The sequence below is a fragment of the Heteronotia binoei genome, chromosome 14, assembly GCF_032191835.1.
Source record: "Heteronotia binoei isolate CCM8104 ecotype False Entrance Well chromosome 14, APGP_CSIRO_Hbin_v1, whole genome shotgun sequence".
Lineage (NCBI taxonomy): Eukaryota > Metazoa > Chordata > Lepidosauria > Squamata > Gekkonidae > Heteronotia > Heteronotia binoei.
Genome location: NC_083236.1, coordinates 30,356,562 through 30,495,532, shown reverse-complemented (window position 1 = coordinate 30,495,532; position 138,971 = coordinate 30,356,562). Strand labels below are relative to the sequence as shown.

Here is a 138,971-nt window from a genome sequence, read left to right as displayed (position 1 = left end):
GGCTGCACATAACAAGCATTACAGTCCACCATCTTGCATTTCATCTCTCAGTGGCCTCTTCTTGGTCCATGAGAGCTTCTGTCATAAAAAATTAATAGTTCTTTGACATGCCACAGTTATTACCATAGTATCTCATTAATGAATTTGTAGATTTTAAACATATTAAAAGGTTTGTTGGTGGTACATATGGCTGTTACTTAACAGCTCAAGAGCAGTTTTTTCAAATTATTTTCCAAGTTCTAGTGCATTAGCCCATTCAACACAGTTGTCATGTCTTTCATAGTTCATTACCTTAATCTCTTTTGTGGTAAACCAGGATGATCCTAGAACAAGTCTGAGCATCCACATTTAGTAGGACATATTGAAAATTTAGCAGAACAAAGTTTGAGTACAGTGGCAACTTTAAGACCAATAAAGTTTTATTCTGGGTATAAGTTTTTGTATGCCCAGTCAAGGCTGTTGCAGTCAAGGCCCTGCTCATCACTGATGTGAGTTTTATACACATTTTTTAAAGTTAAACCTCATTAGAAGACCTTCACAAGAATCTGGATTGCAAGAGGTGGTCCCTAAGCTTCACCCTTTTGTGCTTGTCACTTCTCCTTTGTGTTCCCTTCCTCTAGCTAATTTTCTTCCAATTGAGGTAAACATGAACTTGAGAATCCTAGCTGGCAAAGGGGAGTGGTGCTGAGACCATAGTTAAGTACACTTTCCTTACCTGTAACACTTTGCTTGTAAATCAGACATTGCCTGTGGTACTTTTTAGACACTCAGGAGAGACCTGTTTTCCCAAACCAGGTTCTGCTGTCATCTGTTATGCTTGGTCCAAAGATCCCTTAGAACCAGGGATAGACCCAGAAAGGGCATGCATCTTTTAGAACTAATGATCATGTGTCACTAGGGACACATTTCTCTAACTAGGTTTTTTATGTGTATTTACTCCTGGGATCACTCCATATTGCAAACTTACAAAAATGCAAAATGAATGTATCTTATAACAATTCAGACTAATGGTGTTCTAGGCTTAGCATTACCTGTGGTCTCTGGGGTTTAAGCCAAGAGTGTCTTTTCTCAGAAACTGCTACTTGAGGTGGTTTGGCTAAAGATAGCAGGAATTGAGCTCATGGCCTTCTGCATGTATCGCACATGCCCTTCCCACTAGACCTGTGGTCCCCAACCTTTGTGGTGCTGACCAGCCCACCCACCACAGCCCCAGGGCTGGCAGGGTGGGGGCACCAAATTCAGCCCCACCCCCCATGGCACCGTGCAGCCTCCTTGCCACCACCCCCCGGCGGCTGTGCAGCCTCCCCTCACCCTCCCGCAGCCATGCAGCCTCCCCACCACCCCTCCGCGGCCATGCAGCCTTCCTGCCCCGTCTCTCGTTGTGGCGCCTCCTCCACCACCCTCCATTTCTACCGTTTTAAGACAGAAGAAAGGGTGGTGAAGCACTGCCTTCCCCGGCCCCTTAAAGGCTGACCCCTCCCCCGCACCCATGTTGGTGGGAAAAAACTTTTGAAGCAGCAGACGGCAACCCACTAAAGAAGTGGCACCGCCCTTGTCTCCACCCCACTTCCTTCCCACACCCAGGAAGGAAGTGGAGAGGAGGCAAGGGCAGGGCCGCTTCTTCCGCAGGTTGCCGTCTGCTGCTACAAAGGTTTTTCCCACCAAGATTGGCGTGGGGGGGGGTCAGCCCTTAAGGAGCTGGGAAAGGTGGCGCTTCATTGCCCTTTCGTCTGCCTTAAAATGGTGGTGGAGGCGCATGAGGAGAGACAGGGGCGGCGAGGTTGCACAGCGCCATGGGGGTGGGGGGTGGGCAGGCTTCATGGACCGGTTCCAGACAGGCCACGAACCAGTACCAGTCTGTGGACTGGGGGTTGGGGACTCCTGCACTAAACTACATGTAATCCCCCAAAAATGTTATGCCAGAACATATGTAAACTTTTTTATTCTTCCCTTCCTTCAGCCAGTCATCATACATGAAGTTAATTACATGAAATATCGCCTATTCTCATATGAACCTCACCAACCTCTGGTTACCTTCAGAGGTCCTCCTTTAGATGGTGGAAACTGTTCTCAGTCATGACACTAAAACTTTGGAACTCTGTCTCCTTCTATGTGTAGGTGAAGACTTTTTGTGTGTGTCCTGTTTGGCATTTGCTCAATAACTCTTATTGGCCGGCCTCCCTGTTTGTGTATTTTGTTTATATTTTATGTATTTAAATTATGCTTTAATTCCATTAAATATTATGTATGTATTTTCAATCTGTTTAATGTCTGAATGTTTTCATGTTTGGAATTTTTTTTAGTGTTTGCCACTTAGGAGATCTTGAATTGGGTAAAAAGGTTGCATAGAAATATTTAAAATAAATGTCAATTATTCCCCATTTACAACTATCTTATGTGGTAGGTTAGGCTGAGAGTTAGAGATGTCCAACAAGGACATTCATTCTTGAGCTGAGATTTGAATCCAGATGTCACTTGTCTGACTCCAACACCGTGGTTCATTTGGCTCCCTGTTGTTATTCTTCCTGGCCATCGAAGATCATCATCATCATTATCATACCTTTTATTGGCATACTCAGGCATAACATGAAATAAGGACAGACAAGATATACAGTCTAAGATTAAGAACAATAAACTAATAAAACTTATAATGAAACATGCCCCGCATAGATTTTAATGGACTTCTCCAGAAATTTACTAACAGCCCTTGTGATTTCTATTTCATTATCTTTCCGTAGGCAACGGTAATCAATTCCAGTTACTAGGTTACAAGGAAGGAGAGAAAGATTTCCAAACAGCTCTCTCAGGGGATTAGAATATACAATATGTCACAAAAGTGAGTACACCCCCTCACATTTTGTAAATATTTAAGTATATCTTTTCATGTGACAACACTGAAGAAATGACACTTGGCTACACTGTAAAGTAGTGAGTCTACAGCTTGCATAACAGTGTAAATGTGCTGTCCCCTCAAAATTACGCAACACACAGCCATTTATCTCTAAACTGCCGGCAACAAAAGTGAGTACACCCGTAAGTGATAATGTCCAAATGGGGCCCAAAGTGTCAATATTTTGTGTGGCCAACATTATTTTCCAGCACTGCCTTAACCCTCTTGGGCATAGAGTTCACCAGAGCTTTACAGGTTGCCACTGGAGTCTTCTTCCACTCCTCCATGATGACGTCACGTAGCTGGTGGATGTTAGAGACCTTGTGCACCTCCACCTTCCGTTTCAGGATGCCCCACAGATGCTCAATAGGGTTTAGGTCTGGAGACATGCTTGGCCAATCCATCAGCTTTACCCTCAGCTTCTTTAGCAAGGCAGTGGTCATTTTGGAGGTGTGTTTGGGGTCATTATAATATTGAAATACTGCCCTGCGGCCCAGTCTCCAAAGGAAGGGGATCATGCTCTGCTTCAGTATGTCACAGTACATGTTGGCATTCATAGTTCCCTCAATGAACTGTAGCTCCCCAGTGCCGGCAGCACTCATGCAGCCCTAGACCATGATATTCCCACCACCATGCTTGACTGTAGGCAAGACACACTTGTCTTTGTACTCCTCACCTGGTTGCCACTGCACACACTTGACACCATCTGAACCAAATAAGTTTATCTTGGTCTCATAGGACCACAGGACATGGTTCCAGAAATCTGTGTCCTTAGTCTGTTCGTCTGCAGCAAACTGTTTGCGGGCTTTCTTGTGCATCATCTTTAGAAGAGGCTTTCTTCTGGGATGACAGCCCTGCAGACCAATTTGATGCAGCGTGCGGTGTATGGTCTGAGCACTGACAGGCTGACCCCCCACCCCTTCAACCTCTGTAGCAATGTCATGGTCTGGGACTGCATGAGTGCTGCTGGCACTTCGACATTGGGGACCCTTCAACCGCTACACCACCGCAGCATTCCAGCAGCCCGGCACCAGCAGTCCAGACAAGGGAACCAGACTCCTCAGCCACACTTGAGGGGCTTCATCGGTCCAACAGGGAATGACGGAAACCAGCACATCTTAAAGACTATGTTTGTTAGGTGTTGGGAAACTTTGGGGGGAGGAGTGTTATGTATTGGAACTGGAGTTTGGCCTTAGGGCCAACAGAGACTTGGCTGAGCTTGAGACTCTAAAACAATAGCCACCTGGATTCAGGAAGGAGGCCCATCAGGGATCGTTAGGCCAGCTATTAACCTACAGTTGTGTAATGGTAATGGGTTTTTGGATGGGGAGGTTTGCATGCATATAAGCAGGGCCGTTGGTCCTGCCAGACAGTTCTATTCCTATCTCACTATGCTGAATCACTGAATAAAGAGCTGAACTCACTATCTCTTGGACGTCCTCATGCTTTGAACCCAGTACATTTTACCTATATACCATTTTTGCAGATGCCAGCTTTTAGAGAAAACTACAACCTTGGATTTGGAATAGTTTATAGAAAGTGAATTTATCTGGCAATAATTATCCATAGCTTTCAAATATCTCTGTAAACCCACTCTTGTGTGTGAAAGAATAGTTGTATCATCAGCATACAATAATAATGGAATTGGAAGATCGTTTAGCTTGGGTGGATGCCCATTTATGGATTTAAAGAATCGTGGTAAGTCATTTAAGAAAAGATTAAAAAGATATGGGGCTAGCACATAGCCCTGGCTTAACTCCTTTAAAACAGATATTTTCCTAGTTAAATGCCTTTTGATGAGTATTTAACCTGACAAGTTGTATCATCTAAGATCTAAAAAAGAAGCAGGAAAGGTGTGTTTTGTGAGGGGGAGGGGTCTCTTGTTCCAAAAGGTGAAACTCTAGAAGAGCAAGAGACTCACAGAAATGATAATCCTCTGGAATTTGGTGTTGGGTGTATGTGTTCGTTTTGACTCAAAGGGCAATTAAAATAGAGTGGATCTCATAACCCACACACATTCCAGTCATCATGGGGTGGAGAAAATATCTGTTTTAAATGAGTTAAGCCAGGGCTATGTGCTAGCCCCATATCTTTTTAATATTTTCTTAAAACGACTTACCACAATTCTTTAAATCCATAAATGGGCATCCACCCAAGCTAAACGATCTTCCAATTCCATTATTATTGTATGTCGACGATACCACTATTCTTTCACACACAAGAGTGGGTTTACAGAGATATTTGAAAGCTATGGTCTCTTAGCTTAAACAAAGGAGCCACAAAAATTTGCAAGTAATAAGGAGTTTTCATCTTTCAAAAACCTAGTTCTCATTGAGGTGACAAAGGTGTGCCTAGACTGTATCTTACATTGCTGATGTTTCATCATATATAAAGAGCAGTTCCTTCTCATAGAGAACTCCCTGGAAGAATAGAACTGTAGAATGCTGCCTTGAGCTCCTTGAATGAATGGTAGGACAGTGACTAGGGCACTTTCAACGTGCATGTAAGAAGCAAGCAAGGAAATGCCCTCATGCTTCCCACCTGGGAAGATTGTATCCATGCTTACCAAATGAGATCCTCCAGAGCAGTTTAAAAATTAACTCCATTATTAACAAAAGAAGGAGAAGAGTAAAAACAAGATTCTGTAGAACCAGGTCATAATTCTCAATTCATCATTTTAACAAACATTGTTATCTTTTGTGTAGCGCAAAGCAAATTGGCCTGGCATTTCAATGAAAAGTCAAACGGCCTTTGTTCATACTCTAAATAAGGCTGTTTATTCACCTGTGACTGCCGTCTTTAATCTAAAATGAAAGAACGTCATAGTTCATCCTCAAACAAGCAACTATATTATGGGGCTTATATCCGCAATGTACTTTCCTTCCTGCTGTTAGTTACAAGAGAAAAAAAAGATGTTATCCTTTTGTGAACTATGTATTAAGATCCACTTAGTTCAGATGAGGTGAAATAAAATTCAGAGACTGTAAAGCGCCTCTTGTGCTTTAAACCAGGGATGGCCAACAGTAGCTCTCCTCATGCTTTTTGCCTGTAACTCCCATCAGCCCCAGCCATCAGCCATGCTGGCTGGGGCTGATGGGAGTTGTAGGCAAAAAACATCTGGAGAGCTACCGTTGGCCACCCCTGCTTTAAACTATGTGTTTAAAGAAAACCTCTCCAGCCTTCCTTTCGGATCATATTGCCACCTCTTACAATCAGGATTGCCATGTTAACTGGTAGGAGGGGTTTTTACCTAGAATCATGGCACAGGATTGCAGACAGAAGTAAAGCCTAAGGAGAAAATCCTCTCTTAAATATTTATTTGGCTGGGGGGTGGGGAGAGAAAGACACTTCAGAGAAGAAAACAAATATTTTTGGAGGGAGAAATGCTTTTAACACTTGTGGGGAAAGAACTTTTTGGAGAGAAGCACTTTGGTGAAAGGTTTCCTGTTGGAAAATCTAGTTCTTATTCTCTACTCTGAGGTTCATCAACCAAAAGGGAGACTGCAACCAGAAGACTGAGACTTGTAAGGCAGCCATAAAAGAACCAGAAAAGACCCTTAAGTGCAAACAAGTATTGCTGGAGATCAAGATAATTCATATGCTGTGAATGGAGATGAAAGTCGGACAGTGCAAAATGTTGGCAGGAAGAAAATTGATTCATTTGAAACACAGTATTGGAGGAGAATTGCAGATACCATGGACCACCCAAAAAACCCCAAATAAGTGAATTTTAGATGAAGTCAAGCCTGAATTCTCCCTATAAGCAAAAATGATTAAACTGAAACTTTTTTCCTTTGGTCACATCATGAGAAGACGAGAATCCCTGGAAAAGACAGTAATTCTAGGAAAAGTTGAAAGCAGAAGGTAAAGAGGCAGACTCAGTATAAGGTAGATAGCTCTGGGAGAGTGCAGGAAAGGTGTGCTCCTGCAAGGATATTTGCCTTTTTTAACTGACTTTTCTAATCAGCTGAGGAAAGTTGCCATGGAGTCTGTGTTTGTGTGGTTGCTGGAGAACTGCTGTTTGTTTGTTGTGAGTGGCCTGTTGCTGATTGTAAGTGATTGTTATTCATTGGGAGTGTCTGTGTTGCCTGGGGCTAACTGCTGACCCCATCCTCTTTGCATTTATAAGGCCCCACCTTGCCGGAGGCTGAGCACAGTTAAGCTCCAGGAGAGAGTAGGAAAGGTGTGCTGCTGCAAGGGTGAATGTTTGCCTTTCTTAACTGACTTTTCTAAACAGCTGGGGGAAGTTGCTGAGAGTCTGAGTTTGTGCGGTTGCTAGGGAACTGCTGTTTGTTTTGAGTGGGCTGTAGGTGATTGTTGCTGATTGTAGGTGATTGTTGCTCATTGGGAGTGTCTGTGTTGCCTGGAGCAGACTGCTAGCCCCACCCTCTTTGCATTTATAAGGCTTCAGAGGCGTGAGCCTTTGGTGCAAGCTAAAGGGCTCTTGGCCTGGGGGCTCTGTAACAAGCCCAGGAACCAGGATCCCTAGTTTCCTTGTGTTCCCAATAAGGTAAGTAGACTTTCCAGAAGGAGAGCCACAAACACAAAAGGATTTAAAGGGAGTACTGTATATTTAAAAAGCTATTGTGAAGGTAGAATGCCAACAGGGGGGTGGGGGCTTTCCAGTGTTTTGCACTGAGTGTCGCATGTATGACTATCTGCCCACTGGACAGAAGTCTTGGGTGTGTGCTCGATGCAAGGAGCTACTGCTCCTCAGGGAACGAGTTTGCACCCTTGAGGCTGAGGTGGCATTTGCAACAATACTGCTTTTAGAATGGACGCTGCCTTTGAACATCCTGGTGCTGTTCCCTAAAACTGCTTCTTTCAAGGCATAAATTTTTCTTCCTACAGTTATTACAGGATTTTATAATTTTTATTAATTTTAACTACAAAAAGAAGAAGCATAAGCACAAGTACAGAAACATCAAGAGGGAGGGGGAAATACAGAGTGGGAGATCAGAAACAAAGAAAGCTGCAAATATATCAGTTACATTTTTACCTCAAAACAAAATACCTAATCCTTTTTACCTGCAAGTATTGAGTTTTCCCCTTATATTCTACCGTCTTCATTTTCCATTGTACACTTTTTACTAAACTATTACTTAAAATATAAGGCTGAACTATTCTTCTTCAGCAAACATAGATATATATTAAAAAAAATCACCAAGGTCTCAACACAGAACTAACTGGATAAGCTTAACCATATTAAAAATACAAACTGACTTGTTATTTTAACAATGTCATCATTTAGATAGGCATAAGAAACAAATATTTCTTTATCCTTCTAACTTACATATTTCAAACGAATAGAGAAAAAGATCAAATTTAAAATAATGTAAAAAGTGGAGAGATAAGAAAGAAAAATGATAAACAAGGAGCATATTAGCAAAACAATATAAGCAATTTCTCCAAACATATTAAGAGCATATCTACCAGATTACAAAATAATTGTGTTGTCTGTCTTCTTAAAAATTAATCCAAGTTAACTGTTTGTTTATCTAAATAAATTTTCAATCCTTTAGCTCTTATGTCCACATTAATCAGAGAGGAACAAAACTAATATGTCCCAAAGATCTCACTTTTCCTTTTAAAATCGCATATCTTGCTGAGAGTTCCATATTATCCAGTTACCTACAGAGAGGGGAAACAATTTAAAATCCCTTCTTCCTGAAAGTTTTCCACATTTTGATTTTTTTGATGAAATGTGCATCCTCTCTCCTTAATGCAAGCACCCCTCTCAGTAATGATAGTATAAATCCCACACCATTAGATCCTCTCAAAAAAACTTCAAACAGCCTTAACTTCCAGTTCTTCTTAGTAACTGCGCCATAAGGTTCCATTTTAGTTTTCTTCTTTTCGTTTCCCAATGGATCTTTTTCCATTTCCAACTCCACAGACATCACCAAGATCTCTTTGTCACTCTGCCCATGTAGATTCAAGTTTTCGCTAGCTTTCAACATAAAAGCTCCCATTTGCTCCCATTTGCTTGGTTAATAAACCAAGGTCCTGCTTTAGAGAAAATATGATATCCATTGTATCTTTTTTATGAAACATTTTGCTTTGTGATGTCCTTTTACTCCAAAGAATAACTCAGTCTAATAATCAAAGTTGGAAAGTAACTCAGAGATCCAGTTAGTCTATCCTTCCAAATCTCCACCAGCCATATATCTTGATTGTTGCCATTTCAGTTGCACTCAGATGACAAATACCAGTCTCTTTGAAATATATTTCATTTGTTCAGACCAAATTATAACCAAATAATAGTCTCTATCACTTATTCAATCATAATCCGGGTCGATTTAACTATCTATATTCAGTCAAATTCAGATTGTTGTTGGCATTCAAAGTTATTTTTTTTATCTTTTGGAAGCTGGATTCACGGGAAAGTGTGTGTGTGTGGGGGGGGGGGAAATTCACCTCTCTCCCTTTCTTTGAACTGGCCCATTTGTTGTTATGTAAAACAACCCATTAGCCGATGGTATGAAAAGCAAACTTGAGGGGTAGAATTGCCGTGTTTGAGGTAGGAAAGCGATGCATCAAAGGCTTGTTAGCAGAAAAGAAAGCAAGTGGTCAGGTGTTCACCTCTTTCTGCCTTAATGGTGATCATGGCCGAGGAGCACTGGAGCACACAAGAAGGACAGGAACAGCCACCGCTGTATCCCTGTCTCTCTGCAAAAGCCCCATGCAAAAGGAAACCCCTCCAGGGTCTCCCCTAGAGGTGCCACGTCTGTGGCACTTCTCCAACAGCCTGATTCAGGGGGGCCGCAAGAGACAAGCTCCGCGGACCCCCGCTGAGCTCAAGGCAACGGAACCCAGAAACTCCCTTACAGTCATTACACACACCCTGATTAAACAGTTAGGCTTCACTGCAATGGACACAAATACAGCTACTATTATATCCTATTGCCCAACAGCAGGTTAGGCAAGTCCATCTAGTTTTCCTGCCCATCTGAACAAAAAAAGAACCCTAGGTGATAACAAATATTAGGTATTCATCTGGGTGCCCTAAAACCTGAAAGAAACCTCAGAGGCACACCCAATGCCACCATGTCTGGCCTTGTTCCATAGCACTGGATTGACACATTAACCCTTGCAGGTAGAGCCAGGTCAGGAAATGTTTTGGGATGGTTTACAGCACCAGCTTTTCATCATCTCTTGGAGAACTGCCAAACTGTGGCTCTTTGTATTCCTAGAAGCAGTCATGCCAACAAACAGCAATAATACAGAAAGCTTTTGGAGTGTCCATATCTGTACAGACCAATAAGTTAATATTGCCTATCTCACTACATTACCCCTGATTGTTTGGGATCCTGCAACCAGTGAGAAGAAAATGGCAGGCTGAGAATAGGCACAGAAAGGGAGGAAAATAAAATTAGTTTTGAGGGGGCATTTTGTGCTCAAGAAGACCCACTCTTTTTACCCCAGTGTTTTATGGTTAGAAATTCAGTATAGCCAGCCATAGTTCTATTCATTTCCTCAAGCAAATGACAATGGTGAACAGCTTCTAAAATCTTTTCTGGGCAGAAAAACTGGTATCTTACAATGTCACTCAGCCAAGTTGAAGTTCCTCCTCTCACCCAAGGAGCCTTCCTCTAATGGAAGGAGGCTCAAACGAGTCTCTGCTGCCAAAAGAAAACTCCTGAGGCTGGAGGAAAGTTGCAAGCTGAGCTGAGTGGAATGGCAGGATACAAACTAGTAAACCTCACAGGTGTGCTGGAGAACTGAGGTTTATCTAACAGCTCTTGCTGAGTTCATAAATGAGATGAGATTAGTGTTGGAAGTGAAAGACTTTGCACTGTCTCTTAGTTTCAGACTTCAGAGGAAGAGTACAAGACAATCAGGATCATATGTCCTTAGCTGTTACAGTAAAGCAGTTCCAAAATGTGCACAAGCTCCTTGTATATTACAATAAGGCTATTTTCACACAATGTTTACCATTCCTGAATGGACATAATTATTGTATAGGGAAAACTGTTCCCTTCAATGTATGTAGACAGTGCACATGTCATTTTCTACAAAGGTTGGGAAGCTGCTGGCAAAAATATGAAAATTTGATTCAAAACTGTATCCCCAACACTTGATATGCAGAAGAGGGTCTGAAACAATAATCCACACTTTCACAAAATTTTTAGAAATCTTTAATGCCACCAATTTTTTAGTTGACCACAACTGTTCAGCATTGTCACGGTCTTGGAAAAGTATTTAGGAGATATTTTGCAAGTGTGCTTTTCATTCCATTGAAAGGCCCAATGTGTTGACTGTATAAGAAACTACAAAACTGGTGTTTGCTAGTGCAATGCCACTTTTATATAGAACCTAGAGCAGCCCTGATTAACTTAGCCAAACATTTAGCCAGCTGTTGCACAAGAATGGTAAGAAACACCAACAAGCCAAGAATTCCTGCAAGCACTTTCAGAGAATGCACTTTTTATGGAAGTATAACTAGTTTTAAAAGGGCTTTGTTTCTAAGCTTGGCTCTTTGGCACTGTTAGAACTCTTCGCTGTACTCTGATATGTAAGTATCTTGAACTGTATCTTAAAGTATGCTGAACTGTTTGGTCCTTTCCATATGACACAAATGCCAGCATGTCCTTTGTTGATTGTAACTTCTTTTTTCTGAAATGGTTCACAGGTTGCTATTAGGTAATAGAGGTCAGGGGAGCACCTGTGCCTCTGATAGCTGCAAGGTAGGCTAGTTCACACACGTTTGCTCATCACTTGGTCACTGAAATGCCAAGCAATGACTTGCCATAAATAATGTTCATCACAGCTTAAGGGGCATACATGAACAGAGGAGTGCATGAGCTCTGAAATACACTCTGTACCTTGCAAACATGGAAGATATTGATTGCACATTCAGGGACACACAGATCCTTCTGGAGGAGCATCAATGCACAAGTGTCTGGGGCAAGGCAAGCAGGCACAATCCCAGTCCCCTTCCTCTACTTCCCAGTTCAATTGCCTGTACAGGGCTCAAGTGTACACTGTGCAGGTGGGCAGAACTTCCACAGAAGGCAAGTTGTACAGGCATGTATGAGTAAAGAACATAGCATAAGGTCAGAAAGGTAATAGCCCTGTGTACACAACACAACCATGTGCAGGCAGTGTGCACAGAGGTGTGTGTAAATGCACACTCTGGCCTGCATGCATTCAGGCTAAGCATGCATTCAGCCAAGACATACACAAACTGCATGCTATCCTAAGGACATAATAGTCCCCAGCAGTTTTGTGTTTCTTTTGATATTGTACTGTAATGTGATTTTTATTTATTTATTTATTTATATTGGGATTTATACCCCGCCCTTCGCACCGAAGTGTCTCAGGGCGGCTAACACAATGCTTTATTTAATTTTAATCAAATAGCCATTAGTTATGAGATCTCAGTAATATACGTGCATATTATATATTACAGATTTGCCTGAAGAAGCATGTTGGCAAAATGCAAAGGGAATTGGGGAAATTTTAACTGGGCAACTTTTCACTTTATTTTGCACCATTGGTCTTGGCCTTCTTTTCTGTCTGTCAGCATAGAGCCAACACGTGCACAAACTTCATATACACAGGTATAATCACTTCAATCAGCAACAGCCTTTTCCGGGGTTCCCATATGTAGGGATAGAGCCTACACATGTATAAGTTGAATGTGCCAGTCAGATTCAGTGAGCTTTAAGAACTTAAGAAGAGCCTTGCTGCATCAGATGAGTGGTCCATCTAGTCCAACATCCTGTTTCATGAAGCAGCCAAAACAGTTGTCCTGGAGGACAAACAAACTAAGCACAAAGGATAAGGCTTTGTTGCCTCCCAGCTCTGATATTCAGAGATTTACTCCCTCTTTATATGGAGGTTCCCTTTGTTCACCATGGCCAGTAATCATTGATATAGCTCCCTTCTACGAATATGCCTAACCTCCTCTTAAAGCCATCTGTGCTAGTGGCCATCACTACATCCATTGGCAGAGAATTCCATCATGCAATTACTTGTTGAGTAAAGGACTGTTTTGTTTTCATCCTGCATTAATTCCTCATCAAAATCTTTAGATATCCCCATCTCCCACTGCCAAGTTCTAGTTCTATGGGAGAAGAAGTTCTCTCTATTCACTTTCTCCAACCCATGCATAAAACTGCAATCATGTTCCCCTCCTCCTTAATCATCTTGTTTTTGAACTGAACATGTTCTAAGCTTTATAGAACCTAGCATGCTAAACTTTAAGACTCTTCAGTAGATATGGGTTCTCAAGGTCTAAGATGTAATTGCTTAAGAATGCCTGAAGCTTTGCCACAAATTCAAGAAGAGGACCCATTATTGCAGCATCTGTTTACATTAGCGAGTGAGACAATGGTTTACTGTTGTGTGGGGCTTTCAGTGTTTGTTATGCCATACTTCATGAGAGCCTCCATTATGAGTTTTAAACCTTTAAAACCTGAAGGCAATCTCCTACATTGTCACATGTTCCCTTTGGGGTAGGGAAATGTTTCTAGATCCACTTTCCAACTTGGCAGCCATGGCTGTCTGTCTCAGCCAATGCAACTAGCTTCTCACGCTGTTCTGTTCCCTCTGGATTTGCTTACCAACTGGACACACATTTGTCTAGGTTCAAATGGAGAACAACTGAGTTCATTCACCAGCTGTTAATCCAGGTGAGAAAGTTACCTTTTCTGCTTGGTCACTTCATAGGGGAAGAACCATAAGTCAGTGGCAGAGTACATGTCTTTCCTGCAGAAACTGTCAAGTTCAGTCTTTGGTGCTAATAAAGGATGTCAGATAACAGATGCAGGCAGGTAACAGATGCCCTAGACTGTGTGACACCCTAGGCAAGGCTAACTTCTGGTGCCCCCCTGCACTGATAACACCACTGAGTCACATGGGGTTGCCCAATTTGGCGCACCCAGAAGGCCAGCACCCTAGGCAATTGCCTAGTTTGCCTAATGGCAGGGCCGGCTCTGGATGCAGGAAAAACCCCCTCCGTCTAAGACTTTGGGGAGCTATGTAGGTGTTTATTTAAAACATGGCTATGCCACCTCTTCAGAGACCTGCTCAAGGTGACTTGCAAAATAAGGCCAGATAAAATCGTAAATAAATTTAAAAACATTTAAATATGCAACTGTTAGCCAGCCAATAAAACTCTAGAAGCATAAAACATTTGGCAGCCTAAATGAGCCTTATAATAGTCCTCAGACTAGAAGCCAATAGTGAAAAAACAATTTAAAAGGTCAAACCCCTAAGTTAAAAGCCTGGGTAAAAAAAGCTTTAGCCTGGGGTAAGTGTCAAGTAAACTTCAAGGAAGAGAGCATTCCAGTGACACCACCACAGAAAAGGCCCTGTCTCTAGTCACTGCCCACATCACTTCTGCAGGCTGCAGCACAGACTGCAGGACTGGTGTGGATTATCTTAACAGGTAAACTGGATAGTATTTTGTCCCCTGTGAGACATTTTATAGGTGAGAACCAACACTTTGAATTGTGCCTAGAAGCAAAGGGGCAGGAAGTGCAGATCTTTCGGCACAGGGATGATAAGATCCCTCTGGCTTGCCCCTACAATGGCTTCTGTGTGAAACCCCGCCCCCCATCACAGCAGATTTAATTGTAGCTTCTGCACAATAGTTGTGCTTCCACTGACTTTTCACCAGTTTCCTCCAGCTTTGCTATAATTTTTCTCAAGGTTGTTTTGGTACAGTCTTTTTTGGAAGGATGTACCCAGGGCCTTTTTTGAGCAGGACCTTACAGGAATGCAGTTCAGGCTGGCTTGGCATCATGGGATGTGGCTTAATATGCAAATGAGATTCTGCTGGGCGTTTTCTACAAAAAAAGCTTTCTGTGAAACATTGGTGATGCCAGGGAGTGTGTCCTAATATGCAAGTGAGTTCCTGTTGGGCTTTTTCTACCAACACCCCCCCCCCGGATGTACCCAAAGGAAATCCCACAGTTGGCCCCATTCTCCACCAGACTTATTGCCAAGTTTTTACAAAATGATCAATAGTACCGTTTTAACATTACAGCAATATGCATGCTGCCCAAGTTTTTTTAAAATGGCAATAAACTTGTTTGGGGTGGGGGAGATGGCAGACAGGAAGGTAAAGGGGAGGGACGGTGGCTCAGTGGTAGAGCATCTGCTTGGTAAGCAGAAGGTCCCAGGTTCAATCCCTGGAATCTCCCAAAAAAAAGAGTCCAGGCAAATAGGTGTGAAAAACCCCCGCTTGAGACCCTGGAGAGCCGCTGCCAGTCTGAGAAGACAATACTGACTTTAATGGACCAAGGGTCTGATTCAGTATAAGGCAGCTTCATATGTTCATATGTAAAACACAGAATAAATCTCTGTGTAAAGGCACCCTTGCCACTGTGAATACCTTTGCATTCCTCATGGGAATCAGAGCAGAACAGGGAGTCATCCCTGTGCAGAAGCATTCCAAGTATGTTTGAGTGCATTTATATTCATTGATCCCTGGCTTTTCTTTTCTGGTTGTTTCCTCCTCCCACCTTACACCTCTATCATCGGCATGACTTACGGAGGGGCTCCAGTCCCCTCTGAATTTTTTTGAGGGAGCTGAGCCCCCCCCCCCCGGGGGCAATCAGTACACAGCAACCAATGCCAGGCAAAGTGACAAACTCCTTTGAGTTTAGATCTTTTTCAAAGGCATGTGAAGCGGTAAAACTCCCCCCTCTGTGTGTTTTTTCTTCTGAGCTGCCAAGAAGGAAATCAGAGGTGTGTAATGATCTTTTTTACCTTCTTACAAATGCTACAGAGCAGAGAATGGATAAATAAATAAACATCCCCCTTCTCTCCCCTCCCAGGAAACATATATGTGAATATCTCTGGAGACAGGAAAAGCTGTTTTGACCTGAGCAGACCTGCATCAAGGGGGTGGGGAAAGAACTTTGATAATGTTTCTGGGAAACTGCAACAAAAGCTGTTTTGCTGCTTGATTATCAGGAAGGACAGATCTCTCACCCGAGATCTACGAAATGTGGTTATTTTATCCTTTCATCTGGACAGCCTAGAGGGCTGAAGGTAGGCTTCCCAATCCTCAGGTCCCAGCGGGGGATTCCCTGGTTTTACAGGCTTCCCTCGCCCCCAGCCAGCTGGCCGGCGGGGGAAGACCCTTCCCCACAGCCACCATGTACCTCTAGATCTTGGGCAGGACTTACAAACAGGTCTGGTTTTAAAATGTGTGTGCCTTTAAATTGGAGCAGGAAGTACTTCATGGGGAAGGGTTAGCAACAGCAGACCTCGTCAGAGTGCAGCCCCTCTGTTTGTTTTGCTTTCATTTGGGACAAGTGTGTGTGTGGCTGTGTGTAAAAGAGCAGCGTAGCCCCTGTACTTTGCAGACCTCATTGTGGAGGCACCAGAGACTCCTGCTTTGTTCTACTGCTTCAGACCAACACAGCTGCCCACTTGCACTAGAGACAGTTAAGCGTGTGTGTGTGAGAGAGAGAGAGAATGGGAAGAGGGGAGGGAACTCTTATTATTCCCTATGGAGACATATTCTCATAGGAAATAATGGAGAATTGATCCGCGGGTATCTGGGGGGGGGGGCTGTTTTTTTAGATAGATGCACCAAATTTGCAGCATAGCATCCAGTACCTCTCCCCAAAATCCCCCCAAGTTTCAAAAAGATTGGACCAGGGGGTCCAATTCTATGAGCCCCAAAAGAAGGTGCCCCTATCCATTATTTCCTATGGAGGGATTTAGAAGATGTGTGGTCCCTTTAAATGTGATGGCCAGAACACCCTTGAAGTTCAATTATGCTTGTCACACCCTTGCTCCTGGCTCCGCCCTAATGTCTCCTGGCTCCACCCCCAAAGTCCCTAGATATTTCTTGAACTGGACTTGGCAACCCTAGCTGAAGGAGGACACTTGATATTAATAGTAATAGTGATCTGCAAATTTTTTTTGCTGTATCTTTGGACTCTCTAGATTAATTACTAAGGTTTTTATATCCAGAACACATCAATACTTAAATATGTTTGGTGTCTGTTGGAAAAAAAGCATAGTCCTTGACCCTCCCTGGCTGCATCCACTTTCAGTGTGGTAACAGTCAGGCTGCAAGGCCTTTGTTGGGCTCAACATACTTTCAATTGGGGGAAAGTGAGATTGGGAGGAGGGGACATGAAGATCAGAGGCCTTTTAAAATTGCCTTTTGTCCTGTGTGCAGTCCAGAGACAACATTGCCAAGGAATGCACACTCTGTACATGTTCATGCTTTTCATTTTGCTGTTACCTAAAATGGTATGGTGGTACAGGTTCAAAGGGGCAACCAACTAGCTAACAGATTCAGGTGGAGTGGCCATGTCAGTCAGAAGCAGCAGAACAAAGTTGGAGTCCAGTGGCACCTTTAAGATCAACCAAGTTTAATTCTAGGTATAAGCTTTCATGTGCATGCACGCTGTTTTATTTAGGTGGGTAGCTGTGTTGTTCTGAAGCAATAAAGTTTTAGTCCAGTGGCACCATTAAGACCAACAAAGTTTCATTCTAGGTATAAGCTTTTGTGTACAAGCACACTTCTTCAGATACAGGTGAAACAGACAAGGTGCAAAAGTACCATAAGTACTATGATTATAGCTGAGACTGGACGTATCATGTGAGAGATCTGTGAATGGCAGTAAATAACCAAGCAAATACAAGAGAGCCAGTTTGGTGTAGTGGTTAAGTGTGCAGACTCTTATCTGAGAGAACTGGATTTGATTCCCCACTTTTTCACTTGCAGCTGTTGGAATTGCCTTGGGTCAACTGTAGCCCTCATAGGAGTTGTCCTTGAAAGGGCAGCTTCTGGGAGAGCTCTCTCAGCCCCACCCACCTCACAGGGTGTCTGTTATGTGTGTGGGGGGAGGAGGGGGAGGTAAAGGAGATTGTGACCACTCTGAGGGTCATAAATCTACGGTTGTCTTCTCCTTTTTCCTTCTCATCTCAATTTATAAGAGCACCATGGCGCAGAGTGGTAAAGCTGCAGTACTGCAGTCTGAGCCCTCTGCTCACGACCTGAGTTCAATCCCAGCGGAAGCTGGTTCAGGTAGCCGGCTCCAGGTTGACCAGCATCCTGTCTCACACATGCCCAGCCAGTTACTCTGGAGAATTAACAACAAGGCATAGAGGCCAAGGCCTTCATTTTAAGGGAAAAGCCACACCATTCTCTCCCTCTGCCACACACATTGATTTCCCTCTCAAAACTGCAACCCCAGCAATTGCATCCTGTTTTGGAAAAAAAAACTAGCAAAGGAATAAGAAAACAGTATGGAACATGCAGTTCCATCCTCAACAGGAGGCATAATTTGTATAACCCTCTGGTGGTTCCTTCTTTACTGGCCTATGCTCGAGAGGTCCAACGGAGCAGCTCACCAGGCTTCTACAGTTAATGGAAGTTCTCATCAATATCTATATATTTATTGAAAAATGATCATTTGCCCATACCTTCCCTAAAACTTGAAGTGGCTTATGGTGTAAAAGAACATCAGCTTTGCACAGTAAGCCAACGAATCACTGTTAAAACCTATTAAACCAGTTCATCCTTCTCATTTCCAAGGCTTATGGGCAACAGTTCTCAAACTTTTAAAAATGGGACACACTTATAAACGAATAGTACCATCCTAAAAACACTTGCCTGGGATTAAGTGCAAGTGAATTAACCTGAGCAGGATTCTGGCTAGACCTCTTTAGGATTGCTCTCTTAGACTGCAGTCTCCACCCCGGTCCTAAATATGCATACCTGGGAGTGAATCTCACTGAACATATTAGGATTTATTACTGTTACTTTGTAAGTAGGTCTTAAAAACAACTATAACTCCATGTTTCTCCCCCCCTCCAAATAACAAACAAGAAACTCTGATCAGTTAAACATGGAACAAATTTATTATTTTAGTTTTCATGTTTCATCTTTGTAAATACATAGCATGTTTAGTGGTCAGATGCATTGACAAAGGCCATTTCACATGTTTTGAAGAGGAAAACACAAGTTCACTAAGCGAGCCCCGTGAAAGAGCTCTCCTCTGTTTCAAAAAAACAGTTGTGGAAGACCTTTTGCTTTCCTCCAGCAGACAACAGTAGATTGCATTAGCAGTTAACAAGTATGGAATAGGTGCTATTGGATCTAATATGTATTATTAATAATAAATTATTACTGTAAAGTTGTCATGGCCTCAGACCAGGGGATCCCCTCACAACTCTCAGCAGAGGTCACCCTACCGTGCTGGCCAGAATTAGATTTAATGAAAGAATCTTCCTGGAAATGTAAAGAACATTTGCATGGCACTGCATATTCTTACCTTTAAAATAGGGCCTAGTTCAAAAGTCTCCTCTAAGCTGCAGAGTCTTGTGAGCAAAAATTCTACTTTGTGAGCTACTGGTATTAAAGTTGTGAGCTACTGCATAAATTAGTGTGCTCTGGGGTCATCCTTCCTGAGCTAAAACAAAAATGTGTGATCTGAGGCTAAAAATCTATGAGCTAGTTCACGTCAACTCAGCTTAGAGCCAGTTTGGTGCAGTGGTTAAGTGTGCGATATCTGAGAGAACTGGGTTTGATTCCCCACATCTTTTTTTCACATGGCAGTTGCCTGGAAGGCCAGTAAATAGGTCATAGAGCCCAAGGTCTTCCATTCATGTTGCTTCCTAGCAGTGGTATTCAGAGGTTTACTGCCTCTAAATATGGAAGTTCCCACTGATGGCTTCCTTGTGGCTATTGCTAAGTCCACTGGCAATGAATTTCCCAATATGATTACTCAGGGTTTTTCTCTATAGCAGGAACTCCTTTGCATATTAGGCCACACATACCCCGGTCTAGCCAATCTTCCAGAAGCTTACAGAGCTCTTAGTACAAGGCCTACTGTAAGCTCCAGGAGGACTGGCTACATCAGGGATGTGTGGCCTAATATGCAAAGGAGTTCCTGCTACAAAAAAGCCCTGTGATTACACATGGGTTGAAGTACTTCCTTTTCCCCATCCCATGAACACAAGAAGCATATGAAGATGTTTTATGTTGAATCAGGCCATTAGTCTATCAAGACTACTATGAGTGGTAGTATCTCTCCAGTATCTTATGGTCTTCCTTCACCTGCTACCTGGAACTTGTAACCAGAAATCCCAGGAATTGAACCAGGACCTTCTACATGCCAAGCAGATGCTCTGTTACTAAGCCACAGCCCCTCTATTCAGGTTTTTGTGCTCTGTTTGTCAATGAAAGAAGTTTGGTACAGGCCAGTATATGTACTAAGAAAACAGCCAAAATGGTGTCTCACATCTTCTGGTTTAAGGTCCCTCCCCTCAAAAAACAGATGGCACTGGTAAGAAATGTTAAGTTACTTATATCCCTGGCTATGACACCTTAGAAGAAAGACATCGCTAACTCTCAGTTTTGGAAAGCTATTCCTGGCAGAGAATGATGCACTTTACAGGGCCAGTTGCAAGGAAGAACAAGAACTAAGGAAGTGGGGTTTTTAAAAAGGGTTTGAAGGCAAATCCCAGTACACGTTGATTATAGTATTACACCCTCCTTCCTCCCAAAAGTTCAAAGCAGCAAACATGCCTCTTAAGCAGTCTCTTCCGCTGCTTAGTTTCAGCAACCAATCCTCTTGTGGCTTCAGACTCTTCTCTGGGATGCTGCCATTAATTGCCACCACTAATTTAAGTGGACACTATCAGACATATTATAAACATTTAGCACTATTTTATCCATCAGATGGACATGCCCATTATAACAGGGCACAGCCTCTCTGAGAATTCACTAGCCTCAGTTACAAGTGCAGAAAATAATAGGTGCCTCAATGATTATTTAAAAACCCTCTTGAAACTCAGCAATTAATAAAAGTTCATTTGAACCAGGATGCCCTGCTGGTGTGATGGCTGGCTTCAGTTTGCCCTTACGGTTTATCCCAGCAGGAATCCTTTGTTACCGCTCCACAAGGCAACCCTGGCCTTAGGTGACTTTTCCCCTCCATATGCCAAGTCTTGACATTCTCTCCCCCAGTATGAAAAACTAGAGCACCACAATGCATTCTCTCCAAGTAGGAAGTTCAAAGCCAACACTAAACTTCAGCTGTGCCCTAATTCCAACAACTCAAAGATCCATCATTAGTTTAAAAAGGACTCTAATATTTATGAATGCAGGCAGCAGGTGACTTGATCTCTTAATCCAGTTCTTTGGTTGAAGTCACTGAACGGAAGTGTGTGAGACTCACATTCGTGGCAGCAGGTCACAAAGACACATGAACCAACACCAGCACAAAGTTACCATTTCTGGAGACATCTGTGAACATCATGCTGTGCTAAAAGCCATTCAATTCACCATGTTGGTCCAGATGTCTCTTGCCAAGGGCTGCACTTGCTGGCAGACAGAACAGCCACCACAGTTTGGGCAGCTTTCCCTCCAAAGCTGAGGCAAGTGTCCAGCAAAGCACGCGCCCGGCTGGTCACAGTGGGGAATGAAGTGATTGTTTCATAGTCTGTTCTGGATAAGATCTGCTGAGAGTTTAGAACATCCAAGATGTGATTCAGGCGCCCTTCTGTCATAAAACTCAATGGATTCTAACTCACAGGCTAGGATGGTACAGCAGTTTCCTTTATAGCATGGATCTGTAGCACAGAGGAATATAATATAACAAGCTCATAGTTTTTCTACATTTTTGGGATCATGTGCCCAACCCCATCCATTTACAACCCATACCACTGCATAATCCACAATTAATAATAAAGTGCTATCAAGTTGCAGCTGACTTGTGAAGACCCCAAAGGGTTTTCCAGGCAACAGAGGTAGTTTGTCATTACTTGTGTATAGCAACCTCTGTCTTCCTTAGCGGTCCTTCCATCCAAGGACTGACCATAACCAACCCTGCTTAGCATCCAAACTCCAAGAAGCTTGGGCTAGTCTGAGCTGTTCTACATATTGCCCTATAGATAAACTGGTCAATTATTCTGAGGTTTTTCTCCCCAACCCCCTTTTAAATTGAGGATTTAATTAAGAAGCCACTGGAGTTACTTAGACTTCAATTAAAATAGTGGTGCATGTAAATGAAAAAGTGAAATGAAATAATTTCAAGGAGGTTTAAATGGTGAAAATTCTTATTTGAAAAACAGCAGAAATTATATTGTTGATGCAGCTATCAAGGCAGAATAACAAATTAGGAACCTTTTAAAAGATTCATACTCTTAGGCAGGGCTTTTTTGGTAGAAAAAGCCCAGCAGGAACTCATTTGCATATTAGGCCACACCCTTTGATGTCACCATTGTTTAACATAGGGCTTGTTTGTAGAAAAAGCCCAGCAGGAATTCATTAGCATATTAGGCCACACCCCTTAACACCAAGCCAGCCGGAACTGCGTTCCTGTGTGTTCCTGCTCAAAAAAGCACTGCTCTTAGGAGACCCCAAAGTGGACAAGGCCTCATAGGAATTAACACTGTGGTGGTCAGTTCACACCCCAGATGGTATGGCTGTACAGCTGCATCTCTGCGCTGCAACACCATGCTTGATTCAATTTGGATTTTTATTTTAATTCGGAAAAATCACTGAATGCATTTAACATATTTAAAGAACTATTTAACAACTAAATTAATCAAGTTCCTTAGAGGAAGGGTGGGATAAGAATGTGATACCAAGATTTAATTTTCTTAGAGTGGCTTATCTGACTGCATCATCTGATCAGTAACATTTAGAAGCATTAAGTCAGAGCTTGTAACAGTGGGGAAAAAATTAGTAGTCAGTTATAACCATAACTGTCTCTCCTCCCCCCTCCCCGCTGGAACAAAGACTTGGACTTCCTCACTCACTACAGGTTTTAATAGCTGAGCATGATCCCCCTCCCCCAATACTGCTGTTAATCAGTTCTACTTATCTTACTTCCTATTGCTCTTTCCTTGGTTGGATTTGATGGACTGATTTCTCTTTGGTAATTTGTTTCAAACTGGCCTATCTTTGCAACATCTCCCCGCATCTGCCCATTTCTTGCTTGTGATTGTAAGCATAAAGAACTAGTGAAGATGCGCATTCCAGTGCATCTAATGAAGTGAGTTCTGCCTCACAAAAGCTTATCTCGAGATAAATTTCATTTGTCTTTAAGGCGTCATTGAACTTCAGCATTACTGCATTGTTGCAGACTAACAGGGTTATCCATCTGGAATCAATATCAGAAGCAGCTGCAATCAGTTGTCACAGTTCAGTCCTATGCTTTGTTTACATTGGAGTAAGCCCAATTTGGTTCACTTGGGCCTTGCTCCCAAGTCAATGTAGGACTGTGGCTTCAACTGGTTCCCCAGCTACAACCTGTCACTGTAAAAGTGAAGTTTGTTGGGACAGTTTCTGTGACTTGGATCCTTCATTTTGAAGAAGGTACTGAGTCATTATTTGCGCATTCCCCCATAAGCAACACTGATTTCACATAATGCTTCCTTTTCTAGTACAAGCCATGGTAAATCAGTAACAGACTGCAGTTCAGGGCTGATTGATTTGAAACAAGACTGGCTCTTCTTAATTTTAAAAATTCTTTAAGCTTTTAAAAATTCACCTGGGAATGGGCATCCGGGCCAGGCATAGGGAAAGTTTCTGTTGGAAGGGCTGCGATCTGCTCCCGGCACAGGCAGCGGCTGCTGACAACCCTCAGATTTTCTGCGCAAGGGAAAGGTGACTTTGTCACTTGGATCTGATGGAAGTAGAGTGGGTAAGGAATGGCGAGGGCCAAATCCTTTGATGCCACATGCTGGAGGACCTGTAGAAATCAGTTCAAGAACAGCATTGTTGCAAGAAACTGGAAACAGGGAGGGATCTGCAAACTACACAGAAGCTTCAGTAAATCTACAGACTGCTTCCTTTAACCATTATTTATCTAGAATATTTCTGTGCCACTCTTCAGAGTCCTGTTTGAGATGGCTTACAATTAAAAACTGGAGCCCTGTGGTGTAGAGTGGTAAGCTGCAGTAATGTAAAGGTAGTCCCCTGTGCAAGCACCAGTCGTTTCTGACTCTGGGGTGACATTGCATCACGATGTTATCACGGCAGACTTTTTACGGGGTGGTTTGCCATTGCCTTCCCCAGTCATCTACACTTTCCCCCCAGCAAGCTGGGTACCTGTTTTACCGACCTCGGAAGGATGGAAGGCTGAGTCAGCCTTGAGCCAGCTACTTGAGCCAGCTATCTGAACCCAGCTTCCACTGGGATCGAACTCAGGTCGTGAGCAGAGCTTGGATTGCAATACTGCAGTTTATCACTCTGCACCACAGGGCTCCTAAGCTGCAGTACTGCAGTCCAAGCTCTGCTTACAATCTGAGTTCGATCCCAGCAGAAGCTGGGTTCAAGTAACCAGCTCATGGTTGAGTCAGCCTTCCATTCTTCCAAGGTTGGTAAAATGAGTACCCAGCAGAGGTCCATCAGTGGCTATTAGCCACAGTGCGTGTGTGTATATATATATATATATATAAATTTTTGCCACTGTGTGACACAGAGTGTTGGACTAGATGGGCCATTGGCCTGATCTAACATGGCTTCTCTTATGAGCTCCACAAACGCTCTCTGAGAAACACACATTCAGTAGACCCGCTTTGGAAAGGTCTGTAGGATGTAAGTTTTAACTTCTTGCACTTCGAGAAAGATGTTCTTCCTTTCCCAGGCACTTCTTAAAAACAAAGTAAAATGGGAAGTGACTCTAAGATAACCTTCAAACTTTAGACTTGTTTGTTCAGACTTGTTTTGTATCCTGCTGACCTGTGAGGAAAAGAGTGTTGTGGGATTTCAACCCAACATAGATTCTGGCTCAACACCTAACATTTTGATTGGATTTATCCAGGGGTCGTTTTGTAGAAAAATAGGTGGTGGAGTTCATTAGCATAATTCATTAGCATATGCCACCCCCCACCCACCAGCCAAAAGCAACCTGATGCAAGAAAGGAGAGCCCTGGGTGAGTGAGGCCTGCTTGGGCTGGCTAGAGATCCTGGTCCCTCCCCCCCAGTCAAAAGACCAGCAAGCCACTCACTGCCCAAAATCACACAAGAAATGGTGGTGTGAGCTTCTCCAGGATTAAATGAGGGCTGCTGGGGGTGTGGCCAAGCTCCTGGTGGCTGACTGGATGCCCACTCTCCTAATCCAGGGATTGTTCTACAGCTGCACCTACTATTCAATAGAGACAAGGTAGGTGGCGAGGGGGATCCCTCAGAAAGGTTCAGGATCTGTGCTCTTGTGAGCTCCTGCTGAATCTGAGGCCTGGATTTATCTACATTCATGCATATTTATCTTCCCTCAACATAGCCAAACTAAAGAAGAGCAGGCAGACTTTAGTCAACCATAGGAAGGATACTGGGAATCAGTAGAACTGTGTAGGAGAAATCCTAAATCAGGCTGCTTGTGTGGTGATTTTTGGAAACACATCTAGCTATAGATCCACCAGTAGGACCGAGGTATAGGAGGCATAAACTCTTCTGATGTTTTCCAGCTTAATTTTATTTTATTTTATTATATTATTTATTTACTTCATTTATACTCTGCCTTTTTCTCCCCAATGGAGACCCAAAAGGGCTTTCATTCTTCTCCTCACCTTCATTTTATCCTGGCAGCAACCCTGTGAGGGAAGGGAGGCTGAGAGTGTGTGACGGGCCCCAGGTCACCCAGTGAGATTCCAAGGCAGAGTGGGGATTCAAACCTGAGTCTCCCAGTCCCATATCCTAATCCAGTACACTAGCCACTACAGCACACTGGCTGTCATTTGAATGTAGCTACTTTGTTCCCCACCAGCAGAGAGCTGCTGATCACAGAAGTGGGAGCCACAGAATTTTACAACCATAATCAAAGGGCAACTGAGTCCCTTTTGTTGCTGTGGATATTTTTCCAGTCTCCCTGCAAACAGAAGCTGAAAGGCAGAGCCTCCTGACTACTGTATGTCACAGACAGAGAACAGGAGCGTGTGATGTTGTTTTGATCCCTCATGCAAGAGTTTAAGCTGGATGCTGGAATGGAAACATATTACTCTGTGTCTAAAACAGAAGGGCAGAACTCTGTGCATTGCCTCAGCTCGCTGAGAAAATATGAATGCAGGAGAGGGGAGCACTTGAAGAGGAGAAATGGGAGTGCAAGGAGTGGGTTCCTAGTCCTTGACAGTTCTTCCCTGAAAATCCCCTCTCCATGCTGTTTTCCATCCAGCTGTGCTTACCTTTGGTCTGGGAGTCTATCTGGAGGGAAATGGGTTGAAAACAGCTAGGAGAAGATATAGGCATTGAGAGGGAACCAGCACATATGAGACTGGTTAAGTCTGCCTTCTCCTTTCTACATCTTCCCTACAAAATACTCCCTCCCCACAATTAATACTAGGAGGCAAACCCCAAGTTGGGAACCAGTGTTCTCTCTAAGCTGAGTTAGTGTGAGCTAGCTCACAGTTTTTTAATCTCTGGCTCACACATTTTTGTCTTAGCTCAGGAAAAATGGCCCCAGAGCATATTAATTTTTGCAGCCGCTCACAACTTTAATGCCAGTAGCTCATGAAGTAGAATTTTTGCTCACAAGACTCCACAGCTTAGAGGGAATATTGTTGGGAATCCGAACCCATTGTAATTTGTTTGATACCAATTGATATCCCACTTTTCTCCCTGATTGGGGACCCAAAGCAGCTTTTCATACATTCCTTCTTCCTGTGCTTAATCCTCACAACAACCACCTTGTGCAGCTAGATTAGGCCAAGAGTCTCTGATGGGCCAAAAGTCACCTGCAGGCTTCCATGGCTGACTGGGGGTTCAAGCCTGGTAACACCTGGTCCTAGTCCAACACTCTAACCACTACCCCACTCCAGCCCTCAATCAATTTAGTTACCCCTTTAGATACTCTTGCACACAGCAGAAATAGTTTGCCTCGCATTTGGTGGAACAGAGGAGATGCTAGCCCATGTGCTAAAACAAATCTGTCAGTCATTCAGGTGCCACATGATAGCCACACAGAACTCTTACCTTCTCTGTGGATGGGGTGAACCCTTGTGCACCCAAAAGCTGCTGTGTGAGGCTAAGCAGTTTTTGTGCAAACGTTTGAACATTTATAACAGAAGGTCAACATGACCTCACCAAAGAGAGAGGAAATTTTCAAAAGCCACTTCAGCATCTCTTGTGAAGAGATTCTCATGAACTACTGTGCATTATCAGGTTTCTGTTTAGGTCTGGACGATGGCTGTGGGGAGCATGCCTAGCAGGTGGGATATGAACAAAGAGGCCACCTACTGGCCTTTGGGAACCAGAGTTTTTTCATGGGGGGAGGAGAAATGTTAATACCTTTTTCCAGGGTTGTATCAGGAGGGGTGGCAAACAGTGTCTGCTTCGTGTGTGTCACTTGCAAGGTGGCTGCCAGGCATGCTCTGTCCTTCTAAACTAGTCTTTTTGGTGAGCCTGGTCTTGTACTGGGGACTGACTGCCTGTGACAAGGAGGGAAAGCTACAATTAGTTAATATAACAACAGTGGCAATATACTGCCCTGATACAGCAATACCCTGGATTTTCTGGCCCTATCCCCCACACACACCTCAGTTCCTTTTGATTAAGGAATGCATCTGAATTTGGCAGCTCCATTAAGCTGTTTATTATATCTGGTTGGGAAATACCCATTTTCTCCCTGACTCAAACCTTGCATAATCCATTAACACACACAATTTTTTATTAACTATTTTGGCTTCTACTTCCTCTTTCTTTTTTCCCTTTTTTTCGCATTGCATCTGAAAAGCAGATTAAAAAGGTCCCCTTTTTATTCATGCACAAGGACAGACTACCCATAAGAAACCACAAAATAATATAAAAAATTATGCTGGCATCCACACTACACCCTTCCTGTCGAAGAGCCATCAATATTTCAGTATTCTTACAGCAAGGTGCATTTGTAAGAACTACCACGGGAAATGTGAGAAAGGATTTTTTCCATGTTTGCCAGGAAATATACACCTCGAGGGCTGGCAGTACCAGCTTTAGCAGAGAGCAGACCCGTCCTCCAAGATGTCTCAAACAGAATGTGCTCACTTCCCAAGTTGTGCAAATCAATTTCAAGTGTTTTTAAGAACTCTCAGGAAAAATATGAGAAGGAGGGCTGGCAATACCAGCCTTAGCAGAGAGCTGTCCTCCAGGATAATGTCTAAAACAGAGCGTGCTCACCTCCAAGTTGCGCAAGTCAATTTCAAGCGCATGAGCAGCTGCACTTTTGGCAGCATCTGTTGCACAGTTCTGAAAAAAGAGAAGCATAGCATGGCAATGCTTGTCATTAAAGAGCAGAAAGGGGTGGACAATTGACAACAGTATCACAGCATGAAAACAACCCCAAGTCCACTGCCTGAAAGACTTCATTCTTCCAAGGAATGAGAAGTAGGGAATCTATGATGTCAGCCAGAGAATGTTTATATTTAAGCTGCTTCACATGTTAGTTTTCAGTCCTATGAAACCTGATACGCAGAATTAAATTTGGTTGCTCTTAAAGGTGCTACTGGGCTCAAATTTTGTTCTGTTGCTTCAGACCAACATGGCTACCCGCCTGAATCTATGCTAGGGTGGCCATAATGTCTGAAGGCCAGCCAGGGACACCTTGGGGGGGAAGGGGGGAGGCAGGGGTGCGCGCACGAAGCGTGCGCGCCGCCGGAAACTGGAAGTGACGTCACTTCCGGTGACGTCACTTCTGGTGATGTCATGCCATTGCCGGAAACAGGAAGTGACACCACTTCCTGTGACATCATTTCCCTGCGTCACCTGCCGGAAACGGGAAGTGACATCACTTCCTGTGACATCACTTCCCCCAAATGACATCATTTCCCCCAAATGCCACTGCCGGAAACAGGAAGTGACTTCACAGCACTTCCTGTGACGTCCCCAAAAATCCCCCAAATATCACCGCCGGAAACAATTTTGTTCTCAAATCCTGTATATACTTCATCTGTATATGGGATAAGGCACTTTCTCAACTGTGCTGCATAATGCAGCCTATTTATTTTGTCCTGTTTGCTCTGTTGGCTCTATCTGCGCCACCTTCATCACTTTCGGGGTGTGGATCCCCCAGTGGGGTGGTCTCCCGGCTCCCTCCGCCGGCTGTTTCTGATAGCCCTGCGCCCCCTCTTTCATTTGATATGTGTCCCGTGCGGGTGCCACCCTCCCGCCGGGAGATGCCGCAAAATGAGCCCCCTTGAGGCTTATGGCGGCAGGGCTCGGGGGAAGCGAGCTAGACTGCTGTTCTTTTGAGGGGTTATAGAGTGTTTCGAGTAGGGTGACCATAATGTCTGAAGGCCAGCCAGGGACACCTTGGGGGGGGAAGGTAGGGGTGTGCGCGCGCACACTAATAACACAGGTCGAGATGCAGGACAGGAACCCGGAAGTGACCGACAGGCTGCTTCAGCAGGCCGCTGCGCCGGCCCCCTGGGCCCTACAACGATGGGACCGATGCCACAGGGACGGGCTCGAAACACTCTATAACCCCTCAAAAGAACAGCAGTCTAGCTCGCTTCCCCCGAGCCCTGCCGCCATAAGCCTCAAGGGGGCTCATTTTGCGGCATCTCCCGGCGGGAGGGTGGCACCCGCACGGGACACATATCAAATGAAAGAGGGGGCGCAGGGCTATCAGAAACAGCCAGCGGAGGGAACCGGGAGACCACCCCACTGGGGGATCCACACCCCGAAAGTGATGAAGGTGGCGCAGATAGAGCCAACAGAGCAAACAGGACAAAATAAATAGGATGCATTATGCAGCACAGTTGAGAAAGTGCCTTATCCCATATACTGATGAAGTAAATACAGGATCTGAGAACAAAATTGCACCAGAAGACACAAACACAAAGCTCCCTTACACTGAATCAGTGCTTGGGTCCACCAAAGTCAGTATTGTCCACTCCAGTCACAAACACAAAGCTCCCTTACACTGAATCAGTGCTTGGGTCCACCAAAGTCAGTATTGTCACATAAGAACATAAGAGAAGCCATGTTGGATCAGGCCAATGGCCCATCCAGTCCAACACTCTGCGTCACATAAGAACATAACGGAAGCCCTGTTGGATCAGGCCCGTGGCCCCTCCAGTCCAACACTCTGTGTCACATAAGAACATAAGGAGGGAAGGAAGGGAGGAGGGAGGGAAGGGAAAGGAGGAAGGAAGGGAAGGAAGGAAGGAAGGAAGGAAGGAAGGGGGGAGGGAGGGAGAGAAGGAAGGGGGGAGGGAGGGAGGGAAGGAAGGGGGGAGGGAGGGAGGGAAGGAAGGAAGAAAGAAAGGAAGGAAGGGAGGAGGGAGGGAAGGAAGGAAGGGAAGGGAGTGAGGGAAGGAAGGGAAGGAAGGAAGGAAGGAAGGAAGGAAGGAAGGAAGGAAGGAAGGAAGGAAGGAAGGAAGGAAGGGAGGAGGGAGGGAAGGAAGGGAAGGGAGTGAGGGAAGGAAGGAAGGAAGGAAGGAAGGGAGGAGGGAGGGAAGAAAGGAAGGCCGCCCCCCACCCCCCCCCACTTTCGGCCCCCTTACCTGCTTCCAGGGCGGCGGAGAGTCCAGCGGTGGCGGCGGCGAGTCCTGCAGCGGCGGCCTCTCCTACGCTTCCCTGGCCTCCGCCGGGCCCCGCGCGCGGGCGGGGAAGGCGGCGAGGGAGGGAGGGAGCTGCCGGCGCTGGCCTCTGGAGGCCTCCAGGGACCAGCGCCGGCTGCTCCGCGGCCTCTCCGCGGCCTCCGCTGGTCGCTGGAGACCCTCCAGAGTCTCTGGAGGGCCTCCAGCGACCAGCGGAGGCCGCGGAGAGGCCTTCGCTGGTCGGCGCTGGTCCCGGAAGGCCCTCCAGAGTCTCTGGAAGGCCTTCCGGGACCAGCGCCGGCTGCTCCGCGGCCTCTCCGCCACCTCCGCTGGTCGCTGGAGGCCCTCCAGAGTCGCTGGAGGCCCTCCAGAGTCTCTGGAGGGCCTCCAGCGACCAGCGGAGGCCGCGGAGAGGCCTTCGCTGGTCGGCGCTGGTCCCGGAAGGCCCTCCAGAGTCTCTGGAAGGCCTTCCGGGACCAGCGCCGGCTGCTCCGCGGCCTCCGCTGGTCGCTGGAGACCCTCCAGAGTCTCTGGAGGGCCTCCAGCGACCAGCGGAGGCCGCGGAGAGGCCTTCGCTGGTCGGCGCTGGTCCCGGAAGGCCCTCCAGAGTCTCTGGAAGGCCTTCCGGGACCAGCGCCGGCTGCTCCGCGGCCTCTCCGCGGCCTCCGCTGGTCGCTGGAGGCCCTCCAGAGTCTCTGGGGGGCTTCCAGCGACCAGCGGAGGCCGCGGAGAGGCCTCCACCGCCGCCGGGCCCCGCGTCCGGGCGGGGAAGGCGGCGAGTGAGGGAGGGAGCATCCCTGCGCGTGTGCAGGGGCCCTGCGCACGCGCAGGGACGCTCCCTCCCTCACTCGCCGCCTTCCCCGCCGGCGCCCGCGGCCCACCGCCTCCGGGGCTGGCTAAACCGGGACCTCTAAATGGTCCCGGTATAGCCAGCCTGGGAGGCGGGAATAGGGGGCCAGAACCGGGACATTCCCGGGCGCCCGGGACGGTCTGGCCACCCTATTGCAAATCAACATGAGGGGGGAATCCAACACTGGCATTGGAGTAGTGGACCCCATTTCTTCCATATGCAACCCTCCCCCCTCCCCCCCCCATGCACATCTCTATAAGAGGCAGTTCTTTAAATCACAGTTTTACCCTACCCTTTCTGTCATACTCTGGAACCGAATACTATGAGACTAGATAACTCAAGAGCTGGAGACAAACTATTGGAATAGTTTATGATTGATTGGATCATCTGGAAGAATGAATTAGTTCTGGATGCCATTGTTTTTATTATTGAGTAGTGGTTTTAATTGTGCGAATTTAAAATATATTTAAGTGTAAACTTATTATGACAATGTTGTAACCTGCCCTGAGCCCGTTTGTGGGAAGGGTGGGCTAGAAATCAAATAAATCAAATCAAAGGCATTCAGGATAGCTTACACAGTTCCCTCTTCTTCTAGGTTATCCTGGAGACAACCCTCAGACACAGGCTGGGGTGACAGAGAAGCCCTTTTCAGTTGTTAAATTTGAATACATATACCAGGGTGTACATCCTCCTGGAGAGCCCAGGCTAGCCCAATCTGGTCAGATCACAAAAGCTGAGCAGGGACAGCCCTGGCTAATATTTGGAGGGGGAACCACCAAGGAATAACACAGTCATGATGCAGAGGCAGGCAACAGCAAACCACCTCTGAATGTCTCTCACCTTGAAAACCATACGAGGTCACCATAAGTCAGCTGTGACTCGACAGCATTTTCCACCACCACCAGAAAGTGTGCATTGCACATGATCCTTCAGCTATGCATGATCACTATTTTGTCTGATGGGCTCTGAAGAAACACATTTTTTCTTTGGAGGTTGGAAATGAGCAAAACCTTCACTCTTAGTTTAAAAAAAAATTTCCCTCCTCTCTGGGCAGAGAACAGGCAAGAAAGGGAGATGACAGTTGGCTTTCCAGATTTACCTCAGCCCACCTTCAAACAAATGCTAAAACAAATGCTAATCCAATATCTTTTTCTAATACATCTATCTAGAGACAATTGGAGGGGCCAACCCCCCACCCCCACCCCAAGCAGGAAACAGAGATTTGGAGGAATTAAGACTAGCAATATTTGATGAAGAAATCTCTGGAGACTTCAGGAAAAGTTTCCTTGGCATGGCCTGATCAGGTCAGTGGGAGGGGAAAGGGAAAATATAAAATTCCTGGGAGCAAGGAAGAAGGGCTCATTGATGCTGAGTCCATTAGAGCAGACTGAACTCTTAATTGAAGTCTCGAGGCAGCGGCCTTTGCCATGTGCTGACCTGCACAGCTGAAGGAAGCTGCAAAGTTTTTGAACTCTGTAGAGATTTGTAACATTTCAATCTAAGGAGCTTGTCCTATATTTTAACATCTGATAGGGCATGTACAGAGAGAGGGACAGAAGAACTGCATTTTACTCAAGTCTTTTGAATCCTGTGCTCAATCTGGTGCTGTGCTTGTGAACAGGGCTTTCTTTTTAAAAGCAGGAATGCGCAAGAATGCAGATCCAGCCGGCTTGGTGTCAGCGGTGTGGCCTAATATGCAAATGAGTTCCTGCTGGGCTTCTTCTACAAAAAAAACCCCTGCTTGTGAACATTTTTGTTTTAATAAATATTTTATAACTTTTGATGCTGGGAGTGGTTGTCTTTTTTTTTTTTGAAGAAATAACTTTATTGAAGCAGCATTGTGATAAGGCAGTTCAGTGTCTCCAGCTTCAACTAGAACTGCTGAAAGGTTGGAATCAAAGAATTGGAAAGCAAAGTGTTCTTCAACTAGATTTCTTGGAATGGTGGGTCAGCAGGATCACAGTATAGTCTGCTTACACAAACTTTGCATGGAAGTGCTGCTCTGGAGATATATGTAAACTGAGACCCTGATGATGGAAATAATTCTATGTAAACAACCTTGGAAAACTATAGATTATGCAGCCATAATCTAATTTGAGAGAGCTGTGTTAAGTCTCCAGCAGCAAAAATAAAACAGAGAATATTGTAGCCTCTAAAAAACAACAGAAGTTTTATCACAGCATATGCTGCCAAGAACTGGATTTCTCTTCTTCAGGTGCAATATGTGGATCCCCTCATTGCATTTGAAGTGAGCCCTTGTCCATGAAGCATATAGCTTGAAACATCCTATACATTTGCAACGGATGAAGATATTGAAGCTGAAGAAGATATTGGATTTATATCCCGCCCTCCACTCCAAAGAGTCTCAGAGCGGCTCACAATCTCCTTTATCTCCCTCTCCCACAACAGACACCCTGTGAGGTGGGTGGGGCTGAGAGGGCTCTCACAGCAGCTGCCCTTTCAAGGACAACCTCTGCCAGAGCTATGGCTGACCCAAGGCCATTCCAGCAGGTGCAAGTGGAGGAGTGGGGAATCAAACCCGGATCTCCCAGATAAGAGTCTGCACACTTAACCACTACACCAAACTGGCTCTCACCAAACTGGATGCACAGTCTTGCCCCCCCCCCACACACACATTCCATGATAAAGAAAAGCATTCACATTAAAGGGGATATTAGGCCTCATTTCAGATCAGGCTGGAAAGTACATAAACACTTAGTAATAATCTTTAAGTATATACAGATAACAGCCTGCTCTAGCTTTTCAAGACAAAGTATATTAGTCAATTTATAACATAACAAGGTTAAGTATATACAAATTGTTGCGCATTGCTAAAGGCAGTGAGGCTGTAGTGCCATTTATCTTTACAGGAAAGTCACATAAAGAATTCTACCCTGGTTTATTTTTACTCAGACGGTCTGGAATAATTGCAGTACGTACAAACATGGAATACATAGTTCTTCAGAAAATTCTGTATGAATAAAGCAGGACTTAGAAGAACTTGGGTGCGTCAGCAATTTCATAGAACTTCAGAATGTGATAAGCTAGTAGCTGGGAGTGGTTGTCTGAACCACATACCCTTCTCCCCCATCATACACTATTTTAAAAGGAGTGCCAGAGGGAAGGCAGGCAGTTGACAAGTGGCCATTCCTTCAGAAGTGTGCAAGGCAGTAAATGGTCCCCTCGGTGGCCAGGCACTGGGCAGTGGAAGACTCAGAGGCAAGGCCTCGGAACTTGGAAGGGAAGCTGGGAGTCCTGACCCTCCCAGCAGGCAATTCCTACAGAGGTCAGGTGGTGGTGACGAGTTATTGGAGAGACAGAAAAGTCTCTCCAGGGATTAAAAAAACCCTGGAGGTCAGGGTGGAACAGGGCTAGCAGGCCGTATCAGGACTGCCCTACAGGGGCAATGTGCATATTTGCAGCTTCGGTACATGAGAACCTGAACCTGGAAAAATATCAGAGTTTCGATATGTTTGTACCAAGGCAGAAAAGATGCACCCTTTTGAATAAAATAGCTGTTGCATATATTGGGAGGACTGCCTACAGCACACGCTTCTGATATGTGCAGTTGGTGAACTCCTAGTGCCCATGGTCATGATGACTGGCTTAAGTGCAGCACCAGGGGACTTTATGGCTGAGTGGAAATCTGAACCCAGATCTCCCCAATCCTTGTTCAACATTTTAACCGCTACACTACACTTGTCTTTGGGCAACTGGGAGGGGGTGGGGATAGGAGCAACCAAGCAATGTGCTTACCAGCTAGTCCATCTGCAAGTCTCTTTTAGGTAAGCAGGAAAGGATAGAGAAGTAACCTGTAATAGCCTAACTAAAAAGGACAGGAAGGCCACAACATTTTTGTCATTCTTCAAACTATGCAGAACAGAATTGTTCAGGAGGGCATTTCTATAAAGGGAATAAGGCTATAGGAGAATGGAACAGGTCAAGAAGAAACTTTTATAAAGGGAGTCACAGGGCTGTAGTCTGCCACAATTTAAGATGGGTATTATCTACTTATTGCATGTGCTACCTGAGACTTGCCACACTGTTTTAGATGTCTGTAATTCAAAGCTCCATTTTGTTTTGTCACATCATGCCTGGTATTTTTTCGCATTGTTTGTAATTTCTGTAGTCCTACCCGGCTGCATTGCCTGTTAGATGTTTCATGCTATTTGATTGCATTGCCTTTCACTGCATAGTCCCATACTGAGCCTCAGTGCCAAAGGCAGACTATAGCATTTCAGAGACCCAAGACACAAAGAATTGAAGCACGAGTCACAGAGCGACACAGATGGGCAGCTGATCAAAATCAGGCATGGGTGTGCATTCTCTTCATCTGCAAATGTCAAAATGGTTTGTACAAAACCCAAATATTTTGTCAGGACCAAGCCAACATGCCTGCAGCGTGTGGTCTATAATGGGGCGCCTGGTGCCAGCACAGAGCAACCAGCTGCAGCAGTTTGTTTCGATGAGGCAGGCCATTGGGAATAAACGCTGGTTCCAGCCCAGGGTGCACCCCACTGCAGAAACCAGTCACAGCCTCAAGCAGGGTCTTCTTGCCTGTGGCACCTGAAGAAAATGTTTCTTTACAGAAGCTGTGGATGTGAGCCTTGCTGCTATCTAGGGCTTATGCTGGCAACTCTCCTAAGCAGAGTACACCCAACCCTTTTCAGTCTATAGATTCATAGCACCATCAGTGACTTCCACATGCAGTTATACAAACAATGTTCATGCACGCACATGAACACAAGAGGGCAGTAAAAGACTGAAAGCAAACAGCCTTTTTTTCTAAACTTTCAGCCCAAACTGGAGTTTTATAATGGGAATGCCAGTCTTGTGGCTCTAAAAAAGCAGCTGAAAAGGCTGCTAAATCCAGCCAGGAAAATTCCTGGAGACTTGGGAGCGGTACCTGTGGAGAGCAGAAACTGGTGAGGAATTTTACTGAGAATCTATGACATACGGTAGCATCTGCCCTCTCTGAAACTGCTGTTTTCTCCAGCAGAACTGATCTCTCTTGTCTACAGAGCAGTGATAATTCTAGGATAACTCCAGGACCCACCTGGAGGCTAGTAACCCTGCAAGCTGGGGATGCTTGAACAGGATAGTGGCACTTGGAGGGGGGGGGGGGGAGTTTCTATTTTCTCTGCATCATTTCCCCTCCTCCAGAATCATAGAGTTGGAAGGGACCTCCAGGGTCATCTAGTCCACCCCCTGCACAACATAGGAAGTTCACAACTACCTCCCCCACATATCCCCCAGTGACCTCTGCCCCATGCCCAGAAGATGGCCAAAAACAAACAAACAAAACCCATCTCCATTTTTGAGGCTTGCTCCCTAGCAGATATTAATCCCAGCAAGAAAATCAGAACTGGTACCTTATACTTTGCCTTTCTTTTCCTCTATGGGCCTTAACCCAAAAAGCATTTCCAAAGAAAGGGAAACAGCAGGGAAGCATCCTTCTTTGATGCTGCAGCTTTGATCAAGTAACGGTGGTAGAAGATTATTATTAAGATTATTAATTTTATTTTCCTATAGGGTCTGAAGTACTTCCCAGACAAGTTTCATGCGGGAGATGACATCATCTGAATAAATAAGGACCGTCATCCAGGGAGGGCTGGCTCTTCTACTTGGCAAATTAGGCATTTGCCTAGGGCTCTGGCCCTGGGGGGGTGTGCCAAATTGGGCACCCTCTACTTGCAGAGGCCTTCCCTGCCACCATTTTCCTGCACCCCGCACTCTTGCACTTTCCTGCCATCCTTTTCCTGCTCACCCAGGCTCTCTCGCATCCCTGCTGCCCTTTCCCCGCTCGCCACCGGCTCTTCGCTTCCCTGCCGTCTTCCCCTGGCTCTCCCTGATTCATTTCCTTGCCACCCTTCTCTCACTGGCTCCCGGCTCTTTTGCTTCCCTGCTGCCTTTTTCCAACTCTGTCTCTCTGCAGAAGAGAGAAAGCAACCTTCCTTTTCCTCGGTGGTCTGTCTTGTCCCACAACCCTTTAGGACTCTTCTGCCCAGGAAACTGCAGCCTAGCTCTCTGTCCTGCAGGAGTGGAGAAAACAGCTTGCCTTTCCTCCCTGGACTGTCTCCTCCCCCTCCCCCCCCCCCCTTTAGGACCCTTCTTGTCCCTGGGAAACTGCAACCTGACTCTGTCTCTGTCTTACAGGAGAGAGAAAACAACCTCCCCTTTTTCTTACATTCTGAATAAAACTTTGATCTTAAAGGTGCAACTTGACTCTGCTTTGTTCCTTTTCCTCAGTGTGCTGTCTCGTCCCCCGCCCCTTTAGGATTCCTTTTCTGCCCAGGAAACTGCAGCCTGGCTCTCTCTGCCCTGCAGGAGAGCAAAAACAGCTTGCCTTTCTTCCCTGAGCTATCTCCTTCACTCCTTTACGCAGGGGGAAAGGAAAGAGATACATTGTATGCTTGAGAGGGAGCAAAAGCAAAATCTAAGCTGTCCTACAGCAACTGAGACCAACAATATTTTAATCCAGGTAAAAACGTTTGTGAACGCACACAATTCTTCTACTAGGAGTGGCTGCTGCCTTGCAGGCTGGCTCAGTTGCCTGGGAGAGATTTAAAAAAACAACTTGCCTTTCCTCTGTGTTCCCTTTACTTCCTTTGTGCACATGGACCTGTCCCTTCTACTGAAGTGAATGAAGAAGCTTGTCTGTGGTAACTGAGCTCTTGATTCTAGTAAGTTAATGTCCTTCTGCAGTTTTTATAGATCCAAGGCCACTTGCTAGTATTGAAATTTTTTAAACAAACCAACTACACAAATTGAAGATCAGACAAATGTTTCAAGTTTAATGTTACTTGGTACAAGAGCTTTACTCAGAAAGGTTTGACTCTTGTAGGAAGCGAAGCCTAAGCTCACAAAACTGAAATTTTTTAAATTCTGGCTAAAGCCTTATCTGGAAATATCACTCAAGAACACTGAAGCTTAACTTTTGAATGAGTTCTTTCATTTCTATCTCTTATATTTCAATTTTGCTTTGTAATTCCATTTTGAAAAGTTATTTTTGGTAATTCAAAAGGAGTGTGGATTAGACAATAAGTATACCATAGAGTAGTAGTTATTCATGTGCTCTGCTTATTAAATGCTTTGCTTGGAATTTCAGAATGTGACTTTTGCTTCTAAAGTTGGCATTCCTTGATATTTTATTTCTATTTTACACTTTTTAGGATGTTCCAAGTAACGCCCCCCCCCCCTTGTATAGGTACTTACTGAGCACCTCATTTTAAAGTTAATGAATACGCCAAGGGCCCCTTGTAATCTAAACGGCATGATCAGGTACTCAAGGTGTGTTCAGGGGTTGTTTTGTAGAAAAATAGCTCATTCAGGGATTGTTATGCAGCTGCACATACTATTCAATGGACAAGGAGGTGGAACTCTCAGGAGGAGGAGGAGGAGGAACTCTCAGAAAGGTTCAGGAGCTGTGCTCCTGTGAGTTCCCACTGAATCTGAGGCCTGGGTGTGTTGAAGGCAGTTTTCCACTAATCCTCTTCCCTTATCCGGACCCAAAAGTAGGTGTCTCTTAAGTCCAGTTTAGAGAACATTTTTCCTTGGGCTACTGTGTTCAGCAGGTCTCGAATGAGGGGAAGTGGGTATGTGTTAGTCATTGATACTGCTTTTATGCCTCAGTAATCTGTACACAACCTCAGGCACCCATCCTTTTTCTTCTGGAAAAGCACTGGGGCTGCGTGGGGGGAGGTTGCGGGGCAGATGAACCCCCGTGCTAGGTTTTTGTCTAAGAACTTGTGCAGCTCCTCCCTCTCTTCCCTCCCCATGGAATACACTTTAGTTTTAGGTAAGGGTTGCCCCCAGAATGAGTTAATTGGCACAGTCTGTGTCTCTATGAGGGAACAATTCATCTGCTTCCTTCTCCTCGAAGACCTCCCCCCCACCCCCGCGGAGATTTCTATATTCTTTGGTAATGCTAGCTACTTCCTCAATAGTTAAGACACAGTTTTTCATTGAGGGGCGGGGGAAAAGGTCCCCATTCCGTTTTCCACACATGTTTCTTGCAGACCTGGTCTTCAAAACTTATGATGTACTCACCCCATCTGATGTGGGGCTCATGCTTGGCTAACCACCCCACCCCCAGCACTAGGTCAAAGGAGGAGGGTGCAATCACAAAGATTTCTGACTCCCAATGTGGGCCTGTTCCCACAGGGGTCGGTTCTGTTTCAGTTCAGTTCAGTTACCTTTATTGGCATTAAAGGAGAGATAAAAGAGAGGAAAGAAAAAAAAATAGATGTACATACATAAACATACAAATAGATAAAACATGCCAACATGAGTCAAGACAAAAGAACATTCTAAAAGGGTCTAAAATCTGTTCAAAAATCATTCAAAAGTCAGTCTGTCTAATACAAATTAAAATTATAATACATTACTGCATATAAGAAGAGCAGACTGCAAAAACTTTGCCACAGCATCAGTTGTGTTCCCATCTTTGTTGTTTAATAGATACAGCAGTTTATATGAATCAGAAAGCTCTAAGATACTATCAAGGATTGACAATAAAATGCTATGCCAAATATTAACATAATAACAGCATTCTAACGAGACACAGTTTCAATGGACCCACTTGCACAAGGACATAGTCTGTTAGCAAAAAGTATACTTTTAAATCTCCCTGTTAAAATCGCTGAAAGGAGGGCATTGAACCTAGCAAGAGAAAAGATTCTGCAAAACGCTGGAATCTGAAGTTAGTAAAAGTAGCTAGCAGGAAGGCCCACAGTGGGAAAGATCCCATGACTAAGATGGGAGCATGTCTTATTAGCTGCATTGTACAGTTCAGATAGCTCTACGTCAAATAATCTGTCCCTTATTGTTCACATTGCTTCTAATTCTGAAAGGGAAAGAAGAGATTCAAAGGGAATGTTCAGTGTTCTTAGTTTGTTTTCAATATTGACCAGCCATGGGGAAATATTAGATTCCCCTATTGGGCACAGTAGCTAGACGGCTCAGATCTATAGTGCAATTGAAGCCAAAATTTAAAGGTCATAGACCATGCCCTTGTGGTCATAAAATTTGGCCACATTCCAGGCATAAGGTCACATATGGTACACAAGATGGAACACCCAAAATCTTCTGTAGAAAGCCTGAGTGTACTTGTTTGACTGCTTTATTTATTGAATCAATTCAGATAGGGGCTCCATAAAGTAATTGAGGGCCAATTTTCAAATTAAAAACTTTTAGCACAGCTGGAACATATTGGTTCCCTCTTCCAGAGAGACAGAAGTGCAAAAGTGTTTCATGTGTACACGGGTCTCCCCTCATGAGTGACTTGTCCATTTGTTCAAACTGGATTATTTGATGTAGGGAGGAAGAGGCGAGTCCCAAAGTTTCCACTAATTTGGGAGTCATTTTGTCTCTGGTACACCCCGAGTCTAGCAGGGCACACACATGCACGAAGCATTTAAGCTTCGGGTTCAGCAAAGACAAAGGGATAAAAAACAAAGTTCCAGTTATTCTCACCCTTAGTGGCGCAGATAGATCCCCGACATGCCGCTTCGCGCTGCTTATGACAGGTCATTCTTGTTTCCTGGTGGCAGCTCCGGTTCTGACTCCCCATATGAATCTCATATCAGGAGCGTGTTGTGCTCCCTCTCTGTCACTCCGCTGCCTTGCTTTGGAGGGCTTCTTGCCGCTCACATCGTCCTTCTTGGATTTGGGAGCACTGGGCATCTCTGGAGTGAGGGAGCACCTCGAGGTCCTTTGGGGCATTTGTTGGCTAGGTGACCTGTGGCGTTACACCGGTAGCATCTCCTCCCCACCATGGGCTTTTATTTTCTTGGGGCTTGTGGGTTTTTTCCCATCCCCTTTTGCCCCTGACTAAGACTCACATCCCCCCTTACTGCTGCTGTCATTGGAGTGCCATGCTCTACATCTGCATCTCCACCTCACACGCTAGCTAGATCCAACCCACTAGGGTGCAGGGGTTGGCTTGGTTGAGTGTGCAGTCTAGGATATTGCCGTTGAGCCTGTGTTGGAACTGGTCAACTTTCATTCTCTCATTCCAGCCTCTCACTTTGGCCACATTGGACCTGAATTCGGTTGCATATTCGTGCACTGGTTTGTTCCCCTGATGCAAGTTCTGTAGGGTGGTCAAGGCCCGAGTTTCTTGCAAGGGGTCCTCAGACTGCTCCAACAAAGCTTGCAGAAAGTCTCTGAATTTAGCTCTGCAGCATGGGTCTCATAGAGACTCACGTACCAGCAGGCAGCTGCCCCTTCGAGCTTGGACCCCAGTTAGTCCGCTCGGCTTGCTTCATTGGGGAAGGTGTTTCCCCAATATTGCAGGTAGCTGTTGGCTTGAGTTTCAAAGTATTCAATCTGTTCAGGGTCCCCATTGAACGTAGCTGACAGCTCTCAGAACCCTGCTCGCTTTGGAGCTTGCGGGGGCCGGGGAGCCAGTTGACCTCCTCCACCGCCATCTCGAGCCAGTAGGGCCTGTTGGACCAGGGCTTGCACAATCTGCTGCCTGACTTTTTGCACCAAGAAGTTGGTGGTGGTCCACATCTCTTGCCTCAGCGTCAAGAGGCCAGATCCAGCATCTTGAATCTCATGACTTGGAACAGGTCATCTTCGCCCTCGGCTCCATTCCCACCTGGTTGCTCTTGCTTTCTCAGGTCCTCTGACCCTTCCTTGGTCTGATCATCCTCATCTCCCTATTCACACACCCCACTGTCCTTTTCGTCCCAACCGCTCAGGATAGCAGCCCAATGTATTTGGCTTGCTTCCATAATTTTGGTGGACCTGTGGGGGTTCCACGTGGGGAATGATGAAAAGACATTGGGTGTAAAGCGGTGAGCTCCTCCCTTGGGCCCTACGCTTGTCTAGTACATGCCAAGGTAGCCCTTTGGGGATTGCTCTCGTCCCTTTGCCCACTCATTTGGGTGTCTCTTGTGTATCTGGAATGTCTCTGTTGTCTGGGGCCTTCTCTGCCATAGCATTAAAGGTACCCAAAATTCGGTTGCGTTCAAGTGAGAAGTTTCGACACTATGTCAAGTCCTGGAATTCCTTCAGTGAACAGTATAGAGCAACTTCATATGTGTTCATGCACAACACACTTGCTCATCTCTGGCTGCCAAAGATTTTCATTGCCACAAAAATAGCACATGTTGTGGTTCTAAGGTTGGTGTGTTAGTCCATGTGCCCAGACTGCTCAGTAATGTGTGTGTGTGTGTGCCCACGCACATGCATGCACATCTGGAAATCATGTCAGTCTCTGGTGACTGACCTCTACTGGGGGCCTGGAAGATATTCAGAAAGATAGCTGAATAGAGCCTACCCTCGCATCTTTGTTATTTCAAGAAGGTCTCCTAGCCAAATACTTGCCAGAGTTGGCCCTGCTCAGCTTCTGAGATCTAACAAGTTCAGGCTTGACAGTGTGTCTTATGTGGAGATATGCTCAAAGGGGCTCCGTATGCTCAGAATTCCAATGGAGTGCTCAGGAACAACTGGAAAAGAATCATCATTCTGCATTATAATAACCAAACTCTCAATATATAGAAAGTATGTGATTACATGTGAGTTGGGGAGGGGATAATGCCATAATGAATGCGACTAGAAGTGCGGGGGCAACTGAGAAATTTTTCTGGAACTCTGGGGGATGGAATATAGTTGCGGCAGTTAAGATCTTTAAGGCAAAATCTTTTGTCCAACTACAATACGAAGTCCCTTTGAAGCACTTTCTCACTTTGTTTTCTTTTTAGGAAACATTCCCTTTTTGCTAATTAAAGAGAGCTAACTTTTCAAGTAGGTGCTTAAAGTTATCTACATTTGTTAATAAGATATGTACATTATAATTGTACCCAGCTAACTTAGAATCCTGTTATGTTTAATGAGAAGCTTGTTTTATTTTCATTAGCCTTGAGATTCCTCAGTAACATAGATACAGGAATGCAGCTGCTGTTGCTCTAAACTGAAACCTCTTGGTCAATAAGCTTGTATTGAAGACCAAAATCTGAACTTTTCTTTCGTTTCTTTTCCTTCTCTCTTTGGTTGTTCTATGTAGGTTAAAGATACACAGATTTGGTTTTGTATGATCATAGACATGATAGATAAGAATCTGGAATATGCCACTAAATAATTTGTAAAACAGTAGGATTTTATAATAATATCAAAAGGTCATAAAATGTTTATGGAATGTAAAGGTAATATCTATGTACTAATTTTGAATACTTGCAGGTATAATGAACTATACTTTTTCGTCTCTCTTTTATGTAGTAATAACTGTAATCTACCCTTTTATTTTTGGTACCCTATCCCTGATCCTTCCCCCAATTCCCTAATTTTCCCTGTAAAACTTAAGAAACCAACCTTAAATTAGCTTATTATGGGCTCGCTAAACAGTTTATGATGCAGTTGGCAGCCAGTTCAGTTAAAGCCTTCCTTAAACAAAGGATTCTAGATATTGAAAGACAACATGATTTGTCCCAGATTAAATGTTATCCTTCAGGCATGAAAAACCTGAATCGAATAGTTCTGATGCCATACTTGCAGAATTTAGATGAACCTGATTATAGAAGAGCCTTCACACTCATGAGAGTGAATATGCTCCCTTCAGCGGTCACAGAAGGTAAATACAAAAAGCGCTCCTATGAGGAAAGGTTATGTAGGTGCGGAGATGGGAGGATAGAGACGAGAGAGCACATTCTCTTTGAATGTAAACTTTATCAGAACTTTTGCTCAACATATTGTTCCTATTTGTGACCAATTCTGGGGAGAGATTTTAGCTTTTATTTAGATAAAATTTTAGCAGATAAGAATCAGGAAATCACTATGAAGACGGCAACATTTGCTGTACAAGCCATAAGATGCATAAATAACTGATAAAAACATTTAAATATCTATGAGATATTTTAATTTACCTTGTTTTATAACTGGAAATGGAAACTGAAATGTTTATGTATAATATTATTAGGGTTTGTAGAATCTTTTGGGATCAAGTGCCGTGTTCTACTGGAGAAAGTTTTCCTTCCAGACGTTTCGTTCTCAGCTGCGGAGAACATCCTCAGTGGCGTTGCAGCCAGAGCAGGCGCTCTGACCTTCTTGGCTGCTGTGCATGTATAATATTTTATACTGTACTCAAGCTGAATTGTATATCTTGGTTTTTCTAATGTCACTTGGTTTTTTTTTTTTTGGATGGGTCTCTAACAGCATTAAATTTGACTTGACTTGACCTGAGTTGGGGAGGGGGGGCACATGCAACAGAAAAATGGCACAAAGTAATCATCAACACCAAAGAGAGGAAAATTACATCAGCCTACGTGCAAATCTCAGATACAGAAAGCAGCAAACTCCATTAGACACACAAATAGTCAATTAATTCAGGCATCAAAGTATCCAACATGAAGATCCAGAAGCACTCTCTTCTCCAAAAGCCAGATTTGTTGTGCATTTTTTCTATGGCACAGAATGTAAGCTCCTTAGGTACTGTATGTGTTCCAAGGTAATGAAATGATTCACAAGTGAAGCTGGCAATTTTTGCTGTCTGATGCATCTTCTGTGTTCAGATATTCTCACTTTAACCGTGTTGTCATTTTGTCATTTTAAGAAACCAAATGGGCAATGTAACTTCTTTTCCTTCCTGGTCTCTCTGATGTTACTGATTACCTCTGTGCCATTTTTTCTGTTGCATCATATCCCTCACCCCCCAATTACTTTTAATAGCTCCAATTTGTTTATCTGGTATGAATACTCAGGAGCCTGTGAACACATGCGAAGAGGAATAGATAGTACCAATCCTTTGAACTGCTTCCATAAATTGACATTTTATTTGCTGCATGACATGGCAATTTTCTGATCTCGTAATTTTTTATTATATATGTGGGCCCATTCAGTATATGGAACCGGTATGAGGAAAGAAAGAAAAGGATTCTCTTGGGAGTGCTGATGCTTTACTCGATAGGCATTGCAGGAGATGCAGAACTGAAACAGTAATCTCCCAAGTCACAACCAACTAATTGCTGTTTACTCAGTGCGTTGAGAAGACTGGCTAAGACTGGATAGCACTTGGTTACCATCTGCTCTGTAGGATTAGAAAACTCAGCTCCACTGCCAGTTTGTACAATTTATTGTTTCTGGTAGGCAGAACATCCAGAATGAACAGTAATGAGGTGGAAAGTGCACTGGGGTAGTAATGGCAGCACCACTGGAATAAGGCTTGTCTCAAAGGAAGAAGAGGCAAACCGGCAGACCTTATTTAGATGTAATTTGGCAAACAGGTGAGACTTTTATTTCATACTACAATAAAGAGCAGAAGTTATGGTGCAAAACAACACTCTCATGAGCTACCCTTCCCCCCGGCATCTGCTTATGCAAGTTGTTTCTGGGCATTAGAATAAAGCTTGAGAGCTAAAAACTCTTGGACCCATAAGCAGAATTGTGCTATGTTCAAGACATATTGGAAAGAACACCGTCGGCAGCTTCAACAGTGCATATGGGCACAAAGCAGACTGTAAGCTGGTGACAAGTCAATGGTTTTGGAGTCAGAAAACGACCTTGATTGAATCCAGTGAAATTCATATAGTCATGAACTTTGGAACGAGCAAGGATAAGTATGGCTGGGTGAAGTACTGAATTCTCAAAGTTACTGCTGTCAGCCTGGAGTTATGTCAGCTCCCTTCTGTTTTGCTAATTTAACAGTCTTAAGTAGAGTGAGTTCCTCCCTCTCACAACAGCAGCAGTATACCTGGGCTTTTCCTGTTTGTTTTTGTCTGTAATTCATTGGATGTTGCAACCCTACTGAAGCCAAGCTTCCCTTTTCCAGTAGCAGAAATGAGTGAGTTCTTTTTTGCTGTATATTCAGTTTTTAATTAGGTGCTTACATATTCCCGTACAATTTGCTATGTCTGCAGTTTTCAGTGGCTAGTCAGGAAAAAAAGAAGGGAATAAAAATAAAAGGGAGCAAGGCTTCTGTGAACAACGGCACTTTTTAAGAGGCTTAAAAGTGCTCCTCTACATATAACTGCATGGTCACATGCTAGTATTTTAGCCAAAACTCTATGGTAACCATAAAATTTTGCCCAGAATACCAGAGCGTCACCGCATGGCATCCTCAGCATGGTGCTGTCACTTCTGTGTGACATCACCACATCAGGATAATCACATACGGCAACATTGCCCCACTCTGGCACTCCTGGACCCCGCACTGGGGAGTGAAGAGGACATGAGAATCCTATTTCTTACCTTGTTCAGATTTCAGCAGCCTGGTTCAATGCCTTGGGCCTTAGGCTCTGCTGCATTCTGCCATAATCAGCTTCATTTTGGTTTACTGTGAGGATAGGCTCAAGTGTAGTTTTCAACAGATTTTACCAAATAAATTGGAGAAAAGACAATATCTTCCTTGGGCTAGATTGCTTAAAGCAGGGGTGGGGAACCTCTGTCCCGAGGGCCGTATGCAGCCCTCGAGGTCACTTGGTGTGGCCCTCAGGGATTGCTGGGCCAAACCGAGCCATGTGACAGCCTCTCTGGAGCCTGGCTGGCCAGCGAGGATTGTGAGGCCCAGCCGCGCTGTGCAGCAGCCTCCCCAGGGCCAGGCAGGGATCACAGGGCCTAGATATACTGTGCGGCAGCCTCCCTGGGGCCTGGCTGGCCGGCCAAAATTGCTGCAGGGCCTGGAAAAGTTACTGCCACAGTTCAGTTTCCACTTGATTATCCCAGATTGTGTGGCCTAATATGCTAATATTAGGGAATGTGGTCTAATATGCTACTGAGTTCCTGCTGGACCTATGCATTTGCCTAGGGCACTGGGACGGGTATATGTGTGTGTGTGCGCCAGATTAGGCTCTCCCCACATGACTTCAAATATAAAAACAATTATTTGTATTAATTTTGCTGGCCTGAATCGTTCTCCCTTGGCGGAGTACTGTTTTTTTAAGTTGATAATTTTTTATGGCCCGTGAATGATGTTATAATTATCCATATGGCCCTTGGCAGAAAAAAGGTTCCCCACCCCTGGTTTAAACACATAAATAATAATTGTAACCCCAGGCACTTAGAGTTTTATTGAGCTTGGGAGATCAACTATAATCTTTGAAAAGGTGTGTGACAATCACTGAACAGGATTTTGTGGGGAATCACTGAGCAGGACTTTCGTGGGGGATCACTAAGGAAATCACTGAGCAGGATTTTAAAAAATAAATAACTTTGAGTAACTGCAATCTAGTGCAAGGCAATCGGTTGGACTTACCTCTCCCACATAGCCACAGACTTTCTTCACAGAGGTAGTAATATTATAGGCAGCAGCAGTGCTAGGGTGCCGGCCAAAGGCCGGCTCCCCAGGCAAGCCACAGTTGCCGCCCCACTGGCAGCACTGGTGAAGGCGAGTGCAGCGGCAGTGAGGCTCCTGGTCTCCGCATGCACACCGTTGCTGCCCGCTGCACACAGAGACCAGGAGACTTGCTGTTGCTTCTGAGCAGACTATTTCCGTCTGCTTGGAAGCAAGGGAGAGTGGAAGGGCCCAAAACCGGTGCCCTTTAACTGGCTCTGCGCTCCCGGAAGCCACCTACGGCTGCCTAATGGTAGCGCCGGCCCTGCTTACAGGATCTATAGATTCTTCAAAGTGGGCCTTCTCTGTCTATGAAGCCTTTTGAATCTCATCTTGCTGTTCTGAACTTATCCACATGTAGGGTTGCCAAGTCCAAGTCAAGAAATATCTGGGGACTCTGGGGGTGGAGTCAGGAGACTTTGGGGGTGCAGCCAGGAGACATTGGGGGTGGAGCCATAAGCAAAGTTGTGACAAACACAACTGAACTCCAAAGGAAGTTCTGGCCATCACATTAAAGGGGAACACATACCTTTTTAATGCCTTCCCTACATTAGAAATAATGACAGATAAAGGAACCTTCTTTTGGGGCTCATAAAATTGGACCCCCTGGTCCAATAGGGTTGCCAAGTCCAATTCAAGAAATATCTGGGGACTTTGGGGGTGGAGCCAGGAGACACTGGGGGGCGGAGCCAGGAGCAAGGGTGTGACAAGCATAATTGAACTCCAAGGGAGTTCTGGCCATCACATTTAAAGGGACAGCACACCTTTTAGAATGCCTTTCTTCTATAGAAAATAATGAAGGATAGGGGCACCTTCTTTTGGGGCTCATAGAATTGGACCCCCTGGTCCAATCTTTTTGAAACTTGGGAGGTATTTTGGGGAGAGGCACTAGATGCTATACTAAAAATTTGGTGCCCCTATCTCAAAAAACAGTCCCCCCAGAGCCCCTGACACCTGCGGATCAATTCCCCATCATTCCCTATGGGAATCGTTCCTGGAGGTGCATAATGGCTATGGGGGTGGAGCTTCCCCCGCCGGCCAGCTGGCTGGGGGAGGGGGGAAGCCTGTAAAACCAGGGGATCCCCCGCTGGGACCTGGGGATTGGGAAGCCTATGGTCCAATCTTTTTGAAACTTGGAGAGCATTTTGAGGAGACTCATCAGATGCTACACTGAAATTTGGTACCTTTACCTCAAAAAACCACCCCTCCAGAGTCCCAGATACCCTGGGATTAATTCTCCATTATACCCTATGATCCAGCAGATATTTCCCTCCCCCCCATTTCTGATGACCCTGAAGCTCCGGAGGGCCTCCAAACTGGGGCTCCCCTGCCTCCAAACTGGGGCTGCCACCTGGGGATTGGCACCTCTACTCATGAGTTGCTGAACTTTCAAGTTCTTTACAGTAACACAGGGCAACCAAAGGTTCAAGTTTACCTTCACACTATGCAAACGACCTCTGCAAGGCTTATGCAACAAACGAAGGGTCTGGGCTTCTTTCACAGCCATGTTGTTCTGCCTCCCCCCCTCCCCCCCCTCTCCCCTTCAGCCTTAAAGATGCAGACACACCATTCAAAGAGGAAGACTTTCTCAAGTAGAGACTGAAGCCTCCAGAGGGGGAAAGGCACATGATGGCTGTGTAGACGGGGCTTCCCCCCGCCGGCCAGCTGACTGGGGGCGGGAAGGAGCCTGGGAAAGCAGGAGAACCCCTGCTGGGACCTGGGGATTGGCAAGCCTATCCACAAGGCGGTGATATTCCTATCCACCAGCCAGTGGAATTCCCTAGGCAAAGCTTGCTCTTGGACTTCTGTTTTGCAGTTTCTCTCCCCTTCTGTTGAGTTCTCTCTGCCTGCAAGCCTAGTTTCTCATGTTTGCTCCTCATCACTATATTGACATATCTGGTCAAATCATTCCAAATCAAAAGGGGAGAGGGGTTCTCTCCCCACATCCCAGTCTGCTCACTCCCCCTCCTCAGTCTCCTGACCGGTATGCCATCTTTACGTACTGCTCAGGCCTTGCTAGCTATGGCTTTATTAGGTTCGTAAGTTTCTGAATGTCTCCAACCAAAAACCTCTGTAATGTTCTCTTCAACTGGTTCCATATATTCACTTCTAGACCCTTTGGGCACCTTCCATACATGAGAAGTTTTTACGTTAGGAAAAATGGCTGTTTCTGCCTCTTGGGTGTTATGTTGCCTCAAAGATCCTGAGATTTTTCTTTACCAGTTTGGAATAGTTATGTTTTATATGGCCAATTACTCTATTATAACACCTCAGTTCCTTAGGTTCTCTCCTAGTTTGAGGAGTCTGCGGCTGGTTGCTAACAGGCAAGATGGGGGCAGCGGCGGCAGGGGGGTGGCGGGCAGGGACACTGGAGGCCCGGTTTCTAACAGGCCATGGACCAGTAGCAGTCCACAGCCTGGTGGTTGGGGACCCCTGATATAGTGGGTTCAATGCATAGAAGAGACGCGCTGGCAGTGATCATAGCTCTTTACTGAGTTACAGCATGGTAACAGCTGAACTAGAAGACTGCCTAACTGGGCCAACGGGGCCAACTGTATACAGTTCAAGGTTCCCATGCTAGAATACCATTGGGCCATTTGAACCAGCAGGGGACCTGTGATTGGACCAGGGCAGCAGGGGTTTTGGATCCTACTGTCCATTGTTCCTGAGCCCCCAAGCTCAGTCCCCAAGGCTCCAATGAGCCAGGCAGGAACACTGGTAAAATGTGTTACATGAGTCCACATACACAACAGGTGTAAAACAGTTGAAAGCTGAAATATCACAGGTTGGTAGGAATAGAACTGAAGCATAGAAATCATTAATTTTAGTAGGTTTACTTAGCTCAGGAAAGATGACCTCAGAGCAAACTAATTTATGCAGCAGCCACACAACTTTTACTGCCGGATGAGAGAAATAATCTTCAAGGTCACGAGTTCTTTTATTGATCCCCACAATAAAAAGCCAGGATTCAGACCTAGGCTGGACCAAAGTACACTGGAAGAAGGGGAGAGGAAAAAACTAAAAGCCACAAAGCCAGGCACAAGGTGCTGAGACTCTAAATAAAAGCCTTGGACATAGTTCCACTTTTTTCAGTAGAGGCTTTCCTTCTGCTGAAGTATAAATCTCAAAGCCAAAATCCCCAGCAGTCAGAGAGACAAAATATAACAGTCAGTGGAAGGTGGGGAAAAGCAATCTCATTACTATTTGCTCATTCAAAGCCCTAGTTCCCCCCCACCTTTGCAACCATTAAGATAAGAATACCATAGGAATATGAAAGCAAAAACCGAAACAAAACAAAACAGTACTGCCTTCGACAGAGCTCAGTCAACAGGCATCTGCTCGCTCAGAGCCGGAACCCAGAAGTCCATCCAGTGTCTTATTCTGTCTTTCTGCCTTTGATGAAAGGGGTTGGTTCTATTTCTATCTCTCAGGTCTCCACTTGGTAAGTATTCACAATCTCTTCCATTTCTATGGAACTCAGCTACCGGTACCAATATTCAGTCCTCTCAAGTGCTTTTACTAACTTAAGAGACACTTAAATTTCTTAAATATTTATATCTTTGTCAATGGCAAATCACCCCGTAAAAAGTCTACCATAAAAAAGTTGTGAAAGCAACGTCACGCCAGAGTCAGAAACGACTGTTGCGTGCACAGGGGACTACTTTTACCTTTTTTATTTCATCACATTGGGTAATAGATCCTGATGATGTATGCATGCACATGGATGCTTATAACAGAATTAAACTTTGTTGTTTTTAAAGGTGCCACTGGACTGTAACTTTGTTCTAACTTGGGTAACAGCTTTGTTCTGCCTTGGGTAACAGTGCTATGCAATCAATTTGTGACAGGTCTTTTCAGAGTGTTTCCACTAGAGTTGCCAGACCCCTTGTCTGACCAGGGGATCCCCCATTTCTGGCAGCAAGGTAGGACCTGGAACCCTCGTTTCCACACAGTCTCCTATATTTTCATGGAACTGTTTGTTTTAAACTATGAACTTTCTACCAGCAGTGTTCTTTCTAAGCTGAGTTAGTGAGCTAGCTCACAGTTTTTTAGCCTCTGGCTCACACATTTTTGTCTTCGCTCAGGAAGGATGGCCTCAGAGCAAACTAATTTATGCAGCAGCCACACAACTTTTATGCCAGTAGCTCACAAAGTAGAAATTTTGCTCACAAGACTCCATAGCTTGGGCTGTAGGTAAGTTTTGTGTTGACAGAGTTCTCTGGGGCAAGATTTTCTTTTAATATAATTTAAGTTGAATTTATTGGTTAGTTTCAAGGAACAAATCAACAGCACAAACCACTGGATAGACAAAGAAGAAACCTGGCAGGTGCAGATAAATTTAGTTATGGCTTCAGAGAGTAGATTTAATTTCCCTAAATATTTTCAGGCATAAACAGGCATTTAATTGACCAGATCCTCTCACACCAGATCCAGTTTGCCCTTTCCCAAGAGTCAGTCTAAATGGCACAAGGGCTGCTAATAGCTCAACACAATCAGGTACTCTGTGCTGTATAAACCACTCTGCCATACTGCCAAGCAGAGCTACCTTTCACTCAGTGTGCCCTTTTCCTGAGCCAGAGTTGAGCTCTTACTGCTTTCTCTTTGAGGCTGAACTGAAGTGAAATTCTGCTGTGTTTCCCTCCAACATTCCATCCTCCTCCAGAATAATGACTGGATGCTGGATCAGCACCCCCATAGGCTCATGAGTCCTTGAGGGGCAGGGCAGCCTACTGTCCAGCACTAGGTATTCCAGAATCCACATCACATTCATGTGATATAAGGAACAGATCTCTCCTGGAACTATCAGGACAAGATATTTGACAAATTTAGGATCAGCATTAATGGAACACGGTTTGCAAATATAAAATGAAACTGATTCCACATAAGAAGGCATGAGATTTACACCGGTTACGCTGTTCTGTAATTCAGTGATATGGCTAATCAATTTTAGTTGTTTGCTAAGCATAGAATCACAGAGTTGGAAGGAGCCATACAGGCAGCACCGGTTCTAGGGCAAATAGCACCCTAGGCAGGCGCCCCCCTGGCACCTCCCCGGCACACTCCACTCTCCCCTGCTGCCTCCCCCACCACCATGCTCTGCGTGCTCCCCCCACAGCTCACTGTGAATAAAACTGAGCCCTTCTAGCTTCTCGTAACCTGTGCCTGCACATTTTGTTAAGAAACGGATGGAGGAGGTATCGCCCCCCCTCCTTTCCAGAATGGGAAGTGAGGGGGGAACGAAGCTTCCTCCATCCATCTCTTAACAAAATGCATAGGTGCAGGCTGTGAGAAGCTGATAGGGCTCAGTTTTAGTTGCGGCAAGCTTCGGGGGTGGGGGGAGTGACAGAGCACAGCGGCAGCAGCAGGCAGGAGGGGGCTGGCGGCGGCAGCGGTGGCAGGAGTGGGAGGGAGGCAGACTAGGCAGTTGTCTTGGGCACTGGAGGGGGGGGACCCAATTCGGTGACCCCTGACTCCCAGTGCCCTCCTAGTTTGCCTAGTGGGCGAGCCAGCCCTGCATATAGGCCATCTAGTCCAACCCCCTGCTCAATGCAGGATCAGCCTAGAGAATCCCTGATAAGTTTATTTATTTATTATTTATTACGTTAAGCTTATATCCCGCCCTCTCCGCAAGCGGACTCAGGGCAGCTCACAACATCACATCACTTCCATTAAAAACCTGGTTTTTCCCAGCCACTGCTTAAAGTCTGTCAGTGAGGGGGAGCTCACCATTTTCCTAGGTAGCTGATTCCACTGTTGAACAACTCTTACTATAAAAGTTTTTCCTAGCTGGTACAGCTGGTACCTTCCCATCCTTAATTTAAACTCATTATTGTGAGTCCTATCCTCTGCTGCCAACAGGAACAGACCTCCAAGTAACAGCCCTTCAGATACTTAAAAAGAGCAATCATGTCCCCCCTCCACTAAGGATCAGAAAGCAGAACCAAACCGATATAACATGAGCTTGGCATTTAGGAAAGTTCCCAACCTGCCAGCCCACATTGGGCCAATGGGGGGAACCTCCCCCTACCTCGCTGGCACAATGACGTCACCTGGAAGTGATGTCATCAAAATGGCAGCGCCCCATGCGGGGCCACTCTTAGCATTTCTGGGAAAACTCTATGGTTTTCACGGACGCTCTAGCCATTTGGGAGGGAAAACTCCTAGCGTGGTCCTGCACAGGTGCCACCATTTTGATGATGTCACTTCTGGGTGATGTCATCATGAAGCGTACGTGCTTTGCGTGCGCAAAAGTCCCCCGCTATAGGAAGCTGGGGACTTGGCAACCCTATTGGCATTCCACATTAATCTCTTTAATTGTACTTTAAGGGTTTAAAGAGCCAGGTTAGTGAGAGAACCTCAGTGTATGCCATGGGCAATAGGAAAACTGAATGAAACCCATTAATAAGTAATTTAGAACAAGATTCATTCTAATGGAAAACATCTGTGTTTGGTAGCAGCTAGGCTTCCCAACCCACCCGCCCTGCCGGGGGACCCCTGGAATTGCACCCTCATCCCCCACTCTCCAAAAATCTGGAAGCGGGAGGGGGGGAGGGGGGAAACAGCGAGTCCTTCTCCGAGCCCATCTCGGTGCAGCAGCTGCGGTGGGAAGCCGACAAGAGGCGGCAGCGCAGCAGCGTCGCCCGCTCCGCCTCTGAGGTAAAATGAGAGAAGGGGAGGGTGGAGGCAGGGGGGAAAGAGAGCCACAGAATGGGACGAGCGCGAGCAGCTGTCCACTCAACCGACGTTGCAAGTGGGGGAAGGGAGGCTGGGTCTGTCCTCCTCACCATCGCATTTGACCCAGCAGGAGCACTTTTAAGATCAACAAAGTTTTTTTTCTCTCTTCATCTGTGAGTGAGTGAGAGAGTGCGTGCTGGAGGTGAAGGGGAGCTATAAATGCCATCCTTTCTCACTCTCCTCGCGATTGTTTTCCCCAGCAGCACTGCACCTTTAAGATCAAGGAGGCTTCCCCCCCTCCTTGAGTTTTTCTGTGTGTTGGGGGTGAAGACTGTTCATGCTTCCCGCCCCCTTTCCTTTAGGATCAACAAAGTTTCCCCCTCCTCTTCCATGTTTGTGTGTTTGCTGGAGGTGAGGGAAGGCTGTGCCAGCCAGTGTTTCACTTAACAGCAGGAGCACCTTTTAAGATTAACCAAATCCCCCCCCCCCCTCTTCTGTGAGTGTTCTGGTGTGATGAGAGACTGTAAACATGGATGGTAAATTGTTTCAGTATATTTGGCTGTGTTCATTTTTAGTCTCTCTGTGTTTTAAAAGTTCTATGTGTTCTGAAATTAGGAATGCTTATAATTTGTAGTTTGTACATTTTAATTTGGTAATTGGACTACTATATTTTGTGCCCTCTCAGCTGCCAGAAATAGCTGCTGAGAACACACCATTATAAATTGATATTATTCAGGTTCCTTTATCTTTGTTTTTAAGGAAGTTTTGTCCACAGATGAATTTGTTTTCTCGTCATTGTAAATCAAATATTCACTAATGCAGCCAGCCTTCTAGGAGAAACAACACCAAAAACACCCCAAGGTCTTGGTATGTACAGTAATTCTGTACATCCTTTTCAAGAGTTTTATCATTTTTGCAACTGAGTTTTCTGGTAATACAGTAGAGAGGAGATACTACTTTAAGGTGCCTCTATTTATGCTTAGAAGAGGAAAGTTTATTTCAAAATGACACCCTCACTCTCTACTATTTCATTACAAATGAAATGAACCTTTAAACTATTGGTTTCCCTTTTAAAATACTTATGGGATACTAATTATATATTTAGCATTTCTTAAAAGTTTGTTAAACTGAAGATGGAAATTTAAAAAATGTGTAACTGAAGAGCAATAGATTTTAAGCCATTCCTATATTTACTTCAACAGTATATTGGGTACAGTGTTAAGTCTATTACTACTGAATGAACTTAAGAAAGTTTAAGCATATTGCGGTGGATTTCATTAAAAAGGTAAAGGTAGTCCCCTGTGCAAGCACCAGTCATTTTTCGACTCTGGGGTGACACTGCTTTCACAGCGTTTTTATGACAGACTTTTTATGGGGTGGTTTGCCATTGCCTTCCCCAGTCATCTACACTTCCCTCCCCACCCCCCGCCCTGCAGGCTGGGTACTCATTTTACCGACCTCCAAAGGATGGAAGGCTGAGTCAACCTGGAGCCGGCTATCTGAACCAGCTTCCACTGGAATCTAACTCAGGTCGTGAGCAGAGGGCTCTGACTACAGTACTGCAGCTTTACCACTCTGTGCCACGGGGCTCTTAGGGCTCTGCTATGTCATATTTTTCTCAAGATTTCACTGTCTCAGGAAACTTAGCAGTTCCTCTTCTTGCTTTGTTAGCCATGCATACAGAGGTGTGACTTCTCAATCCATATAGTGAGAATCTCAGAATTAATAGGACAGCTTATTCTGTGGGCTGATGTCTAACTAGCATTCTTTGATTTCTTTGTTATTAAATGGCCTTCTCCATATTTCTGAATACTGTTTATAAAACATAAAGGGCTGGTTCAACACTCTAGTGTAGTGGTTTAGAGAGTACCAAATCATGTGGAGAGGAGAAGGTGATAGGCATGTTTACCTCCCAGCTCACCCTTCTCCAGTGGCCAACAAAGATATTCCACAACCATTTGGAGAGGGGTGAGTGGGGAGAGACACAGTAAATCAGTTTTGCTAACTATTTGGAAACCAAAGAAGGGAACTACCTGGGGATCCTAAGCTTAAAAGGGTAAAGTCTAACCTAGAGTGCTAGACTAGGGTCTGGGAGATCTGGATTTAATCCCCACTCTGCCAAGGAAACTTTCTGGGTAACATTGGAATACTCTCAACCTCTGATGGAAGCAGCTTTGGGTTCCCATGGAAGGTAGGATATAAATTAAGATTGCCAACCTCCAGGTGGTGGCTGGAGATCTGCTACTCAACAAATGTTTGAGTAGCAGAAAGCAATGTAAAGAGATAAATTTAAATTTGGAAGGAGGAAGTGACATCACAGGAAGGGAAGACGTTTGGGTGCAGTGTGCTGAAAGTGACACCATTGAAAGAAGTGGAGCGTAGAAGTGGCATCACTTGATCTTTGACCTGGAAGTGACATCACAGGATATGAAATCACAAAGGTGATGTCATATCCTGCTCCTGGCTCCACTTCCAAAGGCTCCTGGCTCCACCCCCAAAGTCCCCAGATATTTGCTGAGTTGGACTTGGCAACCCTAGTAGCAGCAGTAATATTAATTTGAGAGAATTACTACTTTATCTCTCTGTGGAACAAACCTACTTAAATTAGATGGAGTAATGCTGGTAAAACATGTTTAACTTGATGCAAATGCTGTTGCCTGGAATTTTTCATTAATATTTGGGAGGGGAATTTACCATGTTTTTTCCTGGCTCTGGCAGAGCTGTAATGGATTGACTTCTGTAAAACACAGTTCTTACTGGAGTTCCCAAATACATTTATAGAAAGCACAAGCTGATAAGTTACTTAGTTCAGGAAACCCATGAAAGTTTGTTTGCTTATTGTGTTTACAAATCGCCCAGTTCCTGATACTGAGGCTGGGTGAGTGGATGTCAACGCGGCAGATGAAGTTCAATGTGGCCAAGTGCAAAGTAATGCACATTGGGGTCAAAAATCCCAGCTATAAATACAAGTTGATGGAGTGTGAACTGGCAGAGACTGATCAAAAGAAAGATCTTGGGGTCATGGTAGATAACTCACTGAAAATGGTTTTCATGGTAGAAAACTCACTGATTGCAATAAAAAAAGGCCAAAACCATGCTGGGCGTTATTAGGAAGGGAACTGAAAACAAATCAACCAGTATCATTATGCCCCTGTATAAATCAATGGCGTGGCCTCATTTGGAATATTGTGTACAATTCTGATCACTGCACCTCAAAAAGGATATTATAGCATTGGAAAAAGTACAGAAAAGGAGAACTATAATGATTAAAGGTTTGGAACACTTTCCCTATGAAGAAAGATTAAAATGCTTGGGGCTCTTTAGCTTGGAGAAACGTTGACTGCGGAGTGACACGATAGAGGTTTACAAGATTATGCATGGGATGGAGAAGGCAGAGAAAGAAGTACTTCTCTTCCTTTCTCATAGGGCTGCCAAGCCCCAGGTCCAGGCAGGAGTTCTCCCACTCAGGAGGTTCCCAACCTGCCAGACTACATTGGGCCGGTGGGGGGAACCTCCCCCAACGTTGCTGGCATGATGACGTCACCCAGAAGTGATGTCATAAAAATGGCGGCGCCAAGCAGGGCCGCTCTAGGCATTTGGGAGGTAAAAACTCTATGGTGCATAGGTACTATAGAGTTTTTACCTCCCAAATGGCTAGATCATCTGGGAAAACCATAGAATTTTTCCGGAAATGCCCAGAGCAGCCCCATAAGGGTGCTGCCATTTTGATTATGTCACTTCCGGGTGACATCATTGTGTTGTGCGTGTGCTCCACACGTGAGAGAGAGTCCCCCGCTGCAGGAAGCTGGGGACTTGGCAACCCTACTTTCTCCCAATACAAGAACTCGTGAGCATTCAATGAAATTGCTGAGCAGTTGGGTTAGAATGGATAAAAGGAAGTACGTCTTCACCCAAGGGTTATTAACATATGGAATTCACTGCCCAGGAGGTGGCCACATTTACATGCATAGCCAGCTTCAAGAGGGGGTTGGATAAACATATGGAGCAGAGGTCCATCAGTGGCTATTAGCCACAGCATATTGTTGGAACTCTCTGTCTGGGACAGTGATGCTTTGTATTCTTGGTGTTTTGGGGGGTGGAAATTGGAAGGGCTTCTAGCCCCACTTGTGAACCTATTGATGACACTCGGTTGGTTTTTTTTTTAGCCACTGTGTGACACAGAGTGTTGGACTGGATGGGCCATTGGCCTGATCCAACATGGCTTCACGTATGTTCTTATGTACTGCAGGGCTCTGGCTAGTGTACAGCATGTATAAAACCACAACAAAGTAAACATGAGCTAAAATCAATTAACAGAGCATTTTAACAATATGGTGGCAAACAATAATTGTCCCAGTTTCAACTGCCAGTCTCATTCACAGGCAGGGGGAAAAACAGGTATAATTAGCAGAGGAAGATGCTAGCCAGATGGAAACTGTCGCTGCCCTCAACCGAAAGCCTGGTGGCGTATCTATGCCTTGCAGGCTTTGTGGAATTGCATTAAGTCCCTTTGGCAGTGGTATTTGGTATTTGGCAGAGAGTTCCACCAGGTTAGGGGCTGGTCTAGGACAGCTGGATGTCTTTAGGGCTGGGGACCACCAGCAGGTTGTTCTGCAGTACAGCTCAAGGAAGCCGGAAAATTGAATAAGGTAGCAGTCATAGGGCAGTAAAAAATGCTTCTGCTTTATTTTGTTTATTTTACTTACTTCAAATTTCTATTCTGCCCTCTTCGTGAACAGACTCAGGGGGGCTTAAAATCGTTGAAACAACAATTTTAAGTTACAGTATTAAAACAATAAAACAATTAAAATTACGTTTATGGAGCTACTTCAGAGTTTTAATATACATGGAATTCTAGCTTTTAATATAGGTGGAATTCTGTCTTCCTTCAATCAGCAATTCTGGCTTCCTTCCTTGGTGAATTCCTTCTTTGGTGGAATTCTAGCTTCCTTCCTTGGTGCTTGCGGGGGTGGGAGGGCAACAGCAGGAGGGCTTCTAGTGTCCTGGCCCGACTGGTGGACCTCCTGATGGTACTTGATTTTTTTGGCCACTGTGTGAAACAGAGTGTTGGACTGTATGGGCTATTGGCCTGATACAACATGGTTTCTCTTATGTTCTTATGGCAGTCCAATTAATAACTATGTCATAATTTTCTGACAGTGGTCTGTATGATGGTCCCCATATAATGGTCCTCAGCAGTGTTAAAGTGGTTGTCCTCTCCCATTTAGATATTACAGGCCTGTCAGAATAATTCATTTTTACAGGGCCTGTGGAAATGGGAAAGATCCCACAGGGCCCTTATGACCTCTGGGAGGGCATTCCACATCATTGGCGCTGCCACTGAGAAGGCCCTGGCCCTTGTAGAGCACAGGCCGGCCTCCCTTGGTTCGGGGATGAATAACAGCTTTTGTGTTCCCAAACGCAGTGCTCTCTAGGGAATGTATGGGGAAAGGTGGTCCTGTAGATGACAGGTCCTCGATCATATAGGGCTTTAAAGGTCAATATCAGCACCTTGAAACAGACTCAGAACACAATGGGTAGCCAGTGCAGCTCTTTCAACACTGGTTGAATGTGCTCCCATCGGGGAAGCCCCATTAACAACCATGCTGCAACTTTCTGCACTAGCTGTAGTTTCTGAGTCAGAGTCAAGGGCAGCCCCATGTAGAGGGCATTAGTCTATTCTCGAGGTGACCATGGCATGGGTCACCATTGCTAAGTCACAGTGTTTCAGAAAAGGGCCAACTGCTGTACCTGCCTCAAATGAAAAAAGGCGGATTTGGTAGTGGCTGCTACCTGGGCCTCCATAGTCAAAGAGGACTCCAGCTGGGCTTTAAAATCTGGTAACCCTGTTTTTAAGTTTTAGACTGAGATAATCAGCAGACCAATCTCTTCAGCAAGAGCAGTCTCTTCAGCAAGAAGATCATTTAGTGGCAGAAGATCTTCTAGTGGCTAAGTTCAGCAAGCAGAAAATAATAGCTTGGAGTGGGCTGCTGTACTCTAGATTTGACCTAGAGTTGGCCTCTTCAATAGTGAGGTGATTTCTGTTTTCAGAATCTGGAATTTAAGATGTTTCCTTTAACCTCAACGTGGAACAATTGAATACGGGTCCTCTTAAGGCTGGAGATTCTGCTTCTGTCTTTGTAAGCATTTGAAGAGTTTTCAGTTCGTCAATTGAACTGAAGGTCAACCAGTGGCTCAGTAACAATATTGAAAACAAAGGCAGAGACAGTAGATAGTGCATAATATATGTGGTGCTCGCTAATGTTTTTTAAATGTAGCCTTTGAGGCTTGCTTTTTTGTTTTGTTTTCTTCAGTCCAATTCCAATTCCAAAAACCTTTATTGGCATAACATTTTCTTCAGTCTTGAAGAACTCCAGTCTCTCTGCCAAAGATGTTGTTGATCCTGTTATATTTGAGAGTGTAGAAACATGGTCACTTCCGCATGATGTCATGACTCTTGGAATGTTGTACCAGGTGGTGGGGATGGGGCTTCCCCAGCTGGCCAGTGGCAGATTGGAGGCTGCCAAATCAGGTGACTGGCAACCCAGATTCCTGTTTCAGCTTTTATTAAAAACTATGGAAAACTGAAATAAATTTCTGCTATTAACATATATGCGCCCACTCAGACTGGTCTTATATTTTGCCTAAGAATATATACTTTGTGAAGATATCAGAACAAACCAAGCCAAATCCCAAGAATCCTCAAAATACTCAGATATGAACTGCAGAAATTTGGGGGTGCAATTGCACTATAGTTTCAAATATGATTTAAAATGTCTGTTGTCAATGGGATACTGATCCACATGTTAACTAGTTGTATTTCTTTTTTGCAGCATATCCTATTTTATTTACAGAAAGCAGACCATGTGCAAAGTGCTAAAATTAGCCAGGATTTCGACCAACTGCAACTTCTGGGTTATGTTTGTTTTCATCTGTAAGTTCATGTTTATTGCCATCATATTTTATTGGCGAATCACCACAGATGCAAAGGGCAATACCTGGTTCTACAGCTTGCTCAGAGAGTTTAAATGTCCTCTATTTGTACCTTCTCCCTCTTCATCTGGCCAGCCCTCTCAGTTGTCTAAGAATATATACTTTGTGGAGACATCAGAACAAATAAAGCCCAACTTCCTGTTTATGTGTTCTGTTGAATCAGCAGCCAGGGTTCACCCAGAAGCCAGAATTATTATACTAATGAATGGCTTTGCAAAGCACAATTTTACTTTAAGAGAATACTTGGACACCTCTTTGTTCAGGTGCTTCACCAATATCGAATTCAGACCTTTGGACATGAAGGACCTTTTTATGGACACTCCACTGATTGACTGGTATGAGGCTGCCCAACATAGATGGGAACCTTATCTGTTACCCATTCTTTCTGATGCCTGTCGATTAGCTATCATGTGGAAATTTGGAGGAATATACTTAGACACAGATTTCATTGTCCTTAAGAGTTTAAAGAACCTCACCAATGTGCTTGGCACCCAGTCCAAATATACACTGAATGGGGCCTTCCTCTCTTTTGAATCAAGGCACAGGTTCATAGAGCATTGTATGCAAGACTTTGTGGGCAATTACAATAGATGGATCTGGGGGCACCAGGGCCCACAGCTTTTCACCCGTGTGTTTAAGAAGTGGTGTTCTATTCAAAGACTTCAGAATAGCAAAAGTTGTAGAGGAGTCACCGTTCTCCCCCAAGAAGCCTTTTATCCCATCCGCTGGCAGAAATGGAGAAAATATTTTGAAGTAATCAAAACTTCAGAACTTTCAGAGCTCTTTAAAAATACCTATGCGGTCCATGTCTGGAATAAGAAAAGTCAAAAGACACATATTGAGATCACCTCTAAAATTTTACTAGCTCAGCTGTATTTCCACTACTGTCCTTCAACCTATGAGCTAATGAAGAGCTCTCAATGAAGTTCTTGCAGTGTTCTGCTACAGAAAATGAGCCCAGCTCTTTAGTCTCTTCAAGAATTATTTGTTCCAAGTGACCATGTACTGAAAAGAGTAATTTATCCTACAAAGTTGTGAAAATTCTAATTATGGTGGAAGTAGCAGTTGATAAGGAAGGGAGAGCCAAAACAATTTATCTGAGAAATGGTTGATTTACTCAGTTTTCCCCATTAGATCTTCATGGTACCAATCAAAGCATAAAGCATATTGATAAGATGGAAGAAATACTAATGCAATTGTTTTCTTAGTCAATTGCAATAATTGTTAAAAGTTAAAATGTATCAAATAAAATTATTTCAATCAAAGGAAAAACACAAAAAGTTCATCATTCAAACATAAAGGGAAATAGGCAATTTAAAAGCTTTGGAAGAAGACTGATTAAAATTCAATATTTGTGGATCAACTATTTTGGCATAATCTGACAAAAAGAAAGAATTATGTACCATTTCTGCTATAAGAATAAGAACGGCAAAAATAATAGCATACATGCTAATTTGTACCCTTCTTATTATCCCACTCCAACAATTTATTTCCTAAACTATCTGAAGATACCTCAATTTGCCATTAAAAGTTAAAGAAACTGATTCAATAATAGGTTTGTTAGGTAATACATAGAACAAACTGATGCTTTTTGGGCAAAGGTTAATTCATATTCACCTTCCGACTTATGTACCATTAATTGTCAGCAATGCCTTTCCACTCTCTACTTTGGACAGACAGGTAACCTTCTATGCAAAAAGTAAATCTATTAAAAGCACAACACAAAGATGTGTAATATTTCAGAATATTAGAACATATGAACATAAGAGAAGCCATGTTAGATCAGGGCAATGGCCCATCCAGTCCAACACTCTGTGTCACACAGTGGCAAAATTTATATATATATATATATATATATATATATATATATATATATATATATATATATATATATATATATACACACACACACACACACACACTGTGGCTAATAGCCACTGATGGACCTCTGCTCCATATTTTTATCTAAACCCCTCTTGAAGGTGGCTATGCTTGTGGCCACCACCACCTCCTGTGGCAGTGAATTCCACATGTTAATCACCCTTTGGGTGAAGAAGTACTTCCTTTTATCCGTTTTAACCTGTCTGCTCAGCAATTTCATTGAATGCCCATGAGTTCTTGTATTGTGAGAAAGGGAGAAAAGTACTTCTTTCTCTACTTTCTCCATCCCATGCATTATCTTGTAAACCTCTATCATGTCACCCCGCAGTCAACGTTTCTCCAAGCTAAAGAGTCCCAAGCATTTCAACCTTTCTTCATAGGGAAAGTGTTCCAGCCCTTTAATCATTCTAGTTGCCCTTTTCTGGACTTTCTCCAATGCTATAATAACCTTTTTGAGGTGTGGCGACCAGAACTGCACACAGTACTCCAAATTAGACCGCACCATCAATTTATACAGGACCATTATGATACTGGCTGATTTGTTTTCAATTCCCTTCCTAATAATTCCCAGCATGGCGTTGGCCTTTTTTATTGCAAACGCACACTGTCTTGACATTTTCAGTGAGTTATCTACCATGACCCCAAGATCTCTCTCTTGGTCAGTCTCTGCCAGTTCACACCCCATCAACTTGTATTTGTAGCTGGGATTCTTGGCCCTAATGTGCATTACTTTGTACATTGCACTCGGCAAAGTGCAAAGTAATTAGGTTCCCTCCCTTACCTAAGCATGGCTGTGTTCAAACAAAGAAATGTCAAGGTGAAATTACACCATGAGAATTGTGAGAAAAAGACCCCTAATTCCAGAACATTGTAGTCACCCATTTGGTTGCCAGGGTGCCTGGAGATTCAACTCACACACATCTGCCAGGGAAAAGTGTGTTTTGTCTACCAGACTGGAAGGGACTTATGAGTACTAACAGCCACAACGTTGCAGCAGCACTCCGTGTCTCTCGAGAAGGGCTAACCAGGAGAACAGGTGGTTTCCAGTCGCTCCGTGCGATCCCCATCTCGGGCGTTGTAGTGGAAGAAGTTGTGCCACCAGCAACTGTCCAGGCAAGCGGTTTCCAGCCTTGACCAGAGACTCCAACTTGGAAGGCTAACACCACCAGCAGCTATCTTCCTGCAGTGCCAGACTCCATAACAGCGAAGCAGGAGGCTCACGTACTGAACAGATGTCACCAATGTATAAACCATCAAGCTTATCTTAGGCGTGGATCCTGCCAGACCGCCTAAGCCTTTGTCTAACGGAACCCAAGACAACGACTGGTGCCAATAGAAAACTGAAGAGGAGGAAGAACATCTTCACCTAGAGCCAAGTGTCTTTGTTTAGACTGGGTGTTACCTTAGATAGCAATTTGGCCACCTATTGTCACCTTTTTAGATAAGTTTGATAGTTTTAATCACCCCCACCCCAATCATTTCTCTCATTCTTCCCCTTAATGGTAATCCTGGAACCTCCCACTTTGGCCCATTGTTACCTGGAGGTCCAATTAGGTGCCACCAATAAACTGGCTATTGGCTACTGCATAAGTCCAACCCTTATGGTCATTGCGGAGCCTCCCCTTTTTCTGAGGTCATGTACCAGCTGACCACTGACATCCGCCCCTGTACCTCCCATCCCCTAAGGGCTCAAGGTAGTCCTTATAACCTGTGGTCCAACTCCCCACAGGTGTGCATCTAGCAGTACCCCAGTTCCACTGTCTAGATACATCCCCGATTCTTGGCCAGTTGAAGGTCCTTCCCCCTAGTCCTCGTTCGTCACCACTGGAGCCTTCCTTGAAGACTACGATCGGTAATTATCACCCTGTTTGTTAATCCCTTGTGTTATCTCTGCATTTCGCTCTATTTTTATTAGGACTGTATGTGTGTTGTTTGTATTCATTGTCTTGTATGTGTGTTCTATATTTTTCTACAATAAATTTTTAATTGCTTTACTTAATTAGTGTCCTTGGCAAATTTAAGCAATAATTTCTGGATGTGTATCCTGCATACATAGATTCTAGATCCTTTTTAAGTCAGGTGCCCACCTGTCAATTTCCCAACCTCGTTTTGATGGCATTTTGGCTTACAGATTGTTAAATGAGCTCATTTACAAAATCAGAGCAATGGACTTCTTAAGGAAGATCTTGGGAGTCCAATTTGTGTCCCATATGTGGCTTTATGCCTAGAATGTGGCCAGAATGTTATGCTCACAAGGGCGTGGCTCATGACATTCAAATATTGGCTGCGTTTCATTATAACTCTGACCCCTCCAGGTACTGTTTCCAACTATTAACTAAATCTAATCATTCATCCTAGCTGGCTAACATAGGAAGGAAACTGGAAATACTCAGTATTTCCCTTGAATCTCTCCTTCCTCTTTCAGAAACAGAGGCACTGCGAATAATAAGGGATAGGCTGTTAAAGGCAGAACTAGTGGAACTGTACAGCGCAGCCAATAAGACTTGCTCTCCCCTCAGTCATAGGATATTACCTATTTTGGGTCATCCTCCCAGCTACCTTTACCAACTTCAGAATTCAACACTACATAGAACCTTTTCACTTGCTAGGCTTAATGTCCTCCCCTCAGCGATCCTAACAGGAAGAGTAAATGGCATATTAACATATGAAGGTGCTTTATACTGGACTCTTGGTCCATCAAAGTCAGTATTGTCTATTCAGACTGGCAGCAGCCCTCCAGGGTCTCAAGCTGAGGTTTTTCTTTAAACGCATAGTTTTTTAAAGCATAGTTATGAGATTGACCCAAAACCACAAGAGGCACTTTACAGTCTCTGAACTTTATTTCACCTCACCTGAACTAAGTGGACCTTAATACATAGTTCACATACCAGACAAGGGTGTCCACTCTCCTGTATTCTTTTCACCATCTCCATTGAACCCCTTGCCCACGTTATCTGTGCTGACCCTGAGTTTCACTATTCTTCTCCTGACATTCTATGTGAAACAATTTGGAACAAATCCAATGATAGGAATCCAACTGTGAAAGACCATCCTTATATTAACACCACATTGAAATTGTGGGATAAATTTAGACCAACCTTTGCCCCGGGAGTCTTCCCAGTGGCATCTTTTTTGGGACAGTCCTGGTTCCCTGCAGGCAGAAGTAAGTCAGACTACGCAAACTGGCTTAAGAAAAATATGTTTCAGTTTTCTGACATATGTGATAAAGGTCAACTATGTTCCAAATAAATCCTTTCCCAAAAACTTAACACACAAGTCCAATGGATGCAGTTGCAACAACTAAACCATCTTCTACATAGCAACTCTTTGAACACACAGCTAGACAGACCCCTAACAGCTTTTGAAAAATTTTATTCATAAAGACTACCAACAGCAAAAAGGGACAATATCCATTATTTATAAAATCTTAAATTTTAAGAACTGGCAACAAACTTCTTCCCAACAAAGTGCTAAGAAGGATGCTCTGAGGGATATCTCAGAAGAACAATGGGCCAGTATATGGACAGGTACTCTTTTTCGAACCCCAGCCAATAATTTGATATTACAATTTAAGTTATGGGCTAGATGGTACCTTACGCCTCTTAGACTATTCCATTCTAAACACAAATCAGATCCTCTTTATTGGAAGGAATGTAAGCAAATTACTTCTTTTTACCATTGCTGGTGGAGTTGCCCGGTAATCTGACAGTTTTGGGATGATGTGTTATCTGTTATTGATGACATACTTAAAGTTACTGTTCCAAAAACCCAGAGTTTGTTCTACTAAATGACTACTACTAAATTTTAAGTTCTACTAAATTTTAAGTTTGTTCAGGAAAAAAGGGATCTGGCCTGTTTACTCACGATGGCCGCCAAATTATTGATAGCTTCAAAATGGAAAAGCCCTTCTAAACCTACTCAGTCACAATGGCTCCTAAAAATTTGGGATGTACTAGTGATTGATAAATTAGCTTCTCAGATCATCCAACAAGTTCCACCATGCAAAAACACTTTTACAGAGCATTGGTTTTTTTTATTTTTTTGAATATATTGAAAACTCTAAAAAGAATATTGTAAAGTACCTGAAAAATACAAAAAATTTATGTTTTGATTAGAAAGGAGAGATTTAATACTTATATTAATCACTATCTATATGTATTTATAAATATATGACCTCTAGACAGCACAGTTGTTAATAATGCTTTGTTTAACAGTTGTAATTCTTTTACTCTGTATTGTTTAAATCATTCAGTAAGCATAACATCACTATAACCAAACAGTAAAAAAAAAAAACATAGTTCACATAAGGATAACATGGGGCTTCCTTCGGAATCCGCACAAGCTGCCCTGAGGCTGCAACTCACTCCTCCTCTTTCGTGCAGCAAGCAAGATGCTCTAAAAACTGGTTTCTGTTTGCCACGCAAATGAGGCGAAAGGAGTTGCAGCCCCAGGGCAGCTTGTGCAAAATCAGACAGAAGCCCCATGGAGAAGAGAGTGAGAGCGGCATAAGGCTAGTGAGGAATCGGTCCTAGTTTGTAAATATAAGTCATGTAATTTGATAAGCTGTACTCCTTTGATGGTCTGACAAAATTGGATGGGGGGGGGGATCCAATTCTGCTTATGTCAAATTCTAGACCTCCTGTTGGATAAAGCTATCTGTTACCCTTTTGCCTTAACAGAGTTGCTATGAACCATCTCAATTTTAAGTTGTTTCTGTCACAGTGATAGTAACTGCCAAGTAGCTATTTTCACATGTTCTCTTGTTCAACTCTGTTTTTCTGCCATAAACCAAGATCAGAGCCAGCATAACTTGGTGGGCAGAATATGGGACACATAAGAAAATAAGAAGTACCCTGCTGGATTAGGCCAGTGGTCCATCTAGTCCATCATCCTTTTTTCACATGACAGTTTCCTGGAAGGCCAGTAAATAGGTCACAGAGCCCAAGGCCTTCCATTCATATTGCTTCCTAGCAGTGGTGTTCAGAGGTTTACTGCCTCTAAATATGGAGGTTCTCACTGATGGCTCCCTTGTGGCTATTGCTAAGTCTACTGGCAATGAATTTCACAATATAATTATTCATGGAGTGAAGTACTTCCTTTTGTCCATCCTATGAACACATGAAGCACACTTTTGGGCACCACATTTTAAGAAGAATATAGACAAGCTGGAACAGGTCCAGAGGAGGGCGACGGAGATGGTGAGGGGTCTGGAGACCATGTACTATGAGGAAAGGTTGAAGGAGATGGGGATGTTTAGCCTGAAGAGGAGGCAGCTGAGAGGTGATATTATCACCATCTTCAAGTACTTGAAGGGCTGTCATATAGAGGATGGTGTGGAATCATTTTCTGTGGCCCCAGAAGGTAGGACCAGAACTAATGGGTTGAAATTAAATCAAAAGAGTTTCTGGCTCAACATTAGGAAGAACTTCCTGACCGTTAGAACGATTCCTCAATGGAACAGGCTTCCTCAGGAGGTGGTAGGCTCTCCTTCCTTGGAGGTTTTTAAACAGAGGCTAGATGGCCATCTGACAGCAATGAAGATCCTGTGAATTTAGGGGGAGGTATTTGTGAGTTTCCTGCATTGGGCAGGGGGTTGGACTAGATGACCCTGGAGGTCCCTTCCAACTCTATGATTCTATGTACTTTTCTCCCTTTCTCACAATACGAGAACTCGTGGGCATTTGATGAAATTGCTGAGCAGACAGGTTAAAACGGATAAAAGGAAGTACTTCTTCACCCAAAGGGTGATTAACATGTGGAATTCACTGCCACAGGAGGTGGTGGCGGCCACAAGCATGGCCACCTTCAAGAGGGGGTTAGATAAAAATATGGAGCAGAGGTCCATCAGTGGCTATTAGCCACAGTGTGTGTGTATGTGTGTGTGTGTGTGTATATATATATATATATATTTGGCCGCTGTGTGACACAGAATGTTGGACTGGATGGGCCATTGGCCTGATCTAACATGGCTTCTCTTATGTTCTTATGAAGATGCTTTATATTGAATCAGGCCATTAGTCTGTGAAGACTACTAAAATTGGTAGTACCTCTCCAGTATCTTATGGTCTTCCACCACTCACTACCTGGATCTTGTAACTGGAAATGCTAGGCATTGAACCAGGGCATTCTGTGTGCCAAGCAGATGCTCTGTTACAGAGCCACAGCCGCTCTATCCCGGGTATTGTGCTGTGTGCATGAATGAAAGTAGTATGGTACAGGCCAGTGTATGTACTAATAAATCTTCTGGTTCAGGGTCCCTCTCCTCAAAAAACTGATGGTACTGGTAAGAAATGTTAAGTTACTTATATCCCTGGCTGTGACGCCTTAGAAGAAAAACATTGCTAACTCTCAGTTTTTGAGAGCCATCCCTGGCAGAGCCTGATGCACTTTACAGGACCAGTTGCAGGGAAGAAGAACAAGGGCTAAAGAAGTGTCTTTTTTTTATGGGTTTGAAGGCAAATCCCAAGACATATTGATGATAGCATTATACCCTCCTTCCTCTCCCAAGAGTTCAAAGCAGCAAAAATGCCTCTTATACTATAATATAGTGGGTTCAAAGCATGGAGGAAACAAGGTAGCAGTGATCAAAGCTCTTTATTAAGTACAGCATGGTCATAGCTGAACTCTAAGACTAAGAATGAATAAAAGGGCCAACCGGGCCAACTATATACATTTCAAGGTTCCCATGCTAGGATGCCATTGGATCATTCAAACCAGCAGGGGGCCCGTGATTGGAGCAGGGCAACAGGGATTTGGATCCTACTGCCCTTTGTTCCTGAGTCCCCAAGCTCAGTCCTTCAGGCTCCGATGAACCAAGCAGGAACCCTCCAGATATATACTTTACATCAGCATACACAGCACCTCTCAAGCAGTCTCTTCCCCTGCTTAGTTTCAGCAACCAATCCTCTTGTGACTGCAGTGCAGACTTTTCTCTGGGCTGCTGCCATTAATTGCCACCATTAATTTAAGTGGACGCTATCAGACATATTATACACATTTAGCGCTATTTTATCCATCAGATGGATATGCCCATTATAGCAGGGCAGAGCCACTGTGAGGATTCACCAGCCTCAATTACAAGCACATAAAGTAATAGGTGCCTCAATGATTATTTAAAAGCCCTCTTGAAACTCAGCAATTAACAAAAGTTCATTTGAACTAGGATGCCCTGCTGGTGTGATGGCTGGCTTCAGTTTGACCTTACGGTTTATCCCAGCAGGCGTCCTTTGTTACCGCTCCACAGGGCAACGCAGCTGGCCTTAGGTGCCTTTTCCCCTCCATTTGCCAAGTCTTGACAAACCTCCTCTCCCCCAGTATGAAAAACTAGAGCACCACAATGCATTCTCTCCAAGTAGGAAGTTCAAAGCCAACACTAAACTTCAGCTGTGCCCTAATTCCAACAACTCAAAGAGCCATCATTAGTTTAAAAAAGGACACTGATGGTTATGAACGCAGGCACCGGGTGACTTGATCTCTTAATCCAATTCTTTGGTTAAAGTCACTGAGCAGAAGTGTGTGAGACTCACATCCGTGGCAGCAAGTCACAAAGACACATAAACCAACGCCAGCACAAAGCTACCATTTCTGGAGACATCTGTGAACAACATGCTGTGCTAAAAGCCATTCAATTCACCATGTTGGTCCAGACGCCTCTTGCCAAAGGGCTGCCTCTTGCCAAAGGGCTGCACTTGCTGGCAGACAGAACAGCCACCACAGTTTGGGCAGCTTTCTCTCCAAGGCTGAGGCAAGTGTCCAGCAAAGCACGCGCCCGGCTGGTCACAGTGGGGAATGAAGTGATTGTTTCATAGTCTGTTCTGGATAAGATCTGCTGAGAGCGCAGAACGTCCAAGATGTGATTCAGGCGCCCTTCTGTCATAAAGCTCAAGATGGATTCTCGCCCACAGGCTAGGATGGCACAGCAGTTTCCTCTATAGCATGGATCTGTAGCACAGAGGAATATAATATAACGCACTTGTATCTTTTCTACATTTTTGGGATTCTATGCCCACCCCATCCATTTACAACCCATACCACTGCATAATTCACATAATTATAATAAAATGCAATCAAGTTGCAGCTGACATATGAAGACCCCATAGGGTTTTCCAGGCAAACAAGGTGGTTTGCCATTGCCTGTGTATAACAACTTCCATCTTCCTTAGTGGTCTTCCATAGACAACCCTGCTTAGCATCCAAGCTCTGACAAGCTTGGGCTAGTAGGAGCTATGCAAGTTACTACTCTGCATATTGCTCTATAGATAACCTGGTCAATTATTCTGAGTTTTTTCTCCTCCCCCCCCTCCCTTTTTAAACTAAAGATTTCATTAAGAGGCCACTGGAGTTACTTAGACTTCAATTAAAATAGTGCGTGTGAACAAAAAAAATAAAACTAAATAATTTTGAGGTGTAAATGGTGAAAATCCTTATTTGAAAAACAGCAGAAATGATATTGTTGATGCAGCTATCAAGGCAGAACAACAGACTAGGAGGCTTTAAAAAAATCATACTCTTATGAGGCTTTGTCTACTTTGGGGTCTCCTTGGAATTAACATTGTGGTGGTCAGTACATACCCCAGATGGTATGACTGCACAACTGCATCGCTGTGCTGTAACACAATGCTTACTACAATTTAGTATTTTTATTTTAATTTGGAACAATCACTAAATGCTACAAAAAGGGCTTTGGTGGGGCCATTAATGCCTGAAAGGGCTAAATGGTAAAGATTTTGACAGTGCTCAATTATGCTTCCCCCCCTCCCCCCCGCCCAGTCGGAATAAAGAGGCTGACACAAAATATTGGGAAATGGGCCACTTTATTTAATTAACACAACTAACACGGCAAGGGCTACCTGCAGTTGGACAAGCCCTGGGGTCTTCCTCCGACCCCGCCAAGTCCAACAACGGGCGAGCCACCCTGCCCCCAGCATGAGCTATATGACTATGGCTAATGCTGGGCCGGCCAGGCCACAAAATACCCTCCCCTAAACTTCAGCCCCAATACCCAGAAGGAAGCGAATTTAGGGGAGGCACGAATACAATCCGCATTATACAGCATTGAGCTGTAAAGCCTACCTGCCGCTCCTGCGTATCGCCTGCACTAACAGGTGCAGAGGCCTGGGTGCTCACCTGCAAGGCAGAAACCCCTTGCTCCTTCTGCCAAGTGACCAAACTAAACCTCCCTACCTAACTTCCACACCACTGTCAGCAGTACAAGGTAGGCGAAAAACACCCCACCGCAGGCCAACCAGGTGAGATGAAAAAATTCCTACCTGGCCTCTGATAAGACAATTGGTCAAACCTGTACTACCACAGGGTGGGTAGGTGGGCCGAGAGCCAAAAAAGAACTGCGCTGACTGGGTGGGGTCGAGGCTATAAATAGCCCCGACGCTCCACCCGCCCGCAGCACCCGGATGGCTGGGAAGCTCTCCAGCCTCCCATCCTTCCAGGGAGGCAAAGGGCGGCCCTGTGGTGCGCAGCTGCTTTGCAGCCCAGCCAGGGCGGGGCCGAATTGTCCCTTCCTAAAGCCAGCTTGGTTAGGATGGATTACATGATTGGAAGTTTCCCAGTCTTCCAGTTTATGCAAAAGATATTTTCTATAAAGTTTCGCAGCTGTATTCAGCAGGCTTATGGGGCGATAATTTTTTGAGTCTGCCTTATCACCTTTCTTGTGGATTGGAACTACAATGCTCAGTTTACATCCAGAAGGAAATAGACCAGTTTCATTAATCTGGGTAAAAACTTTAGCAAGCACTGCTGACCACCAATCAGGAAAAGACTTAATTCTGGAGGAATAAAATCCTCCCCTGGAGATTTTCCCAAGGCTAGAGAGGCAATAAGACCTTTAACCTCAGATTCAGTGACTGGTGGCCAGTCAGGTGATATAGCGAATTCAAAAGGGGATATCTGCCTCTGTGAGCCATCCGTCAAGGGCAAGGAGGGGGGGGGGTACTCCAAAGATATTGCTAAAATGTGCAAACCAATCCTTTCCTGAAATTTGGGCTTCAAGCTGAGGAGGGGGTTTACCAAACCCAAAGGAAACAAGTTCCCAGAAGCGCTTCTCTCTTTGCTCTGTGACTGCCAGATCTAGTTCACGCCGCATTCAACATATTGAAAGAACTATTTAACAACTAAATTAATCAAGTTCCTTAGAGGAAGGGTGGGATGTGATACCAAGATTTCATTTTCTTATCTGACTGCATCATTCAATTAGTTAAATTTAGAAGCATTGTCAGAGCTCATAGCAGTGAGAAAAATTAGTAGTCAGTTATAGCCATTAAAAAAAACCCCTGTCTCTCCTCCCCCAGCCCCCTGGCTGGAACAAAGACTTGGGCTTCCTCACTCACTACAGGTTTTAATAGCTGAGCATGATCCCCCTCCCCCAATACTGCTGTTAATCAGTTCTACTTATCTTACTTCCTATTGCTGTTTCCTTGATTGGATCTGATGGACTGATTTCTCTTTGACTGGTTATTTGTTTCAAACTAGCCTCCCTTTGCAGCATCTGCCCATTTCTTGCTTGTGATTGTAAACATAAAGAACTGGTGAAGATGAGCACTCCAGTGCATCTAATGAAGTGAGTTCTGCCTCACAAAAATTTATCTTGAGATAAATTTCATTTGTCTTTAAGGAGTCATTGGACTGCAGTGTTGCTGCATAGTTGCATCTGGAATCAACATCAGAAGCAGGTGTCATCAGTTGTCACAATTCCGTCCTATGCTTGTTTACATGGGAGTAAACCCTATTTGGTTCACTTGGGCCTTGCTCCCAAGTCAATGTGGGACTGTGGCTTCAAATGGTTCCCTAGCAACAACCTGTCACTGTAAAAGTGAAGTTTGTTGGGACAGTTTCTGTGACTTGGATCCTTCATTTTGAAGAAGATTGTGACCAATTTCGCACTCATCTTATGCCGCTGTCACGTTCATCTTCTCAGCTCAGCGTCCTTCGGATTTCCCACTATCTGCACCGGGGCTGCAGCAAATAAAACTGGGTTTTAGCGGTTTCCTTTTGCTGTGTGAAAACCGCAAAGTTTGCTGCAGCCCTGGAGCAGATAGTGGGAAATCCGAAGGACACCGTGCTGAGAAGATAAATGTGACAGCAGCGTGAGTGCGAAATTGGTCTCTCCTGAGTCATTAGACATTTTCCTCCCCCCGCCCCAAACAACACTGATTTCACATAATGCTTCCTTTTCTAATGCAAGCCATGGTAAATCAGCAACAGACTAGAGTTCAGGGCTAATTGATTTGAAACAAGATTGGCTCTTCTTAATAAACAGCTTTTAAAAATTCACCTGCGAATGAGCGTCCGGGCCAGGCATAGGGAAAGTTGCTGTTGGAAGGGCTGCGATCTGCTCCCAGCACAGGCAGCGGCTGCTGACAACCCTCAGATTTTCTGCGCAAGGGAAAGGTGACTTTGTCACTTGGATCCGATGGAAGTAGAGTGGGTAAGGAATGGCGAGGGCCAAATCCTTTGATGTCACATGCTGGAGGACCTGTAGAAATCAGTTCAAGAACAGCATTATCATTGTTCAACTGAAGCTTGTTATTAGTAAGATAGACTGCACAGTGAGACAGCAGACGTCTTAAACCCACTCTAGAGCAGGACAACACCGTATTGTCTGCGTAGAGTAGCAAGGGTACATGTATTGCACTAAGTTTCGGGCTGTGACAGTTAGCATCAGACAACTGACCAGCAAGGTCGCTAAGGAAGAGATTGAATAAAAAGGGAGCTAATATGCAACCCTGTTTGACACCCCTGTTAGCAGAGATCTTTGGTGTCAGATTGCCTGCTAGTGAGCATTTTATCTGACAAGAATTAGAAGTGTACAGTTTCATAACGAGCATGAGAAGTCTTTTATCCATATTTAGCTGCTCTAATTTATTCCAAATAAGGTCCCTATCAACTGAATCGAATGCACTTTTTAAATCCAGGAAAGCCACAAATAGTTTCTGGTTATTTCTCACAGAATACTTCTCAACTAGGTGCGATAGGTGGACTTTCCTTTGCAAAAACCCACCTGCTCAGGGCCCCAAATTTTCTCCTGTGTCATCCAGAGATTAAGCTTAATTAGGAGATATTTAGAAATTAGGCATTTGCTTCCAATATAATGCGACCTGGTCCACCGACTGCAAGTATGCAGTGAAGACAGCTGACACCAGTGCTTCAGCTATAACACACTTTTTCTATAACAGAGGCAACCAATTTGTGCCAGCTGCTATAAGAATTTTTAAGGTCGAAGTGACCACACAATTACTGTACAGCATTCCAATCTGGATTAGGTCCTTTGACTGTGCTATTGAACGTGCCCAATTCAAATTCCTGAGAAAAATTCTGGGCATGCCACAATGTGTTTCATATGCAATCATCTGCTTAGAAACTGGTCAGTCCTTAATGGAAGCCAGTGCATGGCTTATGACATTCAAATTCTGGCTACGTTTACATTATAGTTTCGAACCTGGGAGCTTTATATATCAAATGCTCTCTGAGTCCAATGTGTCAAATTGGTCAGCATACATAGAGAATAAAATTAAAGTGATGGGTCTGTCTATAGAATCTCTGTCCATGCTTACATTTACTGCTGCATTCCAAAAGATCAAAAATAGGATGTTAGACATTGAGCGCCAGAAGTTTAATAGTCTGGCTAACAAAATCTGCTCCCCTCTGAACTTTGAGATCCCTCTCAGCACAGGGAAGATGACTTCCTATCTATCATCTTTGCAGGTGCCCCAACAATCCAGAGCGTTTTCTCTCGCTAGGTGCAATGCTATGCCCTCTGCCATTCTTGATGGCAGATTCAATAAAATAGCCTATTCAGCTAGGTATTGCCCTTGTAAACAAAAATGTGTTGAGTCAATTACTCATGTTCTCCTGCACTGCCATCTGCATATGGACCTACGTTATATGTATTTATACCCTGTTTTAGCCAGTATGATCGATTGCTCTGATGCGCTTAAGGTCCACAGACTCTTGAATGATTTTTCTATCAATGTTACTGAGAGGTCAGCCAAGTTTCTCTACTCTGCTCTAAAGTTGCATCAAAGGATATCACAGTAATAATTTCTGTTCATACAAGTGTACATGAAAGTTGTGTTTTTATCCTGCTTTACACTATATTAATTTTGTACTGCTATTTTTATGCCAATAAAGGCTGACTTGAACTTGAACTGCATTGTAGCAAGAAACTGGAACCAGGGAGGGATCTACAAACTACACAGAAGCGTCAGTAAATCTACAGACTGCTTCCTTTAACTATTATTTATCTAGAATATTTCTGTGCCACTCTTCAGAGTCCTATTTGAGGTGGCTTACAATTAAAAACAGGAACCCCGTGGTGTAGCGTGGTAAGCTGCAGTAAGCTAAAGATAGTCCCCTGCGCAAGCACCAGTCGTTTCTGATTCTGGGGTGAAGTCGCATCACGACGTTTTCATGGCAGATTTTTTATGGGGTGGTTTGCCATTGCCTTCCCCAGTCATCTACACTTCCCCCTCAGCAAGCTGCGATTCATTTTACCGACCTCAGAAGGATGGAAGGCTGAGTCAGCCTTGAGCCAGCTACTTGAGCCAGCTATCTGAACCCAGCTTCCACTGGGATCGAACTCAGGTCGTGAGCAGAGCTTGGATTGCAATACTGCAGTTTATCACTCTGCACCAGGGAAAATGGGTTGAAAACAGCTAGGAGGAGATATAGGCATTGAAAGAAAACCAGCACATATGAGACTGGTTAAGTCTGCCTTCCTCTCTCCACATCTTCCCTACAAAATACCCCCTCCCCCACAATTAACACTAGGAGGCAACCCCCAGGTTAGGAACCAGTGTTCCCTCTAAGCTGAGTTAGTGTGAGCTAGCTCACAGTTTTTAAATCTCTGGCTCACACATTTTTGTCTTAGCTCAGGAAAAATGGCCCCAGAGCATATTAATTTATGCAGCAGCTCACAACTTTAATGCCAGTAGCTCATGAAGTAGAATTTTTGCTCACAAGACTCCACAGCTTAGAGGGAATATTGTTGGGAATCCGAACCCATTGTAATTTGTTTGATACCAATTGATATCCCACTTTTCTCCCTGATTGGGGACCCAAAGCAGCTTTTCATATCATTCCTTCTTCCTGTGCTTAATCCTCACCTTGTGCAGCTAGATTAGGCCGAGAGTCTCTGATGGGCCAAAAGTCACCTGCAGGCTTCCATGGCTGATTGGGGGTTCAAGCCTGGTAACACCTGGTCCTAGTCCAGCACTCTAACCACTACCCCACTCCAGCCCTCAATCAATTTAGTTACCCCTTTAGATACTCTTGCACGCAGCAGAAATAGTTCGCCTCTCAATAGGTGGAACAGAGGAGATGCTAGCCCTGTGCTAAAACAAATCTGTCAGTCATTCAGGTGCCACATGATAGCCACACAGAACTCTTACCTTCTCTGTGGAGAGGGTGAACCCTTGTGCACCCAAAAGGAGCTGTGTGAGGCTAAGCAGTTTTTGTGCAAACATTTGAACATTTATAATAACAGGTCAGCATGACCTCACCAAAGAGATAGAGGAAATTTTCAAACGCCACTTCAGCATCTCTTGTGAAGAGATTCTCATGAACTACTGTGCATTATCAGGTTTCTGTTTAGGTCTGGACGATGGCTGTGGGAAGCATGCCTAGCAGGAGGGATATGAACAAAGAGGCCACCTACTGACCTTTGGGAACCAGAGTTTTTACATGGGGGGAGGAGAGATGTTAATACCTTTTTCCAGGGTTGTATCAGGAGGGGTGGCAAACAGTGTCTGCTTCACTTCTTTTTCTTGCTCGTGTGTGTCACTTTCAAGGTGGCTGCCAGGCAAGCTCTGTCCTTCTAAACTAGTCTTTTTGGTGAGCCTGGTCTTGTGCTGGGGACTGACTGCCTGTGACAAGGAGGGAAAGCTGCAATTAGTTAATGTAACAGCAGCAGCAATATACTGCCCCGATACAGCAATACCCTGGATTTTCTGGCTCCATCCCCCACACCCACCCCAGTTCCTTTTGACTAAGAAATGCATCTGAATTTGGCAGGTCTATTAAACTGTTTATTATTATATCTGGCTGGGAAATTTTCCCTGACTCAAACTTTGCATAATCCATTAACACACACCATTTTTTATCAAATATTCTGGCTTCTACTTCCTCTTTTTTTGCATTGCATCTGAAAAGCAGATTACAAAGATCCTCTTTTTATTCATATACAACGACAGACTACCCATAAGAAACCACAAAATACTATGAAAAAATTATGCTGGCATCCACACCACACCCCTCCTGTAGAAGAGCCATCTATATTTCAGTTTCCTTACAGCAAGGTGCATTTGTAAGTACTACCAAGGGAAGCTACCAAGAGAAAGGATTCCTTCCATGTTTGCCAGGAAAACATACACCATGAGGGCTGGCAGTACCAGGCTTAGCAGAGAGTGCAGTCCTGTCCTCCAGGATAATGTCTCAAACAGAGTGTGCTCACCTCCAAGTTGCGCAAATCAATTTCAAGCGCATGAGCATTTGGGCTTTTGGCAGCATCTGTTACACAGTCCTGAAAAAAGAGAAGCATAGCATGGCAATGCTTGTCATGAAAGAGCAGAAAGGGGTGGACAATTGACAAAGCTATCACAGCACGAAAACAAACCAAAGTCCACCGCTGGGAAAACGTCATTCTTCCAAGGAACAGGAAGTGGGGAATCTATGATGTCAGCCAGAGAAAGTTTATATTTAAGCTGTTAGTTTTCAGTCTCATGAAACCTGATACCCAGAATTAAACCTGGTCGTTCTTGAAGGTGCCACTGGACTCAAATTTTGTTCTGTTGTTTCAGACCAACATGGCTACCCACCTGTATCTATGCAAATCAACACTGTGGGGGGTAGGGAGGGGGATTCCAACACTGGCATTGGGGTAGTGGACCCCATTTCTTCCATATGCAAGCCCCCCTCCCCCAAAAATGCACACCTCTATAAGAGACAGTTCTTTCTCTGTCCATTTTTAAATCAGTTTTACCCTACCATTCCTGTCATACTCTGGAACCGAATACTATGAAGACTCGATAACTCAGGAGCTGGAGACAATCTATTGGAACAGTTTGTGATTTATTGGATCACCTGGAACAATGAATTAGTTCTGGATGCCATTGTTTTTTTTTTTTTATTTAGTGGTTTTAATTGTGCAAATTTAAAATATATTTAAGTGTAAAACGTATTGTTTATGACTATGTTGTAACCTGCCCTGAGCCCGTTTGTGGGAAGGGTGGGCTAGAAATCAAATAAATCAAAGGCGTTCAGGATAACTTACACAGTTCCCTCTTCCTCTAGGTTATCCTGGAGATAACCCTCAGAGACAGGCTAGGCTGAGAGAGAAGCCCTTTTCGGTCGCTAAATCTGAATACATATACCAGGAGCAATGTTCCCTCTAAGCTGCGAAGTCTTGTGAGCAAAAATTCTACTTTGTGAGCTACTGGCATTGAAGTTGTGAGCTACTGCATAAATTAGCTTGCTCTGGGGCCATTTTTCCTGAGCTGAGACAAAAATGTGTGAGCTGGAGGCTAAAAAATTGTGAGCTAGCTCACACTAACTCAGCCTAGAGGGAATACTGACCAGGATGAGGAGTACATCCTCCTGGAGAGCCCAGGCTAGCCCAATCTGGTCAGATCTCAAAAACTGAGAAGGGACAGCCCTGGCTAATATTTGGAGGGAGAACCACCAAGGAATACCACAGTCATGATGCAGAAGCAGGCAATAGCTAACCACCTTTAAAAGTCAACTCACCTTGAAAACCATACGAGGTCACCATAAGTCAGCTGTGACTCGACAGCATTTTCCACCACCACCAGAAAGTGTGCATCACACATGATCCTTCAGTTATGCATGATCACTATATTTTTCTGATGGGCTCTGAAGAAATGCATGTTTTCTTTGGAGGTTTGAAATGAGCAAAACCATCACTCTTGAGTTTTAAAAGTTTTTTCCCTCCTCTCTGGGCAGAGAGGCAAGAAAAGGAGAAGGTAGTTCAACTACTTTCCTTGCGCGGGATCGTCTCTCCCCATATGAGCACCAGGGAGTTCTATGATCGGCCAATCGACATCTTCTGACTATCCCTGGCCCAAAGGACGTCCGGATTACCTCGACTAGGGCCACGGCCTTTTCAGCCCTGGCCCCCACCTGGTGGAATCCGCTCCCCGTGGAAATTTGGGCCCTACCGGATTTACTACCATTCTGTAGGGCCTGTAAAATGGAGCTGTTCCACCAGGCCTTTAGTTGAGGCAGGCGGATGTCCTTACTTTTTTTATTATACCATCTAACTGGCATCCCTACACTGATTTACCATCCTGATTGCTAGAGATCGGACTGACAGTCTTGATGTTTCTAACATCTAGGACACCTATGCCTTAATTTGTAAAATGTGCTTACACCATCCACACTGTATTATCTAATTGTTTTAACTTGTTTTAGTTGTTTAATTATTTTATTGTTGAATTTTTAACTGTTTCATTGTGTTGTAATCTGCCCTGGGCCCATTGGGGGAAAGGGTGGACTATAAATTCACAAAATAAAATAAATAAATAAACCTTTGCATATTGCGAAGCTATGTCCAGTCATTTGTAACGTTTGCCGTGGTGTTTAGTCACCAGGCCTTTTATGGTGGTGTTGAAGCAGGTAGCCCAAAAGCCAGGTGCTTCAACCACCACATGGGATGCTAATGGGTGTCACTCACCTTGGCGTGAATCAGATTGTAGATCGCATCAGAAATCATCTCCTTTCTAAACATACCAAGAATGTCCTGTAGCTGCACCATGCAGTCTGTAGAAGGGGGAAATGTACATATTATTTCTGTGGGTATGTTCAAAGATTTGCACTTGTGTATATATACAGTCAGTGTCCCTGTGTTATTAGATTTTATGCATATCCACATATACTACATTAGCTTCCAGAGCATGGGTCCCCCATGTGATCCCCACCAACTGTTCTCTCCTATTGCCTGCCAATTGTTGACAGGAAGTGGGCAGGGCCAGGTGGGGTTTCTGCCCCGATTGGCTGTACAGATACTTCAAAGGTTGCTTCAGCAACAGCTGCCTCTACAGCACACGAATCTTCACTATGCTACTGTGTGTGTGTGTGCTCCCGAAAGAAAATATTTTTTTTTAATGAAGGTAACCTGTTAAACAGAAGCTCTGGCTGAAATGTAGAAGAATTATTATTAGAACACAGTAGGAGTCAAGTATCACCTTTAAGACCAACAAACGATGCATGCACACACGAAAGCTTACATTCTGAATAAAACTTTGTTGGTCTTAAAGGTGCTACTCGACTCCTACTTTGTTCTACTGTTTCAGACCAACATGGCTGCCCACTTGGCATTATTATTAGAGTTATACATGACCTCACTCCCTCACCTTTTGTAGTTGGTACTGCCTTCTATGACATTCATTTTGTAGTTGTACCCTACCCACCATCCTGTATCAGAATGCCTAAGGCACCTGTAGGCTTAAAAAGGTTGGGGAACCCTGTTTTAGAGTCTGATGTCATCTTCAGCTGTACCCAAAACCAACCCAGAGCCCTGGGGCACCTGAAAAATGCATGGACTTATGGTGGCACAGGGTTTTGCAAGCCACAGCCCCTGCAGCTTCCTCTCTTTGGATGTTGCAGCATCCAAGGTGGCCCTGACTGTCCCGACTTCCCTGCAAATGGTTTGTTCTGATAGTTTTTACATACCTTATTTGATTTCTAGCCTGCACTCCCCTGCAAAGCAGGGCTCAGGCCTCATAACAACAATGGTTAAAGCAATACATACAAACCCATTCCTACACAGTTAATAATCAAACAGACGGCATATGAGGCACAGTTTCCAACAAGCTTTCAAGGGATGATGGATATTACAATTGATACAAGGACAGTTGTAATTTTGGTTGATATTAGGATAGAGTTGGTGGCTGGAGAGGAGGGGAACCAGTCTAGAAACTATCGTTGCTTCAGCTGTATGCCTGGTGGAACACTTATCTTGCTGGCCCTGTGGAACTGCCTTAGGTCCTACAGGGCCTGGATCACCTCTGGAAGAGTGTTCCACCAGGCTGGGACTAGAGCTGAGAAAGCCCTAGATAAGTGAAGGCAGAAGCATTTGGGGCAAGGAACCACCAAGAGATTATTATCCACTGAGCGCAGTGCTCTTTGGGTGACATACCAGGAGAGATGGTCCCGAAGACTGTCCTCCCTGAGGGCTGGGTGTCTTAGAGACCACGTGTAATCATGGAATCAAGAATCTATATAATGTTCAAGGGTCCTTTATCAGCTTGACAGTGGCACCAGCGGTGAAAGGTGTAGTGAAAGGCAAAAGGAGGATCTGAGATAATCTAATGGAGGAGGAAGGTATAGGCAATTGCACTGGGTGTAAGCAGTTCATTTATCTCCATTAGCAAGAGCCTTCAGATCCTCTGCAATGGTAAGACTGGGGCTCCCACCTCTTCTAATGGCCGAACTGAAAAGGACAGGAAGGCTATAACACTTCTGTCATTCTTCAAACTATGCAGAACAGAATTGTTCAGGAGGGCATTTCTATAAAGGGAATAAGGCTATAGGACAATGGAACAGGTCAAGAATGAACTTTTATAAAGGGAGTCACAGGGCTATAGCCTGTGCCAAAGTTTAAGATGGGTATTATCTGCTTATTGCATGTGCTACCTGAGTCTTGCTACACTGTTTTAGACTTTTGTAATTCCAAGCTCCATTTTTTTTTTACCACATCCTATCTGGTACTTTTCTGTATTGTCTGTAATTTTTATAGCCGCCCCCCCAACCCGACTGCATTGCCTGTTAGATGTTTTATGCTATTTGACTGCACTGCCTTTCACTGCATAGTCCCACTTTGAATCTCAGTGCCAAAGGCAGGCTATAGCATTTCATAGACCCAAGACACAAAGAATTGGAGCACCAGTCAGAGTGTGACACAGATGGGCAGCTGATCAAAATAATTCATGGGCGTGCATTTCTCTGCATTTGCAAATGCCAAAAGGCTTGTATAAAACCCGAATATTTTGTCAGGACCAAGCCAACATACCTGCAGCACGTGGCCTATAATGGGGCTCCTGGTGCCAGCAAAGAGCAACCAGCTGCAGCAGTTTGTTTCGATGAGGCAGGCCATTGGGAATAAATGCTGATTCCAGCCCAGGGCGCACTCCACTGCAGACACCAGTCACAGCCTCAAGCAGGGTCTTCTTGCCTGTGGCACCCAAAGAAAATGTTTCTTTACAGAAGCTGTGGATGTGAGCCTTGCTGCTATCTAGGGTTTATGCTGCCAACACTCCTAAGCAGAGTATACCTAGTCTATAGATTCATAGCACTGTCAGTGACTTCCACATGCAATTATATAAACAATGTGCATGCACACACATGAACACAAGAGATGGATACAGGTGGGCAGCCATGTTGGTCTGAACCAGTAGGAACAAAGCAGGAGTCAAGCATCACCTTTAAGACCAACAAACTTTTATTCAGAATGTACGCTTTCGTGTGCATGCACACTTCTTCAGATGAGGAATGAGGTACAGTAAGCAGAGCTACATATAACTTGTGGGGTTTAGAATACAAAGTGGTACAAAGTTAAAATCCAATAGAAGAATAGTAAAATTAACAAATTCAGAAAACCTTTGATCTGGGTTGCATTAACATGGGAGACCAATAAAACAGTAACATGTCAGAATGTGAGAATGTCTGTTATTCAATTGCTAGTAAGTCTGAATCAAAATGAGGGCATTTCTTTCCTGCTATGAACACAAGAGGGCAGTAAAAGACTGAAAACAAACAGCCTTTTTTTCTTTCCAGACTTTCAGCCCAAATTACATGCAGAATTATTGGCTAGAGTTTTGTAATGGATATACCAAAGCCTTTCGGCTCTAAAAAACCAGCTGGAAAGGTTGCTAAATGCAGCCAGGGAAATTTCTGGAGACTTGGGAGCAGTACATGTGGAGGGGAGAGTTTGGTGAGGAATTTTACCTGGAATCTATGGCATACTGTAGACTTAGGGGTGTCAAACTCATTTGTTATAAGGGCCGAATCTGACACAAAGAAGACCTTGTTGGGTCAGGTCATGTCTGGTTGGGCCAAGCTATATCAAGCCGGGCCATGTGTGTACCTATTTAAGATCAGGTAGCAGAGAGATGAATTTTATAAAGAACACAAACACAAATATATATTTTAAAAAACTTAAACCATGCTTAAAACATTAGCATTGGTCTTAAAGGTTCTTTCTTTGTATTTCTCCCATGGGATCCAGGGAACTAAGCAAAGGAAGCTCTGGCTCTTTCCTTCCTTCTTCAGAGGACTGGGGGAGGAGGGGAGCCTCAGTCAATAGAAGGAAAAGCCCCTGAATTGCATGTTTGATACCCCTGCTATGCCTTCTCCGAAGCAGCTGTCTTCTCCAGCACAACTGATCTTTGTAGTGTACAGATCAGCAGTAATTCTAAGAGAGCTCCAGGCCCCACCTGGAGGCTGGTAACCCTACAAGCTGGAGATGCTTGAACAGGACAGTGGCACTTGGAGGGGGAGGAAGAGTTTGTTTTCACTCTGCGTCATTTCCCCTCCTCCAAAATCAAAGAGTTGGAAGGGACCTCCACGGCCATTTAGTCCAACCCCCTGTACAATGCAGGAAGTTCATAATTACCTCCTCCCATACCCCCCCCCCCCCAGTGACCTCTGCCCCATGCCCAGAAGATGACAAAAAAAAAACCCTTAGCCCAAATAGTATTTTGAAAGAAAGGGAAACAGCACGATATGGGGAGGCTTAAATCCTCCTCCTTTGATATTCCTTCTTTGACACACCATCAAATACTGATGGTGGGAAGTGTTGTCAAAGTTGTACAGGTTTTGAAGAAAGCTGTTCTATAAGGAGTGCTGTAGTTACGTTGTTTATGGTTTTAGCATCTCAGAAGGCACAGGCACCTATCCAATCCACCTGAGCACTAGATTAAAGTGCAAGTGGAATGTTTAGGGAACTAAGCGCAAGAACAGGTTTAGTGATCTGGGAGCCACCCACCCCAATCCCAGATAATTACCTGGAAGACTCTTCTACCAGCAGGGAGGCAAGGAGCCAAGGAAGCAAGCCAATGCAGCCTCAAAAGAGGCTTTGCCCTGACTTGGATGCCCCCAGGCTAGCCAGATTACATCAGATCTTGGAAGCTAGGCAGGGTCAGTCCTGGTTCACCTGGACAGACCACCAAAGAAGTCAAGGGTTGCTATGCAGAGGCAAGCAATGGCAAACTACCTCTGAACTGAAAGCCTACAGGGTTGCTATGTCAGCTGCAACCTGATGTCACTTCTGGTCAAAAAGAAAGTTTTGGACATAACAGTAAGCTCTGATGATCCCATACATTGGCACTGGAAGGGAATGCAATCACATCACTTACAGGGCCACACACAAGCTTCACAATGGAGCCAGTCAGTTTGAGGACTCAAAGACTGGAGACTTCGTGTGGGTTAGATGACTTGAAAACACCAGGGGTGAGGGGAGGCTACAGTTGTTTCTCCCTGTGTGCTGCTGTCCCAAACAGAAAAGAACTGGAGTGGGCCTGATAGGCACAAAACTCTCATTGCACATGTGATACAAAGTCCTCATTGTGTTCCCCAACAGACATGAAGAGGGTCAGTTCCTCCTAGCTTCCAGACCACAGCTGGACTCTCACAGCAGCTTAAACATATTGCAATGATGCCTGTGCAACAGTTAAATCAGTTTCAAAGCTATTCCGTTGTGGTATGTAGAGGCAGGAGCTCACAGTCCAGGCAGGAGCTGCCCACATGTAGTTTGAGCCTTTGTCAGGACAGTAGTCTTGAGTGCTGTCTGTGTGTATATGAGAATACGCCTTTACAGATAAATTACTTCCATATCCCCTGAAACATACTTCTTTGTAACAATGTCGGATTTATAGGCCTCTCTTGAGTTGCGGAGGCACAGGAAGGTTTACCCAGGACTCCAGATTTGGAAACAAGCAATGGCTCACACCTAAAGAGGAGATCACAAAGCACATTATATGGAACTAAGTCCCAGCTGGGAAGTAATGAAGAATTCTAGCCATGATCAAGTTGTCTGCTGTCAAAACCCTGGATTGGATGGGATTTAGCTATTTATACCCCATTTTTCTCCACAGTGGGGACTTTAAGCAGTTTACAGTTTTCTCCCCCTCCTCCTTTTTAATGCTCACAACAGTGCTGAGGTAGGTTAGACTGAAAAAGAATGGCTTCCCTGAGGCCACTCAGCAAGTTCCCCATTGCAGAATGGCAAAAGGATTTGACCCTCTGTCTGCCAGATCTTAGTCTAACCATGACTCATTGCTGGCTTTTTGATTCCCTTCTGCTAAACTGTAGGAATCCACTACCCACTATCAGGAATAAATCTCCATTCTCTTCTTTCCTGGCATTAATCACATTGTTACTAAACCTATTAATCATGCTGCTGGTTGATACACAAGACTTGTGGATTTAGAGATCTGCCTAGCTAGGATTACGCCTCCTGAAATCTTGTGGCATGCAAAACGCTTTGAGAGTTTATGTGCATCAATGGATTTCATCTCATTTCATTACTCAACACCAAACAGCTGGCAACTGAACTGTGTGAACCGACAATGCTGCAAAGCTCTGTGGTTTACGGGATGTAGAAATTATTTATCTGTAAGGTCCATTCTCACACATGTAAACAGCACTCAAGACCGCTATACATGGAAAATCAGGGCTCACCAAAAAAGGTTCAGAAGAAAAGCTGTGTGTTGATAGCACCTGTCAGCTACTACCTCTGGTGGCAGAAGGCACCGTCAAGTCACAGCTGGCAACCCAGAAGGATTTTCAGCGTAAGAGACAACAGAAGTGGTTTGCCACTACCTGCTTCTGTGTGGCAACCCTGGACTTCCTTGGTGGTCCCTCATCCCATCACTAATCAGGGTCAACCCAGCTTAGCTTCTGTGATCTTTTAAGACTGAACTAGCCTGGGCTATCCAGGTTATGGCACTGCCTCCACACATCACACTTGAATGGTTCTGAAACTGAACTGCTACTTCCTCTACATTAGACAAAGCATTTGGACCACATATGGAAGGAAGTTTGGGTGCATCTCCAAAAGGCAGACAGTGAACTTTGCCTGCATTCATAGATGACTTAAAGGGCTAGCAGCACTGGATACACACACACAGGACTTTTTTTGTAGCAGGAACTCCTTTGCATATTAGGCCACACAGCCCTGATGTAGCCAATCCTCCAAGAGTGTACAGTAGGCCCTGAAAGAAGAGCCCTGTAAGCTCTTGGAGGATTGGCTACGTTAGAGGGGTGTGGCCTAATATGCAAATGAGTTCCTGCTACAAAAAAGCCCTGCACACATGTACATACACACCCCAGTGTTTTCTCCCCTTTCCATTCCTCCAGTTTTCAGCCACAGTATGTCAAGGTCCCAGAGGAAGCTGGGTTCAGGTAGCTGGCTCAAGGTTGACTCAGCCTTCCATCCTTCCAAGGTTGGTAAAATGAGTACCCAGCTTGCTGAGGGGAAAGTGTTGATGACTGGGGAAGGCAATGGCAAACCACCTTATAAAAGGTCTGCCGTGAAAATGTCATGATGTGATGTCACCCCAGAGTCAGAAACGACTGGTGCTTGCACAGGCGATTACCTTTACCTTTATGTCTAGATCCCATAGATTGAATTAACATTCAATTTACTGCTGTTCTATAAAGTATAAATTTAGGTAACTGTTCTCTTGCTCCACTTTATGCCTCCTTGCTATTTTTCTAGATTAACCTTCTGCTTATTGGATTGGAGCTGAAATTCTGTTTCCAAACTACACTTTCTATTAAAGATTACTATAGAAATGCTGTGTTGGAGCATCAAGAGAATTTTGGGGGAAGATATTCTTGGAAGTCATGGGGGCATGGAGAATATTCAGCAATGTGGCTGAATAAAGCCTGCCCCTGCCTCCCGACTCCTGTTATTCCAAGGAGGTCTCCCATCTAAGTACTTGCCAGAGTCAGCCCTGCTTAGCTTCCAAGATCAGGCTCTCCTGGGCTATCCAGTTCAGGGCAAGCATCAAAAGAGTCTGAATTATTTCTTATTACACCTGATCCCTTGCTAATAGTTGTGGATTTAGGACCTGTAGGGTGGTGTCCACAACAATGGTCTGTCCATCAGTGTGACGACACAAAAACTGCAAGTCAAATTTGGAGACAGCGAGCTGTATGTTTTTAAGCTCGAGTTAGATAAAACTGAAAGCAGCTGACATTCCTTGGGAATCTGCTGTAAGATTAATGATTGTGTTGCTGCCCTTAGAAGGTTGCTAGCTCCCAATATGTACATTTGTACATGAACAAATATAAGACATCCTAACTCTCTAATGATCTCGGTCATGTCAATACAAGACCGCAGATCTTTTAAAGAAGGGTCATCTGTGGATACTATGTAGGGAAGTAAGATGAACTGCCCCCACACCATTTTTTTTTCTAAATGATGGTACCATAGCCTCTATCTGTTTATAAATTGATCTGTTAAGCTCTGTCTTGGTCCTTGAATGCATCTCCTCAGAGCAGGTGAAGTAGACTAACAGAATTCAGAGGTCCCTGCAAAGCATAACACCTATGGACATTTTCACAGAGTGCAGCTCTCCAATAGGAAATCCAACAAGATGCATCACACCAGTGGCTAGTAGACTCATTCACCCCAAAACTGAGTAGCGACTGGACATGTTTGAAAAACAGCAGAAACATTTCTAAAGATGCTACTTCAAAAGAGGCATGATTGTATTCAGGAAAGCACCAAGCCAGATAGAAACAAGAACAGAAGCACCCATGGGAATATATGAAAGCTCCATGAGGGGAAAAACAAAAGGAAAGGATCAGAAGAGGTCCTCAAATGCCTACCTTCCAATGGCTTCTGTCTGCTTAGGGTCTCCCAACACACCATTCCAAAGCTAAGCATAAATATCAGGAGAAAAGCATTATTTTGGGGTCTCTGTTATCTCAACGAGCAAATTCACAAGTCTAAAACATCCTTTCCACGATCCACCTATATTTCTTGTTATGGAGAAACATCTATTTTGGTAGAAACACATGGCAAACTGTGTTCTTGCTCTCACTAGGCAACCAACTTGGGAGAGTTCGTAGTTCCCCTCCCCAGCACACACCAAGCTATTTAGTGGTCATCTTCCAACATTTGGTCTGACCCTCAAAGTCCAGATGCTGAGGAAGTTGCCCTAGAACTTGGTGAACTGCTACCAGCAGGAGTAGGAGAGGAGCTGAGGCTCAATGGCAGAGCATCTGCTTGGCATGCAAAAGGTAAAAGGGTCAATCCCTGGCATCTCCAGTTAAAAAGGATCTGGTTGTATGTCATGCAAAAGACCATTGCCTGAGACCCTGAAGATCCACTGCCAGTCTGAGTTGGTAATACTGACTCTGATGAATTAATAATAATAATAATAATAATTTTATTTGTATCCCGCCCTCCCCGCCTCGGCAGGCTCAGGGCGGCTAACAACATTTCATAAAAACATACAACAATAGATAAAACCTTTAAATTTAGCAATATAAAACATTAAATTTAACAACATTAAAAACCAGTCAATACAGTTAGGTAACTTGGTCTGACAGTGCTGATGGTGTTTGACGCTAGTTCTGCCAGTTTATACATAGCGGTATAGGTCTTTAGAGCCGCATTGGCGGATCCTTAATTGACAGCTTTCTTTAGCAGTCCGAATATGCAAGTTTAAAGAGGGTGGTCTTGCAGGCCCTGCGGAACTGATCGAGGTTCCGCAGGGCACGTACCTCTTCAGGAAGTTGGTTCCATAGGGCAGGGGCCACGATTGAAAAGGCCCGTGCTCTGGTATTCTGATGTTTAATCTCTTTCGGCCCAGGGATAGTCATTAGATTTTTCCCGGCTGACCTCAGTGCTCTCTGGGGTTCATATGGGGAAAGACGGTCCCTCAGGTAGGCGGGTCCTCGGCCATATAAGGCTTTAAAGGTAGTGACCAACACTTTGTACTGGACCCGGTATATAATCGACAGCCAGTGCAGTTCACGTAGCCCCGGCCGTATATGTTCCCATTTCGGGAGTCCCAACAACAGCCTGGCCGCCGCGTTCTGCACTAGCTGCAGCCTCCGGGTCCGGCACATAGGTAGCCCCAAGTAGAGGGCATTACAGTAGTCCAATCTTGAGGTGACCGTTGCGTGGATCACTGTTGCGAGGTCCTGGCGCTCAAGGAAAGGGGCCAACTGCCTTGCCCGCTTCAGATGGAAGAATGCTGACTTGGCAGTGGCTGCTATCTGGGCCTCCATCGATAATGAAGGCTCCAGTAAAACACCCAGGCTCTTTACCTGGCGCGCTGCTTTCAATGGCGCACCGTCGAAGGCCAGGAGAGCTATTTCCCCTCCCAGAGCGCCGCGACCCACACAAAGGACCACTGTCTTCGCTGGATTCAGCTTCAGCCCACTCAGTCTAAGCCACGTCGCAACAGCCTGTAAAGCCCGGTTGAGATTCCCTGGGGCGGAGTCGGGCCGGCCGTCCATTAGTGGATAGAGCTGGGTGTCATCTGCATATTGAATTAACAGTCTGGTTCACTAAAAGCAGGGCTTTTTTGTAGAAAAAGCCCAGCAGGAACTCATTTGCATATTAGGCCACACCCCCTGATGCCAAGCCAGCTAGAACAGCATTCCTGTTCAAAAAAAAAAAAAGAAGCCCTGTCTGTAAGGAAGTTTCATGGGTGTGTATACATATGACAATAAATACCACAGCAGTCTGCTACATTGTAAAACAGCTTCACATATATACAGGATGGCAACGTTAAAGCCCTATTCAAGTGTAGAAGTTTCAAATGATGAAAGTCTGCTTTGAAAGAAAAAACACTGCAGCTCACCTGTAAATATCACCTTCTTGTGAGAAGCTGCCTCCCTGGACAATTTCAGGGGACAGGTAGAGCAAATCCCAACAACTTCTGTTGTCGCAGTTCTGGAGGACAGATCTTAACTGCTGCCTTCTCCAGGTTGGGAGGCTGTAATCTGATATCTGTAATCAAGGAAGGAAGGAACCACCTTAAGGAGTCAGGTAAGCCACTGGCAAAGCTCAGTCAGTCTTCTGTGTAATTTAAAACTAGTTACATCACCTTCTCAGAGCTCGCTTTCTTTTAAATGCATTTTATTGTAAGCTACAAGGAAATTGGGGTGGGGCTGACCTGGATGGCCCAGGCTAGCCAGGCCTGTAGCCACAGGGGGGCCTGTGGGGGCCCAGCCCCCTGACTTCCAGGGAGCCCTCTGAGGCCCACCCTCCCTCCCTTCCACCATGGCTGGGTCAAGAAAGTGTCAGCAGCCAAAGCTGGGAGAGCTGAGCAGGGCATAGTGCACTGCAGCAGCAGCAACAGCATGCAGAGAGGAGGGAGGTAAAGGAGCAGGAGTTGGAGGAAGCTGTGTGGAATGGGCTGGAGGGGGGTTGTAAAGAGCTGCAGGCTGCAGAGTGCCTGGGTGGGGGGGGAGGGAGATGGAAGAAAAAACCCCACTTGCATGCAAAGTGCAATCCCTTCTTGACTCCAAAGTTTTAGGGTTGGCTGCCTTGACTTGGTCACTTTCAGAACCTCCAGCTTTTGCCAGAAAGCTTCTGAGAAACAGCAAGCCCTGCAGTGGATGGGAAAGGGTGCCCCCTGACTTTTTAAAAGGCCCCCCAACTTTAAAAATCCTGGCTATGGCCCTGAGGCTAGCTCAATCTTGTTGGGTCCTGAATGTTAAGCAGAGTCAGCTCTAGTTAGTACTTGGGTGCAGGGGTCATTTTGTAGAAAAAGAGGTGCTGGAGCTCATTTGCATAATTTATTTGCATACGCCACACAGAGCCCTGACATCACCAGAAGGTATACTAAATTATATCAGATCAGCACCTTAAAATGCTTCTTGAATTAGTATTGTCGTAATAAAACCTTACTCCCATCATCCTTTTTAAATTGCTTTCTCCTCTGTGGCCACAGTGGCATGATGAAGACTTCCATCTGTCTGCTTTATATGTTTTGCTTATTTTCCCATTTTTTTGTGGAGGGGGAATATTAGAAAGTTTGTCAAATCTTAGCATTTAGCAAAATTCTCACAGGGGGTTTGAACATCCCAGAAGCAAGTATTTTGGGGGGGGGGGGCGGGGAGTGGGGAGAGAAAGAAAGAGCACAATAAAATGTAGAGGTTCCGAAGCTCCAGTCCTGTGAGCTCCTGCCCAAAATGAGGCTTGCTTGCGTGGGAGATTACCAAGGAAGTTCAGGGTTGCTACACAAGCAAACAATAGCAAACCAACATTGTTTCTTGCCTTGGAACTCAATTGCAATTTGATGGCTCTTTCCAACACCCAGGAGGAATGGAGGGAAGGGTTTTTGTTTTTTTTATAAGGCCCACCTTAGCTCTGTAATCAAGATCTAGGAGGACATTGGAAGGTTTCAAGCCGTGGTGAAGGATGGGAGGCTCCAAGTTGTGTAGATGGCTGAGGCCTTCAGCCACATCTGTCAGGATCCTTAGGCACAGAGGAAAAGGCAAATCCGGATAGAGTTCATGCTTTAAAAAAGAAAATCCAAACAACACATTCACTTTGGTGTTAAACCCCAAACTCTGTTCTGTATTCCTAGCTTGCCTTATTCCAAAAGTTCATTCCTAGTTTGCCCTACTCCAAAAAATTATCAGAAAAAAACAACCAACCACACATAATGTAAAAATATGAAATGTAACACTCTGGATGCAAAATGTTTGGCCATGTACAATATATACTTTACCTATCTGACTGCAAAAAAAACCCAATGGATCCCACCACCTTAATCATTTGCATAAGAAAAAGAGACAGATCTTTCTCTTGAATACCTCATGGATGAGGGAATGGAGCGATCCGTTGTGCATCCACTCAGTAACAACCCCGAGGAGTCCTTGGAACTGGCAGATACCAATGGGAGGCATGAGCCTTTCACAATGAACATGTCGGATGCCAGTGACATCTTCAAGCAGTGCTTTCAAGTCTCTGCCAACACATTAAGAGTTATAGGTATTGATTTCACAAGACCATTTCCAATGAAGTAAGACTGAGACCACAGAAAGGAAAAATGCAGGTGAACTGTGCTTCTCTACTGAAAGGTTTGTTGCAGGCTCCCTCAACCACTTTCCTCCATGGCTGAGCTCAGCTCTTTTCATTTGCACAAAGCAGTGGCAAGTAACTTCTCTTGGACTCTGAGGTCATGTGTGAAGGACTGACAGTCAGTATCAAATTGCAGCAGTGTTGGCCCTGGCTTTGTGATAGAGTATCTGCTTGCTACTCAGAAGGTCCCAGCCAGGTTCAATCTCTTGCATTTCCAGTTTAAAAGATCAGATAAAATCCTTGACCTGAGACCTTGGAGGGCCACTGCCAGTTTTAATAGACATACTGACCTTGATGGACTTGTGTCCAATTCGATATAAAGCTTCTATCCTAGAATTTTTGCTAGGGCTTTTTTGGTAGCAGGAACGCCTTTGCAATGTAGCCAATCCTCCAAGAGCTTACAGGGCTCTTAGTACAGGGTCTACTGTAAGCTCCAGGAGGATTGGTGTAGTGTATCGCCATTACGATACACTGAATAACGCAACAATACCAAGCCACACGCGCCCATGCGTAGAGGCGACTGGGTTGCCCCGGGCGCCTCTGCACAGGGCGCAAAACCCCGCCAATCACCAGCTGTGGCGGGAATTTCAACAGGCCTGGATTGGGCCGGCCTGCCCAGGAGGCTGTACCGGGAATTGTATATAAGCGGGACCCAGCCCGCGTGGTTTCACTCTCCATCTTATAATGTACTAGGAATAAAGCATGTTGCCCCACTCGTGTCTCACGTCGTGGTACATTATAATTGGCTACATCAGCGGTGTATAACCTAATATGCAAAGGAGTTCCTGCTACAAAAAAGCCCTGGTTTTTGCCCAAATACCAGAGTGTTGCCTGCCTTGATGGCATCACCTCTGGTAAACATTGGAACCAGAGGTCACATTGACGTTATCACATTGCTGGTAACATAGATTGAATCTTCCTCCTGCTTGTAGTCCTAGTAAGTCCCCCCCCACTGGCCAGCTGATCTGCAGTGGGAGTGGGTGGGGCCTGGGGGGGTGGATCCCCTGCCTCCAGTGGTGGACAGACAACCCTACTAGTCTTAACACTGTTCTATATCCAGCCACACCCCTTCACTTTCCCCCACAGCCTCACTTACAGAGGAAGAGAGGGAAGGAGTAAAAAGAGGAACATCTTTGCTGAGGTCTGCTTTCCCACTTCTGTTTTAAGAACTTCAGAAAGCTTCTGTGTGGGCAGAGGTTGAGTCCTTGGGCAAGAGCAAAAGGGCTCTTGGCACTGTGGGTCCCAGCCTGTGACTTTAGTTGAACCAGGCAATGAATATAGGAGGACTTCTCCTGGGATGTATTCTTTTTTGCTTGTTTGATCTGCACTGGTTTATTTTTATATTTTGGGTCCATTCTGGAGAAAAGTCATGTGTGCACTTATGGGTGTAAAATATTGTGCATGCTCCCACCAACCAAAAGCAAGTTGTGCACAGCTCACATTCATTTCAACATTTTTTGGTGTTCCTGAATACAGTAGTGGCCATACATAAGAGTTGGAAGCACTCCTTGCTGGGGGAGAAAGGAAGAGATTGAGCCAGCAGTTGTTATGCCTGTTTAATATTTGCAATAAACCCAGCTTGGGTTTTAAGTCGTACTCAGTGGCTTGATTCAGTAAAGAGCTGCTGCCGTTGCCGTTTACTCATCTCCTCCAAGAGACCCACCTCTCTGTTGTGTTCTTGCAAGTCAACAGCTTCAAGACTACGTCAGCATTCCGAGGTATGTGGAAAGCTTTGAGAATGAAGCCAAACCCTGTCCTCGTCAGGGTGATCCTCTCCAGATCTTCTGGGGAAACGATGGGTACTGGACTGGACATTTTCCCAAGGTTTAGTATGGAGAACTGGGGGAAAAAAAAGAAGTTTAATAAAATTATAAAAGCAGCCTAGGAAGACCTCCCAGCCTGTCTCTTCATTGCACACCTCCGTTCAGCAGGGGAGAAAATTGCCAAAAAAGTAGTGTTGTGAGCACAGCTATGGCACAACACCATTTCCAGGTATCACTTGGCCAATGTGACCCTCTAGGTCAGGGATGGCCAAACTGCAGCTTGGGAGCCACATAGGGCTCTTTCACACATATTGGGTGGCTCCCAGAGGTCAAAGAGGAACTTAATGAAGCTTACTCTCAAGTAAGCATGCTTAGCATCAGAACCTCATCAGCCTCTGAGCGCTGACTCATAGGTAGGTGGCTATTTCTGCCATGTGTGAAGCGGAGAAGGAGGGGGAAATAGGCAGGCTTGCAAGTTCTTCTGTGCAAAGAAAGCATTAAGAGTTTTAATAAAGATATGTGATATTTGTTCATATCCTGAGGCTTTCAAACATCTGACATTTATTCTATGTGGCGCCAGTTTGGTGTAGTGGTTAAGTGCACGGACTCTTATCTAGGAGAACCGGGTTTGATTCCCCAGTTCTCCTCCACTTGCAGCTGCTGGAATGGCCTTGGGTCAGCCATAGCTCTGGCAGAGGTTGTCCTTGAAAGGGCAGCTGCTGTGAGAGCCCTCTCCAGCCCCACCCACCTCACAGGGTGTCTGTTGTGGGGGAAGGAGATAAAGGAGATTGTGAGCCGTTCTGAGACTCTGATTCAGAGAGATGGGCGGGGTATAAATCTGCGGGCTTCTTATGTTAGACAAGTTTGGCCACCCCTGCTCTAGAATTTACGTAACTGTCCATAAACAACGCCCCCCCCCAACTTTTAAATAAAAGTATCAGAAATGGAATTTGGGCTGAAAAGTTGTACACAACAACACAATAACACACCGAGTACTCTGGAAATCAAATAGCTAGAAGAATTAACTCTTCTTAGTCTCTGGACCTACTTCACAAACTCCCAAAAGGTCTGGATGTTTTCTCTGTATTAAAGGCAAGCAGTAAAATGACCCAGCAAACCACCATCAAGGTGAGAGGCTCACAGAGTCCCCCCTTCTTGGAAAGGTTCTGGGGACCTTCTCTGTGTTATCTGGATGCAGTGCACAAACTGGATTACACTTCTGAATCATACCTCTTGCTTCTGCACTCGCAGGCTGACTAAGCAATCACTCACAGTTTCAGTAGCATTTTGAGTCAGATTTTTCCGAAGAAAAATGATGTGCTTGTGACATGCCCCTTCCTTGTTTTATATGGAATTCTGTGCTGAGACGTCAGGGAATAATTACTGCAATCCTTGGAGCCTCAAGCAGTATCTTGTGATAGAGGGGCAGTTCCAGAGCTCCCCTGCCATCATCTCCCTTGTTATATACTGGGTTCGATACATGAGGAGGTGCGTAGCATAGTGATCAGTTTGCTTTATTCTGATTACAGCACGGTAAACTGAAACTAAGACTGGAGTAACTGGGTCAACAGAGTCAACTATATACAGTTCAAGTTCCTGCGCTAAAACACCATTGGATAGTTTGAACCATCAGGGGGCTCGCGATTGGTCCAAGGAAGCCAGGTTGGAATCCTGCTTCCCATTGTCTGTGTCCCCAAGCTCAGTCCTATAAGCGCCAATGAGTCTGGCAGGAACTAGCAAACAGCAAAGCAGTAGCTTAGCTTTCCATACATAACATCCCCTCAGACCAAAAGTGCATGAGATGCAATGGTTACAAGTGCACTTTCTCACGGCACAATAGTTTTTCCTAGGCTTTGAATTTAACAGTAGCTCACAGGAGCACAGCTCCTGAACCTTTTTGAAGGTTCCCCCTCCTGCTTCTCACCTACCTACCTTGTCCATTGAATAGTAGGTGCACCTGTATAACAATCCCTGGATGAGCTCAACCACCTATTTTTCTACAAAATAACTCCTGGTTTTTCCTTTTACTGACATCGGGTTAACTGAAGATTCAGGCTGGATTTGAAGATAGCTGCCTAGAGGCAGGGTTTTTTTGTAGTAAAAGCCCAGCAGGAACTCATTTGCGTATTAGGCCACACCCCCTGACATAAACATTGTTTTACACAGGGCTTTTTTGTAGAAAAAGCCCAGCGGGATCTCATTTGCATATTGGGCCACACCCCCTGACAGCAAGCCAAACGGATCTGCGTTCCTGCTCAAAAAAACCCGTGCCTGAAGGAGGGAAGAGAGACAATTGGAGATCTGAAATAAATAAGGTGACTTCTGGGTTCTCCCTGGAAGTGAAAAAATACTGTTGCATTTACAGTGCCTCTGTAATGCCCTTGTCCCCTGATTCCTGCTGGTTGCCTGCTACTGACTGGCAACCAGCACCGGCCTGAGGGTGCATGGAGCCCCAGGCAGGCTCCCTGCCTGCCATCCCCGCCCCCCTCCCTCCTTTTGCAGTGTTGCTAGGCCTTTTGCAAAATATTCCGTATCAGCTGAGCAAAGGGCATGTCAGGAATGCATCATTCTCTGCAGAAAATCCAGACTCAGGATTGCACTGAAAGAGAGCTTGCCTGTGAGCACAGAGACTCAGTGCAACACCAAAACATCCTTGCAGAGCTAGCTGGGATGACTCAGAGAGCATCAATGGATGCAAGAGTTCTAAAAATAGAGAGGAACTTATGACTGCCACATGATTAACTGCTACTGAAGGAACAACATGGAATAGGTTGGATGTGAAGAAGTGAGCAGTGACTCATGAATGCTCATACCCTACCACAAATATTTTTAGTCTTTAAGGTGCTACTGGACTCTTACTTAGGCCTACAGCCGCAGAGGGACCTGTGGGGGCCCTGCCCTGGACTTCCAGGCGGGCCCCACAGCTTCCAGCGGACCTTCTCTCCCCCCCCCCTTTTTTGCCATGACTGAGCCAGTGAAGCAGCAGCAGCTGGAAGAGCTGAGCAGGGCACAGTGCGCTACGGCAGCAAAATCAGCAGGTGGACAGGAGGGGGAACAGGAGGTGGGAAAAGCCATGTGGAATGGGCTGGGGGGCAGCAGATGGAGCTGCTGGCTGCAAAGTGCTGGGATGGAGGAGAGGGAGGTGGAAGGAAACTCCCCTGCTTGCATACAAGGTGCAGTCCCTTCTTGGTTCCAACTTGGCCACTTTCAGAGCCTCCAGCTTTTGCCCCTAGCACAGAAAGCTTCTGAGAAGTAGCCAAGCCCCACAGTGGATGGGAAAGAGTGCCCCCCAACTTTTAAAATATCTCCCTGACTTTTAAAATCCTGGCTATGCTTCTGCTCTTACTCTTTTCTAAGCACAGCTGGTGCATGGAAAGAAAAAAGAACAAAGTATTGGTATTATTGGGGGGGGGGGGAGGGCACATGAGCGCACACTAAGATTGCCAACCTCCAGGTGAGCAACAAGCAAAGGAGACCTGGGGTAATTACGTGGCTGTAAAATACAAGAAAAGCCTCAGGGTAACAAAAGACTTGAATACTTTAAATTATTTGACATCTGTAATGGAGAACAATATGTAAAATAACAAAGCCCACTCTAACAAGGAAAATTCCACTAGCAAGTAACACATCAAGCAGTGTAACACAGTGAGGTAATCAGTACAAAAGCAGGTTGCTCTTAACAAATAAATATCAAGCCAGTCCAAAAGTGTGGCTCAGACAACAGTATTCTTCTCTGGCCACTTCAGACTTGGCCACCTAAAAGAAGCAAAGCTGTACCGGTGATCAATAATATCTGGTTTCGGGTAGCCTTAGTCTTTAGCTTGCATACATCTCAGAGCAATGTCCCCATGCTTGAAATACATTCCAAAAGGGGGGGAATATATTCTAGCTGTCTGGACATCTATCACCTTCCTTTGGATTGAAATATGATCCTTCTACACCTCCGCTCAGCATTCTTGTATTTTATAACCTCTAGGGTCACAAAGAGTCAGTCTCGACTGTGCGAGTGAACAAAGGTGAGGCCTAGAGATCTCCCACAATTACAACTGATCTCCAAACTACAGAGATCCCTCCCCATGAAGAAAATGGCTCCTTTGGAGTTTCACCTTTGGGGTCCCTCCACAGGCTCCATCTCCACATCTCCAGGATTTTCCCAACCTGGAGCTGACAGCTCTAGCATGCACTTAATACATGTGGATGGAACCTTAAGTCAAAGACATCACACAGGAAGTGCTCCCACAACTGTTACTGGAAGAATCAAAGTCACAGAAGGCCAGTGTGGTTTGACAGTAGGGCTTGGATAAGGGATCCCAGGTTCAAATTTCCATTCAACCACAGAGATCCTTGGCTGACTTTTGGAAATCTGAAAGCAGTCCCACTGGAACAGAGCGAAGGCCCATCTGGTCCAACATCCTATTTCACACAGAAGGCCTACAGGCAAGGCACAGGGCCCAAAGTCTCCCCCATATTTGACCCTAGCACTGATATTCAGAGATACTTCTTCAGAACATAGATGTTCCATTCAGTCATTCGGACACACTGGAGAGCCAGTGTGGCACAGTGGTTAAGTGCCAGAGCCTTGGGTTCAAACCGCTCCTCTGCCATAAAGCTTTGGAGCATATCGCTGGACCAGCCATTAACTCTTCCAGCCCAACTTATCTTTCCAGAGGAGTTGTGCAACAAAGTGGAAACAGAACTATGTAAGCACTCTAAGTTCCTTAGAGGAAGGGAGGGATTAAAATACAATGGCCGTTTTCGCACTAGCGTTTGCTCCAGCGTAGCGCCCCATTTACCTCCGGATCTTCTCTTGGATTTCGCACATCTTGCTCCGGCGCTGCGGTTTGCTCTGGCGCTTCAGGGATTTTACGCCGGAGTATGTTTTTCAGCATTCTGCCGGAGTTTCCGAAAACCTCCGGATCCACTCCGGATCCACTCAGCGGAGTTTGCTGTGGGAAATCCATCCACGCCGGATCGACGCTTTGTGGGCGGCACCCTCTCCCTTTCCGTCCTCCCACCCCATCCACCCCCTTGGCCAATCATCAGCCTTTCGCGGCGCTTCCCCGAAGTGCCGGCGCGGCCATTTTTTTTTTTTAAACTTCACAGTTTTGCGTAATAGCGATATTTCGAAATTAACAAAGGGAAAAAACCCCTCCTGGAATAGTTGCGTTATTTCGCTGTTGCGTTATCCCCCGCCTCTTCTCCCTTTAGGGGCCCCGGTGGGGGGACCGCGGCAGCCCCCCCAGCAGGCCTTTTCCAGCCAGTTCGTTTCGGGTCTAGTTTGGGGAGGGCGAGCGGGAAGGAGGAGGTTTCAGCGAGCCGGAGGAGGGGCCCCGGCAGCTTCGACTCTCCCCAGCTCAAACACCCCCACTTCACTTCCATTTGCGCCCCGCTTGACCCCGCCGGCTTCCCGCTGCCGCCGCCGCCGCCTTGGCAAAGGGAGCCCAGCCGCCCAGAGACATTTGGCGGCGGCGGCGCTTCTCCATTGTTGGGGGGGGGGAATCTAGTGCCGGTGCGGGCCAAAGCGTTCATGTGTGTGTGTTAAAAACGGAATGCCTCCCTCAGCTGTGCCACCAGGATTTCTGGACCTGCACAAAATCGCCATGTATAAAATGGGAAGTTGGAGTCCTGCATTCTTCTCCCTGGCTACATTCTGCTCGGTTAGAAAATAGACGGAGCTCGCTCTTCATACCCGCCACAGAAGGGGAAGGAGAGAATGGGGCGGGGGGGGGGGAGCTCTGGCAGCAGGAATCAGTCAGGTCCCCCGTTGCAAGAGCCAGCCGGAGAGGGGAAAGAGAGCGGAGGAAATCCCAGCTTCGCCACCCGGGAGGGAGCGAAGGGAAGAAGCTGCCACACACACACACACACACACACACACACACAAACCCCTCGATTTCTCTCTCTTCGTTATTGCGATATTTCGCAACTTCAGAATTTGGGGGGGGGGGGGGAATATAGCGCTAGGAATGCTTCTGTTAATACATAAAGGACTGTGGAGGATTCTACAGCTGCAGCCAATCCATGAGCAGCAGCAGCACACGTGATGCGGTTTGTCCACGAAATGAAGGGGAGGGAGCAGCTCGATGTTACGTTAGTACGTTAGTACGTCATTACGCAACCAGACTTGCGCTTAAAAAAAAAAATGATTGACAGGGCATCGAACTCAAGTCGATGCCAGTGGGAAAACGATTTGAGCCGGGGCTTCAGGGAAGGCGACTCCGCAAAGAGTCACTAGTGGGAAAACGAAAAAAATGATCCGGAGATAATTGCGCCGGGGAATAAGGGGAGCAAACGCTAAGTGGGAAAACGGCCAATGAGAGATTGGCTAAAGCTCCAGACATCATATTTCAAAAGGCGGCTTTTCAACCAAAACAAAAATGCAAAACAAAGTTTCCTATAAAACCACATCAGGAAGCCTGCATACTCTGTACGCCCTTTCCACAGGAGCAGCACAATCTGTTCTACTTCAGGCATGCAAGGAAGGAATCTTCAGCTGGCTCTGGATCCTGGTGGCACAAACACCCAACAAACACAGGCCTTTACTTTTCTGTTTAATTTGCCTCTGAACTGTCTTCCGTGGAAAAAAAGATGGCACATATTTATATGTGCATTTATTAAAGGTGGTTGCATTCCACTTCTCCAAACATGTTCAGCTTCACAACACTAAACATATCCTAGTGTTGCCAGCCTTCGGGTAGGGCCTGGAGAGCTCCCAAATAGTCTCCAGAGATCAGTTTCCCTGAAGATAGATAGATCCAGGAGGGCCATTCTCAGCAACATTCTCCAGTTCTGATATGTTTATCGTTTTTTGCCTTTTTCCCATGCGACTTATAGTATCCAGACCAAACTGTTATTCTTTCAGTTTGTTAATTTCACTATTTTGCCATTGGATTCTAACTTCGTGCTATTTAACCATGACCCACAAGCACTGCTTGTGGCACTGCTAACTGTACCCCATTTCATTGTCTGATGAAGTGTGCTTTTAGCACATGGAAGCTTACATTCTCAATAAAACTACGTTGGTCTTAAAGGTGTTACCAGTTCCCCTGAAGAAAATGGCTGCTTTGGAGGGCGCACTGCATGGCATTATACCCTGCTGAGGTCCCTCCCTTTCCCAAACCCCACCCTCCCCAGGCTCCACCCCCCATATCTCCAGGAATTTCCCAGCTCAGAGCTGGCAATGCTGCATATAGCACAAAGTTAAAAACTGGCCTGAAGAAAAAATGTCCTGTCTCCTTAACGGAGGCTCACTTTGTAATCCTATACAGAGTCACTCTAGTCTGTCCACTGAAATCAATGGTTTTAGACTGGAGTAATTCTGCATAGGATTGCACTGTCAGCTTGTAAGAACAGGCAGCTTTTCATGGCATGGCGATAAATAACATCCCATTAAGCCTCTTTTAAAGGAGCAGCAGTGTTCCCTCTAAGCTAAGTTAGCTCACAGATTTTTAGCCTCCAGCTCACACATTTTTGTCTTAGCTCAGGAAGGATGACCCCAGAGCACACTAATTTATGCAGTAGCTCACAACTTTAATACCAGTAGTTCACAAAGTAGAATTTTTGCTCACAAGACTCTGCAGCTTAGAGGGAATTTTGGGAGCACTTCCCCCCTCCAGTCCTGATGGTAACTCTAAGTACTTAAGTTATAAAAACATACATCTCAAGCAGCATAAACAGAAGAGGATGCAGGCCAAATTTCAAAGCAGCTGGTAAAAGTTGGCATTAAAATGTTAAAAACTGAGACAAAGTCAGAATCATCCACTGGAAAAGGTTTTCCAGAGAATTTCCTCCCCAGACTTGGGTTTGCATCCTGATGTCCCTTTCTACTTGACAAACTGCTCTTGCAGAAGTATAATTTTAGAGAGATAGCACTAAGTTATCAAGAGATAGCACTAAGTTATTGCCATTGTATCCAAACCTTGTATTCCACTAGTGTGAGCTCTAGCATAGACACAGCACACTTGCAGCTTTCAATCCTGTGTTGCAAATCAATGTAATAGGATTCCACCCCATCCCCCAAACAGAAAGCTTGATTTTAAAATACAAACATAGCTGTGTGTTGCACAGTTATGTGGAAATCACACACTCTACTTCCACAAGCACTTCCACAATACTAGTGGCATGAGCAGATCAACAGTGAGTTTAAGGAAAGTTCTGCCGATGTTTTGTTGGACTGGACCCAGATCTCTTTAATTCCAGCTAGAATCCTCGATCAGGTTCCTTCCCACCGTGATCTGAGAACAGAGACCCAAGCTGCCTTATCATATTTGACTGTGACTTAAGGGGAAAATAAAATTTCCCATAGAGTTTAAAAGATCAGATACTCGGTGATGTGAAAGACCTATGCCTGGAAGCTCTTGAGAGCTGCTGCCAGTCTGAGTAGACAGTACTGACTTTGATGGACCAATGCTATGGTTCATGTGTCCACAGTGCAGCAGGAGATGGTGGGAAGATGGCTGCGATAGGGAAGAATGAATGGAATGGCCCATAGTATCTGCAGCTGGTCATGTGAAGCCCTTTCTAACCTGTATTAGCAAAATCCCCAACTCTCAACCTACATCCTTCCAACAACCTAGCTAGATTAGGGTCATCTAATGCAAAACTGGATTATTCCAAAATCTACTTTACTCCTCCATGCTCTTTAGTAAAACTGGATTAAAACATGAGTTTTATATGCAAAATGTGAACATATGAAGCTGCCTTATACTGAATCAGACCCTTGGTCCATCAAAGTCAGTATTGTCTTCTCAGACGGGCAGCGGCTCTCCAGGGTCTCAAGCTGAGGTTTTTCACACCTATTTGCCTGGATCCTTTTTTGGAGATGCCAGGGATTGAACCTGGGACCTTCTGCTTCCCAAGCAGATGCTCTACCACTGAGCCACCGTCCCTCCCCCCAATGTGGAAAGTAAAGAGGATGCATAGCTGCATCCTCCAAAGCAAAATGTCAAGGATCATTGGGTTTCTTTAAAAAAAACAATTTCCAAACATTTTTTTAGACATTGTCCTCCAAAAATATGTCATAAACAGTAAAGAGTCCAGTAGCACCCAAGATTAACACATTTTATTGTAGCACAAGCTTTTGAGAAACACAGCTCTCCTCATCTGAAACATTAAATACATCTGATGAAGAGAACCGTGTTTCTCAAAAGCTTATGCAATGATAAAATTCAAGAAAAGCTTTTGAGAAACACAGTTCTCTTCATCAGATATATCAGAGAAATGTGGTTCTTGAAAGTTTGTGCTACAATAAAATTTGTTAGTCTTAAAGCTGCTACTGGACTCTTCACTAGTCTGGAGCAACAAGACTATTATAGCTAACTCCTCTGGATCTGTTATAAACATGCAACACAGAAGGGGGCAGGGCAAGAGAAAGAGAAAATCCAGTGAGAGAGATGGAGTAGTTTGTACTTTCCAGGATAACATAAAGGGACATAAAGAATGGCTAGGGGAGTGGGGTGGAAGGGGGGAAAATCACGCTAAGAAAACTAAACTTATAAGAAAGACTTCCTAAAATGTCCTCTGTTCTGGGCAGGAGACAGTGAAATGTTCGCCACTGGGCAGGGTTGTCAGCAAGTCTGGAGAAACATGTTTTGTCCCTCTAAGAGAGGTCTATTGTGCAGAAATGGGCAGGGAAAGCTTCTCACGGCATAGTGGTCAAGAACATCGCCTGACAAATAACATCCCATCATGCCTCTGTTAGAGGACATTGCTTCTCCAGGCAGTTGGCAACCCTAGCACAAGGTAATCCAAAAGCCTCCAAAGGATCCACCTGGATCTACATCATGTCACCTATTAAAGTTGGGCTGTATGAACAAGACTGTCTCCTTGATATAGGGATTTTGGTGCTCTAGAGTTTATCTTGTAATTAAAACCCTTCACAAGATCCAGTCTGCCTCTCTGGGCTGGAAGTACCAGACTCCTAGAAGGCAGCCTAAATCAGTTACTGCATCACATCTATTTGTCAGGGCAAAGAATAACCACAGCAGTTAAGACCAAGAAAGTTTTATTCAGAACCCAAGCTTTTGTGTGCACGCACACTTCATCAGACAATGGAATGGGTACACTGAGCAGAGTTAGTTAAAGCTGGTGGGCAGCGGTTAAGAATGCAAAGCGGTATACAGATAAGATCCAATGGCAAAATGGTGAAATGAATAAACTGAAAGGACATTTGGTCTGGATCGCATTTGCGTGGGAAACCAATAAAACACTAGCATGTCAGAAAGAGAGAATGATGGTGAGAGCGAGTGTCACGAGGCAATAAATGCTGTCCCTTAATTGATCTATTGCGTGCAAGTCTGGGTTAAACGTGGTTGGTCTTAAAGGTGCTGCTGGTCTCCTATTCTATCGCTTCAGACCGACACAGCTGCCCACCTGGCTCTATCTATGCAGCAGTTAAAACAAACGAAACCCCCTCAAAACAGAAGGGCTGCTGTAGCATCAGATCAAAACGGAGGCTGATTTCCCTCCCCCGCCTCCTTTCCCTCTCAAAACCGAGCTGGACAAAGTGAAACCACGGAAATGGGCGCGGTGACTGTTTGTGGATCCAAAACCTCAAACCTCTCCTTTCAATAAAAAAGTGAATTCAAACGCCAAATGACCTCGGTTTTCACTCCTCTCGCCCCCATAGCCGGCGCCTTCTCTGCAAAGGAGCTGTCCACAGAAAACCGGGAGTCCCCTTCTCAGAACTGAATATTTCTTGCAAAAACCTTCCACGCTGCAACAAACCAAGAATCCAGGCTAGCGGTGGTCTCCCCCCCCCTGCTTTTTTTTTTCTTTTTAAAGGAGCTGATCTAATCACGTTACTTACATATACGCAGATCACTGTATTAGTCCAAAGTGGGTTAACAACCCGCATTTAATTTTTTAAAAAAACCAGCACCTCTATGCGTAATTCAGGAGGAGCCGCTTCAATAGCTTCGCTTCTGCAGAACGGAAACTATAGAGCTCCTTTCCTGAAGCTTAGAAAGAATTCTAGGGCACGAGAGTAAAGCGTAAAACGCCCTTTCCTGGGAATTGTCTTTTTAACGCAGTGCCCATGAAAGTAGTCCGGAGATGCATTTTTAGATCCCCAAATGCTTCACTTCATAACTCGGTCTGGCTAGTCGCGCCCTACAAACACCTGCTCCGTTTCAAACTGCCCTATGGCATGCATGCTTGCGGCGGCGTCTGTTGACAACCGCGGGCCACTGAAAGGAGCCGAACGCCACCGGGTAAAACACCCCGGAATTAAACTTCGTGAGTCTTAAAGGCGCCACTCGCCCGCTGTTCCTTAACCTGAAAGGAGAGTTTTGTCAGCTGCTCAAACAAGGCAGCTTGGTCGCACTGATCTCCAGCTACTCAGCCCGTTTTCTACTCTAAGAGAATTCTTGCAAAAACGCGAGACACTCCTTGTTGGCACTGCCTTACCGCTCTGGACGCGAGCAAAGACTCCACCGGGGCTGCGGACGCACGAACTCCTGGCGAGGCGCTCTCCAAACTGCCCCAGCTCCCCGAGCGCAGCTGGTTATGAATCAGCCCCTTTCCAAGCTCCTCCTCTTATTGGCTGCTGACTCGGCCCAAAAATTCCCCGCTGGGCGGTTAAGGCGCAGCTGTAGTGATGCATGTGAAGCAAAGGCTTCGAAGAATACTTGCACTCCTTCGAGTTGCAACCGACTGGCGGAGGCCCCAGGGTCGTGACATGAGCAGAAACCTGCATCCATGGCAGCCGCAGGTTTCCTTGGTGGTCTCCAATCCATGGCCGGCTCAGTTTAATGTACAAGCTTGGCTGAGATGGGCTAGGCCAGAGGTGAAACTTGCGCCTCCCGGGCCAAATCAGGCCCCCTGATGGCTCCTATTAGACACCGGAGCAACTGGCTGTCATCTGCTTCCTTCTCCCCCCCTCTTGCTTCCTTCTGCATCACAAATTTCTTTGCCAGCTTTGCTTAATCACACAGGAGCTACAGAGCAAAGCCTCTATTTTCTCCATTGGCTGAGGCTCCTCCCATGGAGAGGAAGGGGAGGAGGGATAGCTTGCTTCAAAAGAAGCTCTGACTCTTTCCTTCCTTCCCCAGGGGACCAGGAAGGGAAGGGGGGGAAACTCAGCCAATAGAACAGGGGTCCCCAACGGGTACCGGTAGTGACCTGTTAGCAACTGAGTCGTGAGTTGTATAATTATTTAATTATATATTACAATGTAATAATAATAAAATGACAGTGAATTTATATCCTGCCCTCCACTCTGAATCTCAGAGTGGTTCACTATCTCCTTTACCTTCCTCCCCCACAACAGACACCCTGTGAGGTGGATGGGGCTAAGAGAGCTCTTACAGCAGCTGCCCTTTCAAGGACAATTCCTGTGAGAGCTATGGCTGACCCAAGGCCATTCCAACAGCTGCAAGTGGAAGAGTGGGGAATCAAACCCAGTTCTCCCAGATAAGAGTCTGCACACTTAACCACCACACCAAAATAAAGTGCGCAATTGTATCATCCCAACCCCCCTTCCCCACAATCCATGGAAAAATTGTCTTCCACAAAACCGGTCCCTGGTGCCAAAAAGGTCATTGCAATAGAAGGAACAGAAGCTTGGCTCAGTAGCTCTGCGATTGAGAGGACCTGGATTGCATGGGAGAGATACAAAGAAAACATCTTTAAGACAAACAAGTGCTAAACATGCTTTGTTTTAATTTTTTTTTAATTGTGTTTGTCTGTGTCCTTTATATAGTTTATATCTCTGCTATCTGGCATCACATTTTATGACACACACGGCCCGGCTCGGCAAGGTTTATGTCAGTTCTGGCCCTCATAACAAATGAATTCGACACCCCTGGGCTAGGCTGTTCTATCCTGCAACCTCAAAGGCTTAGAAAGTGCCTGAGAAGTAGTCCACATCTCACTGTTTTCAAATGATACAATTTATTTCTGTCAACCTGCAGCACATGAAATACCATGCCACAAAAGCACTTTTCAACTATAAGCTGCCCAAAGCAGTTTACAACATTCCTTTAAAAAACAACCAACCTGTTGGTGTAACGAATCTATGTAAACCCAGTCTGACAGCTATGCTTTGACAGCTGGTGATCTAGCAGGCATGCTAGGTCACAATGACCTTATCAGCAGGCCGGTTTGAGCCGGCAGAAGCCAAGAGAAGAAACCTGCTGAGTCAGCATGACAGTGCACAGCCAGGATTGGCTAGTAGAACTATAAGAAGACTGTGTGTGGAACACACAGGTCTCTCTCTGAGAGTTGGTGTGTGGGCGGAGCATTTTGTCTGTTGGAGTAAGATATTGGACTGCACTAGTGAGCACTTATTGTATGTATCTGTAAATACACTATTTTGGCACTAGTTGCAAGTGTCTGGCTGATTTCTTTCCTGGAGCCCTGTGTCGGGCAGGTCACCAAGCTCACTCTGCTCACTCCCACTCCGACAGGGTTATGGGCCCAGGGCGGTTCCGCTGCGCGGAGGAGCACCGTGAGAGTTGAGCTGACCGAAAGTTTGGAAAGAGCCGGAGGCGAGGAACGCCGGTTGAAAGACAAAGCAGCACCAGCTATCTCGTTTTGAGAGCCAGAGGGACGACGGCAGCCAGCTGTGTGGAGGAGTCGGCATCATGGCTCAGCAGCAGCTTGCAGTGCCCGTTGAGAAGCTCAACTCAGCCAACTACGCGGTGTGGAGCCTGAGAATGCAACACTACCTCAAGCGTGAAGGGCAATGGCGGTTCGTGAGTAATCCCCCTGCAGCGATAACTCCTGCCGAGACTGTGTTAGCCGATAAGGCACTGGCAAACATCGTGCTGGCTATAGGAGATGACCAGCTAGTATATGTGCGTGGGAAGGACACTCCCAAGGCTGCCTGGGACGCGCTCAGTGGGGTTCACATTAGTACCACTGCTGGCTCCCTTATGGCCTTGACTAGGAAAATGTTTCGCACCGTTATGCCAGCTGGAGGGTGTGTGAAAGACCACATCAAGAAGCTAACGGACTGTTTCGTTGAGCTTGAGGCCAGAGGCAAGACTGTAGCTCCAGACGACAGAGTTTACATTTTACTGTCGTCGTTGCCGCCTGAGTTTACTCCCTTGATAACTTCCCTGGAGACAGTGGACGTAGCGACCCTGACAATGGAGTACGTCTGTGCCCACCTGCTTGATTTCCAAGAGAGGATTGCGGCAGTGAGCTGTCCGGGGGTGGCGGCGGAGGAGCGTGCGGCTATCGGCTCGTCCGGGAAGGCAGCCAGGAGTGAGCCAGCTTTTGCTGCTGGCAGACGTCCAAAGGCTGAGAAAGAGGAGCCGACTGCACTGGCAGTCCGACGCTGCTACGGCTGTGGGTCGTCACAGCACCTGCTTCGAGCTTGCCCAGAGAGGGGGAAGCGGCGTGGACGGAGGCAGCGAGAGCGGAGGACCACCAGCCCGTGTGAGGAAGGAGCCCGGCTGGTCACGTCTGCAGTAGAGAGCACAGGGTCTGCCTGGATTTTAGACTCTGGTGCTACGAGCCATCTCTGCTGCAAGAAGGAGTTGTTGAACAATGTTGACATTCCTGAACACAGGCATGTTAGATTAGCTAACGGGACCACTGCCAATGCTACTTGCTCAGGCAATGTGAAATTTCCTGTGTTAAATTGCACTTTGCAAAATGTGTTATGTGTACCCTCACTACAGTCAAACCTGCTAAGTGTTAGCACGCTAATTGACCAGGGATACCAGGTGAGGTTCGAAAGGACCTGTTGTAAAATCCTGGGAGGTGGGGGAAAGGTGCTTGTAACTGGAAAAAGGGAAGGTAAAATATATGTGGTCCAGAATGAATGTGCCCAGGTGGCACAGGTGTCAAATGAGCCTGTGCACAATAAGTGTATACATTTACTGCACCGGAGACTGGGGCACTGCGGGTTTAGAGCGTGGAAAAAAACCCTGGAGTTGGTGCCAAGTCTAAAAGTGAAACCTTGTAAATGTTACTTGGATTGTCAGGTCTGCAAGAAGACCAAAAGCAGGGCATGTGCTGTTTCTAAGGAAAGCACGAGAGAAAGTAAGCGTGCCCTAAAGCTAGTTCACTTAGACGTGATTGGCCCATTGCCAAAAAGTCTGTCGGGGAGGAGATACTGCTTAGTGGCCACAGACGACCATACGAGGTATTCTTGGGTCTTTGCCATGGTGCATAAATCTGAAGTGTACAAGACATTCGTAAAATGGGTCAAAGCAGTTGAGAGGCAATTAGGTGTAAACCTCCAGGCTATACAGACCGACAGAGGGGGGAAATTCCTATCAAATGAATTGAAATGTTGGCTGGAGAACAAGGGCATTGCCCACCGTTTAGTGAACTCAGCCACGCCCCAAGAAAATGGGAATGAAAATGGGCTAGCAGAGCACACAGGAGCTGTGTTGCAAACGCAAATGTACAGAATGCTTGAAGATGCAAAGTTGCCAATTTGCTATTGGGCTGAGGCTATGTACTGTGCTGTGTTTATACATAATCGTGTTTGGTGTAAACCTGTAAATGATTTGCCCTATAGGAAGCTGTATAACAGGTGTCCAGATTTGAAATTCTTGAGAGTTTTGGGACACAGGCTTGGGTTGGCATCCCCTCCGAGAGCGGCAGGGAGGGGGATGTCCGGGCAGAGAGCCTGACTTTTCTGGGCTACAAGCCAGAGGCCAGGTGTTATCGCTTCTGCGATAAGAAAAAGAAAAAATCCTCAGTAAAACTGCCCAGTTTAATGAGACGTCCAGCTGGGCAAGATTACACTCCCCGGAGAAGCAATTTGTACTGCTGCCAGCAACTGATAATGGTGCTGGAGTCCTGCCAGAGGTAATTAAGCAGGAACATTCTCCCGACCGGGACCTGGCAAGCAGAGGCTCAGAGAAACGTGAGCCCCAAGGTGGTTCAGAGCCTGAGACGGAGAGTCAGGAGGTGGAGTGTGAAAGTCAGGAGGTGCAACCTCAAACTACAGGGGCAGAACAACCAGCCCAGGAGGTGGGAACAGATCAGCCTGAAGAAGATAAGGCCGGTCCTAGCACAGAGCCATGGGTGTCTGCTAGAACCACAAAAGGCAAACCTCCTGCCAGGTATAAGGTGCCCTATGTCACCCTGACAGGTAAACCAGACCCACCTGGGTTTGAAGAAATGCTAAAGGAAAAGGCTAAGAAGTGGAAGGCCTGGGTGGCAGAGTGCGAGGCAAAGAACAGGGAGGCTGAAGCCAAACGCCAGAAGGAGCTGGCTGACCAGGAGAGTGATGATATTTTTTATCACCCAGACGAGTTCCTGGACTGGTAATTACAAATGTGTAAATATGAAGTGTATGTTACTGTCTGCATGTGAACATGAAAACTGTATACAGTGGTTGGGTGTACTGGGTTCAATAGATTAGGAGGTGTGTTGGTGTAATGAATCTATGTAAACCCAGTCTGACAGCTATGCTTTGACAGCTGGTGATCTAGCAGGCATGCTAGGTCACAATGACCTTAACAGCAGGCCGGTTTGAGCCGGCAGAAGCCAAGAGAAGAAACCTGCTGAGTCAGCATGACAGTGCACAGCCAGGATTGGCTAGTAGAACTATAAGAAGACTGTGTGTGGAACACACAGGTCTCTCTCTGAGAGTTGGTGTGTGGGCGGAGCATTTTGTCTGTTGGAGTAAGATATTGGACTGCACTAGTGAGCACTTATTGTATGTATCTGTAAATACACTATTTTGGCACTAGTTGCAAGTGTCTGGCTGATTTCTTTCCTGGAGCCCTGTGTCGGGCAGGTCACCAAGCTCACTCTGCTCACTCCCGCTCCGACACAACCAACCTATGTTAACTACTCCTTTCCCTTCCCTCCAGGACGGCTTGAGCTTCAATAGCAGAGCATCTGCTTGGCATGCAGGAAATCTGAGGTGGGTTTATGTATTTATTATTTAGTTGCTTTATACCTCACCCTTCTCTCCAAGGTTCTGTGGGAGGGCCTTCCGGAAGGAACCCTGCATCTTCTGAATTCTGGCAAATAGTGCTTGCCCTGGTACCTAAATGAAGTCATATCCAAAGGGGGGAGAGATGGGGGTAGTTGACCCTTCTAGGGTTTCCAAACTAGTCCCACCACTTTTGATGTCTCAGGGTTATTTCAAAAATAACAAAAGCTTGACATGCAAGTAAAGGGGCAAAGAAGGCGGAACAAACTGCCCCCAAGCACCCACAAGATAGAGGGCTCCAAATATTTATTTACTTAGAATATTTCTACGCCACCTCTTCAGAATCTTGCTCAAGACAGCTTGCAATTGAAACAAAGTATACCAATATACAAACATGCCAGGAGGCCATAAATAGTAAACAAACTATCAATAAAACAGAAGGAAAGGAAAGGTCCCCTGTGCAAGCACCAGTCGTTTCTGACTCTGGGGTGACGTTGCTTTCACAACGTTTTCACGGCAGACTTTTTAGGGGGTGGTTTGCCATTGCCTTCCCCAGTCATCTACACTTTCCCTCCAGCAAGCTGGGTGCTCGTTTTACTGACCTCTGAAGGATGGAAAGCTGAGTCAACCTCAAGCTGGCTACCTGAAAAACCAGCTACCACCAGGGATCGAACTCAGGTCATGAGCAGAGCCTAGGACTGCAATACTGCAGCTTTAACAGTCTGCGCCATGGGGCTCTTCCAATAAAACAGAAACAGACTAAAAGTGTGTTGGTTCATATTAACTTGATTAGTAGACAAACAAGATGGCACCGGTTTTACCTTTCACCCTCCGGGCAGCAGATTTCAGAGTCAAATAGGAAGTCTTGCCTAGCTAGTGAATCAGCATTCAATTAATCTATCATCAGTAAATGTTGCTGTGATGGAATCAAAGGGTTAATGGCGAAGCTGAGGACTCAGAGAGCCCTGAGTCATGTGACCCAAAGGTGGGGGCCAGGGGTGCTCAGAACTCTCAAGTCCTGAGTGACAGCTAACAGCTCAGAGGGTAACTGTAAGAAAAAACGGTCAGAAAGAGGGAGTGGGACTCAGAGTGTGGTGAGAGAGACTTGGTGTGAAGTGAAGCTCTGTATACACTCTGTGAAGTCAGCCAGGTGGCTGAGTGTGAGGCATATCTCTAGGTCACGAGTGCCCTCTAAGGAAGAGGAAGGTGACAGAGAGTGTCTAAGTAAAAGACCTTAGTGGTCACAGACATATGATACACTGCTCCTAAGAGTTTATAAGGTGGCTGAGGGAGAGCCGTGGGTCTGAGGGAGTCAGGAAGGCTGGGGCTTGTCAAACCAGATGACTCGAGGGACCAGGCACTCAAAGCCCAAGAGGCCAGCCTGATTAAAGTTTAGGAGAGTGGATTAATAGAAGAACTGTATACTCTGAAATACCTCAGAGCATTGCTGGAGGGTCTAGCCGACATACTGTATAGAAAATGTTATTCATACAAGATACAAACTAGCCTCTGTACATACATCCCATCCCCCAGTCAAAGCCTATTTTGTAAATAAAGCACTATAGTTTACTGTTACGTTCTCTGGTGCCTGTGTGATTGGGAAAGACTTCAAATCTGCAGTGGTCCCCTGCTCATCTATCGTATCAGACCCCCAAAGAGACTAACGTATATTTAGCTGCCCTCGCTGAGGCTGGAGGCTATAGGCTGGCGTCGCCATAGAAGGTGTGATAGTTGCATACTAAACCATTTTAATTCTATTGCTATTCCACAGACTTATTTGCGCTCTGTTTTCTACTGACAGCATTGGGAGGGCTACAAGAAGAAGCCCCCTTTTTGTACCATACCCTGGGTTTACAGTTGCCAACCTCCAGGTGGTAGGGGAAGCAAAGTATAACGCTACCATGATGTTCAACCTCCAAAAAATTAAACCAAGAGTCCAAAATTATACAAAAGTACCAAATATAATTGTTTTACAGTCAGTGAAGGCAATCACTTTCAATCCCTCCAAGGAACGATATTTCATCAGGAATCCAATTCCTTCTTCTCAACTGTTGGAATGCTACTCTGTGTTTGAAATTTATGGCATTCTTACCCAGTATGTGAATATTAATTGTGAGAAGCTTGAAGAAGCTAACGTGAAACAGGAACAATAGTACAATCCTAATATTCTACCATCACTTTTCTTGTATCTGGCATTCATTTGCTTGAGAAGAAGGAATTGGATTCCTAATGAAATATCGTTCCTTGGAGGGATTGAAAGTGATTTTTATTTATTTATTTATTTATTTATTTATTTATTTATTTATTTATTTGGGATTTATATCCCGCCCTTCCCACGAATGGCTCAGGATTGCCTTCACTGACTGTAAAACAGTTATATTTGGTACTTTTGTATAATTTTGGACTCTTGGTTTAATTTTTTGGAGGTTAAACATCACGGTAGCTTTATGCTTTGTTTCCCCCGCCTTTCTTCACTGTGATTCTCTAATTTGGTTACACAATCCTCCAGGTGGTGTCTGGAGATTTCCTGTTATTACAACTGATTTCCAGGTGACAGACATCAGTTCACTTGGAGAAAATGACCAATTTGGAAGGTGAACTCTACAGCATTATACTCCATTGAAGTCCCTTCCTTCCCCAAATACTGGCCTCCTCAGGCTCCACACCCAGAATCTTCAGATATTTTCCACTCCTGAGTTGGCAACCCTAGACACTGTCCTACAACACATTTCCAATACTCAAAACTCCCTAGTTAAAAAAAATAGTTAACTTGGATTCTAAAAGCTTTGTAACTGAGACGCAACCTCATTACCATGTCAGGTTATGTGACACAAAGTGGGAAAAACAGTCACTTCGTTGCCAAGGTGCATTTGAGTAATCAGAGTTCCTAGAATGAAGCATAGAAGAGACTCAGCATCTAACGATCTCTTTGGAGTTAATGAGGCTTTGTTCTGTTTGCTCGCTCGTAAACAAAACGCGCCCAGACTTTGCTCCCACACTGGCTGAGGTTTTCTTTATATGCTCAGTAGTTACATTCAGTCTCTTCAAACTGCAGATATGTAGGCCCCAGACTGCACATGGCCTTAAAGCCTAGAACCTGACCTGGTACTCCACTGGGAGCAGAGTTGGTCCTGCCACTGGGCAAACTAGGTGATTGCCTAGGGTACTGGCCTTCTGAGAGTGACGAATTGGGTGTCCCCATGTGACTCAGTGACATTATCAGTGCAGTGGGGGGGGGGGTGCTAGAAGCTAGCCTTGCCTAAGGTGCCATACAATCTAGGGCCGGCCCTGACTGGGAGCCAGTGGAACTGGCATAGCACAGTTTGAAGTCTATAGTGTCCCAGCACTACCACATTCTGGACCAGTTGGGGTTTCAGGACCAGTCTCAAGGGCAGACCAGCTCAGAGTGAATTCCAGTCTAGAGGTGACTGTTGCATGGATTACTGTGGCTAGGTCAGGGCAAGACAGGAAAGGGGCCAGCTGCCTAACCTTGGCAACATTTGTGATCTGGATCTCCATGGATAAGGAAATATCCAAGACCACACCCAAGCTCTTGACAGTTTGTGCCAGTTTTAGAGGTGCACCGTCAACAGTTGAAATCTGGAATCCCACTCCTAAATCCCCCCTCCCCCAGCCACAGAACCTCAGTCTTTGCTGGATTCAGTTTCAACTGACTCTCCCTCAGCCTGATTTTGTGGGGAGGAGTCCAGGTGGCTGTCCATCCACAGATACAGCTAGACTTTGGATGTCTGCAAAACCATCCACAAAACCTTTTGCAGGAAAGTCTAATTGGAATGGGAGGAGAGGAGCCATACCGCTGTCCAACCCTGTATCTAGTTATAGCAGACCATGATGCCTTACAGCCTCCAACCTGGATGGCCCAATGTCAGATCTTGGAAGCTGTACAGGGTCAGCCCTCATCAGTACTTGAACAGGAGCCCACTAGGGAAGTCCAGGGTGATGACACAGACACAGGCAATGGCAAGCCACCTGTTGGTCTTTAGCCTTCAAAGCCCCATGGGGTCACCATATGCCAGCTGTGACTTGACAGCACTTTCCACCACCAATGCCCAACAGAAAGTGAGATGGTGATACTTTTTCTGATTCCTCTTTTAATTACTGTTTATTTAAAATATGTTTATCCTGCATTTCCTTTGCTTAAGGCAGTTCGCCATGCCAAGAAAGTAAAATAAAATTCACAACCTTCCTTTTTAAAACAGCAAATTTGTAATACTAGTAACTGAATAAAGTCTAGGAACCTTAAAAGAACAATCAGACTTCAATAATCAAATACCCTGCAGGAACATAATGGCTCTGATCCCCTCCAAAGAGCCATGAGAAAGGAGCTCAGAAGGGGTAGCAGCTTTTGCTTGAGCAATTCCTGGTGATTTGGGGTCAGTGCCTAGAAAAAGGTGGTTTGGGGAGGGAGCTCTGTGGTTGTGTGGTGCTGTAGGGTCCATCGTGCAAAACTGCCATTTCTCACAGGGAAATAGATTTCTGCAATCTGGAGATCAGTTATGATGAGGGAACCACCTCCTTGAGGACAGCAACTCTGTTCTAGAGCCCTGGGGCAACAGCAGTGAAAATCCTGATCTTTGCAACTTGATTGTTGAATCCTGAAGGGCAGGCAGGATCAAGGCCCAACCTGCCTACTGCAACAATTTGAGGGATGAGTGACATACACCAGTAGCAAGCTTGCACATTTCAAGACTGAAATGCTCAAGATATCTGCACTAATACCGACTGGGATTCAAACAAGCATTATGTTTGGCTGAAAACATCTACAGGGAAATGAAGCTTCCTTATACCCAGACTATTGGTTTGTCAAGGTCAGCCTTGTCTACCCTTAAGGTTGCCATCTGAGATAAGAAATTCCTAAATATTTGGGTGTGGAGCCTTAGAGGGGCAGGGTTTGGGGAGGAGAGGGAGCTCAGTGGGGTATAAGGCCATATATTCCACCCTCCAAGGCAGCCATATTCTTCAGGAGAACTGATCTCTGTAGTCTGGAAATTAGTTGTAATTCTGGGTGATCTGCAGGTCTCACCATGAGCTTGAGCACCCTCTCTACTCTGGCAGTGGTTCTCCACGGTCTTAGGCAGAGGTCTTTCACTACATGATCTTTTTGAGTGGAGATGCAGAGGAATGAACCTAGGATCTTCTGCATGCAAAACAGATGTATGTCTGAGTCATGACCTCTGTAGCTGCAGAGTAACGCATGATATTTCCATTTTAGATGCAGTTCTTCATGACTTGAAGAGCTGCCTCTGGAGCAATATTGCCCAAGAATTTGAATATTGATAAAAGATATGTTTTGAAACTGACACATGAAAGAGTCATGACAGCAAAGGATATCTTCTTTAAAAATTTTTTTTCCTACATATGAAAATAAAGTTCCAATATCCTTGTCTACTACTACAACAGAACCTTCAGGAAAAATTGCAAGCAAACAAGTGTGCGTGACCAATTTATACAAAAACAAGAAGCAACAGTATGTAGGTTAACCACATACCAGACCTGTGACATGTGGCTGATTCAGAAAGCGCCTGCAGGGACACTGCATAAATAATCCAATGAATTCTTTCTTTCAAGTAAGCGACAGTGTGGTTATTCAGGTTGGGCGCTTGTGTTTGTCTAGCTCTGGCTGAGAGATGCAGGCGAAATGAAGATGGTTGGGTTGCCGCTTCAGCTCAAACACGGCATGTGTGGTGCAAAGGTGAGCTGACACCATCTGCACATACATGCACTTTCATTTCCCAATCTGGGTGGCAGCAGCCATCTTGCTAAAATGAAAATATAACCTAACATCATTTAATTAATGAGTTCTTGGGCTCTTCTTTCCGCTTGCGGGAAAGGGCGGGATATAAATCTAAAAATTAAATTAAATTAAATTCTTCAGATATGTGGAAATGACATCCTTTCAGGAATACTTTCTAGGCTGTCTTTCTCATTGAGACTCATGGTGAGTTATAGGACGTAGAACAGTGTGAATGAAAAGACTCGGACCATTGTTGTTAAATATGCTTGTCAGAGTGACAATCTGAATTGCACACAAATGTGTAGCTTTAGAAATTCTGGTATCTGATGTTAATGAATAAAATTACAGTGGATAAGTGTTGAAGAGAAAAGAAACTCACTAGGCAAGAGATGTCTGTAAAACAATAGTTTCCTTTCATTGATTACTGGAACCAAATATATAGATTGCACAACGTCCAGCAATACTATTTAATGGGATACAATGGTGGTATTGTCTATTCTTTCTGTATATTTCATGCTTTTTATGTATTCTTGTATATCTTTAGAATATTTGTTCAATAAAATATAATCTAATTTTAAAAAGCGCAGACAGTTTAAAACAACTGATGAAGAATGTAATAGGATTATGGAATTAGAGAACAATGCAAACAACAAATTATCTAAAACAAGGCACACTATAAACACTGTGCAGAGTAGATTGCAAGGTTAAGACAATGCAGTGAAAGCAGGTGATATTTCCAATAATCATTGCAGCAGATTAAAACCCTGTTCCATTAATAAACGTGCTCTCCTGTGCAGTTCCATTCAACAATGGTTCTAAAGTCTATTTTAACATGTCCCTTTCTGTTTTACATGTTCTACAGAATGACAGAAGTGTTGGGGCTACAGTTGCCAACTCTGACCTGAGAAATTCCTGGACATCTGAGAGCACGGTTTGTGGAAGGGGAAAATTGGAGAGGGGTTTTACATAGAATCAGTCGTCTTTATTTAATTGTGTGCATGTATATATGGATAGGAAACCACCAATAAAGTCCCTCTTCTTGGTACACAGATGCATGACAAGCAAGCTACAACTGTGAATAAATAATGAACTATTTATTTATTTACTTATTTTAGATTTATATGCCGCCCATTCCACCCAATTCAATATCTGAGACAGTAATAAAGTCGAGTTCCAAAGTCCAATATCAAAAGTCTCAGCATACATTCATCAATGTCATTCACAGTTCAATCCACAATCCATATGATTTTCAGTAACTTCTCAACTTCTGTTGATAACTTCTGTGATCTTCTCATATACTTCACAATTGAATGAAGTTTAAAAGCAATTGTGCTTGTCTTATGAAATCCAATAAAAGTGCTCTCAGAAGTTCCTTATTCCAATTCCAAACTTAGCACAGAACATGGATATATTGTACAGCCTCTAACAGATACATTGACATGCACAGCTTTTCCCCATTCCTGCTTTCTCAAGGAGGCAGCCTACAATCCGTTTCACCTTCAAAAAAGGACAGCATTTACCAGCACAATTTTCTAAGAAGTTTCAACTTGATTGGAATAAATAACTTTTGGCGGACTTTTTAAGTTGTGGGTTTTGACTATATATAAAAAAGGTGAATAGACTATCTTTATTGTAACATTGATTCTTAATTATTTGTTCACAGTTCTAATCATTGCAGATTTTAGATCAGTCAGCAGGAACTTATTGTGTGAAACACTCATCGTTGGAGGTAATTTACTGACAACCAACAAAAACGCATTTTCAGCCACTGCCTCTAACTTCTGGAATTGGTTCCATCTCTTCCAGGATTTCTGTTGAAATCTGAAGCTGTTCAGAAGCCCTTGGAAGGTCCCAGATTGCTTAATGTGACATTTTGCCTATTTCAGACCTGGTTTTACTGCATAGATGTATAGAAGTTTGCCCCTTGTGTCTGTTAGGTGTTATTGGAGGTATCACACAAAACAGTGGTTTCTGTTTTGAGCATTGTAAAGCAGGGTTTCCCAAACTTTTCTTTCCCATGACCCAGTTATTTTTACACTTCTCCTTTGTGGCCCACAAAAATTTGGGGGTGGAGCCAGTAGACTTTGGGGGTGGAGCCGGGAGACAGGAATTATGTCATTTCCTGTGGTGTCACTTCCAGGTCAAGGGCCAAGTGATGTTTCAAGAAAATCTTTTGACAGCTATTTTTCATACTTTTCCTTGACTGAAACACTGGGGAATTGCTGTGTAAGGTAGCAGAGAATTGTACTGCAATTAATGAATTAATTTCAAGTTATATAAAGTTCATACAAGCTTTTCTGCAGTTATCCCAAAAAGGATATTTAGAGGGGCTTGCAGCTTTTTACTGGCTGTGTTTCCCATGCCTTTAAAAGCAACCTTTTGTGCAGATATTAGCCAGTGAACTTCTTTCATCCTTTTTAATATCTACAGGAGGAGTTTAATTTTGGTGTCAGACAGCTGTTAAAAGCAGGACCAGTAAAATGGTGCCAAGTTCATAGTACCATCTCTTCCAGTGCTGCTGAGATATACAGCAATAATCTTCAATAATCTCTTTCTGACCCACACCTCTAACTCTCACTCACTCACACAGAAATCTCATAGAAAGGCCAGCTGGCTATAACTGGGGGTGCCAATTTTTCATTGACAGAGCTCCTATGTCTGCAACAACAGTATGATGAACAGAAAAGTTTCATCCAGTAAAAATGGAAGGAAAGGAAGAAAGGAAAGAATAAAATGGAAGGAAAGGAAAAGAAAGACATGGAAAGAAAGTACATAAGAACATAAGAGAAGTCATGTTGGATCAGACCAGTGGACCATCCAGTCCAAAATTCTCTCATACAATGCCCAAAAAGCACCAGAATGTCCACCAGTGGGGTCAGGGCACTAGAAGCCCTCCCACTGTTGCTTCCCCCCACCCCCAGCACCAAGAATACAGACAGAGCATCCCTTGCAGACGGAAAAAGAAAGAAGGGGGGACAAAGGGGGGGGGGAGCTGGAATCCCACCCCTGACCACTAAATCAAACTGGCTCTCTTTTCAGACTTTAGATCTCTTGCTTCCCATTAAATGGTAAGGGCTGCATGGTCTGAACAGGGGTCTTCCCACTTTGATGGTTGGATGCAGCCAGGAGACTTCTAGGGTTGCCATTCTCCAGGGGTGGCCAGAAGATCTCCCACTATTACAATTGATCTCCAGGCGATAGAGATCTCCTGGAGAAGATGGCTGCTTTGGAGGGTGGGCTTTATGGCCTTGCTGAAGTATTTTCTCTCCTAAAATCCTGTCCTCTTCAGTCTTCATCCCCAAAATCTCCAGGTATTTCCCCACCCAGAGCTGGCAATACTAAAGACCTCTTGCCATTAATCTGGGATAATGCCCTTTTAATCTACTGATGAACACAGAGGACAGAGGTCTATCTGTGGCTATAGATGGAACATTATGTCTGGGAGGCTGGATTTCCTGATGGCACCTGGGTTTTGGCCACTATGTGACCCAGAGTGTTGGACTGGATGGGCCATTGGCCTGTTCCAACATAGCTTCTCTTATGTTCTTATGTCTGGGGTAGTGATGCTGTGTATGCTTGGGGGGGCACAGTGGGAGGGTTTCTGGAATTCTGGTCTCACTGGTGGACCTACTGAGGGTACCTGGTTTTCTTGGCCACTGTGTGACAGAGTGTTGGACTGGATGGGCAATTGGCCTGATCCAACATGGCTTCTCTTATGTTCTTAAAGCCTTACTCACCATCAGATTACCCCAGCCAGCAACAATTCAGTCCAGGGGTCGTTTGATAAAAAATATAGCTACTGGAATGCCCGCTCCCCACCCCTCCCAGCTGAAAAAAACACACACCCCTTCTTTGCCACCCAGGCCTCCCAGGAAATCTCCCAAAAGAACATACTACAAGGCATATGAAAGCTCATACCTTGAAGAACACTTCATGGATCTAAAGTGCCAGTGGATGCCAGCTTTCTCTCAAACACTGGGAGAGGGGGAGAAGGAAGGAGAGGCAGCCCAGCTCCTCTCTGCACAACACAGAGATGAGGGAAGAAAGGAAGCCAAACAGAGCTCAGGCTTTGCATGTCACGGCTGGGGCCGGGTCAGGCAAAGTCCAGAGGCAGGCCGAGGTCTGTAGCCAGCAAGCAGGAGTGTCCGAGGTGCCAAATCCAAATCGCTGTGCAAGTATCGCAGGTCCGAGGTCCAGAAGCCGAGGTCAGGGAGTCCAGAAGTCAAAGCCAAAGTCAGGGAGTCAGGAACCAAAGTCAAGCCGGAGTGGATGCTAGAACGTCAGGGAGATGACTAGTTGCTTCCACAAAGCCTCCTCCCAAAGCCCACAGCTGTATAGCCCTCTGCTGGCTGTTGCCCATTTGGGCTAATTGCTGGCTCTGGGAGGCAGCCAGGATCCTGTTACAACTCAAGCATCCTTGCTCTTAGGAGGGCCAGAATCCTCTCAAAACTCAGGACTCAGGGAGCGTCTTGCTTGTGAGTGTGCCGCCCTCCTCCGATCCCTGAGGTCCTGACGGAGGCGGTCACGCACACGAGCCACCCGAGAGGGCGAGGCAGGGGGGCTGGGATCTTCTTCAGCAGGAGGCAGGGGTACTGGTGCAGGTGGCAGGGGTACAGTTTCCTTGGCAGACTCGTCTTCCTCTGCAGGGTCCCCAGCACCCATGACATTGCAGCCTGTGTCAGTCTTCAAGGCTAGCTTTTCTCCGCACAACACAGAGATAGGGGAAGAAAGGAAGCCAAATGGAGCTCATTTGCAGCTTGTGTCAGTCTTCAAGGCTAGCTTTTCTCTGCACAACAGAGAGATGGGGGAAGGAAGCAGAGCAGAGGTCATGCTTTGCTGGGGGCGGGGCTAGCTTTGGCTTTTCTTGTGACCCAGTAGTGAGGTTTCCGTGGCCCGGTATCGGGTCCCAACCCTGCAAATGGGAAACAGTGTTGTAAAGGATTATGAGTGGGAAGATGGCTGAGAACTTTCTCTGTGTTTAGTTCTGTGGTAATGATCCATTTTTGAAGTGGTGAATGAATGTTGACTGTGTTTAGAATGCATAATTTGGGTATAATATGGACTTGTATGACTTACAATATGTGATTTTGTATGATTTTGTGTATTTTAGATGAGTGGGGAATGCGTCTTTGAGGAAAGGTGAACCGGAAACGGTAATAAATACTGGCGTTACTGTCAGAGGCTTCCTTTGCACCCACTTTTATGAATTCCAACTTGTTGATGTTCTGAAGCTGTTATAACTGCTGTTTGGAAATAGGAAAGAACTGATATAAAATCATAAAGCACTTTTCTTCAATGGAATCAGCACAAGCGCTAGCACTTTAACCCGCCCTGCAGGAGTGGAGTTGGGGGGCAAAGTTGAGGGGCAAAGTTACTGAAGTCTGAAATAAGCTACTGAAGCCTGAAACTGACATGCTTACATGGGACTGAATGGACTGGGACTTTGGTTGTTATGATTTATGTTTGACTGTTTACAATTTACTGTAATAATAATGAAATATATGTAACACTGAGATATAAAATTCATTCTTCAGGCTGTTTCACCCTCAAGAGAGTTTTGGAACCAGGTTTAACAGCAGCAACTTCTGGTATTTTGAACTTCGTTCATCTTACAGTTTTTTCGGTTTGACCTTGCTGCGGTTCTCTAGGGTGATATATTTATAGACATTTTGCCTGTTTCAGACCTGGTTTTACTGTATTCCACTGTTATAGTACTAGGCAGGGATGTTGAACTCATTTGTTATGAGGGCTGGATCTGACATGAGACTTTGTTGGGCCAGGCCATGTATGTCATAAAATGTAATGCCAGGTAGTGGAGATATAAACTTTATAAAAGACACAGACGAACACAAAGATTTTTTAAAAAACTTAAAATATGTTTAAAGAGTAGCACTCTTGCAATATTGTTTATTTAACCGTCTGTGATCACTGGCGCCTCTTGTGCTGAATTATTGCATCAAAATCTGGAGGCAATTTCTGTGCTGTAGCAATCTTGAGTATGCTGTTTGCGTGTGTAACTGTAAGTTGCAAACTTACCTTTGATTTATTGACATTCATTACAGAAATCTCATGGCCAATGCTTTGAGCTAAGACCAGAGGAAAACATGAAATGGCTGGGAATTGCCAATTTTTTGTATATAAGTTGCTTCATGCGTAGGGCCAGCCCTAGGGTGTGCGGTGCCCCAGGCAGAGTTGCCACGCCATGCCCCCCCACTCCCTCCCCTCCCATCTTGTCCAGCCCCTACTTTCTTCCCACACTCAGAGGGGCCACTTCAAAGCCGGTATCTCAGTAAAGTGTTCTCTTAAGAGAGCACACGATGGAATGAGGCTTCACTCCTCCCTCCCTTCAATGGGAGAAGAGAGCAAAGCCTTGTTGCCGCATGCGCTCTCTTAAGAGAACGCTTTACTGAGATGCTGGCTTTGAAGCAGCTGGGTAAGGTTGATGCTGGTGTAGATCCTCTGAGCACACTGCGGGGGAGGGGATGAATTAGGCATTTGTCTGGCGTACTGGAAGAGAGGGGGAGTCCAATTTGGTGGTGCCTTAGGCAAATGCTTTATTTGCCTAGTGGGTGAGCTGGCCCTGTTAATGTGCTGGGCAACCAATAAAGAAAATAGAGGCTTTGCTCTGTTGCTTAATTGAGCAAATCTGGCAAAACAAGCTGTGATGCAAAAGGAAGCAAGAGAGGAAGAAGGAAGCAGAAACAATGAGTTACTCACAGGACTGATAGGAGCCCTCCAGGGCCTGATCCAGACCACAGGCCGCATGTTTGACACCCCTGTTATAGTTTCTCCCTATTATTTCTTTAGCGAATTCATATGCTACTTCTTCAGAGAGCTACCTATTATTAGTGGCTTTGGAATAAACAAATAAACAAACAGCCCAGAGAACCGCCGTGTAGCTGCGCTCAAGTGCAGAACTAGTGTAGTCGGCTGCCAAAGGGGAGACATTATGCCACGAGTGGAGGGGGAGCACGGGTCCAACGAGTGAGAGAGAACCTGTCACCATGGTGATTCCGCCCATGCACACTCCATTAGCCCGCTGCTGAGGTGGGGGTGGGGAAGGCACTGGCTCGCACAGGACCATGGGATTGGCCAGCTAGTTGCATGTGACCAGGAGAGGGTGTGGAAAGACCGCACCTGAGAGGCTGTCAATCCCTTCACACCCTCCTGCTGTCAAAGATTCTGCCAATGGCAGAGAGATGGGCAGAAGCATGCGCAGACAAACAAGAACCACAAAGTGCAGGAGTTTGCTGCCCTAAACAGTGGCTGGAATGTGTGTCTGGGAGTGGGCAGACCACCAAGTCCAAAAGACATCCCCCACCACCACCTGGAGCCCCCCCTGGTGTTGCCCTGCTGCCGCCCCCCGCTATGTGCAAGGAACACCTCCCCTGGAGGCCACAGAACTCAGAGTGTGAGCCGCTGGGCATGTATCCACTTCATCAGCCCCCCCCCCCCTTTGTGACCTGCGCACAACAGCCCTGTGGGGTCGGGTAGGCCGTCAACCCAGCCAAGATGCCAAGCAGGAGAGATAGCAGAGGGCACAGCTCAGACTTTATTTTTCCGGAACAGAGTGCAACAGTTTCCCTGGTGCACGCTGGGTGGGGCTCCATTCAGAGCGGTGGGCAGAAACAGCTGAGGAAGTGTGTGTGGGGGGGGGTGCAGCGACCCATGCGGAAGCATCTGTGTTGGAGTCCCACCTGCAAAACGGAGAGAGAGATCAAGAGCACCTGCAGGGGTGGCAGCTGGAGGAGTAGGCTGCGTTCCAGCTGGGTGCTCTCTTAAAGGGACAGTCTCTGACCCACCTCCCCGCATCAGGGCAGCTGCCACCCACACCCACATGCCCTGCCAGGGGTTGGGAATGCGGCAGAGGGCAGACCAAAGGAAGGGAGCAGGCAGCAGCACAGGGGAGCGGGGTAAGCAAATGCCCCCTGCTGGAGCCCATTGCCTGGTTCAAGTGCCAGAGACGCTCGCACACCGAGAGGTTGAGAGCGAGGGATGGGGGAGGACAGTGGGGGTGCACAGTGGAACTTACCCAGCCATGGGTGACAGTCCTTGCATGCAGATTCTTTGGGAGCCCAGAACCTGTGGAGACCTGGAAACAAGAGCAGTTAGCCCCAGGGAGAGACCACGCTCTCTCCCTTGCAAGTCAAAGATACTGTCAAAGCAACCACACAATGAAAAACCCGTCACCAACTTGCCTGCCTGTCCCTCGCTCTAAGTCTGTATGGCAGGGAGCTCCCCAGCAGTACTTCCCACCATGCGAAGCTGTCCCTAACAACTGAGTTGTGCGAGGCCAGTGTGGAAGTATTTATAGGAGGAGGGGGACTGCAATTGAGTGCTGGGGAGGGGGCTCATCAGCCCAAGGTGCGAGGGGATTGGTGAGGTAATCACAATGCTCCCTAAGGGGTTTGCGAGCTTCTGCAGCAGCAGAGGTGACCTTTGTTTTTGGTTTCAATGAGTGGACATATGGACATATGAAGCTGCCTTATACTGAATCAGACCCTTGGTCCATCAAAGTCAGCATTGCCTACTCAGACTGGCAGCAGCTCTCCAGGGTCTCAACAAGCTGAGGTTTTCCACACCTATTTGCCTGGACCCTTTTTTGGAGATGCCAGGGATTGAACCTGGGACCTTCTGCTTCCCAAACAGATGCTCTACCACTGAGCCACCGTCCCTCCCCAATGTGCCTATGGGATACGCCATTGTTTTTGCAGATGTAATGTTGTGCCTCTGAGGGGGCGTGTCATGGCCCAAACTACTCAGGGAGCCGCCTAAGCCTGGCTGCGCCCCCAACTCCACCCACTCCTGCACCAGAGTGCCACGCTTCACCTCACTTCCGCCAATGCTCGGGCGCAGCCCTCAGGTGCCGCTGCTCTTGGGCAAAGCGGTGCTCTGGCGGCCCCATGCGCATGTAACTTCCCTCTGCTGTAGCGGAGCCGGCCATACATGGGCGCAAATGCTTCTTGCGCCCACGTAGCGGATTGTCTGCTTCCAAAAGACTTTCTGCCCCCCCCCTTAGGATTGTGCTCAAAATGTATTAGAAAAACATATGCTCTAGAACATACTATCAACTGTTTTAAAAATATCTCAGCTGCTGCAGAGCATGAAATGGCAGGCTGAACATGGCATGGAGCCTTTGTGTTCATCCACAATCATATCTCTGGGCATGTGCTGGAAATTAGAAGCATTCACTTGCTACCCCATGCCCACTTTGCACATTACAAAGTCCATGTGACCATGTGCATGTTCAATAGTCATGTTCCAAAAGTTCACCACTGGACACTTAATTCTCAGCTGTGCTGAATAATTCACAACATGGTGCAGAGAGCAAGGCACTTAAATCTTCCTTCCTGCATAATTTTCCCAACCCAAAATGGCTCCCAGGATCCATTATTTGCTCACTGGGGAAACTTACATGTACTGATGCCCATATGTAATATCAAGAAAACAATGTGGAGGAGGGGGGCTGAAGCCACGGCACCAATCCACAGCCTCCATGCACCAGATAACTGAATTGCCAGAATGGAACTCCAGCAGTGTGCGGAATCAACTCCTTCGAGTCAATGATCATACATATTCCTTATTGTATTGTAGTGTATTGTATTGGAGATGTAAATTTTTGTACTTCGAATCATGAAAAAAAGAAAACATACAACATTTTTGAATTATTCATAGATTGTATTTATTTCTTTAGTAATTACATTCATGAGCTGTTATAGCTTCTGTTGCAGGTTTTCTGTCACAGCTTCCTCCTCGGTTTTTTGGTTTAGCATGGAACTCCAGGCACATGCCTCATCCAAAGTCCTCGTGGTGGCCACATGGACTTCATAACGTGAGACTTACAGTGGGCTTTGTAATAATGACTGACTTACCTGAAGAAATGAGCAGTGACCCATGAAAGCTCCTACCCCACCACAAATTTTGTTAGACTTTAAGGTGCTACTGGACTCTTGCTCTTTTCTACCACTACAGACAGACTAACAAGGCTACCCATCTTGATCAGTGCTCTCCCCTAAGCAGGGTTACTCCCTTCTACATCCAGTTAGGTCAATGGGCTAAGAAAGGTGTAGGAGTGCTCAGGATCACTCTGCTAATGTCTAGAAAGGCTGGGGTGGGGAAGTGAACCCCCCACACACACACACACTAATGACTACACTAACAATTCAAGCAAACAACAATAAGCCCCCAAAGCCAAATTCATATACATTCAAGAGGGCCTGTGGCTCAGTGGTAGAGCATCTGCTTGGCATGCACTAAGTCCCAGGTTCTATCCCCAGCATCTCCAGTTAAGGAAATCAAGTAGCACTTGATGTGAAAGTCCTCCACTGATGGATTTACCGAGGACAGGAAGCAGAAGGGATGAACCCAGGTAAAGAGGACAGCTTGACAACATATTTAATCATTCTTCAAGATTCACAAGCACCTATTTGTGTAAAGTCCTTTTTTGGAAAAAGCAGCAACAATCTAATTTCTCTTCTCTGTAGGAATGCTCAAAGTTAACAGTCACTCCTCTTTTCAGAAGGCATTTATGCTTGGTTGATGTTTAACTACTGACCAACCTTGAAATAGCTTAGAGGGAAGTGCTCCATAGGGTCTCGGAGAACCAAAGAGAATTCTTCAACAGGAGAGGTCATTATCGGAAACCTGAGCATTAATTCAGCGGTGCGTGTACAAAGCCCTGACCGTAAGCCTCTGTGAAATGAGGGCAGCAGCAACCAATGTAAGACTTCCTTGACAACAAGTTTAGTGCACTAGCAATGAAACTGAGGTCATGTACATATGGGTTGTTTGCCTCAGCCCAGAGGTTGTTGGGAAGTGTGCGTGGTGGTGGTGGGGAGGTTCCTATTTCCCCCAATATTGTGCTTCCATGCACCTCCAGGTCTCACCTGTCTTTTCTGCAACACATTGGTGTGGTTCACCCTGCCTCAGTTCCCTGCAGCAGCCATTTCCTGAGGAGATCTTGAAGGCTCCCACACTTCTGCCATTCCACAAGTTGTATAAAACAGAATTGTTCGAGACAGCATTTTTATAAAGGAAATAAGGCTGCAGTAGAACATGGAGGGAAATGGAGAGCAGAAAGAAATGCCAAGAATCTGACATGAGACAGCACGGAATTAAAATAAGCCACAATTCAATGAGAATTTCTCACTTGGCCCTGCAAATCCTTACTTCACATCCCAGCTCTAGCCACAAATCCATTCTATTTCCTTCAGTAAGCCACACAAACAGTGTAATCCTATCAAATCCTGCATCTGTTTAAATCCACAGGCTAGAAGTATGAAGGGTGTTCCTCTGTTTAAAATTGCCCTGAGGGTAATTTGTTTTTAAAAAATCACCTTTAAAATGACACTTCACGTTAGGTCCTATTACTTCTTAGTGTATACAGAAGACTTTTGCTCACACACCCCACCCCCTACAAGTTCAGCTTGTTGGTCTTCTGGTTGGCCACTGTGTGAAAGAGGATGCTGGACCAGGTTGGTCCTTCGTCATCCAGCACGGAACTCATCTCATGTTCCAAAAGTCAGTCAGGGATCTTTGGGACTGAGTGGAGTTTTGAACTTGGGATCCCTTGTCCAAACCCAACAGTCTAACCATGCCAGTCCTCAGTGGCTTTCTTGATTCTTCCAGCAATAGCTGTGGGGAGGCATTGTGTGTGAAGTCTTTGACCTTAAGTTCCATCTATCTACATGTAATACTCATAGAATTGTGTGCTATGGCTGCTAGCTCCAGGCTGGGAATATCCTGGAGATTTGTGGATGGAGTCTGGGGAGGGGAAGCTCTGGGGAGGGAAAGAACCTCAGAAGGGTGTAATGCCATACAGTCTACCCTTCAAAGCAGTCATTTTCTCCAGGGGGATTGATCTCTGTAGTCTGGAGGCCAGTTGCAATTCCAAGAGATCTCACCCAAAGTCTGGCAAACCTGCACCACACCCAGCAAAGACACATTTGAGATAATCCAAAAGTGATTTTTTTTTTTTAAGCTGCAGGGTCTATACATGTTTTTCTGAATGGAAGGACCAAAGTTTTGTGTGGAACAGAGAGTATTACTCCTTTCCACCAATAATGTGTGCTAATATCTGGGGGCAAAACTAGGAAAACTACACAGCACTTGAATAGCAAAAGAAGCAGGAGGAGGACCAGTCTGCAACAAGAATTTAGGGAGCTGCTCTTGCACTACCACAGGGCATACATCCCTACTGTTTAGAGACTGCCCCCTACAGGAGATAAGGAAGCTGCTCACTAGCTCAAGATGAAAAGTAAAACAGAAGACCAGCAGCACCTTAAAGACTAGGGGTGGCCAAACTGTGGCTGGGGAACCACATATGGCTCTTTCATACATTGTGTGGCTCTCAAAGCCCCCATTGCCCTGTCAGCTGGCTTGGAGAAGGCGTTTGTCTCTCTAAAACATTAGTTCAAGCCGGAGAATACATTTAAAGTTGCTTTCTTTCCACCTCTCGCTCCCGCCTTCATCCTCCATCTATTTGCTTTCCTTCATTCCTTCCCCCCCCCTCCTTCCTTCAATGCCCATCTCCTGCGGCTCTCAAACATCTGACATTTGCGTCTTGCGGCTCTCAAACGTCTGATGTTTATTCTATGCAGCTCTTAAATTTAGCAAGTTTGGGCACCCCTGTTAGGCTGTCATTTAGTTCTGTATGAGCTTATGGAGCTACACAGAAATAAATGTTAGTGAAAATAAAAGGGCTGCAGTGGTCACTGAGATTAAAAATAAGGCTGAGGCCAATGGTGCAAAATAAACTATATTTTATTACTCATTTAAAATCACCAGGGAGCTTCTTCAGGGGAATTTGTAATATATAATATGCCATTACAATACGGAGCTTACATAATTGTTATTTTTTAAAAAAATTATATTTTTAAAAAAGCATTATGTTAAAAGTCAAATTACAGGTTGTCAAGGCTTTTTTTCTGGAAAAAGAGGTGTTGGAACTCTCAAGAGGGAAATGAAGGAGAAACACATGGATATGCCTCATGAACGCGTAAACATTTTTTGAGAATTCTGTTTCCACAGAGGTTCCGGAACTCTGTTCTACTGCGTTCCCCCAGAAAAAAAGCCCTGCAGGTTGTACAATAAATACCAATGATGTACAAAACTGCTAGACTGAGATTGCATGAAGGAAAACAAAGGAGAGATAGAAAAAACTCCCTGAAGGTAAGAGAGATAAGATAAAATGTTTAGCACCCAACAGGTTTTGGTTCAAATTTTAAAATATTTTTTGTGCCTGAATGAATGTTACAAACCTGTTAGTCTTCCAGTGATTCTTTAAAAAGAGTACAAGATCAGTAGCAAATTGCCACTGGAAGGAGTTTTTCATCTGCATATCATAGAGGAAGCTTTTTTTAAAAAAAGACTATGAACAGAAAATGCTGCATCTGATTCACACACTAAAAGGCTTCTTTTGATTTTTGTTTCTGTTTCTGTTTTAGAAAGGCATGCTTTATTCGAGCAATGAAAGATTAATGGTCCTATACATATCAGTAGGTCAGGAAACAAGACACCCACATGCAAGGTCTCAGGAAATTCCCCAGTTGTGCAGAAAAAAGAGACTTTGTAATTAAAAAAACCAGGAAACTGCCAGATAATGACTGAACATGCTCATTTTTTTCCAGAACTCACCATATTTTGAGGGCAGCTGAAAGACAAAAGAAAGGGAAGCAAGGAAATCAGCCTATAAAACCCCCTCAAAAGGGTGAGCCCTATCCACCCAATCTCTACCTCTGGAGGGGTTTTCTGCATGGGGTTTTTGCTTCAGCTTGGCTTCTTGAATGCATCAGGCTTTTCTCCTCTCTTAGCCACAGTATTTGCTGGGTCGTTGCTCTTTGGTCCATCAAAGTCAGTATTGTCTACTCAGACCAGCAGTGGCTCTCCAAGGTTTTTGTTTTGTTATTTTCCCAGGAGTTTTTTTTCAGACCTCTGCAAAAAAAAAATGGCCTGTAAAAAAAAAAACCACTGGCAAATCTTGAAGGGAAAAAAAAGGGAGAAGAAAAAACCACACAGACACCTTTGCTAAGATAGGGAGGAAACCCATGCAGTTACGAAGCCAAGCTGGAACTGCAGCAGAAAACATCCAGCATGGGAAGCAGAAGGTTAAAATGCCACCCAACCTAGACTGTGGCACACAATTCTGGAGCTAGATCCTCCTGTTTACCTAATAGCAGTCAGTGCCGTAAGCAGGTATGTTACAGCTAGCGTTGCTACCACCAGGTTGGGGAATTGCTAGAAATTCTGGGGTGAAGCCCGGGGAGAGTGAGGTTTGGGATGGGACTTCAGTGAGGTATAATGCCAAAGAGCCCACTCTCCAAGCTGCCATTTTCCCCAGTGGAATTGAACTCTGTAGTCTGGAGGTCAGTTATAATTCCAGATCTCCAAGCCCCCCACCCCAGGCTGGCAGCGTTACAGTGCAGGGCTGCTGAATTGCCTTGCGCTACTGAGGACAGAGAGTTTTCCCAATTATTTGTCCCCCCTTCACCCCGTCATGAACTCTCAAACTTAAAATCATATATTTTCAGAAAGCAAAACGTGCACAAATTCGTTGGGATGAGGAAGGCAGAACAGCCACTAAACAATGTCTGAGAAAGAAATACATCAATAGCTTTCAGTCAAAATTTTATTCAGTAAAGAGTCAAATGTGTATTAAAAAACAAGGGGTGGAGTAAGGGGAGGGAAGAGTCTATTTATCATACTTCCTTTGGAGTTTATTATTAAACATTTTTGTTAACCTGAATGAAAATTTAAAGAACCTCTCTTAGAGATGTTAATGATTTCTTAACTACATCTTTATACAGTCCTAAAAATCACGGAGAGATTAGAATCAGAAAACAATTGAGGGGCTTGCCCAGGCCAAAACTTCTTCCTGGTACAGGGCTTGTGGTCATACTCTGTGGAATTTTTAAAAGGTGTCATACAGGTTTATAGTCATTCAAGCAAGTGACTGGAAGCATGCAAGAAACACCTGTTTTGGTGTGTATAGCCATGATGCTAAAAAAGAAAATAAAAAAAGAAATGTTAACTCTACCAGAGGTTTAATAGCTGAGCACATGTTACATGAAGAAGCTTCCGAGTTCAATTAAAGGCATCTCTTTTAAGAGTTCTCTGTATATATTGATATTTGTACCCAGCTTTTCTCTTCCATTGTAGACATAAGCAGTTGTTGGAAATGTGTATGAAGGGCACCGATGGCTGCAATCCTAGGAACACTTTCCTGGGAATAAGCCCTAATGAATAACATGGGACCCACTTCCAAGCAGACTTTCTTAGGCCTGTTCCCCAATTCATTAGCCCAACCCACAACCATTATTGCACAACACACTTACAAAGAACAGCCCCCAAGTGATATTCTGTAATGCACGTTCTTCTGTTGACCATACAAGAAGCCAACAAATATATCTGAGCAACCTTATCCTGACCTGGCTTACGCAGTCACATCCCCCAATTTCAGTAGGACTTATTACCTACTAGGCCATAGGATTAGCCTCCTAGATGAGAACACACCACAATGCTGGTAGCTAATTATTACATAATTACAGCATGCTGAGCAAATCAGCACAGTACCATTGCATATTCAAAGACTGGATTTTGCTGAAACTAAAAGTCAATTTTCTGCAGAACTAGCTGGCTCCATGGCCTCATTCATTTGTGCATAAAGTTCATCAAGGGGAAGGAAGGTGGCATGGTACAGCCCAGGGGTCCCTGATTTTTTTTAGCCTGTGAGTACCCTGGGAACAGAGCCCTGTGGCACAGAGTGGTAAGCTGCAGTACTGCAGTCTGAGCTCTGCTCACGACCTGAGTTTGATCCTGGCGGAAGCTGGGTTCAAGTAGCTGACTCAGGGTTGACTCAGCCTTCCATCCTTCCAAGGTTGGTAAAATGAGTACCTAGCTTGCTGGGGGTAAAGCGTAGGTGACTGGGGAAGGCAATGGCAAACCACCCCGTAAAAAGTCTACCATGAAAACGTCGTGATGCGATGTCACCCCAGAAACAACTGGTGCTTACACCTTTTACCTTGGGAACGCTGGCACAAGATGGTGGCCAAAATCATAAGATCACCATGAGGTGGAGCCACACACAAAGGAAGCCCAAGTACAAAGGACAAGAGAAGCAGTTTTTAAAAATGCACTGGGAAAGATGAGCGAGAAAGAGAATAAAATCAACACTGTGATGGCAGCTGCCACCAAAATAACAAACGTTTTGATTTGCACAGCCCATCAGATCTCTAGTGGCCAACTGGAAGCCCTGCTGGACACAACCCCATGTGGCCACTTTCTAAAAACACCTGGTGGGCACCAGGAAAGGACACCACATTGGGGACCCTGGGTATAGATTGATCTCAGAGGGTAAGCAGGGTTGGTACTTGGATGAAGACCACCGAGGAAGACTTACTTACTTACTTACTTTATTCGATTTATATCCCGCCCTACCCCACCGAGGTGGGCTCAGGGCGGCTTACAACAATAAAAGCTAACAAAGGTCGATTTAAATACAATTAAAATTATACAATAAAATACATAAAAGCCTAAAAATACATAAAAGTCACATCGATATACACTATGCTACTATTCCTTAAATCAGTCCTTCAAATTTCCAATATTCAGTAATCTGATGTTTAAGATTTAATATTCAGGCATTCTGCTCACAGTTAATTATATGCCAACCGGAAGAGGGTTGTTTTACAGGCCCTGCGGAACTGTTCAAGGTTCCGCAGGGCCCTCACCTCCTCCGGGAGCTGATTCCACCAACAGGGAGCTGCAATCGAGAAGGCCCTGTCCCTGGAGGACTCTATGGAGGAAGGCAAGAGAAACCACCTCTGCTTCTCATCTACCTTGAAAGCCCCCCTATTGGGGTTGTCATAAGTCAGTTGTGACTTGAGGGCACCTAACTTGTGCTAATTTTTGTTATTACATAACAGGGCAGCTGAAAGTGTTACTAACTCAATTGAAAAGCACTGTCACTTGAAGAATGGGGAGGAAAGAGACATAAGTTCTGCAGTGCTACAGCCGTGAAGGTCTTCATACAAGTAAGTTAATTCCATCACCTTCCAATAAAGAATGCTAAAGTCACTGCATTAGCCATGCACAGATTGGCCCAACCTGGCAAGACTCATTTGGCACATCACAGCAGCTGTATACAAATGAGGAGCTTCAGAAACCTTTATTTCTTCTTAGGAAGATTTGCCTTCAGCAAATCTGCCTTAGAGTTTTCATCAGCTAAGGCAGGGGTCCCCAACTACTGGGCCGTGGACCAGTACCGGTCCATGGCCTGCTAGCAACTGGGCCGCGGAGTGAGGCAGAACAGTCCCAGACTAAAGAAGCAGCATGGCCTAACTCCAAGACCTTGCAGGGTCCCGGACCAGTAGAAGGGGCAGTGCTGCTGTGCTCTTAGCCTACCCCTCATTTATATACTCTTTAAATGGGAAGGGGAGGCAGAAATATGTCCAGTCTCCCTCCATTTAAAGACCCCCATGGGAGGCAGGGATGTGGCGTGGGCGGGGGGGGGAGCCTGGGGTGTCAAAACCCCCAGTGCTGCCCCCCCACGGTCCTTGGAAAAATTGTCTTCCGCAAAACCGGTCCCTGGTGCAAAAAAAGGCTGGGGGCCACTGAACTAAGGTCTCTGTTCCCGGAAGCTACCAGAAACGTTTTTGGATTATTTTCCCAGGAATATTTTTTCAGCGCTGGGATCAACACAAGAGCATTAGTGATAAAAAATGACAAACAGCTTCCCAGTAGGAAGCAAAACAAGAAAAGGGAACTCCTTAAAGACTAAGGAAATGTTACTCCAACAAAACTACATGAACTGAAGCCCAAGTATCACCATACAATGAACAGTGAATGTGGGAAAGACACACTGCCATGCTAGCACACCAAAGCTTATTCTGGAATAACAGTTTTAGTCTTTCAAGCTAAGCAGGGTTGGCCCTGGTTAGTATTTGGTTGGGAGACCACCAAGGAAGTCAGAGTTGCTATGCTACTGGGCAACTCCACCAGAAGGACCACCAACAGATAAATTGTATACTCTGTATAGCACCAATACTTTATTTTAAATTATAACTGACTGTCTTATTGTTTTATATTTGAAATTGAGATGTTGGTTTTTATGTGATTGTTAGCCGGCCTGAGTCCGTTTGGAATGGGCGGGATATAAATGGAAAGTAAATAAAATAAATAAATAAATATGCAAAGACAGACAATGACCAATCACTTCTGGAAGTCTCTCGCCTTGGAAACCCCATCAGCGGTTGCCAGAAGTTGGCTGCGACTCCAGGGCACTTTCCACCACCACCACCGGTCTTGCAGGTGCCAATGGATTCCTGTTTCAGTTTGCAGCAAGAAAGAGACAAACGAGAACAGACTGCCGGAAACGTTACTACGGGAAAGAAGAAAGCTTCCACACAGGGATGAGATCCTGCCCGGCGTTGTGGGGGTCACTTTTGTTAGGCAAAACCCAAACGCCGCGGGCGTAGCTCCAAACGTTGAGAGAAGCATCATCGCGTGGCGCCCTGCTCCTTGTTACCCGTGCCGGCGGGTAAGAAAGTGAGACGCCGCGCCTTCCCCCCGCCGCGAAAGGAGAGGAGGGCGGCCTTCCCTACCTAGGCGCGGCTGCACTGAGGCGAGCCCGCCCCGAGCCGCTCCTCTCCCGGAAAGAGCGCAGGCGGGCGGGGGCTGCTGCTTCGCTCGCTCGGGCACCTGGGCGGGCGGCGCCCCAAACAGGAAAGGCGCTTGGAGAGGCAGCGGGTGCGCAGCGCTGGGCCCGTCTCTCCATCCCCTTTCACCCAATCCCCCTGCCTGGAAGGTGCGGTGCACACCTGGGTCTCTCCCTTCCCGCAGGTGAGGCCTCTCCTTGCCCGGGGGCCGCCAGCCAGCATGGCGGCCGCCGCCTTTCCCTCCTCTTCCTCCTCCCCGCCGGCGCAGCAGCGGCCGGACAACACGGCCTTCACGCAGCAGCGCCTGCCGGCCTGGCAGCCTCTGTTGTCGGCGGGGACGGTGCTGCCGCTCTTCTTCTGCCTGGGCGTGGCCTTCGTGGCGCTGGGCCTGGGCCTCCACTTCTCCTCGGCCACCATCCGCGAGCTGGAGCTGGACTACACGGGCCTGGGCGACTCCAGCTGCGCCCGCTGCGCCAACCTCAGCCTGCAGGCCCTCCACCCGCCCTGCACCTGCGAGCTGCGCTTTTCGCTGGCTGAGGCCTTTCCCGCCCCCGTCTGCCTCTACTACCAGCTCTCCAACTACTACCAAAACAACCGGCGCTACAGCGTCTCCCGCGACGACCAGCAGCTCAGTGGCCTCTCCTGGGCCCTCCGCGACCCTGCAGAGGAGTGCAAGCCCTACCGGCTGAATGCCACCCACACCCCCATCGCGCCCTGCGGCTCTGTGGCCAACAGCCTCTTCAACGACACCTTTGACCTCTTCTACGTGTTCAGTAATGGCACCAAGGGCTTGGTGCCCATGGACAAGAGGGGCATCTCCTGGTGGACCGACACCAACATCAAGTTTCACAACCCCGAGCCTGTCAATGACAGCTTGGCGCTGGCCTTTGAGGGCACCACCAAGCCCCCTAATTGGCCTGTCCCGGTCTATGAGTTAGGCAGCGGCAACAACACGGGCTTTGTCAATGAAGACTTCATCGTCTGGATGAGGACAGCTGCTTTGCCCACCTTCCGCAAGCTCTACTCGCGCATCCGCCTGGCCAATTTCACCATGGGGTTGCCTCGTGGCAACTACTCTCTCCATATCACCTACAATTACCCTGTCCTATCTTTCTACGGCAGCAAGAAGGTCATCTTCAGCACCCTTTCCTGGATGGGGGGCAAAAATCCTTTCCTGGGCATCACCTTCCTGGTTTTTGGCTCAATCTGCATCCTCACTGGCTTTGTTATGTTGGCAGTGCATATAAAATACCAGCATCTCAATGAGATGGATTAGTAAACTCAGCAGTGACAACTCTCAGGGTTTGGGGAGGAAGCCTCAGGGACTGTATAGCCAGCAGCTTTCTACGTGTTAGCAGAATTAAATCTAGTTCGTAGCTATAGCTGGAATCCTACAGGTCTAGAATCAATGGGACTTACTTCTGAGTCATCATAGATAGGATTGGTGTTTTGTGTGTTAATCATTTCCATGGGCATTGAGGTTTATGCAGATAGTTTGGGATTTACTTTTGGTTTCCATACGAGAAACTTTTGGTTTCCATACGAGAAACTGGGCACAGATCTAGGCTGTTTGGCAGATAGTGTGCTTCAAGCAAGAGCGGTCCATGTGATTGATGTAAGCCATATTTTACAGCTATTTGGGGGGGTTTCTTATAGGGATGTTTCAAGTGAATTGATGCTTTAATTGAGAGCAGGGGAACCTCTTGTCCACTTGAGTCTTTGAAGACTAGCAACTTTGAAGGCTAGCAACAGACCATCTTAGGAAGAAACAACTGACATGGTGCTTAATAGAAGTCAAGAGCTATCCTAAAGAGGTCTACTCAGAATCTTACTCAGGTCTATTCAAGGAAGCTTACTCCCAGAAAAGTGTTCTTAGGCTTGCACGGCTCAGCACTTAGACTTGCATTCCTAAGCATCACTTCCAGAATGAAAGACAGACTCTACAGAGCTTTAAGGAATCTTTTATTTTACACCTGTTTCCTACCAATGTGCTGTCCTGATAATGTTTTGTATAATGTCCTTTGTAATATAAAAAAGTGATTTACTTAAAAACCAGTAATTCCTTGACACTGGACATTTCCACACACGAGGAGACATGAAGCATGCACACTGGTTGGGATATTAGCAGATCTCAACAGTTAAGCACATTGCAGGCCTGCTGTAGTTATTTGTTTGATATTTCATTCTGAATGCACTTGCCACCTTGGGTTCTAAATACTTCTGCATCTTCTCTTTATCCCTGCAGATCCACTGCTGAACTGAATGTATAACAGGCAGACAAAATCCATCCATGCGTATTTCCTAGCAATATTCCACAAGAGCTGGTGTTGTGTAGCACCTAGTAGAAATTGTGGCCTTGAATTCCACTGTGCCATGAAACTCCCTGGGTGACCCTGAGTTAGTGGTCATCCTTCAGCCTACCTTGCAGGGAAGACTGGGGAACCATATCTTGTGCCTTGGTATAACGTTCATTAAGGCAAGAAGTATCTTTCTTTGTTGATCAGTCAGAGCTTTCTTTTCTTATAAAACTCATTACTTGAAGTTTGAATCAAACTGTATATGAACTAAGAGTCAACATACATTTTTTTTTACATGCTGCTAATGTCCAAATGATTTCAACTGAGCTTTCTTACAGGTAGACCCCAGGTGTTTAGAGTGGACATGTGCTTGTAAGCAGAGCAGCTGTTCAGCCTTGTGTCAACTGAGCAGAAATTTCTTACCTGCATGGCATGATATATGATTATTCCCCAGTACATGGGTCAGTAATGACTCAGTGCTTGCACAGGGAACTACCTTTACCTTTATACTTACATGCACTTATAGACCCCACTTTGGGGTTCAGAAGGAATTTTCCCCCAGGTCAGATTGGTCC

General features: G+C 45.2%; 3 protein-coding genes across 3 annotated transcripts; 2 read left to right on the top strand and 1 right to left on the bottom strand.

The window, feature by feature from the left end:
• The first annotated feature begins 50,760 nt into the window (after positions 1-50,760).
• On the top strand, positions 50,761-62,046 carry A4GALT (alpha 1,4-galactosyltransferase (P blood group)). The gene is made up of 2 exons (XM_060254500.1): positions 50,761-50,896; positions 60,963-62,046. Exons 1-2 carry the CDS (start codon positions 50,853-50,855, stop codon positions 62,044-62,046), a joined length of 1,128 nt encoding a protein of 375 aa, XP_060110483.1. The 5' UTR covers positions 50,761-50,852.
• An 8,581-nt stretch (positions 62,047-70,627) lies between these two features.
• LOC132582279 (receptor-interacting serine/threonine-protein kinase 2-like) lies at positions 70,628-106,314 on the bottom strand. Its single transcript, XM_060253818.1, has 12 exons — positions 106,252-106,314; positions 94,749-94,924; positions 92,818-92,971; positions 92,362-92,517; positions 90,855-91,003; positions 88,867-88,916; positions 83,042-83,203; positions 80,705-80,790; positions 78,467-78,535; positions 77,723-77,879; positions 74,291-74,491; positions 70,628-70,944 (listed from the first exon to the last, which is right to left on the bottom strand). The coding sequence occupies exons 2-12, from the start codon at positions 94,898-94,900 to the stop codon at positions 70,628-70,630; spliced, it is 1,653 nt and encodes a 550-aa protein (XP_060109801.1). The 5' UTR covers positions 94,901-94,924; positions 106,252-106,314.
• Positions 106,315-136,298: 29,984 nt separating this feature from the next.
• Positions 136,299-137,428, top strand: TMEM30B (transmembrane protein 30B). Its single transcript, XM_060254348.1, has one exon. It carries the CDS (start codon positions 136,320-136,322, stop codon positions 137,373-137,375), a length of 1,056 nt encoding a protein of 351 aa, XP_060110331.1. The 5' UTR covers positions 136,299-136,319; the 3' UTR covers positions 137,376-137,428.
• The last annotated feature ends 1,543 nt before the right edge of the window (positions 137,429-138,971 follow it).

What these genes read in the sequence shown, in the direction of transcription:
- A4GALT (XM_060254500.1), top strand. Translation starts at nt 50,853, where the DNA reads ATGAAAGGGGTTGGTTCTATTTCTATCTCTCAGGTCTCCACTTG. An exon ending in ATCTCTCAGGTCTCCACTTG is followed by an intron (nt 50,897 to 60,962) that starts GTAAGTATTCAC and finishes TCTTTTTTGCAG; the next exon opens with CATATCCTATTTTATTTACA.
- TMEM30B (XM_060254348.1), top strand. Translation starts at nt 136,320, where the DNA reads ATGGCGGCCGCCGCCTTTCCCTCCTCTTCCTCCTCCCCGCCGGCGCAG.
- LOC132582279 (XM_060253818.1), bottom strand. Translation starts at nt 94,900, where the DNA reads ATGTCCAGTCCAGTACCCATCGTTTCCCCAGAAGATCTGGAGAGGATC. An exon ending in ATCTTGATTACAGAGCTAAG is followed by an intron (nt 91,004 to 92,361) that starts GTGGGCCTTATA and finishes CCTTGATTACAG; the next exon opens with ATATCAGATTACAGCCTCCC. An exon ending in TTGATTTGCGCAACTTGGAG is followed by an intron (nt 77,880 to 78,466) that starts GTGAGCACACTC and finishes TCCTTGTCACAG; the next exon opens with GCAGTCAGTCCCCAGCACAA.